This window comes from Coturnix japonica, chromosome Z, assembly GCF_001577835.2.
Source record: "Coturnix japonica isolate 7356 chromosome Z, Coturnix japonica 2.1, whole genome shotgun sequence".
NCBI lineage: Eukaryota > Metazoa > Chordata > Aves > Galliformes > Phasianidae > Coturnix > Coturnix japonica.
The window spans coordinates 32065129-32209307 of NC_029547.1; the positions used below are offsets into that span (position 1 = coordinate 32065129).

General features: G+C 39.5%; 3 protein-coding genes and 1 long non-coding RNA gene across 10 annotated transcripts in view; 3 read left to right on the forward strand and 1 right to left on the reverse strand.

Annotated features, from left to right (window-relative positions):
• GDA (guanine deaminase) overlaps positions 1-5771 on the forward strand; it is a 31366-nt gene extending 25595 nt beyond the window's left edge. For both annotated transcript variants that reach the window (XM_015849128.2, XM_032441247.1), the window contains exon 14: positions 1-5771. This exon is cut by the window's left edge and continues 844 nt beyond it. The gene's annotated coding sequence lies outside the window, so the exon portion shown is untranslated.
• A 26086-nt stretch (positions 5772-31857) lies between these two features.
• On the reverse strand, positions 31858-47099 carry ZFAND5 (zinc finger AN1-type containing 5). Of its 3 annotated transcripts, none has more exons than XM_015849129.2 (6): positions 46633-47099; positions 43401-43558; positions 42874-42988; positions 42368-42465; positions 33733-33858; positions 31858-33467 (listed from the first exon to the last, which is right to left on the reverse strand). In XM_015849129.2, exons 1-6 carry the CDS (start codon positions 46989-46991, stop codon positions 33319-33321), a joined length of 1005 nt encoding a protein of 334 aa, XP_015704615.1. In that variant the 5' UTR covers positions 46992-47099; the 3' UTR covers positions 31858-33318. The 3 variants fall into 3 exon arrangements, with proteins under 3 accessions (XP_015704615.1, XP_032297131.1, XP_015704617.1); XM_032441240.1 differs by lacking the exon at positions 46633-47099 and adding an exon at positions 46028-46109; XM_015849131.2 differs by lacking the exon at positions 46633-47099 and adding an exon at positions 45272-45484.
• A 1-nt stretch (position 47100) lies between these two features.
• LOC107306202 lies at positions 47101-107902 on the forward strand. Of its 4 annotated transcripts, none has more exons than XR_004305525.1 (4): positions 47101-48030; positions 48265-48303; positions 49034-49422; positions 107726-107902. It is a non-coding gene; the product is annotated as an uncharacterized LOC107306202 (long non-coding RNA). The 4 variants fall into 4 exon arrangements; XR_001552037.2 differs by lacking the exon at positions 107726-107902 and adding an exon at positions 63353-68074; XR_001552038.2 differs by lacking the exon at positions 107726-107902 and adding an exon at positions 63948-68074.
• A 7992-nt stretch (positions 107903-115894) lies between these two features.
• The window catches only part of TMC1 (transmembrane channel like 1), a 40234-nt gene continuing 11949 nt past the window's right edge, over positions 115895-144179 (forward strand). Inside the window, exons 1-14 of the mRNA XM_015849107.1 lie at positions 115895-115899; positions 115967-116052; positions 116164-116539; positions 120909-121049; positions 128307-128397; positions 129678-129759; positions 132558-132664; positions 133571-133669; positions 136657-136799; positions 139328-139472; positions 141355-141549; positions 142300-142479; positions 142644-142796; positions 144085-144179. The exon at positions 144085-144179 is cut by the window's right edge and continues 34 nt beyond it. Of these exons, the coding sequence (XP_015704593.1) occupies positions 115895-115899; positions 115967-116052; positions 116164-116539; positions 120909-121049; positions 128307-128397; positions 129678-129759; positions 132558-132664; positions 133571-133669; positions 136657-136799; positions 139328-139472; positions 141355-141549; positions 142300-142479; positions 142644-142796; positions 144085-144179 (1898 nt within the window). The remainder of the gene's footprint in view (positions 115900-115966; positions 116053-116163; positions 116540-120908; positions 121050-128306; positions 128398-129677; positions 129760-132557; positions 132665-133570; positions 133670-136656; positions 136800-139327; positions 139473-141354; positions 141550-142299; positions 142480-142643; positions 142797-144084) is intronic.

Sequence of the window (144179 nt, forward strand, 5' to 3'; positions counted from 1 at the left end):
ATTTGACTAAATCTGCTTCAGCTAGGCAACCACTGAATGAAACTTGTGATAACCCAAAGGCAAGTCTGGAGATGCCTGAGTGGGCTTCTCTGTGGCAGAAAATGAATGGATTCTTTTGGACTAGTGGGAGTGCTTCCTCTGGTTCAGCCTGTTATAGAACCTTACCAAATTCATTTCCTCCTGACTGTTTAGACTATGAGTGATAACGGTTTCCCTTCTCCTTTCTGTAGCAGAATTGGGTAGGTTTAAAACAAAACCCGCCAGAAACAGACTGTCTCTGGCTGTTACCGCCTTTCACTTGAGGTGTAATTCCTTAATGAAAGAAGCAATTCAGCTTTAATGTGCTTTTTCCTTTCAGCACTGGAACAGTAACTACAGCCCTGTACAATGCTAGGTAAAAAATGTGCCCTTTTAATTTTGGTAGTCTGTGTTCTTAAAAAGTCTATTTTCCTACTTGTTATTACAGCTTTTTTAAATTGCAAGATTAGTTTGAGAATGGGGATACTTCTTGTTTCTTTATTATGGTTGTGTTTTTTTGTTGTTTTATTTTGTTTTGGTTGTTTTGCAGTGCAAAGGATATAAGCTTTAATGTTAGTGTTAGTGGAGACAATATTGCACTACCTGCTATACATACTTCTTGAGTATGGTTTTAAGGCCTGCTTCAAACACCTTTGATTTTGATGTGCTTTATTTCATACCTTTATCTATCTGTCTGATGATATAAAGGCACAGCACTTCCCTGTGCTTCTAGAACAAGAGAGGTAACTGCATGAACACCTAAATTTCTGTCTGTATAAGGGAACGTTTGGTCTGACATCACTAACAACTTGCTCTGACTTAAAGCTTTGTCAGAGCTTACACACTGTGCAGGTTATGACTACATGAGATAGTATAGTGGAAACATAACCTAGACTAGGCAAAGAACCTGGAATCTTTTTCAGTGTTTGTGTTTTTTATTTGTTGTTTGTTGTTGTTGTTGTTTTGCTGTCACGGAGTAGCCCTACTGCACAGCATGGTATTTTGGCTTGCATATGCCACCCTAAAGCAGCTGCACTGCTTGCTCATTTAGAGCTAGCTCAGGTAATTTCAGATGGCACTGCTCTGTGCCATATGTTTGCCGAGTTACACTCTTTGTTTCCATTATGTTCAACCATTGCTAAGGCTTTAGGATTAGAGATTTAAAGATTAATATTTCATATTCCATCAGGGTGTCATAAAAGTTTTGTTTTTCACATATCCCTGTAACCTACATAGTAGCAGACTTTCTTTGCAAATACAGCCTGCAGTTCTTTAACTCAGATTCCTGATTCAGGGAGCGTTTTTCCTCATGAATTTTGACATGAATTTAATTGACCAAATTTCACATTCCAAAACCAAAGAACTGTGAGAGACATGTTTTAATCCTTCAGCTACTGTCTGAAACTATTCTTAAGGAGTTGCATGGTTTGCAGCTTTGACTTTCCTGCAGGAATGTATTCTGGGATAAAGATGACGCAGCCTTGTGTACTATGTATGTTCATGGTGTAGTACTTTGCTTCCAGAGCTATGAATTATATCAGCACTTTTATTTTAGTGATAGTCTAAGCTGTGCCTGACTTTAGTACTATTTTGTGGTAGTGTTAAGAATGTGATTCAGTGTTTGTTTCAAATATATGGAGAGAGGGAGGGGATGATTATTTGCAAACTAGGAGTACAGAAAAAAAGCTTTAACAATCTCACCACTGACTGCTGGTGGCCCAATTACAAAGGGGCTCTCTAGAATATCTGCTGGGAATAACTTCTGGCTTTGAATATTGGCATCTCATAAGAGTTTGGCTCTTGCTAAATTCCAGGACAAGGCAGGAATTCAGATTCTTGATTACTGCTTTTCTGACTACCCAGACTTAGAAACAGAGAATCAATGTTCCAGAATCTCAGCTGGGGGAGGAACACTGCCCACAAGTAGTAGTGTCATGGGCTTCCTGCAGCACTGTACATTGCTGGTGACAAGCCTGAATTTGGTTAGAGGGAGCCAGTGGAAGAACTGATACAGCCGTGTAAGAAACACAATGGAAGGTGTCTTCAAAAGTAGCATCTAAATAGAATTGAATGATGTAAAAATACTGTAAAGCCAGGGAAAAGCTCCTTAGAGGTAGACCCAGACCTTTCCATAGAAGGTAGCTTACACATAGAAAGAGACTCCTTTAAGGAGATACAGAGGATGTAGTACTCAGACTTCTCTGAAGCCATTTTGGGGAAGGATCCTGCTGTGAAGTATTTATTAGCCCTCAGGATTCTTTGGCAATGTGCAGATTGCCAAGATGCTTTGTGCAGTTGGAGAATATCAGTAGGTGAAAGCAGTAACTGCTGAGACTTGTAGCTCTGCACCAATGCCTACATATGGTCTGATTCCTTGTACTCCACTACATATGTGGTTTGAAGCAAGCCAGGTCATTGGTGCAGACTCTTACCATCTCTGTTAGAGGCTGTATTTGGTGTGTGACTGCACCTCCAGTGTAGCTTCCTCCAAGAGAAAATTTTGTTGTATGCCAAAACCACACTGCAAGCAGAAGCAGTGTTCAGTTATTGGTGTGTAAACGCTACAACTGTCTCAAAAAAAAAAAAAGCTAATGGACAGTATTCCCCCTCCATATTCGCTGGCATAGAAGACAAAGCAACTTCTTTTCTCCTCCTTCTTTCATAATAATAATAATAATAATAATTTTAAAAAAATAATAAAAAAAAAACAATAAAAATAAGGCAACCATACACTATGGGGGCATGACTAAGAAGAAGAAAACATCAGGATAATTTTCAGTCAGCATAAACTGACATTGTGCTACTGACATAAGATAGAGCCTCTGGAAAAATGTACATGCAGCTGTTTCCAGATGTCAGTCCCCATTAGTTCTCTTGACAGATTGTGGATGAGATCTTTATTTTTGATGTCTCTTTGTGTTCAGTGTCAGCCCACCATTCAGACAGAGAAAAATAAGGGTAATTTGTGGAAAGCTTGCTTGTTGGGACAGTATGCTTAATGTGTTCTATGTTCGGATGAGCACTTATTTATTATAAATGGAGTGTATTTGAATTACTTTTATATGTTGATCTCATTGTGTCACTTTAGGTTTTGATTATTAATGAAATGCGAGTAAGTATCGCTTATGCATTATGCAGCGTTATTTGAATTATTCATGTGTGGCAAGTGGAGTTCTGCACTTTAAAATGTTGGCTTGGCCTGGTGTTTATATTTATTCTGTGCTTTTATGCAATCAGAAAGCTTTATGGGGGAAAAAACTATATTTGTTCTTTGTGCTTAGCATTTTCATTATTGTAAGTGGAATTCATTTCTAAAAGAAATGTTAAAACGACCCCTTTTATAAGTCTGTACCTAATTATGCACTCATGAGTGAAACAACTATAATGGTTTTGTAAAATCTGACATGAATAGCAATGTTACACTTAAAAAATATTTACAGAAAAATAATTTTTAATCTAATTATGATTATGCAGTGCAGATTAGTAAAAGTTAATCAGTCTTGCTATGTATCTTCAAGTCCACTGAGCAAAGACTATAACTTTTTCTGATTATGCATTAAAGAAGAGTATGAATGCTTTGAAAAACAAAATGTTTAGATTCTTTCAGAGAATAGCTCGTTTTAATATGAAATTACATTAGCAAAAGTACTCAGAGAAATCGTAAAATTTTTTTTTTCAACATTTCCATAAACAATCTGTAACAGATAAGTTGGGCAGCTTTTAAAATTATACTGGATTGGTATAAATATGTACTCTTGCATTATGTGCAGTCCTGTGCTTAGCACTGAGCAACTCATCTCTAAGGAGATGGTGCACAAGTGGAAGGAATTCAGGAAAACTCAAGGGACATGGGAAATTTGAGAAGGGACTGGGAAAAAATATAACTTGAAAAGGCAGCAGAATGCAAAATAATGCAAAGCAGAAAGAAGCTAGATCAGAGAAAGTCATGCAGACACAATGACAAGCTAATGAAGTTTTAGGTGGGAAATGCTAAGGAAAGAAAAAAAATTTCAAGCACAGTTCTGTTAAATCACAGACTTGATTTCTTCAGAAAGTCATCAAGGCCCAGGGACAGAACAAATTTCCAGAGGTAAGCAGCTATTTATATGCTTAAGTTACCATGGCTAATTGTGATGCTTTTCCTCTCTCTCAAACTCTACTTCAAGATTTAAACTAAAGCTAATTGCAACAACTCCAAAAGAAACCTAATATAATATTATGTTTTATCCAATGAAACATGAAGACGTCCTGGCATTCAGCAGGTCAGATAGTAAAGTTGACCTTAGGGGAGCACCTGTACTGCCTCATGCAACATCCCCTGTCACATGCCTCATGGTGCAACTATGACAGAGTTCAACAACACAGGAATGCAAGCCTCTGGCATAACCAGAGTCCCTGCAAGTAAGCTGATTCAGTTATCAAACTGTTTTGAAGTTCAGAACGCACAGAGAGTGCAGCACATTTTAAATTGCACAATCAGCTTGAAATGTCAGTTCACTGCCTAAGAGTGATCTCACATGTACTAGGAACTTTGTCCTAAAGCTTATTTTTGAGCCCTGTTAATATGTGTAAAACAACTCCCACTTATTTCAACAGAAAAGCCAGCAAATGACATCTGCTAGGCTCTATTTACAACATAAACAACAGCAAGAAAAGCAGCTCTTGGGAGACCAAAAGGGCATCAGCAACAATCTGTTGTGTAAGGTTAATAAAACAGTTAGTTTTCCTCGAAAGGCTGAGCAGTGGCTTTGGAGGCTATTTTCCAGAAAATTTCAAGAAAAACTTTTTTTCTTGGAAAGTGTCCTAAGCAGGAGTGGATCCTAAGCCATGAGATCCTCTGTGACTTCTGCAGAGGCAGTGATTTGTGCAGACATAAACACAACAGTTGTGCCTAGAGTCATCCTTTCTTTCTGCTCAAGACTTAGACTTGTTTATTTGGTTTGTGGTTTCTCACGGACTTCATTCTAGTTGGAAAATAGCTAGGGTGAATGAATACAGTTGTGCTTGAAAAGCAGTCTCATAGCCACCCACCTAACATTTAAAAGATCTGCCCCATCAGAAAAGTATTATGCAGCTTGTGGGCTCAGTGTTTTGGCTTAATGATTTGAGTCAGCTGGTAACAAACACAGCCAAGACCAGAATGTAAACTGTGAGCAGCTGACATAAACAGAAATATATTTTACCTTGGTCTGCACTTGAGCTGCTGAAAGCCTTGATTAGCCACAAGACCTTAGGCGCCTTCAGATAAAAAACTGAGCCTTCACTAGAAGGGACCAATATTTCTGTTAACTAAGCTTTTTATTTCTGTGTCTGGCTGATCTCTGGCTTTTGAGCTGAGCTGTGTGTCCATTAAAAGCTTTTGCTGAAGGAGGTTTTAAAAAGTGGTTACATGTTCTTGTTATCTGTTAAAGACAGCAGCAGGGATACTGTCAACCATTGCTTCAATAAGAGCCTTCTTTCCCCAGAGGAGAAATGACGTCTCAGTGGAGTGAGCTTTTCTGATTCTGGTCCTTGGTTTTGTCAGCTTGTCATCTGTTTGTAGGTTCTGGTTGGTTCTTTTCTGAAAAATGTCTATCTGGAGTTAGGCTGTTGAATTCCTCCTACCTGTTCTGCTCATGTGTAATTTCAAGAAAGAGCAATGTATTTGGAAAAAATGGTATACGTGATTTCCTTTGTTCTGCTTGTTTTTGATCATGCTAAATGGGAATTGATGTACTGTTGAAACAAAATAAAGTGGCCTTGTGTTTACACCAGCTTTCATCTGTTTCTGTGTTTGACTTTGGAGAACAGAAAGTGAGGGTGGCAAGGTGAAAATTTACAATGAAGACAGTAATACATGGCAAGGTGTAAAAGAAGCACAGTGTGTACCTGCTCCCCGAGGAACTCAGGCACACCCACTGTAGTGGTTTGTAAACTCTGTTTCATATTGTGACATAATTTTAAGGGGCTTTTTCCAGACTCAGAACTCTTTAAACATTTATTGTAGTTTTATTACCAGACTATCTGGATTGTTAAATCAAAGCAAGTGCTTCTGCAACATTTTTATTATTTTGTGTACAAGCAGACTATCCTGAAATACGTTCTTCTTGTGCTTGGCAGCAAGCACAAGCTCACATCTCCTTTCATGTATTTTTCCTCACTTTCCTACTTTTCAAGGCTAAGGCAATAGAAGTAGTCTAAAATAGAAGTAGCTCTGAAACACACTAGGAGCAGCATATTTCCTTAAAACAAGATTTCCCATAGGAAAACCACTAATTACACACTGAGGAATTGTATGCTATAGTTTTGAAAATTATGTGCAAGTTGTTATCAACAAATGCAACATTGTGCAAAAGGAATAAAGTTGATCTGTATTTTCTTAACCAACTTACCAGCAAAAGTCAGGCAACTAAAGAGAAAGGGCAAAATGAAACTGCTATCCACATTAATGTTCTTAATAGAAGGGCCCATTTGGGCTTTCAGCATAGGAATTATGGTACTTAACTTTTCAGTTTGAACAATAGCAATTTTTTGTTAGAATACTCTGTTGTGATTTTATCTGACACATCTATTTAAAGCACTATAAACTCCAGATGTGAGCACAGCACATGTACACCCACTTGGAAATGTGAGAGATTTGGGTATTTGTCAGTAACTCTCAGGCTGCAATTACCTGTTTCACTTCAGTGAATAGATGGAGATGCAGTGTATATTTGTAAACACAGAATTTGCAAGCTTAAAGAAATGGTCATTGAATAATCATGAACACATTACCAGTGTAATTTTCATGTCTGCTCCCATGGCTATCCTGGTACTGAAGAAGAATGAGATAGATGGAACTGGCTGTCCTCCAGTCTTCAGGCACATCTCCCATTCTCCAAGACCTCTCAAAAATGACAGAGAGCAGTTCAGCAATCACCTCTGCCAGCTCCCTCAGCACCCATGGTTGCACCCCATTGGGTCCTATGGATTTATGAACATTAGTGTTGCCTAGGCACTCACAGACCACCTCTTCCCTGACTAAAGGGAGTATGTTATCCCCTGTATCAATATGTAGGGTCACTGATTGTTATTTCCGTACTTTTCCTTTCCTTTTGGAGGACACGTTGGTAAACAACCAACTTTTACCCACTTTACCCACTTTTAATAATTTACCCACTTTTAATAATTCAGGCTGGTGGCGAGGAAGTTGACAAGGAAAGCCTGAGGTCTATCAAGAAAGACTTCAGGGGAATGGGGTGAATACTTGAAGGAGCCAGGGTGCAGGTGGTTTTTTCTTCTATGCCTGTGGTGTCAGGGAAAGGTACAGAGAGGATCCGAAAAACCCATCTCTGAAATAGATGGCTTAAGAGCTGGTGCAGACACATGAATTTTGGCTTTTTTGACCACGGGACAATCTACACTGCACCCGGCATGATGGCTGCTGATGCAAGCAGCCTGTCCCTGAGGGGTAAGAGGATATTAGCTGAAGAATTGGCGGGACTCACTGACAGGTCTTTAAACTAGGAATGAAGGGGGAAGGGGGCAAAATAAGGGCTACTGGGAATGAACGAGTCATTCGAGGGATTGCACCAAACTCCGTGGGCAATGATGGCAGAGTGCAAAGGAAGGGAGTAGGGCAGGGGGATGCTGGGGATGCTGCTGTTCTAGTGGATCCTTGATCCCTTATAAAGGTGGCGAGACAGACAGCCCGGCTGAAGTGCCTTTATACTAATGCACGCAGCCTGAGTAACAAGCAGGAGGAACTGGAAACGGTGATGCACTCTGAAAGTTATGACATTGTTGCTATCACAGAAACATGGTGGGATGACCCCCACAATTGGGATACTGCCATGGACAGCTATAGTTTCTTTAGGAGAGATAGGCGAGGTAGGAAGGGTGGGGGAGTTGCTCTCTATGTCAAAGATTGGTGTCTCACTCCAATTTGTAGGAGGGAGACAAGCCTCATGAAGCAAGCTTTGAGACAATAAAAGAAAAACAGTTCAGTCCTTTACAATTGGATAAACTGTGAGGAGCTCCCTATGAGAAAGAGTCAGGAACAGGTTGAGAGCCTGTGGGTTAGGATTAGAGATGGGACTAATAAAGGTCAGCTGGTATTAGGGGTATACTACAGGCCATCTGATCAAGGGGAGGCTGTTGACGAGGCTTTCTTGCTCCAGATGCATGAGGCGTCTGGCTCACGGGCTCTTGTCCTGGTGGGGGACTTCAACCATCCGGACATCTGTTGGAAAAACCACACGGCGAGCTGCAAGAGCTCCAGAAGGCTCTTGGAATCCATTGATGATAGCTTTCTGGTTCAGGTATTGGACAGACCGACCAGAGGTCAAGTGTTGCTGGACCTGCTGCTCACCAACGCTGAGGAGATCATCAAAGGCGTCAAGGTTGGAGGCTGCCTGGGCTCCAGCAACCATGCCCTGGTTGAATTTGTGATCTCAAGCAATGTGGGCCTGGCAAAGAGCAGGACCAGGACACTGAACTTTAGAAGAGCAGACTTCAAGCTACTCAATGGATTGCTGGCCAAGATCTCCTGGTGCATTGCCCTCAAAGACAAGGACGTTGAGGAGAGCTGGCTACTGTTCAAGGATGCCCTCCTGACAGCACAAGAGGTTTCCATTCCCCTGAATAAGAAAGTGAGCAGGTGAGGTAGAAAACCGGCATGGCTCAGCAAGGACCTGCTGAGAGAACTGAGGGAGAAGAAAGGGGTGTACAAGCTCTGGAAACAAGGCTGTGTCACCCGGGAAGAATACAGAGATGCCATCCAGACTTGCAGACGTGGGATCAGGAAAGCCAAGGCGCAGGCAGAACTGAACTTGGCGAGGGACATGAAAAACAATAAGAAAACCTTCTACAGGTACATTCGCCAGAAGAGACAGGCCAAAATGGGCGTGCCTACTTTGGTAAATTTAAAAGGAGAAATGGCTTCAACAGATGAAGAGAAAGCTGAGGTGCTGAATGAGTCCTTCACCTCGGTCTTCACTGGTGGCCAGGATTCTAGTCTTTTTCACGCCCCTAAGTCTTGCACCCCCATACCTCTATGTGGGGACCAAGGAGGTAAATCCCTCCCCACTGTAAAGGTAGAGCAAGTCCGAGAGTGTGTCCTTAGACTGAATGAGTATAAGTCTATGGGGCCAGATGGCGTGCATCCCAGGGTCCTGAAGGAGCTGGCTGAGGTGGTTGCCGAGCCTCTCTCCATCGTATTTGAGAAGTCGTGGCTGTCAGGTGAGGTCCCGGATGATTGGAGGAAGGGTCATATCAATCCCATATACAAGAAGGGGAGCAGGGAGGACCCGGGGAACTACAGGCCAGTGAGTCTCACTTTCGTGCCTGGGAAGATTATGGAACAGATCCTCCTGGACAACATGCTTGATCACATAAAGAACGAGCACATGATCCGAGACAGCCAGCATGGCTTCACCAGGGGAAGGTCATGCTTAACTAATCTTGTGGCCTTCTATGATGGAGTGACGGCGTTGGTGGACGAAGGGAAGGCGACCGATGTCATTTACCTGGACCTGAGCAAGGCCTTTGACATGGTCCCCCACCACATCCTCATCTCCAAATTGGAAGGAAGTGGATTTGATGGGTGGACAACTAGATGGATAAGCAATTGGTTGAAAGGCCGCAGACCTGGTGGTGGTCAATGGCTCTATGTCCAGGTGGAGGCTGGTAACGAGCGGTGTCCCTCAAGGGTCTGTCGAGTTTGCTGACGACACCAAGCTGAGTGGTGCAGTCGATATGGTGGAGGGAATGGATGCCATTCAGAGGGACCTTGACAGGCTAGAAAGCTGGGCTCGGGTGAACCTAATGAGGTTCAACACAGCAAAGTGCAAGGTTTTGGACTTGGGCTGGAAGAACCCCAGGCACCTGTACAGGCTGGGAGGAGTTGTCCTTGAGAGCAGCTCGGCAGAGAAGGACCTGGGGGTCCTGATGGACGAAAGACTCAACATGAGCCAGCAGTGCGCTCTGGCAGCCCGGAAAGCAAATGGGATCCTGGGTTCCATCAGGAGAGGGGTGGTCAGCAGGGATAAGGAGGTGATTGTCCCTCTCTACTCTGCTCTTGTGAGGCCCCATCTGGAGTACTGTGTCCAGGTGTGGAGCCCTCAGTACAAAAAAGACATGGAGATTCTGGAAAGGGTCCAGAGGAGAGCCACGAAAATGATCAGGGGGCTGGAGCACCTCCCCTATGAGGACAGGCTGAAGGAGTTGGGCTTGTTCAGCCTAGAGAAGAGAAGGTTGCGGGGTGACCTCATTGCAGCCTTTCAATACCTGAAGGGAACTTACTCCCAGGTGGGGAGTAAACTCTTTGAAAGGGCTGACAATAGCAGGACTAGGGGGAAATGGTTTTAAGTTAAAAGACGGAAGATTTAGGTTGGATGTTAGGGGGAAGTTCTTCACTAGGAGAGTGGTTAGGCCCTGGAACAGGCTGCCCAGGGAGGTTGTGGATGCCCCGTACTTGGAGGTGTTCAAGACCAGGTTGGACAGGGCCCTGGGCAACCTGATCTAGTAAAGGCGTATGTTTGGTGGCCCTGCTGGGCAGGGGGTTTGGAACTACATGATCCTTGAGGTCCCTTCCAACCTGGATCATTCTGTGATTCTGTGATTCTGTGATTATTTTCAGGCAGGCTTCATGAGAAGGGTTAGTTTTCATAAAAGAGTGAGGGGGGTTGCTGTTTTGCTTGAACATTGGAGGTTCCTTTATTTTTAATACCTTAGGTGTTCTTTCCTCCATCTGGTGAGTGTGGCAGTAATAGTCTAATAGTCCATACCATTTCCTCACAGCCTCAGACTGCACTACTCCCATTAGGAATAGTAATCCCATTACGTTAGGGGTAAGGTTATGGCTAATGCTGGCTTTAAAACCTTAAAGAGCTGCATTAATGTGGTTGGCTGTTGCTATACATCTTCAGCTTCCTGTATTTCTATGTTAACCCTTCTCCCAGACATAATAGCATTTCTCCACATCAGTAGGGTGGGCTGGACCTTTAGGTCCCTGTAGCCACATATGTATTGATGAACCATGGATTGTGAAACCACATTCAGTGTGGAGTGGACAAATTGAGTGTGTTGTTCCTAGAGCATGCTGTATATACCCTGGCTTCAAAAACGAGCAATTTTAAGGCTTTCTCATGAATTGGGGCCCATTCCCAGCTAGTTTTTATGCATGAAATCAGGCTATGATGGAGAAATTTGGGATGTGTTTTTTCTGAAATACCAATAAGCCTAGAGCATGCTGTAACTATTTCTTGTTTTCAGGCATTCTCATCTGTTCATGTGTGGTTAGGGTTTTGGATGGAATACACACTGTTTCCAACCCCTTCACCAGATGCCTGGCATTTTTACTTCCGAGAACAGGAGCTGTACTTTCTGTGCTGAAGTGCAAAGCCCCAGCTTTTCACAATGTTTAATTATGTCTTTTTGGGTCTGTTGCACCTCTGCAATGTTAGGATCTCCAGTCTTCACATCATAAATGTACTAGTAAACCCTGCTCCCCCCTTATGAGTGACACATGCAAGCTCTTGTGGCAATGCACAGTGGGAAATAGTCAGTGAACAGTGATGTCTCTTACCTACATCTCTTTCCTATCATTAACTATACAGTTTTGTGTAAGGCTCACATCTGCACTCCAGTGTCTACTAAAAACATACCGAGAATTTTAAAAGAACCAAGGGGAAAGGTAATTAACACATCTCTACTATTTTCTGTTAGTCTTCTCAAGAATATCCACTGGCAGTCTCTAACCTACTTACTGGAGACAGTGAGAAGGGTTTCCTGACTCAAGTGCACCCAGATTAATCAGGTCTGCCTCCTGAGAAGAACATTTCCATGCTTGTAAAATAGGGGAGAACAACCTTTAGGATCTGGGGGAAACTTAGTTACTTTTGCTTTGCTTCTGACTTCTACCAGCTTCTCCACGTTAGGGGTGAGTAAACTGTCCATAATCTCACTGGGAATATCCTTTTGAAATGCCTTCCATCCATAATATGAATCTCTTATTATAGGGAGGAGGTACTGGTTTCATCACTCAGTAATCAGGAATCACATGGGGGCCTGGTTCTCATGTCACTGCTCCCCCTCCACTCTCCTAAGGTCTGCTTCAAGCTTTGTCTCTCCCTGGCTAGTAGTGAATCCCATTCTTCTCTAATAATCAATTCCTGCCTCCACCCATGTGATACCAGGAGATCTGTCCCATCTCCATGGTTAGGCTGTCCTTATATTGCACTGGGATGATTTTAAGATATTGACTAATCCTCTTGTAAGAAGATGCATCATTTACTATGTACTGCACGGGAGAGGGCTACTGAGGAATCAGCAGACAATCACAAATTAATTGGAGGCATGGGGTTTTATGCTTACTCTCTAAAATATGACCAGCAGTAGATGTCTTAATTGTAAATGGACCCCCTCTTTCCAGCAGGTCAAGGCCACGTGCTCAATATTCTGCTCTTTGAATCAGAGATCAGGGTTTCCTATTATCCTTAGTGGTTGGGAAACCTCCCAGTTCCCAGTACTCTTCTAGCTTTGTCTTCTCTCATCAGGATACAATATCCCCTGTTAAGAAATACTCTCCAAACAAACTCAGTTTCTGTTTCCTGGGGCCACGCAGAGAATTCCTCCTGACATTTACTCAAATAACTGAGGGAGTAAGGCACAGTACTAAGTTGCTGTGGTCCTCCCTGATCTGCACCCACAGTCCCAGTTTTAACTGGAGGCTGCATGGTAGCCTCTTATATCCCCAAGGGATATATTTCCCTTAAATACTCCAGTTCCATTAGAGGGCATGATGATTTTGCCTCACTCTCCCAGACAGAATCAATGTCTATGTTTTTTACTCCACTTTGGAAGTGGACGTCATCCACTCACTCTCGATTTTATTTTATTTTTTTAGTCCAAAAACTCCACCAAGAGCAATATGTAGCCTCTGGTTAATTATCTGCACATCAGCAAGCTACTCAGAAAGACTCTTTATTTCATTTGCTATTTGTTCTGGCAAGTCCTTCACTGAGTCTTCTTTCTCTGCTTGTTTCACTGTGTGCTTTTTTCCTGTTGGGCTGCCAATAAAGTGGCTCCCAATACTGCACATATCATGGCTTTCCCTTTTCCATGTTTCATCTTCTGTTCTTGTGCCAGCCAAGAGATCATGGCTGCTGAGCTTAAGAAATTCCCTTGGGCCAAGTTAGGGTGAAACAATGCCAGCCAAACAGTTAAATGTTTATTAGTATCCCACCACAATACTTTGTATGAGACATGGAGTATGTATATATTTGTATATTCATACCTTACTGGTAATAAGCAGTGATGATATGCCTTATGTTATATTCTGATATAACTTGAAAGAGACAGAGAAGAAGAGAGAGAACATTAAGGGGAGGTTCATCACTTTTAGCTGTAGAGAGCCTCTCCCTTATCATGTTGGTCACACAGGCATCTCTTGCAACAGGGGAACTTCAACCAATTTGCACAGGAGGTCAGGTCAGCTCATTCTCAAATGTACTCCACATCCTTTTCAGCAAACATTTGTGGTTCCCTGTTCTGATCACAAACTAAGGAAAAAAATTCTGCTCATTTTTCACTTAGCAGGGCCCAGTGGTTGAGACACTGAAATAGTTTTGGACATTTTTCACTTTACAGAACTTTAAAGTGTCCCTCAGGGATCTGTCTTGGGACTGGTGATGTTCAGTGTCTTTATCAGTGGCATAAACAGAGAGATTAAGAACATTCTCACAAGTCTGAAGATGATACCAAGATTTTTGGAGCAGTAGGTAATACAGGAAGAATGGATGCCATCCAAACTGACCTGAACAGGCTTGACACAAACATAATGAGGTTTGACAAGGCTAAGTGCAAGGTGCTGCACTTGGGCTGGGGCAATCCCATATATGTGCAGACTCAGAAAAGCACACATTGAGAGCAGCCCTGCAGAAAATGAGTTAGAGGTCATTTAAAGTTGGTCATGAGCCAGCAGTGTGTGTTTGCAGCCTGGAAGGCCAACTGTAATCAGAAGAGCAGTGGCCAGCAGAGAGATGGAGGTGATTGTCCCTTTCTGCTCTGCCCTTTTAAGGCTCCATCTGGAGTACTGTATTCAGGCCTGGGGTCTCCAACACAGGTAGGATGTGGAGCTACTTTAGGTCCAGCAGAGGGTCACAAAAATAATCAGAGAGCTAGAGCACCTCTCCTATAATCAAAGGCTGAGGTAGATGAGCTTGTGCAGCTGGGAGAAGGCTCCAGGGAGATCTCATTGTGGACTTCCAGTATTTGAGGGGATCTTATAAGCAAGATGGAGACCAACTTTTTACATAAACAGGTAGTGTTAGGACAAAAGGTTATGGTTTGACACTACGAGAGGATAGGTTGAGATTAGATATTAAAAAGAAAAAATTCACTCTAAAGGCTGTTAAGCACTGGAGAAGATTGCCCAGAAAGGCTGTGGATGCCCCATCCCTGGGGTTGGATAAGGCTTTGGGCATCCCCATCTAGTGGGAAGCAACCTTGTCCATGGCAGGGGGTGGAACTGGGTGATTTTTAGAGTCCATTCCAACCCAAGTCATCCTATGATGCTATGTTAGAAGTGCACCTCTTATACTCAGTGGACATTCAGTCCACAGGGCTGGACCAAAGCTAGTCAATAACAAAATGCTCAAAATGCATAATGCAGAAGTCAGCTCCCCAGCAATATCTGCTCTGCCTTATGGAGCTGCTGATATAGCAAAGTATTTCTTGCTAATGTCAGCATAGCTAATATTGACTTGAAGCAGACTGTGAAATACATTTCTGTTACAAAATTTTAAGATAGCATAAGTGCTGAGGTATAAAGCTCATCCATTGGATCAATTCTGTCATTAGTTTATTGATATATATCAACTTACATTATTTTCTACCTTAAAGATATGTTTGTTTTTCCCTGACATTATCCTAACCAGCACATTCTTCATGATCTTAATAAGTGAGAAATTACTGGCAGAACATTATGAAAAACTGGAGTAAAATCATAACAAAAATGGAAAGAAAAGGAATAGTAATGGGAATATATTTCCAACCATATCAGAGTCCAGAATATATCATCGCCCCATGAAGAGAAAAGAAGCCAGTGTTGTTTCCTAGATTGTTTACTTACTACGTACAGGCAAACAAGGATGTTCTGACCAAATCCTGCAAGACTCACAGACCCCGCACCTCATATGCTAATTACACCAGATGTCCCAGTAAATCTGAAATTAACTAATGCCAAAAATGTTTAAAAAGATAATTTCTTCTCCTAAAAGACATGGCTGTGCCTGCTCTTACTTCAGGATTAGTTCATAGAGGAAACGGTGTTTTGCTTTCGTATTCAGATTCATACAACTATCATGCTGGTAATGAAGTTACATAGCATAAGTCAAACTGTTGAAGTTTATTAAATTTCCCTCAAGAGATATTTAGCATGAATAGACTTTTGTTGTTGTTGTTGGCTGCTTTTCTGTCTCTTTCCAAACACAAATGAGTAGGGCAATTACAGAAATGTACAGGCTTTGAATTTCCCATTGAACCTTCCCACTGTTTACAACCCTCTTGTTCTTTATTTTTCAGTCCTGTCAGGTGGATCTTCAGGTGGATTTAAACCATTTCCTGTTTAAGTCATAATCTAAGGTGTAATAGAAAGTTTAGACATTACTGACATCTTGTGTTTCTTTCCTACAAAATATATAAGATACAGCTTGTAAGGGCACATGGATAATGCTTATTTCCTACTTTAAATGTATGTTAACAGAGATTTTTAGAGTTTGAAAAAATAAATAAATAAACTTCTTCCATTAGCTCTGGTACAAAGTCTGTAGCTTTATAAGGTCAGCACTAAGTCCTTCTTCAGAGTCATGTGAGGTTTCAGATTGTTTTCCCACACGAGCCGGGCATAGATCTGCTGAATAAATCTGTCATGAACTTGAATAAAAATTAGCAAACGGATGAAATTTTAATTTCAGAATTTCTTTCAGAATAAACAGTGAGAAGTCCCTCCCCTTCCAAGCGCAAGACAGAACCTGACGGTGGACGCGAACGGAGCGAGATGCAATACAGCTGCCGCCGCCCGGCAGAGGGCGAGACAGCTCTGCGCCGCCAGCAGCGGGGTGCTGGCGGTGACAGCCGGCTGGAGGCGGGGCGAGAGGTGAGGGGGAAGGGGAAAGAACGGGAAAGAAGGAGAGAAAGGGAAGGAATAAAGGAAGGGGAAGGGAAAGGAAGGGCTACCGCGGGCTGCCGCTGTTCATGAGTGTCTTTGCAATCTCACAGGAAGGTGCACAGCTTAGAGATGCTATTACCTGCAGGCAATGCGCAGCTGTTGCTCTCCAAGGCTACTGCTGCCTTCCACTTCTTTCTCAAGCACTAGCGCTGTGGGGTTGCCTGGTGCAGAGAGCATGTGCTACGTTGGCTGCACTGCTGAGAGATTTAGGCTGCTGGAGCTGGAAATGCATGCTGAGCCCAAAAGTGCGTGGGGTGCCTGCATGGTTTGGTGCCACTTGTTGTGACCAATCTGCTCCTCAGGACACTGCACAGCAGGGTGAAGTGCACATTTGCTTAGCACTGGTGTTCATCATGATGTCTTGTCTTTCATGGTAACGGAGGATATAATTTAGGTGCTGGGAATTGGCTTAGCAGTCCATATGGAAAGAAATGAGATGTTACTTTATGGTGGTGGACAGAGGGGCAAGCAGTAAGGAGTGGGAGAAGGGATGGTGAAGACCTTCTGCCTTTTGCCCCATCATTTCCTCACTGGCATGCATCACAAGCACAGTGCCAAAAATCTACATTATTTTTCCTTTGAAAGACTGCTTTATCACAGCCTGTGAATGCAGGGAAGTTCTTTGCAAAGTCAAACCTTTGCTGAAGTAACCCACTCCCTAATTTGTCTCTGTCAGAAGAGTTAATGCTGTGTGTTTCTAAGAGGAAAAACAGACTTGAGCTACTAATACTGTGGAAATATGACAAAGTAAAAATATTCTTTGAAGTGTTCTGTGGATTAATGACTGCTATAAATGAATTCAAACAGTGGCTGATGGCACAGGCTAATAAATCACAAGCGAGTGGTGCCTACCAACAGGCAGGAGCTGTGCATGCAGTGCCATGGCTGTGGGGCTTGGGGAAGCCCATGTGCTGTTCCACTTCACTCCTGGGTGCAGTGCCAGTAGGGGGCAGGTTGTATCCTTTCTCCCTTGGCTTAGGAAGCCCGATGAGAAGGCCTTCTGCTGCCAGAGTGATAGCAGCATGTACCTTGCTGTATATGGACATAGACCTCAACGGGGAAGCATAAAGACCAAAACCTAATCCAGTAAAAGCATGAGTTTTCCACCAGGGAAAGTCAGCTGTTGTAGCCCCCTTTATCTGGTGATACTGTGTTCTTCAAGGAGGGATTTTTTAATATTAATGTTCTGCATTTAGACACCAGAGAAGAAAGATGAAGTCTAGCAGGAAGAAAGAATGGATCACAATGGAATTTATTCTAAATATGCTTTTATAAGCATCATTAATCCCTGCTTAAACTAAAGAGCATCTGTTGTTAAAGCTGGTATGGGCAGTCTTTGTTTCTGCCCGTGCTGATAAACAGCAGTGGGAGACACATGCATCCAGGCACAGCTGAGGGAAAAAGATGATGGATGCAGTAAAAACTGAAACTTTGCAAAATTCAGGAAAAAGAAATGACACTGCCTCATTGTCACGTCCCCTCATTAGGCTGATGGGTAATTTCAGGCACAGGGGCTTTAAAGACAGTGTGCAAATTGTGGTATGTGGGGCAGCCTGCCCCTCCAGGCACAGGCTGGTACTGGGGTAAAGGACTGGTGGGGGGGATTTGCAGGAGAGGATGCCGGGAAGGGCACAGACAGAATTGCTCAGCTTTCCACCACCACACAGTGCCCACCTCTGGCTGATGCAAACATAAATAGTGAAAGTGGGAAGTGATGCTGCCACACAGCTACTTCTTTGCAGAAGGAGAAAAGGGATTGCCCTGCTTGTGGTATGCTGCTTGTAGACTTCAATGTGAAGCATTTGCTGGTGGAAAAATATCTTTTGATGTAAGTGCTTTTTTCCAGCGTTGCTTCCTTCCTGGTTCCAGAAAGACAGGGAACTATTGGAAAGTGTTCAGCAGAGGGCTACAAAAATTCTCCTTATGAGGAAAGGCCAAGAGACCTGGGACTATTTAGCCCAGCTACTTTCTCACATTACACCTATCCAGTGCTTCACACCATCACTTACAGCTGGCCCTGGTGGTGCCGGGAACGTGGCAGCCCTTGGCATGCACCAGTGTTCCTGCCGCAGCCCATCCCTCACTGCTGCTGCTGAGCTGTGCCTGAGGTGATGTAACAACTTAGCAAGTGAGGAAAAGCCAAAACAAGCTGTTAATGCACTCTCTCTCAGTTTGATTCTATATATGTTTTATGCAATGTATTCAGTTCCCATAATTGGAATATGGATAGTCACTTCTGGGTATCCTCTAAATGCAGCTTATTCACCAGCAGCAGGAGGTTACTGCATGCTATGGGTTGTTTAGTGGCCTCTGCTGATAAAAATCATAGAATCATTAAGATTGGAAAAAACCTCTAAGATATCTATACCAACCATCAACCCATCCCTGTGCCTACTGTTTCTTGAACACCTTCAGGGATGGTGACTCCACCACTTCCCTGGGCAGCTTGTTCCAATATTTGACCTCTCTTTCTGAGAAGAAACATTTCCTAATATCCAATCTGAACCTTCTCTGGCACAACTTAAGGCCGATAACTCTCACCTTGAGTGCTCTGAGTGCTTCTCCTCAGAGCAGTCTGCTCTGCAAAGAGCTGGTGGCAGACCCAGGCTCTGCAGGCCTGCTCTCTCCCTCTCAGAGTCACTCTCCATCTCCACAGCCTCCCACTCCTGCCTGAGATTTCTCATCTCTCCCCTCACCACACCCCATACTTTGCCCCTCATTGACACAATGTGAACTAAGCCTTCCTTGTAGCCTCTCCTGCTTCTGGCCAGGAACTAAAAGAATTTTAAAGACAACATTTCAGCAGGAAAGTTTGATTTAGCTTCTCAGTTTCTGTAATTCCTTCCTGAAATCATTTATATTTTTGCTTTCTGTCATACCCAGTGACTGTGAGTCACATTCATTGATTACGTGTTGGGTGATGCAGTCATTTCTTCTCTTTGTCTTAAATCATTTGCCTATATAGATGTCCCTGATTGCTCCCCCGGTACCTGAACTGCATCCTGTAGTGAATAATTGTCACCTTTACCTTGAGCATCACTGTTTTTGAAGTTGATTTCAAGGAAAATTAGGAATTTTTGCTACTTTTTATTATTTTGGCCCATATTTATCAAAACAGTGTTTTCATTTATTAGTTTCACCATTTGGTTTGACAGGGAAAGCTTGAGCTGGACTGTGAACATGAAATGGATGGGGATGGTTTCACAGAATGCACGCAGTAATGGGCAGTTCTGCCTGCCCCAGACAGAACAGGACATTTGTAGATCTGAAAGGAGCAGAGCATTTTGTACACATTGTGAAAGGGCCAAACAGCCTACGGTTTGCCTGCTACCACGGAGACATTGGCTGTCAGCCAGCTATGGCTGGTAGACAGCCTAATTAGACATCGCTGAAGGACGGCGTCAGGCGCAGGCCTGGCCAGACTATAGAAAAAAAAAAAAGTAGGCAGCTAACGTCCTTATCCTGGTACAAGAAAAGATTAACAGAATCAGCTGCCCATAGTTTCATCCTCCACATGTGATGTCTGGGGCCAGAGCTTCTGTATGTGTGACAGATAAAGAGAGGGGAGAGGCAGAAGGATGTTGTTTTCTCCTTCGTCACCACTGGCCTTTTCACATATAACACCAAGTTCTCAAACTAGATCCTTTCCAATAGAACAGGAATACAGGAAGAGCGTGGTTATTTTATCCTCCAGGTGAAGACATAAGAGAAAATGGTGACATAGTTGGCAGTGGTGTCACTGTATGCACATCCTTCCAAATCTGTTTTGCCTGCAGACACTATGCAGGTTCTGTGTTCTGGGTCAAGTTTCAAACCTTGCATCAAACCACAACAAGGCTTAAGATCTGACCTCAGCAAACCCACAGTTAGAGCAGCATGACTGTAAAGAGAAACATAAGTGCAGAGTACCCCTCTAGGTCATTTTTCAAACTTGCTGCAATTGCTTGTACAGGCATTCAGAAAAATAACATTTTGTTTTCTAAATTGCACTCCCAAGTTAAACATTCTGATACCAGGGCAAGGAATGTGGGATGAACAACATGATGTAGAATACAGTAAGGGTAAGAGTTTGTAAAATGTTTTCTAAACCTAAGATTACCCTGCAACCCAGGCTTTCTTATGCACACAAAGACCATGAAAATTTCATCTGACCTTGTGGAAGAAGGTTGCAGAACCCAAATCCAATAATTTATTTGCATTGTCATGACAATTTTTAACTAAGACTTACTCTTCATTTTATACTGGAAGGCAAGAAAATGGCCATCATCCTATTGCTTTTCTTCACTTCAGCAGAGATGATATGTGCTGGATGGGGCAGCTGCTCCCCTGGGAGGGGAGGTAGTGGTGTGCACCTCAAGATCTTACCTGCCAGCTTTGTCTCTCTTTGTAGAAAAAACAGCTGCCATTGTCTGCTTTCACAGGTCTAAAAAACCTGATCAGGCAGGCAGTGAAACTCCACATTTTCTTGCTCTGAAAACAAGGTTCGTGCTGTGTTGCAGGAGTTAAACATTTCTGTAAGCATAATATCACTACGTACTTCGACTCAGCAGCATGGGAAGACATTTATAAAGAGGACTCCCATTCAGCAAAGAAAGCCACACTCTACTTTCTAATATCCCCTTAGTGGCTGTGTTGAACATTTCTGCTGTTTCTTCCGGCTTATTGAAGTGCTGATTGCATAGTGATACCAGTGCTAAATGCACTGAGCTGGCTTCTGCGTTTGCTGAGATCATGACTCACTAAGTCCACTGTGCCTCTACATATGCTTAACTTTAAAATATGGGGGCTGAGCTAATGGATTTCAAAAAGGTTTTTAATAAGAAGATTCCTCCACTGCCCACACATGCACAGGCTAATAATTAGAAAAAAGAAAATAAGTACAAGCCTGATTTACATAGTGTATCTCAATGGCATAAGCAGCTCCTGCATTCAACTTTGCGTTTCTCCATGCCCATTTACTTCACAAGAGATTGTCACCTTTGGGGAATTGTGGCCTTTTCAATATTACATTAAAAACTGAATGTGACAATAGACACTTGCGTGCTGAACTTTGAAATTTTTATTAACAGTATGTCCTATCATCATATAAGTAGAACAAATGCTATTATACATTGCTGTTGCATGTCAGATTACCTAAACGTGACATATAAATCCTGGCTGCAAACTTCTATAAAATCATAAAACAGACAATAAAAAGAAATTACTTCCCCTGTCCTGCCAAGAGATCACTTCCTGCTTAGCACTTTTGCTTATTTTCTTGCTGTCCCTCTTGCACTTTGCTTTAAGCTCTCACAATTCACCACTGTACTCACGCTAATTTGAGGAGTATTTGTATAATACAGAAATTCCATCTTCATTGTTTTGAAAAGCAGAAGAGCATCTTGGAAATCAAACAAAGAGATGTACGCTCATTGGAGTGAGCCCTATGGCAGTGCGTGCAGCTTTGTGGAGACCTTAGTGGCACATCTGTGCATAGGTAGAAGTTAGGCCATATTCCCTGGGTATTTTCAGTCTTCCTTGGCACTTGCAGTGAGCATGGGGGTGTGAAAGGTCAGAAACAGTGCTGGCAGAGGTGATGCCCTCCTGCTCCCATGCAGGCTGAGCCAACTTCAAGTGTTTTCTCCAGCTTTCAGTTATTTATCCCAGTGTGGCGGGGCTGGCTGAGGCAGCACAATGGAAATAAGTGCTCAGCCCCTTCACAGGGTGCCTGGCAGCTGCCATTGTCACACACTGCCATATCCACACCTGGCCTCAGTGCAGCAGAAGGCATGGAATGCAGCCCTTGGTGCTCTGCCAGGAGCGTGGCCTTCTGCAGCCTGCTGTGCGGATGGAGCCCTGGGACCTGTGGGGTGCTGCTGACATGCTGATGGCGCCCCACATTATCAGAGCAGATAAAATAAATTCGTCTGCCCAAAATATTTGGTGGGCCTTGCAAACATTCTCAAGAGATAAGCTGTTGTGTTTAATGATTTCTTTGACTAAACAAGTGGGGAAGATTCGTTCTTAGCTTCTTGGGAAAGTGAAATCTTAAAACAGTGATACCATTGCCTTGAATTTATACCTAAATGTGACTTCCTTATATTGAAAACCGTAGAAAATGCACAGAGGAAGAAAGTAACACAAAAGTTCCCGTTAAGCAGTTACTGTCAGGCTTGCTGGGGCTGGAGAGGCCCTGTGGGACAGGACAGGGGTATGGGCAGGGAGCACAGCCCAAGACATGAGGCTCCTGCAGCCAGCCCTTCTTCTAGGACTGACTCCAGGCAATCATCTTCAGATGTGTCTGTGGGGAGGCAATGGCACAGGCAAAACTTTAGTGAGCCACAGGTTATTTTAAGCTGAATCAGACTCCTGAGGTGGCTTTTTTTTTTTTTCCACTGTGTTTGTGGGCTGCAAAGGGCTTGTTCCTTGTAGTAAGAAAAATAATTATATGCTATGCTTGTGGCTGTAACCCTGTGTACATGGAAGGTTTTTAAAAGGCAAAACTGTGCATTTGATCTCTGAAAAACACAGAACTTTGATTCTCTACTCTCAGCATTCAGATGAGGTGGAAAAGCAAAGAGGGGCAAGGACGCCCAGACACAGCTCTCATCCAGAGCAGAGCCACTCACAGAAAACAGCTGCTTGAATAGTGGGCATTAAAATGTAAGCACTAATTCTGGGAAAACACAGGGAATTTCACATGGCCCTTTTGCCCTTGCTGCACCTAGATAAATGTTATTTGGTTAAAAATACAAAGTGATAGCTGAAATGATGACTGTAGAATCATAGAATGCCTTAGGTTGGAGGGGACCTTAAAGATCATCCAGTTCCAACACCCTGCCGTGGACAGGGTTGCCACCCAATAAATCACAGGATGGGACATCCATAGCTTCCCTGGGCAACCGGTTCCAGTACCTCACCCTCTAGGTGAGTTTTTTTCTGCCATCTAAAATAAATCTCCCATCTTTTAGTTTAAAGCCATTTCTCCTTGTCCTACCACTTTCAGACCTCATAAAAAGGTCCCCCTGGCTAGACGCTCCAGTGGAAGGCTGCAATGAGTTCTCCCCAGAGCCTTCTCTTCTGCCTTCTCCAACCTGAACAAGTCCAGCTGCCTCACCCTTTGCTGTCAGGAGAGGTGCTCCTTCCCTCTGATCATCTTTGTAACTCTTCTGTGGACCTGTTACAACAGTTTTGCATCTCTCCTGTGCTGGGGGCTGCAGGCCTGGACACAGTACTCCAGATAGGGCGTTAAAAGTGCAGAGTAGAGGGGGACAATCACCTTCCTCTCTCTGTTGGACACACCTCTTCCGATTGCAGTTGGCTTTCCAGGCTGCTAGCACAGTTTGGCCCATCAACAAAATGAATTAATTTATCTTGTTCTTCTCTGCAGGGCTGCTCTCAGTGTGTTCTACTCCAGTCTGTACACATATCTGGGATTGCCTCAACCCAAGTGCAACACCTTGCACTTGGCCTTGTTGAACCTTGTTAGGTTCATGTGGGCCCACTTTTCAAGCTTGTCCAAGTCCCTTTGGATATGATCCCTTCCTTTTATTGTACCAACTGCAGCACTCAGGTTGGTGTCATCTGCAAACTTGATGAGACTACACTCAATCCTACTGTTCATGTTATAGATAAAATGTTGAAGAGTACCAGTCCTGAGACATCCTCCTAGAGAGCATGACTCGTGACCAGCCTCCACCTAGTTGTAGAGCCACAACCCGCTGGCTATGACTGTCCAACCAACTCCTTAACCGCTAGATAGTCCAGCCTTAAAATCCATCTCTCTCCAATTTAAAGATAAAGATGTGGTGTTACAGCCATGTAAAAGGCCTTGCAGAAGTCCAGGTAGATTACATCAGTTGCCTTCCCTTTGTCCACTGATGACTCCATTATAGAAGGCCACCAGATTGATGAGGCATGATCTGCCCTTTGTGAAGCCGTGCTGGCTGTCTTGGATCATATGTACCATAATATGTCTCCCAGGATTACATGCTTTACTATCTTTCCAGGCACACGTGTGAGGCTGATCAGTCTGTAGTTTCCTGGGTCCTCCTTTCCCCCTTTCTTAAAAATGGAGTAATGTTTCCCTTCTTCCAGTTACTGGGAACTTAATCTGACAGCCACAACTTTTCAAATATGATGAAGAGTGGCATAGTAATGACATCAGTTTCTTTGGAACCCTGGAATATGTGTTGTTCTGCCCTACAGACTTGTGCGCATTCAGCCCCATGAGGCATTCTTGGACTTACTCCAGTCTTTCAGAGGGAGGGATTGTGCTCCCCTGAACCCCAACTAGAAGTTCAGGCACATAAGAGATATGGGAAGCACAAGTGCCAGTGAAGGCTGAGACAAGTAAGTTGTTGAGTGCCTCAGCCTTCTCCATGTTGGTTAAAGCCAGTTCTCCCTCCTCATTTATCAGAGGGAGTGCACTCTCCTTTGCTCGCCTCTTCTAACCGATGTACCTACAGAATCTGTTCTTGTTATTTTTAACATCCCTCACCAAATTTAGTTCCAACCATACCTTTGCTTTTCTGATCCTATCTCTCCATGTCAAGATGACATTCCTGTATTGTTCCCAGGCCACCCATCCTGGCTTCTACTGCCTGTGCTTTTCCTTCTCTTCCCTCAGCCTGATCAGCAAGACCTTGCTCAGCCATGCCCATTTCCTGCCTTCTCTGCTTGATTTCTTACGCTGAAGAGAGGAAAGCTCTTGCGCTTGCAGAAAAGTGTCCCTAAAGAGCTGACAGCTCTGCTCAGTTTCTCTGTCTCTAAGGTCAGCTTCCCAGGGGATCCCATCCAATAATTCCTTAAACAGATGAAATTTCTCTCTCACGAGGTTCAGGGATCTGACTGTGCTCTTTGCCAAGTTTATATTCCTTGAGATCACAAACTCAACCAGGGCATAGTCACTACAGCCCAGAATGCCTCCAGTCTTAACCTCTTTAATAATCTCCTCTGTGTTGGTGAGCTCTGGGTCTAGTGATGTTTCACTCTTGTTGGTGTTAGTGAAACATAACCCATAAAAAAGAGTATAGTTAGCAGAAAAAAAGTAGAAGTTACCCTGACTGCTTACACCTTGTGGTCAACAGTGGTCAACAGATATTCTTTTGTCAGCTTTTAAAATAAATAGCCTTCTATTTACAGCCCCAAACAGTGCACTACTTATACTTAGAAGCTGGCTGTCATATATTTGCTTTCTTTCGCCAGTACCAGTCAGCTCTGTGAAGACACGTTCTTGGTATGATCATCAACCTCTGCTGTTTAAAAATCATCCCACTCAGCAGCTTCACAAACCACATGCACTGCTTTGAGGAAACTGCAAGCAAGCTGGCTCTGGCGGGCACTGTTGGGAAGTGCTGTGGGAAGATGGGGATGACAACAGAGGGGAGCGAGTGCCAGCAAGCCAAGACACAGTGCAGGGGGGATTCTGGACTTCACAGAAGTGTCCTGCAGATAGCTTGGTGAGGAGAGGGAGGGAGGCTAGGGCCATGGACAAGTCTGGCAGCTGGGGCGGCACACAATGACAGGGCTTGGCAGGAATCAGGGCGAGGGGCTGCATCCAGGCTTACCAAGGAACTGTATCTCTGCCCTGAGCTCCTGCAAGCATCGTCCAGTGACATACTATGGGAGTCAAGGAAGGGTCTATATAAGTGCTAGTGTTGCTGTTCATCAGTGTAACCTTTGCTCTCCAGCAACTGTTTGTGTTGGAAAGTTAAATGCCTCTGTTTACTGAGACCTGGTGACTGTACTGACCTGTGATTCACCCCCACCAGATGACAAATCGTTAAACACAACAGCCTCTGCTTATGCAAAATGCTGAGTAAATTAACATGGACCTTGAGGCTGTTTCCTCACATCACATAATTTCCAAACTCTAGAGAATCTTGCTGACAAGTTAGTGAACTGTTCTCACTGCTGATTGCTTATTTATTGTCCAATACTAACATATAAGAGACTGAAATTCAACAAGAATCACACCTTAAATTGAATATAAACTCATTTCTGCAGCCTGAATGTTAAGAACGAGTCTCTCCTAGCAAAACCCTGAAGCCATGATGTGTCATGGTTTTGTAATTTTGTAATTTTGCTATCAGTATTCCACATCATAACATCATGTAAAGTATGGATACTTCTATTGAATGTGCAGTCCACAGAAGAAGACTACATATCCCAGAGAACAACAGGAGTAACAATAAGTCACGGGACCAGGACGCTATATAATCTCGTTTCCAGGCTGGAGTGCCCTCCTTCTTCTCTCGAACTTCTCAGAGAGTGGGAAGCGTTCCAGCTGTGTCGCCTAGAGTTCACAGTAGGCCTCTCGGTTTTCGGGGACTCTCTCTCTGTTTCGTTCGATTTGTTAGCCTCAATTATATTATATTGTGTTATCTTGTATTTCGATATCATATTTAGTAAAATAAGTTTTTCCTCCTTAGATTGTCGCTGTTTTATCCCACTCCCCTTTTCCCCCTCCTTTCCGGGCCCCGGGGGGGGGGCCCACGGGGTGGCTTCCCCTGTCACGGGCATAGGTAAATCTAAGTAACCCGTGACAATGATGGCAAACAGCAACCTTTGCATCACTGCTATATACTAGATGCTATCAGCCAAATAATATTGACACTGAAATGGAAACTGCAGATCTACTGCAGCCCATGCAAACCTGTTGTGGTGGTCTCAACTCTCTTGTCTGTCCCTTACTCCTCCTCACACTAAATACACTTCTCTCTTCCAAGAGCTGTACTGATGATGTCCAGACAGAAAATGATCCAAGAGCTGGGTCCTACAAGGACAGTCAGAAGGAGGGCCTCTTGTGGAGAAGCACGAGACTATAGAGAAGTCCATCAGACAAGTGCACCACAACAATCACAAGAACTAGCTCAGTCTCCTCAGTGAAGCTTGTAATTAAACTGAATGGAATCAAAATTTTTCCAGGGCCATAAACCTACTTTCTCTTCACGCGAATTGAACACCCCTGGAGGTGTTCAAGGCCAGGTTGGATGGGGCCTTGGGCAACCTGATCAAGTAAACATGGAAGATTGGTGGCCTTGCCAGGCAGGGGGGCTGGAGCTTCATGATCCTTGAGGTCCCTTCCAACCTGCATCATTCTGTGATTCTGTGAATTCTGTGGTACTTAAAATACAACTCAGGAAAATCTACTTTAGTTTAATCCTGTTTAAACTTAGTCTGACCTGGTGTCCCAGAAGCATTACTAAAGTCAAATGATTAGGCTCACAAAAAACTTCACAGGCTGCTTTAGGAACCGCTGTTTTGTTTCTCACATGTTCAAATTCCTATAGATTACTAAAGTAGACTTCAAATCTACAGCAAAAATGTTCAAGGACAATGATGATTTTTCTTGATACTCAGGGAAGTATTGAGTGTACTCAGAAGGGTCAGTTCTAGAAAGTGGAGGCAAGATGTGTGGATTTAGCAGTGTTTTAACCAGTGTAAATATAACTGCTCAGTGTGGTAAAGAACAGATAAATGGGAACAATGAATAATGAATTAAATTGCTTCTCAGTTCCTCAGGTCTGTATTCTAATCTCAGTGACACTGCAAATGAAGATTCACAGTAGGCCTTCATCTGTACTGTAAAATCAGCAACGAGGCAAAAACATTAGACAGTGGCATAGTACATCTCCAAAGATGAAGTGTCTGACAAAAGAGTACACCAGGAAAGTCATGAATGCCATCTCCAGAATGCTCAGAGGAAATAAAACAAATTGTATAGGCCATTGTCAATAAAATCTGAAATCAACCACTAAAGAGGAGTCCAAATTCAAATATCTAAATCATGTTATACTGATAAGGTAGTGCTCTCAGCTGTGTACCAGCATCCAACACCAGTACTAGCTGTTCAGCATCAAAGATATCTTTACTGGAGCCTGTGGATTCTACAGAAGGCACATGGAATAGCCAGGGCATGGAAATGTTTTCGTTTGGCATAGGCTACAGGTAACCTCAATGTAAAACATCTGCAGAGGGGAGGAACTGACCCCACAGAACCCTTCTAGATGCCTGTAGGATCAGTTAAATACAAGACTTACCCTGACTTGGGTCAGGATTAATTACACAAGATATTCTACTCTGCATGCTTACACTTAGACGCAAGAGTAAATATATCGATCATAGTTACTTTTCATTTTCTTTCTATGCTAAATAAACATTAGAATGTGATAAGTGTTACTCCCACTTGGGAATATATACACTGCAAACTGATTTTAAAGACAAGGAAAAAAAAAAAAAGGCATGGCTTTGAGATTAATAAAGATACAGTTATCTGATTTAGGAGACTTAAACCAAAATACCATCAACATTTCTGAAACAGAATGGCTCTTGTAGCAGAAACGCTAAGTCACCACCTGGAACAGTGATTGAGTGCCTGCTGGGAAGGAAGGGCCAACCCAGGGGAGCTTAGGTGCATGCAGTAGGTCTCCTCAGACCTCGTTTAAGGGTTGGCAGTGATAGGAAGAGTGTCTCTTTGGAGATTCCTGCTTACTGGATGACTTCCAAAGGTGAGCAGTTTTTCCTTATTCTGTTTCAGTGTCCACAGCTTCTGCATTTGGGCTTGTTTTCATTTGCATAGGATTGTGCCACCCTGCTACTATCAGTATACTTTCCATCATGTTATTGCATTACTGCACTAAGAATTATGTCTCTTCTACATTTTGTTTCATCATCTAGTACAAAATGCAGTAGTGAAACACATCTCCTTTAGGAAGCTGTCAGCTCACTCATAGACTGATAGAATGGTTTGGCTTGGAAGGGACCTTAAAGAACACCTAGTTGCAGCCTCCCCGCAGTGGGCAGGGCTGCCACCCACCAGCTCAGGCTGCCCAGGGCCTCATCCAACCTGAAGCTGAACACCTCTAGGGATGCATCCACAGCTTCCCTGGGCAGCCTGTGCTTACCTTACCACCTTCATAGAGACGATCTTCTTAATGCTTAATCAAACTCTACCCTCTTTTATTTTCAAGCCATTATAATTTGTCCTACTGCACTCCCTGACAGGAACACCTCCAGCTTTCTTGCATGTGCCTTTATGTATTAGGCCACGAGGTCTCTTTGCAGCTTTCTTTTCCTCAGGCTGAATGAGCTCAGCTTTCAGCCTGTCATTGTAGGAGTGGTGCTCCAGCCCTCTGATCATCCTCTGGGCCTACTCCAACAGCTTCACACTTTCCTCATGCTACCAAATGTGACAAATGCTAGCATATAAGGCATGCCCTTACACTTCTGAACAAGTGACCTTGCAAAATGCTTGGATGAATAATTTATTATTGAAATATATTTACAAAGGACTAAGTACCAGAAAGATTAACGGATGTAGTCATGGCTTCTGAAGTCCATTGCATTTTTAAAAGCCAAATCCAACCAAGTCGCTGGGCTGCTCATCTAACAAGATGTCATCTTTACAGCAGCAGGTTGGAAGCATCATAGGAAGTTTTTTTTTCCACATTTGACAGCAACAGAACCTTGTGGAACACACTACCACATCCACAATACCAGCTAGACAGATGAAACTAAATATAAACTGAAGCTAAAGCTAAACTAAAGATTATTAAAATATACCAAAGATTCAGTTTAGCTGAAGCTAAACTGAAGATTATCAAATCTCTTTTAATTACCAAAGGCTTTAATTTATGAATTTGTATATTTCTCTTTATTCCCTAACAAAAAAACATGAGTCAAGTGGTATACAAGTTGGTGATGTCAGGAGATTCTACCAAGAATGGCATGCTTATGCATAAGTTAGGAACATCCCAGTATAACAACCATACGTTAAATGAGAACTAATTTCATGTGAAGTGATGATGTTATACTATTCAGACAAATCTGCTGTTTTAAACTAAAAAGAGTAAGTGATAGCAGGTTGATGGATGGCTTGTGTTTAGACATCATAGAAGACACTCCTTCCTCATAGTATTTTAATACCACTGCATTGAAACTTATCAACAGTGCAGTAGGAGTAAGCTATTTAAGAATACATACTAGTCTCCATAGTTATAGATGGAGGGATGAGAACAAATCTGCAAGACTGTGCTTATATGTGTACTTCCTTAGCCAAGGTTATACCCAGCTTGGTTTGAGGTTCATGGCCTCAAGTTTTGCCAGAAGATTCAGGTTAGGCAAACTCAGGTTGGAAAAATTTCTTTTCAATGTTCTTCTTTTTCAGTGTTGGTGATTCTATACCAGTATTTGTTTAAAAGTATTTTAATTAAGGTGCCAACAAACCAGTTATTTGGCAGTACATATTCCTTTAAAATAACCTTTTCCACATTTGAGTCTTTAGTGTGCCTCAACAGAATTAACTGACCAAATCACAGAATCGTAGGGGTTGGAACTGACCTCTGGAGATCACCTAGTCCAACCCAACCTGATGAAGCTGGTTGCCTAGTTTGTTGACAGAAAATCATCCAGGCAGGTTTGAATATCTCCAAATTGGGAGAATCCACCACTTCTCTGGGTAGCTTGGTCCAGGTCTCCATCACCCTGACAGTGAAGTTTTTCCCTCGTGTCTGTACAGAACTTCCTGTGTTCCTGCTCTTGCAGTTTCCTGTCCTTCCTGAACTGGGGAACCCAGAACCAGACATTATGTTCCAGGCATAGCCCCACCAGCACGGAGTGGAGGGGTGGCACCACTTCCCTTGACCTACTGGTCAAGCATCCCAGAACACTGTTGGCAACAAGGGCACATAGCTTGCTCATGGCCAACTTGTTGGCCACCATGACACACAGATCCTTCTCAGAGCTCCTCTCCAGCAGGTCAGAGTGGTATATGTCATTAGCACAGAACAAAGCTCAGGAGATCTTACACTTTTAAGTAGATTGTCATACTCCACTTGTGGGCAATTTACATACAGTTCACGATCTTACAAGGCATACTTCATTTCATACTTCCATTCACAGATCTACTGAGATCAGTTATTTCAACAAGCCTTCAGATGATTAAACAGACAGCAAGGCTGAGACTAGCAGAGTCTAGCTAGTCAGAGACTAGCAGAGTCCTAGTGGTACCAGCATGGCTAGTCTTTGGCCAGCTTTCTTTAAATACTCAAGACATGACCATATAGTACAGACATTATTTTCCAACATCCAGTTATACGGTACTTTGTACCTTTAAATACACACACACAAAATGAAGCTGCATTCAGAGTACTAAATTTCCTACAGAAGGTGGAAAAATGAATGATGCTTTAAAGCAATTCCCTGATTAAGTTGTAAAATTCTTCCCAGGAAATGGATTTCCAGAACATGTTCTTGCTTCCATATTGATGGCATGTACTGCAGTATCAAGTTACCACGAGCATTAACATTAGCTGATTTTTAGGATGCACATTCTTCAGTTTTAACATAAGCAACATTTATTCCTCGTATTCGATGGTGAAGACTTCTAAGTTAACGCATGCTGTGTGTTCTGCATTTTCTAACAAAGAAGGATAAATCTGGCATATTTAACAGCCCTGACAGTAACCCTGCCTGGGTCTGCAGAAGATTTTGACATCTGTCCATCAAGTGGTTTATGACTTGCTGACGCGAGAGAATCAAGTCTATCCAAATTAGAGTGAGATACAGTCAGGACATCTAAGCAAACATATTAACTCTGCATTCAACCTCAATAAGGTCATCTTTAGATTACAGCAGTAACTAAAACCAATGAACAATCACAAAGGCGATTATTTCCTTCTGTACATTTTTATTATTTACATAATACAACAAAGCAAAGCTGCTGGGTAGTGTGGTTATATGCAATACATAAATATGAACTATCTGTACATGTCTGCATATCTAAGAACTGAACAAACAACGTTAAAGCAAAAACAAACTTTTTAATAGTGAAGTAAGAAGTAGGACTGAACATTGCAATAAAAATCAGTTCAAAAGTAGTATCTTGTGTACATATGTAACTATTTACAGATGAGAACAGGCATTACCACAACACTAGTCTAAACTGTACTTGTTTATATAAAAAACACAAATTCCATACATCACAAAAAAACTTCCATTATAACACAGAAGTGATATTACCAGACAAGCATCAGTGAAGTATACTGCCTTTTCTAGAGTTGTTATTGTACAATGCTGTAGATAATGCAGCCCACGCAACACACCCAAGAACACTAGTCCTACATCCAAGTACAATTAAAAATGATAAAGCAGCCCTTCAAGAGTGGTTCCAGCTACCACTTAAGTCTACAGTAGCTATGTCAGGTATGGTTTTCCATGCAAAGTGGTGCAACTGTTACATTGAAACTAGAAGAAAATGGTATTATTGTGAACTCGGAAGACATTGAATGTAAGGAGTATGTTGCTTGACAGAGCTGCTGTGGTATGTCTAAAAACATATGGAACCTGTGTTTTGTAAACAAATCTTACAACACTGTGCTACACAACAGTTTTTGCTAAGCAAGAAAAGCCGACAGTTCTGTTGCAGACTGTTTTGTAAGACCCCCATAGCACACTTCCTTTCTATGAGTAAGTTTCATGGTTCTAAACTTAATATAATTCATTCCAAAACAAACAGTGTTCTTCTTACAAGTGTCTTTTTTCCCCCTCAATGCAACTGCTAAGTTACATTCTTATATATGGCACCAACACTCATCTTACTGGAAAGGCAGACCTCTCCACATAGCTTAAATTCTGGTAGAAAACAATGGAGTGTTGCAACTAAAACCAGAATGAGATATTAATGACAGAAGTAGACTGCCAGCCTTTCTGATGTATCCTTTTCCAAAACAGGCACATAACACTAGCCAAAGATTATATACCTCAGACATTTCAAAAGGCAGATCTGCTGCAAGCATGCAGATAGCATACATCTGTTTGGCACACATAAACTAAAGAGTCTGTCCTCTGTGTATTTCTGTGCAGGTTTCTAATCATTCAGCTATATTCTAAGGAGGGCATACATATTTTCAAGGGCTGTACCTATCCAATCCTGCCTGTAACAAACACCCAAACATTCTGAAATATCATTAAGACAGACAAGACTGAAAAAAAAAAAAGAAAAAAAAAAGAAAAATAGAGCAACTTTGGAGTACATCAAAGGAAAATGGCCATGCACCTGCTCTTCAATGTTTTCCTAGGATATATTATAAACAAGACCAAAAAGTCAGTCTTTTGACAAGCAGTTCCATTTATATTCTCTGGATTTTTTCAGCCACAACCACTGGGTTCTCTTTCCTGATTTTTGCTGCAGCTTCTGCTTTGTAGTCATATGGGCAGTTATGCTTGTCAGAATAACGGTGAAGTCCACAAAATAAGTTTCCACAGCGGCAGTCAAATCCTGTACAAAGAAAAATATGCAGACTCACTAGGAAGCTTCGTACTAAAGTGAGCTGTAAGTTAATGGCTTATCTGCTACAGAAGAAAGTCGTATGTTTTCTCTTCTGATGTACAACAGCTTAACAAAAAAAATAAAAGAACATTTCCAAAACATGTCATTTGTAAGTAATTTGGATTTTGTGATTGACTACAACTTCATTAAGTTAAATCTTTTAAGAGGCAACTATATTAATATAGATCTGTTTAGCATCTAAGTGTTCTCCTACCTGTAAGGCCAACCTTCTTTCTGCACATGAAACATCTGTTTTTCTTTGGTTTGGGAAGTTCAGGAGCTTTCTCTTCAGTCTGTGAAGTACTTGGCTGAGAAACTGATGGGGTTGGTTGAGTAACAACTGTTAATGCAAGCGAAATATATAAAGGTTAAATTTCTTCATTTTCACAACCACGTCACACTATCTAGTATCAAGCATGCATTTCTGAAAAGATTACTTCCCACTTATTAAGCCTCTAAATAGGCTGTCTGAAGTACTACACAGACTAGTCTATGAAAAAGTAAACCACAAAGATTTTTAAGTACACTGCAAGTTCCCCTTTTGGGTCAAGTTTTCTCCATGGTTCTACTAGTCAGAAATCTAAGATATATTTAATGTACACCCAAAGCTGCATATACATTTAATAAAGACAACCACACTATCAAGAAAAATTTATTTTAAAATTGTAAAAATCTTGTCATGTGCAAAGTAGTTGAACAGAGATGATACCTATAGAGAATGTAATCAACTGGAACATAGTTTAGATAAAGAATGAATTTGTCAGTAATGTCACTGTCACAGTACTGGTTATTCTGCCACTATATACTTCTGAAGTAAACTGACCCAAAACCTGAAACAATTAACCAAAACAGCTCACAAATTACTGATTTCAGGACAGATCCATAATACTGCTATGTAACACATAATACAAAAGAATCTCATTAGGACATTCTCAGTAATTTGAAGAATGAAGTAAGGATTTCTCACACTCAATATCTGTATTCTTGAGCTGTATTTGGCTTTAAAGTGCAAGCAGGCGTAGCAAGGATTGACTTGTGCTCATGACAGAAGCAAGTGAAAAATAAATCAGTGACATTTTACTCAAGTTCTCAAACAAAATTTTATCATTCACAGAACCTGCATGAATGTGTTTATTTTCCTTTAAAAAATTATTCTCATCAAATTAAAGGTTATTTTTTGTTTTTGTTTTAATATCCTCTTTATTTATAGCCAGCTCTCATGGAAGAAAGGTGAGAGATGTATATTTTAATACTATCTTTAACACATATAACCCGTGGACCCTTTTTTCCTAGCACAGTTTTGCTGAGAACTCCAATCTGTCTGATGATATCCATTTTTTTAAAATACAAGGAGCAAACTACAAAATATATTCCAGAATAAGCAAAGCGCATAAGTCTTAAAGATGTATTTGTACTGAAACTCATGCAAACAAATAAGGTTTCCGAGTTCAGATTTTTTTGCTTCCCCTGAGTATTTAGATTTTTCAGACACCAAGAAGGAGTTATGCTATTTTACTATCTTTGCAAATTAAAAAAAATATTATTTTAATTTCATTTGTACTATCATGTCTGCATGTGCTATGAAAAATAAATGATCACTATTATCCCCAACTCCTTGGAAGCCTCACAATTCACTGTGGAAGACAGGCTGTGAACTACTGACTGGGGTCTAAGCAAGATTTATAAATGACGCAAGAAGTATTCGCCATTCAAAACCCCAAAATTTTATACAGTAAGACAACAGCTGCTAATAGTTTCTTAAACATCCATTTAACAGTCCTAATAAATTACAACGGCCCTTTACTTCACTTCTTGTCTTGTAGAGAGTTTTTTCTAAAAAGACTGTGAAATATTTGGTATGTTGCTTAGTCCAAAAATAACAAAATATTACAGGACTTGCACTAGAATCATTACTGTTGTCAGTACTTTTTGGAGTAACCTCTGCTACTGTGTTTGTTGAGACAGCTTCTTTGTAGTCATGATTTATTAACATTTTTTAGAACTCCAATTATGATGATCTGAGCTTGTTTTTTAATTCCAAAGAAAGCAGCATTAGGTATCAGTCAGTCCATGTAAGAGCCTCTGACCAAAGCAGGTTAAAGCACAGTGATGTAAGAAACAGCATAAAACTCTTGGGTACTAGGCTATCAAGCACCAGCTATGGCATATAAAAAAAGAAAAGGCAGCATCCAAAAAGCATAGCTGTCAGGCTCCTTTTAGGCTTACTATACTGTTTATGTGTTTAAAAATACAATGATAAATGTAAGTCATGACAGATAAGAAGAACTAGAAATATTTCCACACGCTGCAATTTGCTGTATAACTAGCTAGAAGGAAGCTTCATCTGCATGAGTACCAATTCACAGTATGAGCCCTCAGAGGCTACATGCTGTTTCAGTCAGATGCAAGAGAAAATGGATAAAAGAAGGGGCAAATCAAGAATGACCTAAATAATTAAAGTCACTTGCAGCATGCACTAAGAGAAAATTAAAGCAAGAAAAAGAACAACCTTTATCGCTGCCTAACATGCTCACAAGGAAGCAAATGAAAACAAATCCATCGCAGTGAGAATGTTACTAGTTACTGCAGGTGCCCTTTCTCCTCTGCTCAATGACCCTGAGCCAAGCGTTTGCAGAGACACATAGCAGCAGAGGAACCAGGAAATAGAGAAAATATCCCTAAGAAACTGCAGAGGCCCATCCCCTAAATAAGCTGCTGAACAGTATCTTTACTGAACACATCTTAGTTGTGCAGGAAAGAAGGAAAAGTAGAACTTGCAGAAAAAAAGGCAATACTTAATAAATAAGATGGGACAGAGCTACCTAAATTCAAATCAAAACATTCTGTTTATTACTTTAAAAGGAAAATGCCTGATGGGGAGTCCTTCCTTTCTGAAGACAAGTGCTCTAGTATTATTTGCCCCAAAATAATGAGTGCTTCAAATAATTGCAGTATAACCACCAGGGATTAAACCACTGGACAAAACTGCAAGTACAACAAATGTGGTTGCTTTTACCTACAGACCAGCTTCCTCAGTAACAATATTCCTGTTAGGATGAATTAAGCTCCATACTACCAAAAGGTGTTTGATCATTTCAGCTGAGCTCCTGCTGGCACATAGCCATCTCCATCACTGTAGTCACTTCCCTTCCCATGCTTTGGTATAAAAAACTAACTGACCAGGTTTACTCCACTTGGATTTTATCAGACCAATTCTTCTGTTACAAGCCTGAAAAAACTTCAGAATAACAGATTTTCAAAATTGGTTGAACCTCATTTACAAGGTCAGACCAAAGTAATAGTTATCTGTGGCTGTTTTAAGATGCATTACAGTCATGCAGAGAAACCTACCACACATCTACAGTAATAGAGTAACATAAGGCCAGAATCAGAGGTGACCAAAAAAGCCCACTAATGCAGGTATTGCATCATAACTCTGGAAACGCTTTTTTCACGTATAATCTGAATATGCATCTTTACAAAAGGCATGTGGGAACACTGATGCTGCTGATGAATGAAGTCAGCCACATGCCACAGCGTGACAGCTACTCAACCAAACATAGACAAATCCTAAAGAGAACAAAAAGAACTTTTCTTTGTCCAAGCTATCAAGCCTTAGTGACTTTTACTCTAGAACAGTTCTGTGGTAACTACATTTTCAAAATGGACAGTAGTTTTGCTTATGCAAACACAGCTGCTGCAGAAGAGCAGGCCTACTATAGTTACTTTTCTGATTCTTCACACAAAAAGGTATTAATCTGATGACTTTCAGTTGAAAAACAAATCTACTGTTCTTCAACACTCCCAATATTATAAGTAACCAGAAAAGGCTACTCAGCTAACATCAACATTTTAAAAACTTATTTTATGACTACATAAAAGTTAACTACAGGGAGATCTCAGCAGCTTCAACGGTACAACTATTGTAGGATTACTAAGTAAACAACCATGCTGGAAGAGCAAAAGAGCAAAGTCAGGCTTGAAACCATAAAAATAAAACTGCCTTAACTTGACTTCATGAATCCAACTCCATTGGCCATCACAGAAGTACAGGCTAAACTAAAACAGAAGAGAACAGAGGCAAAGTCTGGAGTAATCAGGAAGACAGCAGACTAAACATCTGCGGTACCAGAGCAGAAACTGCAGATTACCAAATCTTCATGTTTTGTTTTAAACACAATGGACTAGTATATAAATTTGGAATTTGAAAACATGAACAGTCCTTGTCATGTTTTGTCGATCTTCTTGAAAGCAAATGCTTTATTTTTCAGAAATTAGAACTGCTATGGCAATCTAGGAGCCAAAGATGAAGAGGCTGAAAAATAAACTTCACTTTTAATTTCACAGGCAAGTGAATGAATATATTCGGCAACATACAACTTATTTCCCACATGCCCAACTAACAAGTTTAAGATATTTTTAATGTCTTATTAATGTAAAGGCATCCTGGTTTACATATCACATAAATGCAGTTTAATTTGGTTACAAGGAGGACATGACCTACTGTAATCATTTCTGTTAAAAGGTTAAAACAGCATACTATCAGCAACAAGCACAGGACCACTGGTTGGGCCCTTAGTCTTATTTTCCAAGGCTTCAAGCCAACCTAATTTCACAATTATATAAAGCAGGGCTATCTATACATGTTACAGTAGACATGGGTAACAACACAAAAATAACCTGACTATTTTGAAAGCTACAGTCTATAGTTAAGAACATGGTTATGTACTGCAACATGCAAAACCGATCCAGAATTAACAAACCGATTATTACAGCACAAAAATCTAAGGAATACCAGCTATCATCTCATGCCTACCATTTTTCAAAAGCATCTTACACTATTACCTGCAACACACACTGACAAGATCTACAGGTAAGTCAAAGCAACCCACATCTCAACCTGAATGCAAGATAACATTAAAAAAAACAACAACAAAAAAACATTGGCTTTGTGAAGTAAGAAGACAAGTTAGTCAAACGCCATCTTTCACTGCCTTCTGAAGCTCATTAAATATTACTCGAAGAACAGAAAATCTGCAATGTAGATAGAATTAAGACTGCAGTTTAGCAGTTACCTGAGTATTTTTAAAATACCTTACATGAGAACAGAGATTTCAATTTTGTTCTCACTTTCATTACAGGCCATACTACTCCATAGCTGTGGCATCATACTATACTCTCTAAAATTGGGTTACAAATGTATTAAAAACAGAACAAAATTTAGTCACTAACATGCATGCTGATACCAATCATGCCTGGTAACAGGCACTTGAAAGGAGACTCATAACTGAACCATGGAAAGACATATAGACAAAACCAGAAAAAAATGCTAATAACATACTGTAACTTGAAATAACATGATGTTTAAACATACATGTTTTCAAAACAGGTATTTTTTTTTTTATATATTGTTCTGATATTATAACACAAAGAAAGAAAAGATTTGGCACTGAGTTCTTGTAATCCATGACAGGAACATAAAAATAAACAAATAGCTATGAGTAATTTCTTGAATGTTTTGGGAACATATTAAATTCTATTATTAAGAATAGTATAATTCAAACCTTAATAGTAATAAGTGTAAAAGCATATCAAAAGACTATGAGAATTATGAAAAAGTGGAGTTTGGACACAGAGGTCTTTAGATTTCTGACTTGCAAGTAGTTCATTGTATAGGGAACCAGATAACATACACCCCTGTTCAAATATGAAATAATAAAGCTGAACTAAGAAATTACAGATCAGGGGAAAATACAGTGTGCTAGAAATGTCAATTACAACCAACTGGGTGAGTTAGATCTGTAACACATCTTTTCTTTCAATTGTTAAGATAGGACTATTTTAAAACTTGATTTGTCTGAATGAGAATCCAGGTTGCAACCTCAACCTGGGAAAAAAAATAAAAACAAATAAAGCAAGATAAGCCTGTAAAGCTTTATTGTATCTAACTTCAGCAACTTCTAATTTAAACTACATATTGTTAAAAAAAAATAATATATATATATATAATCAATTGAACAGATGTAATTATTTATAGCTTTCTGGCTTGTGAAGGAAACAATGAAAATTTCACTTTCTAATGAAGTTCTGTCAAAAAAGAATGCAACTTCATGTCACTGAAGACGTTAAAAGGGGAGACATAGTTTACTAGAAGGTTATATTCTTCATGCTCTATGCTATCTGTAAACAGTTATGAAATTCAGTTTCTAGGGTCAGGCTGCACTCAGAATTAGACTGTTTTCATCAGCAACTTCAAGACTGTGGTATTATCTTAGACAGTTACAATTTATAGAAATTATCAGCTTTGTTGCTATGAATTATTACATATTGCTGTCTCAACTCCTCCTCGGGAGGGGAGAATGACATACTGAATGTTACAGGAAAAAGGAAGAGAAGAGAAATGCAACCAGTCCAGACCCAACAGGGGTTCTGAAGTCTAGGCCATATTTTCTTGCACACGAGATAGAAATCAACATACCACTAAAAACAGCGAATGCTTTGCATATCTCAGATATGCACCAAACCCTGAGATAAGCACATAAGTACACCATCTTATGCATCTACAGTTTGTGTCAAGGTGCAATACTTAAAAGCAAACTCCTGTTTCACAACAGATTTGCACTCTACAACTTCCTGAATGGAGGCTGTGATGAGGAGAGGCTTGGCCTCTTCTCCCAAGCCACAAACAGGACCTGAGAAAATGGCCACAAGTTGTACGAGAGGAGGTTTAGATTAGACAGAAAGAAAACCCTTTTTCTCTCAGAGTGGTCAGGCACTGGAATGGCTGCCCAGGGAGGTGGTGGAATCACCATCCCTGGAAGTTTTCAAGAGGAATCCAGATGAGGAGCTACAAGATATGGTTTAGTAGCTTGTGGTAGCAATGGTAATGGGAGGATGGTTGGACTGCATGATCTCATAGGTCCTTTCCAACCTTGCAATTCTCTGAGACTGTCTGAGGGACTTAGGTACCATAAACTCACAGAAGGGGCTGAAGAGGACCCCAAAGCCCAGTAGTTCTGTCAACTGTACCAAGGGCACAGCTGCCAGCCACTAGTTCATCTGCCCAGGGCAGATATCTAACCTGGCCCTGAATGCCTACAAGGATGAGACATCCGCAACTTCTCTAGACAGCCTGTGCCAGTGCCTTATCACCCTTATAAGGAAGAATTCTTCCCTATGTCTAATCGCGACCTAATCTTCTTTAGTTTAAAATAATAATATCCAACTTTTTACAAAGTCTCTTTCCATCCTTATGATAATCTTAAGCACTGAAAGACTGCAACACATACTAAGGCAGGAAGTTTTGTTCCAGAAATTTTCCCAGAAACATTTAAGTTGTATGACTGCTTTCTCACTGATTTTTAGATCAACTCCTAACAACTTTTACTGCTTTCAATTTGCAGGATTATTTGGAAAAAAATATAACAGTATGTTGAGCTGCTTTTGGATTTCCTTCCTCCCCTTTTCTAATCAGAAAGGCATGTGACACTAGCTATCATATAGCTCACTTGTTAAAGAAATAAACAGGTATTGTGAAAGTTGTACTGACTGAAGTTGTCCTTTATACATGGAAAAATGACAGACTACTATTGGCAGTTTCACTAAGAGTAAATTAACCTAGTACTTCACCACTGCTATCATTTAAATGCATTTCTTTGGCTTGCTTGACACCATTACAGGCAGGAAATCTTAAAGCAATACAGGTTCATAAATATCACAGTAGTTTTTAAGCTTCATATAAGAAAAACTCTTTTGATGACATTAGTTGCAATAAATTAATATTAGAAAGGAAATCTATTCTCCATTTGGACAGAACCAAGAAATAATACACTTTTGAAATGAACTTTAGCTGTTGTCACAGAATATCAACTCAGCATGGCCACTGCAAATGGTAAAACCCTCTGCAGAAAAAAAGAGTAATTAAATGTCAGTTGTTACAGCAAAACCTGAACTAGTTAAAAATCACTTTTATCCAGTGCTGAATAGTGTCTTCTGCATTTTGTACCTGCCTTCATAAGTGAAAAACACTAATTTCATCTTCAGTTTAAATTTATCAAGTATCAGCTTCTATTTTAATAATATATCTAAACTGTTACGTAAAAAAAAAATGTGGATACATATAGGTACAGAACAAATGCATTAAGGTATTCATTGAAATAGATGAATTGAAATAAATGAATTCAACCATCGAGTTGCACTTATGGAAGCAGTATGTTTCCTGTCCTCCTTCAAGCAGTTTGCACTTCTAAGTTTAAGCACTATAGCTACAACCTTCCAGTGCAAGAACAGAACTTCTAAATTAAAGATTAATTCCCAAATTTAAATAGCTTGCATAACTAAAGCACTGTTCTGTGGATATCTACTGATTTCTCAACTATTTAACCAATCTGTAACCGTTTTTGTCCTTCCCCCACTCTCATTTCTCTGTAGAGCAGAATTTGTAAGAAATCCACTCTTAAAACCCAACAAGCCACTTTGACTGCCATGAGTCAGGAGTCATACTGCTAGATTATGCATATAAATCTTTGACTTCAAAATTGACCACTTTACCCTAAATGCAATAACGGAGTACCAAAAAATTTTAAAAAAATGAAAAGATTGGGAGCCAGAACTAGTTTCAGAGGTATCAATTTGTTTTTAACCAACACTAAACACGCATCTTAAAGCTATATTCTAGCACCAGTCATTTTTCCTTGATTCCAAGGGAAGACTATTTAAAACATAATTAACTTTCTAAGCAGTTCCTGAAGACTACCACCAGAATGGGAGAAGTGTCCTCACGAGAAAGTAAGCAAACTATCAACTTCTGTTAAGTCACCAGCATACTCAGTGTTACTCCACAAACATACCTGGCTCAGACTCTGTTTTCGGTGTTACTTTTTCCTCTCTTGAAATGCTCATTTCTGTCATTTGCTGCGTTACAGGCAAAGCGGCAACAGGCACATTTCTGTTCATGTACAATGAAACATGTAATTTTACATCAGTTTGAAGTACATAATAAAAGCCTAAGATGTCCAAACCCATCAACAGACTACTGGTTTAATTAGTTTTGATGCATGCTCCTAACTCCTGCTTCCTACTATCTACAAAATATGTTTTGATTCTATTTTAGTTTCCCACAGAAGGAAACAGTCAAATCTGGAACAAATACTTAACCAGGTAAACTGCAAATGCAGCAGTACAACACCAAATATTTCAATCAGTACTCATTTACAAATATTTATAAAGAAAAGCACTGCCATGTATGCCTTGTGCTCCTAAGAAATTCAGTGAAGTGGGTCAAAGTTACTGCCAATCATTAACTTGCTATATATTCACAGCTCATCTAAAACTCAAAATAATACTTTCATCTTACCTTGATTTTTCAGATGTGCTGCCAGCAACACCATCACAGTTGTTTAAGCTAGTAGTATCTGCTCTCTGAACAGATGTAGAGTCTGAGGTAGGACTGTTTGAAGCACTGGCTGGTCCTACAAAACAAGAATTTAAGAAGTCATTATAAACAAGTTGTAGAATACATTAGTCAAATATTCTTGCATACACTTATGAACTTGGACACATTCATTACACTGCATACTACTTCTTACTTAAAAGACAGATTATATAACTAACAAATGAAATACGATATAAGAGCTCACATAAGAATATACTGACACTAGAAACAAGTGGAGAAGAAAATTAAGGGTGGATCACAACATATTACATAGGAACACATTTCTATTTTACCATGTTTTGAAGAAGTATACTCTTTGAAATTCATTTTTCATTATACAGCTTTCAGAAATTTTCCCAAAATGTGTAACAGGATTATTCTTCATCACCTGTATGTCTTAATTAAAAATATAACAAAACCAAGAAAATAGAGATATTGTAAACCCTTACCCATTGGGCTGATTCTGCCACTGTTCTGCTGCCGTTGAAGATGTTCTTTGTAGCAAACAGAACACATCCCATTTGTCCTAGGATTTCCATAAAATCCACATCCTGTACTACACAGCATAGGCCCTGGGGTCTGGTTTGTCTCCTGAGTCATCTCGATGCTGTAAATAAAAGCAAGAACTGCATTAGGAGTGGGTATGTCACCAAAATCAATTATAGGGTTACAGAATTAAAACATGTCTGCTGATCCTGCTCCCATAAGGTGATATCAACATTCTTAAAAAGAGATTCATGGACATTAATGAGCCATTCAATACTGCAGTTGTATTGCTAAGTAACATCACTATGCATCTTTAGGACAAGAAAAACAATTTATTGCACCAATACTGAGAAGTTCTATGCTTGTTAGACATTGAGCTGCATGTACAGGTTATGACCAAACTCAACTGAATGGCAGCAGTACTGGCAACATTTAGAATCTGTATTCCTATCTTTAGAAGGAGTTTCCAAAACAAGGCGTTAAATACTCCTTGGGCTGTGTATGAAAGTTGATCCCAAGTATTAACTGGCAAAAACAAGTGCACAGCAGCCTCTTCAACAGAATGTAAACAGTATTTCTGTAATTAGATTAGACCTGATTTACTTTTCCAAGTACACGCCATCATGCTGCTAACACTTTTCAAAAGAACCATTTAAAGTATTTGTATTAATAAAGTTATATCAGGAATTCTGAACCAATAGACAATACCTTAATCATATCACAAATTGCAGTTGCTAGGAATAAAAATACTTCCCCTTCACTGTTGGTTAACCTCCACAATGCAAGGTAAGCAGAAAAACTGATACAGCAACAAAACCCTTGACTTGCAAGTGCAAGAAAACTTGAACAGTGTAATCAAGCAATATAATACAAATTGAGGACACATTAAGTATATTGCACTTGTCTTCACAAGATTTAGAAGCACTATAACTTGGCATGTGGAGACATTTTCATGTCTTCTCTAAATGACAGCCTTCCTACTCAGGAGAAGTCAAATAAGAGACATTTCACAGCTGATGCTTGTAAGAAATCAAGAACACTGAAAGCTCATTTATTAGGCTGCACAGAAAAATCTTTTTACAATTAATAAATGCCACACTGCAATTAGTAAACTCAAATTTCAATAGCTTGGTAACTGCTACTGACAGCAGCCTTTGTCCAATTAAACTAAGTTTCTAGGAGAAAAGTAATTCAGAAACAGAAGATAAGTAGAACTTTATTCCTCCCCACCACCCCCAGGTGATTATGGAACCTAATTTTTTCCCAGCTATAAATAGCTGTTTTGGTACATGTAGTCATTTCAGGACTGTACAAGTTCACACTTCAGTAAAACACTCAACAATATTACACTTCTACAGCCCTATATGTCAGCCTCAGAAGTCAGCATAAATTGTGACTAAACTACACAAATCTAGAACTTCCCATCTACATCCTAGGTTTACGTTTAGACAAAAACAAAGAGTCCATTTCTGCCCTCTTGTTAAGTAGGTAAAAGTTCAAAACACTATCAAATATGCTGCCACCATCAATCTCAACTGTCATGCTCCAGTTCAGATTAGTTTCAAGTAGCGAATCAGATTAATGTTGTGAATCGTATTTTACCACCTAAAGTTTCCAGCTGCTAACACCGTTTTCAAAATACTACAAACAGCATGAATTCACAACTGCTGCTCAGTAGCTTCTTCCACTACTTGAAATATATGCCCTTAACAGAATGGGATATTCTTCAGCCCTTCAGAAACAGTGTTTTTCAGGCTTCTGAAAGAAGTCCAGGTCTAACCATTTCCTTCAGAAGCATTCATCACACACAGGCAAATAGTTACAAAACACTTACCAAACAAAATCCACTATCCAGCACACTAAGTTTTGCTGTATCAGCTTCTGAACCAGCAACAGCAGAAAGAGCAGACAAATTACAGACTTTTCCAATTCCTCCCTACTGGAACACCTGAGAGTGTCAGTATCTAGCTAAAGTGTTCCTACACATATAGCTCCACTCCTCTGGAAAGCCAGCTCCTGATGCCATCACATGTGCACTGCTTTCCTTAATATTTCTCAGAAGCACAGGTCACATGGGTGAGCGCATTAGCTTCCGCCTGTCACAAGGCTGCAATGTGACAGACTGAGCTGGAGGCTCAGACACAAAACCCCGTCAACAGGGGCCTCTGAAATCAGCTTCTATTTATATCTCCAAGGGCTGACAGCTCCTGTACAGCCCACAAGGCCGAGGCAGCCATGCATACACCCACTGCGAGAGGAAAATATAAAATCTGATTAAGAGGACTGCGGCTTCCTTTCTAAAGGAAGATGGAGCACAGAGACTGAAATTCAATCAGGGAAGTGCAGCATCGCTGGCTCATCATCCCCAACAGCCATTTTCATCCCCAGCCACAGCGGGTGCTACAACGGGCCTCCTAGCTCACAGTAACGGCCCCCGACCTCCTGGGGCAGGAGGCGGCTACAGCAGCCGAACCGCTTCCTTTTTGCGGGGAGGAAAAATTCGCTCAGCACCTCGGAGGGGTAAGCCCTGCCCCGAGGGATGCTGCTGCTTCACCCCGTGCCCTCGCAGCACGGAAGCTGCGCTATTCACCCCGCATGTTGCCCCGGGCGGTCTCCCAGGGCCGCGTAGCGGAGTGGGGATGCTCGGCCCGGCTCTGAAGGCCCGGTGCGGCCCGTCCGCCCAGCTCGTAGACAAGAGGCGGGGAGCCCCGACATGGCGCTCCGACGGATCGAATTCTAACGTTAGCGACCGGATAGTGATCCAAACCGCTCTTAAACCAATCAGAAAACCCGGGGCCCAATGACCTACATGCCCCGCCACCTGAGGGACCGCCGTTTGCAAAGAAAAAGCCAAGTCCTGGCAGCGAGGCACCGCGGATGAGCACGGCACGGGCCCAGCGCGGCGCCAGACAAAGAGGCCGACGCTGCCAAGCGCCCGGAGTGCGCTACGCTTTCCCTGCCCTCTCTCCCCCCTCCCCGAGGGTACCGGTGTACAGAAGCCCCCACAGCCGCCGGGCCCGGAGGCCAACTCCGGGGATGGGCCCGGGCCCGAGCCGCACGCAAAGCCCTGAGTCACGGCCCGGCCGCCGCCGGCCCCGCGCTCCCCATTGTGCCGCCGCGGTCAGGCCGGAGCCTCCACCGCCCTAGAGAGATGCCCTCGGAGTCGGCCCCGCCGCCCGCTCCGCGCCCACCTACCAGGTACCGGCGGCAGCCGGAAGCTCCTCGTCGGGTGTCGGAGAAGGCTGCGGGCCGCTGCCGGGACAGACAGGCTCCGGGGACTCCGGGGAGCAGAGCCGCGGCCGCTTCCCTGCTCTTTTGTATCCGCTGTTGCCGTGGACGTCGTGCCAGCGGCGCCGGCGGGAGGCGAGCCCCACGCTGAACCGAGGGAGGGCGGAGAGCAGCGGCAGGCTGGAGTCACGGAGCGGCGAGGAGGAGGAGGAAGAAGAAGGAGAGGAGGCGAGCACCGCTTCCTCCTCTCGGTCTCGGCGCCGGCTCCTCCCTCTTCCTCTCGCCCTCCTTCTCCCCCTCGACTCCGCCTCACTGTGTCGGGGCATGCGTACTGCTGCGAGAAAGGAGTGGACTGAAGGGAGCAGTAGGCAGTAGAGCGGTAGGGCGCCTGCGTTGGCTTTATGTGTCCGACGCGTGCGTTGGTCGCGCGGTGCCGCTGCTCGCGGAGCCCTGCCCCGACGGGTGGCCGTGACGTCACAGGGTGAGGGCCGCCGCGCGGGAGGGGCGGGGAGCCGTTGGGGCCGTTTGTGTGGGCTTTGCCTTTCGCTGCTGCGGTCTGCTGGGTGCTGTCGTGTTACCACCCGGCAGGCAGGGATTGGAAACGTTAAGTTCTGGCTGGTGAATTTGTGCGTGGTTGGACCTCGAGATAAAGTGGTTTTTTTGTCAAAGGAAAGAGAATAAAAAGTCTGTGTTAGCAGAAGAGTTGCTTCCTTACTGTAGGTGAGGGAGCTCTGGCACGGGCTGTCTGAGGGCTGTGGAGTCTTCTCAGAGGTCTCCAGAAGCCTGAGCAGCCTGCTCTGGTTGTCCTTGCTGTAACAGGGGTAGGACCAGGTGGTCCCAAGGGCCCAGCCAACCTCAGCAAAGCTATGTTTTGGAGAACCTTATTTATTTAGGCTTCCTGCTCTCATAGAGAGCAGCGTGGGGTAGTTATGCCTTAACAGTTCATTTGGGAGGTTCAGTGCCATCGTTGGTTGCTCTGACACTGTAAACTAAGGGCAGTATTTTATAAGGAAGACTAGGAAGGAGAAAGTACTTGTGTTCATTCAGGCATTACATACTTAAACATAGGTCTTCAGATGTAAAACTGCTTTAGATAAATGTGAGCACTTCAGCTTTAAATGCAGTTTCCACCTTTATAATTGGTGATCAGTATATTGGCTTTATTTATAGGCCTTTGCTTAACTGCTTAACCCAAAGAAAATGGTTAGGTTTGAAATGCATGGCACAGTGGAAAATGCATCACTGAAATTACTAGAAAGTCTTTTTTATTTGTTTATTTTTTTATTTTTTGGCCTGACCTGTCTCTGGGAGCTGGTCTTCCTTACTTGTGGATAAGATGTCTCCTGAGACCCAGAATATTCTGAGGTACGTAATGCCTTCAGTTAGATGGAACTGTGCTGTGCTGCAGGATAGCACTCTGCAAAAGTAGCGTTGGCTACTGGCACTGTGTTTGCTGCAGAAGTCTTATTGCTACAGAACAGCAATGAGTATTTGGAATATCTTTTATCTGAAGCATTTGGACTGATCTCAATGTCAGTAGTACAAAATAATTCCATCTGTTATGAGGGAAACATGTAAATGGTGTTTCTTGACTTACAGTGCTGAAGAGAACTCCTTTGAAAACAGCACTCTCAAGGGGTGAGTAACTTCATCACTTTGAAGGGTAAAGTGGGAAAGGAAGCTGAAGTGTGTATTACGTGCCATTTGCAGAGATTTTGTGACTAAAACTGAAGATTTTAAGAGTCTCAGTGCCTCAGTGTCTCAGTGTAAAGGGTGATCAGTAGATCAGTAGTGCTGCAGAGTAATGACCACTTCTCACAGTATGGCAGGGCAGAGGATAGAACAGTTTCAAGTGAAAATTGTCAACTTCTTTGGCTTCTTCCAGGGAATGCTTCTTCTTAAATAGCAGTGTTTTTTCAGTAGATTTATTGACAAAATTTGTCTCAGTGACATGGAGCCACTCAAAGATATGGCATCTCAGAGGAATGGGAGAATTTCTACTAAGGACATTTGCAAGCATGCTTGTCTTCCAGTTACTTTGGTATGTTAGTTGACTTAGAAATGCAGCAGACATAGAAACCAGGAGATGGCCTGGGGTTTTAAGAGTGTGACATCACTAGATATGGAGTTCTGCTGAAGCTGCAGAGCTAGGAGGCTGTCTGTTTTTATGAGCTGTGGCCTCTGTGACTCTTAAGCATTTTTATTTACTAGAGATTTTCTTCATTCAAGGCTTAAACTTCCAGGCCCATCTGTTTCCTTTAGTCATTCAGGTCCATCTACCTTGCTCAGGTGTGAAAGGAAATAGGTCTCTCTGATATTGTAACTTTGTTTAACTTTTTTTTTTTTTTTTTTTTTAATCTACCAACAGGATCAGAGTGTCTTATGAAATCAAATGCAAACATGCTGCAGCATTTCCCCAGTATGGAAGAGAACTTTCTATTTAAATGGCTGGTTATATTAAGTGACTGAATCATATTCTCATTCTTCAAAGCAAACCACAGCATAACTGAAAAGAAGAAAAAGGGAATAATGAAGTAGTAATGCATTTTACTTAACTCAAAGAGCCTGTCATCTATGCTGTAAGCTACTTCCTAACTCATCTGGAATGTTGGGGACCTTAAAAGGAGACCAAGGTAACTTCATTACATTACCTAACAAAAAACCAAGAGGGCAAAAGAGTACTTCCATCTTTAGAAGCCACAACATAAGAAGGGAGTCGTTTTGGGCTTCATGTTGGTCAGCTCAGAGGCACTGCAGGTAAGCTGTGCATTTGAGAAAGCAGGTGGATTTACTTAGAGAGAGTATTTTAAACAAGTCCACTCAGCTGAACATCCTCATTGTGCATTAATAACTAAAACAGTATGCTTTTTTTCAGCTGGGACAGAGTTGATTTTCATTGTAGTGTCTGATGTGATACTATGTTTAGGTTTTAGGAGAAAAATCAGTGTTGGTAACAGGTGTTTTAGTTGCTGCAGAGCAATGCTGCACAAAGCCCAGGGTGTTTCTGATTTTCAGCTTCTTGTACAGCCAGTGTCTTCTGAGAGAAAAAGGCTAGGAGCACTAGAAGCTGGAGGAGGACAGAACCAAACCATGACAGCTGACCCAAACTGGCATCTTGCCAGACAGTATGACCAATGGGAGTTGGATGGGGGAAGGCCACTACTGGGAGACTGGGTGGGCATTGTGTGTCACTTACTTTGTAAACATGTTAGTATTTATATTATTACTATTATTTCTGTCTTTGTCAGTAGTTTCTGTCTCAACATATGAGTTCTAACATGCTTTTTTTTTTTTTTTTTAAGTTCTCTCCTCTAGTTGGGGGGAGAGTGAAAGACTGTCATGATTAGTTGCTTGCTGATGTAATCCACAAAAAAAAAAAACACCAACAAAAAAACAACACCCCACACACCTTCTTACAGCTCTTATTCCTTTTTCTTTATTCTGTTTCCTCTCTCACTTCTCTCAGGACCTGACTCCAGTATTTCATGGTCATTACATCATCACTATGTCCCCACTGTGGCTGGCACACTTAGTACTTGTGTAAGAAGAAGAAGTTACCTGTAACACCCTTCAGACATCTCCTGGATGGGCTGTGTTTGTACATGTTAAAAGCTGGGATGAGGATGCGGGTGTGTGGCAGATACTTCTGATACTTCCAAAAAACATTAATGATAGCTACATCTGCTCTCTTACCTTGTGAGTGATCTGTTGCAAATTCCCACCACAGTGTCATACTTGTGACCTCTGTTCTGGCCTGACTTGTGATCTCTTGGTTTGGCCTGAGCCCCACACATCTAAGCTACTCTTTAATGGTCTGCATCTCTTCTGCCATTTTCCCAGGAAGGGCTCATCTCTGTCCATCCATCACAGCACACCAATATGGTGAGCTGTTTCATGAAAATAGCTTGTTGCACGCGCTCTTGTTTGGACATGTAAGTCTCCTGTCTTCATTAAACTCTGATTAGTGGAAGTGCTGCAAGGCAAAAGCCATCACCTCTCAGCTGATCAGGTCCCAGGTTTCTTTCAGAATTTAATTATTAAATTCAACATCTGTTATCTGCTGCTTGATCAGATGCTTCTTTGAGCTATACAACAGTGGTAATGGGCTTCTAGGAAAATCCTGCTCTTTATTTTATATTAACCTGAAATCCTCTAACATGTCTCTAATCAGCTCTAACATGGATAATGTTATTTTAATCCAAATAAAATGAAGAACGTTTATTATTTTGTATACTAAATTGTTGATGTCTCAGTTCTTGGGGTGTTCAAGAAACGTTTGGATGTTGTGTTGAGGGATATGATTTAGCTGGGAAGTATTAGTGATGGTTGGACTGGACTGGATTCTACTCTGCCCTGGTGAGGCCTCATCTGGAATATTGTGTCCAGTTCTGGGCTCCCCAGTACAAAAAAGACAGGGATCTCTTGGAAATAGTCCAGCGGAGGGCCACTAAGATGGTGAAGGGCCTGGAGCATCTCCCCTAAGAGGAGAGACTTAGGGAACTGGGTCTGTTTAGCCTTGAGAAAAGAAGGCTGAGAGGGGACTTGATCCAGGTTTATAAATACCTGAGGTGTGGGAGCCATAGTGGTGAGGCTGGTCTCTTTTCAGTAGTGCGTGGGGACAGGACTAGGGGTAATGGGATGAAAGTACAGCATAGGAAGTTCTGCACGAATTTGCGGAAGAACTTCTTTACGGTGAGGGTGACGGAGCACTGGAACAGGCTGCCCAGGGAGGTGGTGGAGTCTCCTTCTCTGAAGATATTCAAGACCCGCCTGGACACCTACCTGTGTGACGTGGTGTAGGGAGCCAGCTTTGGCAGGGAGGTTGGACTCGATGATCTCTAGAGGTCCCTTCCAACCCCTACAATTCTGTGATTCTGTGATCTTCTAGGTCTTTTCCAACCTTGATAATTCTGTGATTCTGTGTGATTCTTCATTATGAATCCTAGAGTAGGCCTTGGTTTGAGGCATGCTGAGTTGTGAACTCCTGTGAGTGCAGCAGATTAATGACTCAGTTTGTCTTGCAGTGCTGATCCTAAGCAACATTTGTAGTTTCCCTCACTCATTGCACTAATGGCATCCCAGTCCTCTTTGGATTCATTTCAACTTTCAGAACCTTATGAGTTCCCAAAGATGTATCAGTTCATGAGCTATTATGAATAACGTGCCGTTTTTAGCTTACTTTGTTTTTTAGACAGACTGTTCATACTGTTAAGCCATGTGTCTTCCTTATAATGGTTTTCCTGGAAAAGAAACCTACATTGCCTATTGTTTACATCCATTTATCTTGGCAATTTAAATTTTCTAGATTTTCTTTTTCTTTGGATTACTGGTGTTTGGTGACCATCCGTCTTGACACAGGAAGCCTTAAGCATAACCAAGTCTCAACTGTAGTGAATCAGCACAAGTTTTCATTTATCAGAAAGGAGGATAGTAGTAGGTGGGTTTTGTGGCAATACTGTTGACAAATAATGAGATAGGAGCATTTAGTTGAGTGGAGAAACTGCATTATGAAAACAGGTTTATTTTCAAAGTGTGTTTGTTTAATGCAGCATATACATGTCCTAGTTCTCATAATGGTACCTTCTTTCAGCTGTGTCTGTGCAGCTATACAGAGTTTGCTAGTCTACACAGCTTTACTTGTGGAGAGTGCCTTGTGGTACATTCCATTGCACCTGATGTAAAGTAGCCTTTCTTGACCAATATGAGAGTATATCTAATATGAAATATATCTAATATGAAGTATAATTTTTTCAGGGCACAGAAGTTACTCAGATTTCTGTGTGAGATAATATGATTCTTTCAATAAGGCAGGGCCTTCATTTGGAACAGGCCACCTTTCTATCTTCTCAGAACTTGATATATTTTTTTTTTCTTTTCTTTTTTTTTTTTTTTTTGAGTTAATTTCTAAGGAGGGGCTATAAGAAAGAAGGGAACATGCTCTTCAGCAGGTTCTGTTGTGACAGGACAAATGGACTATGGAGGTGTTTAAGGTCAGACTGGATGGGGCTTTGGGCAACCTGGTCCACTGGGCAGTGTCCTTGCCTATAGAGTGGGGCTGGAACTAGATCATCTTAAAGATACTTTTTAACCCAGTCTCATTCCTGGAAATGTTCAGGGCCAGGCTGGACCAGGCTCTGATTGACCTGGTTTAGATGTGGATGTCCCTCTTTGCTGAAGGGGAGTTGGACTGGATGACCTTTAAAGGTCCCTTCCAACTAAAATGATTCTGATTCTGTGAGTTTGGATATGGGTTATAATTTGCTCACATCTGAGATGTAAATATTTGGTGGAGATACTGCTGGTTATCATCTATGTCTGTCCTAGAATCAGAGAATCATACAGCCGTCAGAAACTTTAAAAAACTTTAAATCCTTTCTCATGGGACTTTTCAGGAACTTGCTGTTTTTTGTTTTCTCTGATGCTGGAAAGAATTCAGGGATAACTCTGAAATTGCTCAGAACATACGTTCTGATCTCATGTGATGGTCTGTGGGAACTTCGTGAGTGGCGTAGTATTGGGTCAAATTCAGCTATGGTGCATTTCCACATAAAGAGTGTGCAGTGGTAGAGGCATAAAAAGAATTTTAAGCTTCTTAGATCCTTTACACAAAATAGACCTTGGATTTCTTGTGCCTTGGAGCTATTTTAAGCTACACCTTGAATATGAGTTTAATATTTCCTCTGAGGTATCATGGGTATGACACCTAGCAGGCAATCTGGACAATATTCATAAAAGCCTTCAAAAATCTTTACTTAAGTGTTTCTAATAGCTGTGCAGCAGATCACTGAAACCAGAATGTGAATTAATCTATCTTTGTGGCTACTGGTTTCTTGCAGTACCCAGTTTAGACTTCTGCAAACAAATTCTCTGCATGCCTTTTCTATGCATGTAGCATTCTTCTTGCTAAAGAGCCTCAGAAGATGTTTACTTAAGTTGTGAATTTAAAACCATGCCTGATGATTTTTCTCTTGAAAGCTGTTTGCCTCAAACTCCTTCCAGAAGTGTCACTCTGCTTGTTTTGGCAAGTCTTTTAACTCCTTGCAACTTAGTCTGCTTTGAAAAAGTGTAGACAAATGCAAGTAATTTTCATTAAGATATAAGTTTGTAACTCATGTTTCATTTCCAAAGGTAAGATGTTTTTGAGGAAAGCATTTAGCTGCTTCTGCAGGTGTAGTTTAAAGCACAGTGAATATACACCATTGGCAAATCAGATAAGGTATTTCTGTCATTACCCTCCAAAGTACCATGAACTTACAGACTTCATTTATCTGTCATCTTAGCACCATGAAATTCCTTTGTCAAGTGTTCCTGAACCCTCTGAGGTCTTTGACAGAATCAGTTTCTAACTTACACTTTTCCCTTTGGTAACAAGTATTCTATTACTCTAAAAGAATAAGAATACTATTTAACTGGGCTTATATATATGGCAATGGTGATGCAGAAGGGAACTGCTACAGACAGAACTGTCTAACCAGATTCATTGGCCTGATTATCCTTCCATTTTTGATAATGCTGCATGCTCCCACACATTCTGATCTGGAATAATAAAAAAAGGGAAATAGAGTTTAAAAGCAGCAGAGATAGGGAGAATTTTTACTGAGGGATGGCATTCAGTCTGGACATAATAATAGATATTTTTAGGCCTGTTCTGAGCATTGTTGATCACCTTCCCAGGTACTCTGGTTTAGTTCACCCATCAGTAATGTGGCATACTCTTTCATCTCAGGTTTGAAAATAACCTGTGGATTTTTTTGTAAAATAAGAATTTCAGCAATTAAAAAAAAAAAACAACAACAAGAAAAAAAACATCAACTAATAAAACTAATAAAGCTGTGTCATACAGATTTCTCCATCTAGGAAAAATATCTTATTGTTTACCGGAACATCTAGGAGGTATCCATTTGTACAAGCTATAATTATCTTGCTTCTTTTTGCACTAAGTCTAAGCATCCTGAATGTGCTACATATACAACCATTGTCTTAGACTTTAAGTTCCTGGGCACAACTTATTTCTTTGAAGCATTTATAATTCTTTAATTTTTTTTTTCCTTCTGTAAAGTTTCTACTGTTGATAACTTTCCAGTTATCACTTGGTTTTAACATACCTTATTTAAAAAAAGAAAAAAGAAAAAAGAAAACAAACAAACAAACAAACAAAAAAAACAAAACCAAAACACTGAGAGTTTCTAAATAAAGATTTTGAAGCTAGATGTCCATGGAGGAATTTACCAATAATTTCACAGAACTTTCAGGACTTCGGATTCTCACCTCTGTCAGAACTGAGGTCCCTAACCCTAACCCTAACTGCAATCCTTAATTGTTCATTGTTCATGCAATTCTTTGTCCACAAGGTCACAATGACAGCATTTTTAGTACATTTCCAGTGCTCTTTCACAAAACCTTCGCTCTGCAGTAAGTATCTCATGAATAAGTTGTGCAAGACTTTTTTTTTTCTTTTTTTGCGCACTGAAGAAAGCTCTCTTTTCCATGTGTTCCAACAAGGCACATATGAGATAAATTAACGTTTTTCCTGGGAAGAAATCAAGTGATCAGATGCATTTCTTAAACATGGTTTTCAGAACGCAATTGAATATCATCTCAACGCTGTTCCTTCTCTCTTATTCAGGCAGTTTGTGGAAGAAAGTGAGTTATCTTTCCACTTCATTTGATTTCTCACTTCAACATTGGAAATGCATGATCAAGTGTAACACCAAATAGTGTGTTTTAATATTTAAAACATTTCTTTCCTCTCTGTTTGTTTTGACTAGAACTTCAAGACAGGCAGTACACCTATGAGCAGTGTCCTGAATAAAATGGTCACTACTGTAGCTCATAGGATATGAAACAAAGATCAGGATAAATGAGTTCCATGAAATTTGATTTTGTTGGCTCAAAAAGAAACTTACTGTTAAAGTACAATTAATAATCTAAAATTATGTTGTTTGTTTGTTTTTTGTGCAATTGCTAGCATTATACTTGGAATTTTTTTCAAATTTTCCAATGCAGTAGTCTGCAGAACATGATAAAAGCAACTGGGGAATACTTAAGTACAACTGCTAATGCTGAGACCCTGCTTTTCACTTGCCTCCTACCAAATTTGGGATTAAATACCTGTGGGGAAAATTTATGCTACAGATGTGTCTTCGTGCTGTTATCTCAGACTTTATGTGCTACAGACTCTCCAAGTGCCAGAATGTTTGTAATGACAATAACTGTGTTTTCATCAGCTTAGCTTCATTCATTTGTAAGAGGAAAACGGTAGATTTTATTACACTGGTGTCTGAGGTATTTTTCTGGAATAACAGTGATTTGGTAGTATAATTTAGTAGGCTTTATGTAAGGGGAATCTTGCTATCAGACAGAGGGTTTTCACTGCAACGTGTTTGCAGATGTTAATGTTAGTAGTGACATTCTGCAATTTCTTTTGCTTCACTTTGCAATCTTATTCTTCTTTGAAAACCCGGTGAGAATTGAGAAACCATTTGAGATCAAAAGTACTTTTGTAACATTTGTGGAACAGCACAATCTTTCACCAAAAACAAAATTAAAAGTTGAAGTGCTACCATTTGGGATGGGCACACAGGGGACACAAGAGATGAGACAGAAGATTCAGGCCCCTGTGTGCTGCTGGGACAGGGCACTGCATGGAGGCAGACCAGGACTCTTACCAAGAAACCCATTAATTAAACACTTGCATTTGCCAGCTAAACATTCGTATTTGTGAATGCCAGCTAACAGGCCATATCTGGCACCTGTTGTTTCTTCCCTAGGGCAACTTATCAGGAACAAATGGGGACTGCATGCTGATATCTGCAATTCAGTCTGAAGATGCACTTCAGTGGAGACTCAAAAGTGCATAGCTCAGTTATCTGATCCTCATACTTATCATTTTCGAAGCCATAATGATGAAAGCAGTATTGAAGCCAATTAGTGATGAAATTGCAGCCAAGGAGGGCAGTGGGGAAGCAAGAGGAGAGTGGGCAGAAAATTGTCTGTGTCATTAGAAGAAACATACATGTGGATGTTATCAGTCTCAAAAAGATCACAGAATCACCAAGGTTGGAAAAGACTTCCAAGACCATCTAGTCCAATCATCCACCTACCACCCGTATTTCCTGACTAAACTGTCTCTTAGTACAGCATGTAAACATTTATTGAACGCCTCTGGGGACAGTGACTCAACCGCCTCCCTGGGCAGACAGTTTTAGCACCTGGCTACTCTTGCAAAAGAAAATTTTTTCCTCACATCCAACCTGAATCTCCCCTGGCAGAACTTGTGTCCAGCTAGTTATGTGGGAGAACAGGTAGACCCCTACCTTGCCACAACCTCTTTCCAGGGAGTTGTAGAGAGTTATAAGGTCTCCCCTGGGCCCCCTCCAGACTAAAGAATCCCAGTTTCTTCAGCTGTTCCCCATAAGAGTTGTACTCCAGATCCATCACCAGCTTCACTGCCCTTCTCTGGGCATGCTCCAGGGCCTTGTTGCATTTCTTTTAGTGAGAAGCCCCAAAATGAACACAGTACGTAAGGTACAACCTTATCGGAGCTAAGTACAGAGTGTTGATCACCTCCCTGCTCTTGCTGGCAACTCTGTTTCTGATTCAAGCCAGGATGCCACTGGTCTTGGCCGCCTAGACACTCTGCTGGCTCATGTTCAGCCAGCTGCTAGCGATCATTCCCAGATCCTTTTCCTCTGCACAGTCTTCCAGCTGCTCTGTCCCAAGCCTATCGTGCTGCCTGGGGTTGTTGTGGCAAAAAGGCAGAACCTGGCATTTGGTCTTGTTGAACTTCATCTTTTTGGCTTCAGCTTGCTGATGCTGCCTGTCCAGATCTCTCTGTAGAGTCCTCCTACCCTCAGGCAGATCAACACTTCCTCCCAACTTGGTGTCACCTGCAAACTTACTGAGGATGGACTCAATCCTCTTATCCACATAATCAGTAAGGTTATTAAACAGCCTCAGTGCTGTTTAATTTTTTTAATTTAATGAATTAAATTTTTTAAATTTAATTAATTAAAAGTCCAGGAATTAGTGAGCATTTTATGCCTGGTGCCTGGTGGGGCAGTCTTCATGTGTGAGTCGTGTGAGTCTTTCTACAGCTTGCAGGTGTTTGGTGGTGGTGGTGTGCACTGTGGGAATAAAAGCAGACAAGGGCTGTGCATGTCTCTACTGTCCCTGCCTTTTTTCATATTCTTTTTTGGACAGAAATGTGGTGGAAAGCTTTTCATGCTTAAGGATCTCATCACTCCTTTGTGCAAAGATTGTGCTTGTTTCAACTCAAAAATCAGTCATGGTTGTAAGCCTTGTGCCAAGTCCGTGGGCTGGTGACTTCGGAGAGGTTATAGTCACAAACAGTGCTTTTGTTAAATGAGACTAAAAGTCTGCTGGCTGCTTGTAGACTCAAGGCTGCTGAGAAAGAGATATGCATAGGGCACTTATCTTTGTTTCTTTGCCTTTGGTCTGGTGCCACTGTCTGGACACTGTCCCTCCCCTAAAATTTCAGATTAATTTTCACGGTGTGAACAGTAGACTTTGTATGATATGCTTCTTGATTCTGTCTCCCTCTTACATGCTGCAGTATTGGAAAAAAAGATACAACTTAGTACTCTCACATCTGTAATGCATTTTGGGAACACTTGTCATGCTGCACTCTTTCCCTGCTTTCAGCTCTGACCATCAAGCTCCACTCACCTGTTTGTTCTATTTGCTACAGAGTGTAAAATCCCTCTCTTCTATTTTGAGCTCAGAAGTGTTCTGAATTACATCATGTTAACGAGGAATCAGAGTGTGTGGGTGGAAAACAGGAGAAGCCAGTGTATTTCATGGTGATACAAGGATGACAAAAGGGCTGCTTGGGTTTTTGGTCACACCCTGCATATGGAAGGAGTTGTTTGGCAGCTCACAGGAGCTGGTGCAGAAATAATCCTGTGGACCATCTTTCTAGAAACCGTGATATGATTAAAATATACATTTATCTAAGTTCATAAAGTGCTAAGAACAAATCAGCTGCAAAATTTATCTTTGATGTGCAGCTTATTTGCAAATAGAGTCTCTTTCTAAGTACATCGGTAATTACTGTGAGTCAGTGTATGTTCGATGTGCAAATTACTAACCCAGATTAAATTTTGGAGTGTCTAAGACTGCATATTTTAATGTTGGTTGTTTTCATCTACATGTCCAAATAGGCCAACCCTTGTTTTTAAAATATATTAATATCTATATACACTTACTTGGGATGTTCAGCAAGCACTGCTGTTTGTATTATTGAAAAGAAAAACTGTGATAAAACTTTACAGTTTATTCTCACTCTGGGGTCATGACATGATTAGTCCACACATAAATTCACTCTTACTGGTTGGGGAAGTAGACAGGAACTGCATATTTGCTAGTGCTTATCACACACTGGAGAACATTAGCATCCTTTCTTAACAAATTTTTTTTTTTTCTGAAAATGATCTGTGCACCATCTTTATCAGGTTTCTCTTGGCTCAGCAATGCTGCTTCAGCCATATTTTCTTGATTCATGAACACTTTCTCATTTTTGTGCTGTATGTTTTCAGTTCCCAGTGTCCCTGATATTATTATTATTATGGGGATCTGTAAAATAAGTACCAGAGTATCAGCAACAAGGTTACATTTTCAGTGTAAGAGCTGGGAGTTCAGATGCGTGTTTCTGGGAAGAAAGTGGTGTTGTTTTATGAAATTCCAAACCAACTACTAAGGGATGTACCTTCTCATGGTCACTGTGACCGCAGTATTTTGCTTGATTCCAGGAACAGGCAAACCTCATTAAATTTGAAGCTTTTCAAATTAATGCATGTTTTTCAAATTTGTCTTTTAAAACAGGCTTTTCAATAAATGATGCTGTGCATTCAGCCACAAGGAAACCCTAGGAACCTATGAGAAAGAAACCTGAATGTAGTGAATGTAGTATTTAAAAGTCAGGGTTGCTGGGGCAGACTTAGTTCAGACTCCTTGAGGTTGTGCATTACACTACAGGCTTTAATTACTTGTTGGTTGCATTTCTTCTCAAAATCTTGTGTTCCTTAACACTGACATTTGTGAACTTTTCAGCATCTGATTTTGCATTAATAACTTTTATCTAGTATCTGGCTTTTATTTTGGTGTGGAGGAAGCTGGAAATGTGGGGATGTCATTTCCTGATATTTTTAAAACTTAATGGAAGTCACCTTTTAAGCTGAAGAAGTCATCCTGTTGAGCTCTGCTGACCACCTTTCATGTCAGTCCTACATACAGAGTGATGAGTTATAACACTGTTCTCACCTATTTGAGCTAACAGAGTAACTGATAGGTATAGCAGCTCAGGTGACTTAAGTTTCCTAAAATGCTAAACAGTAAAACAAGAAATGTGTAAATTAGCCGGGGCCATAGGCCTCTCTTCCTGCATGGTATACAGTATAAGGCTCTCTCCTTTCCTATCCTCTTCCAGCTGGAGAGGCTGAATACAAATGTGAAGATGCTCCAAATGGAGTCCAAGTTCCAGGCTCATAATAGTGGATTAGTTTCAGTTCATTCTGTCAGCTAATACAGCCTTTGTTCTCTGGGTAATTATTCATCCGCTTTTCAGTGGGGTGAAAATTGCATTCAGTCTTTTCCCGGTTCCCTGTCATGCTCCCCAGGGTATGCTGTCTTGTGCTTCCCCTGTGAGGAGCTAAGCACTCCCATTTTTCAGGAGCTGCTGAACCTCTCAGAGGAAGAGACCATGCAGTAAATGACAAAGTATTTTTCTACTGAAAAGAATATGCTGGAGGAGAAAATAATATTTAAAAAAAGCCCTAGAGACAGCCTAAGACTCTCTTCTTAAAGATGAGCAGGCATATTAAAAGACTGAGAGGAACAATAAGAACATTTTTTTTTTTTAATCAAAATTTCATGAAAGAAGGATCTTTGGGGTTGAGGGATGGAATACAGATTTCAGTTTTACTGGCTTTAATTAGTACCACAAGGTTCTGTTGGGATCCTATTAAAAAAAAAATCCAGGAATCCTTATGGAAATTATTATTTGACCATTGAAATAAAAAAGACAGCCCTGGTCTCACAAACTGTTCCATGTGAGCAGATTCTTTTACCAATCACATATTCTGTTGATTTTACTAAGTATTAGTAGGGTAGCTTCCTAAAGGGAGGGACCTGGCAGTGTTGGGGAAGCTCAGTACTTGGCTGGATCTATTCTTTATGTGTAGTAATACAAGAAGAATTTTACAGAGCAGCAGCCATGGATCAAGATAAGGACTTCATAAAGCAGCAGCTGCGGAGCAGGATAAACAGCATGAGAACCAAGAACACCTCTAGGAAAAGAATGAATGGCTCGCAGCTTTGAAGGGGGGTTTTAGGGTTGTTACTGCAGTAGCTTTCCTCCGATTAGTGTGTGTGATTTTTGAACGCCCTCGTCTGTCTGCTATAAAAATATGGCCTTTCGGGCAATAAATGGACACTTCTATATTTAACCAAATAGGTGTGTGGCTGACCTTTTGCCTTCAGGTTCATCAACATTTATGGTTTTACCTAGTTTGACAGGGGGTGATTTATGATACCAGCATCACTAGTGCTGGTCCAGCTGTGCAGGCCAGCAGGCAGCTATAAGGTAGGAGGAGGAGCTCTGCCCAGCCTGATGCCATGTAAGGTGCTGTGGTGGTGTGTCTGATCAGTGCATCCATCCACCTAACAACATGCTGCACATTCTGTGAGGTCATGCGGGCTTTCTTGTTTGTGTGGATATGAGGAGTGGGCCTGAGCCAGGAGTCGAAGCCCAGAGGTCACCGTGTGGCCAGAAGGACAGGCCTTGGGAATCATGCTGGCTTCACCTGCAGTTCCAGGCCAGTGGAGTTCTGGAGCTGTGTGAACATGGCCAACATTGGCAGTGCTGCTCAAGGGCCTTGGCAGCTGTCCTCTGCAGAGACTTGCAGAGTGAAGGCCTGCTACTATGCATGAAGTGATGGAGTCAAATCTCTGCATTTACCTGCAGAAATTCTCTGGCACTTTTAAATAAGTACCACCCTACAATTGATCTAGGTCTAGCTCTTTTAATGTTGGAATTGTATAGATAAGAACTTCTTTATGAAAAGGGTATCCTCTTTGACTATTACAATTTTAATTATCAGTTCTATAGCTTTTTCTGAAAATGCCTAGGTAGCCATCATCTTAGGAAAATAGACCAAGAGCAGAAGACTTTCAGTGAAAGACACTTCATTTTCTTCTCTTTCTTTCCATGAAGAAGTTCATTGTTTCACATCCACAGTTTGTTGCTGACTGTGGAGAAGGGGGTAAATTACTGCACGCAGACAGAAGAGAAGAATGGTGTTGAACTGGGATGAAAAGGAGTTTTCGTCACAGTGAGAACTAGACAGATAAGAAATCAGTGGATTCATGTCAGACAGTTGATGCTGTAGTTTAATATTCCAGTTGTGACCGTGTTATTTCTGATGCCTTTTGGAACTGCTCATTCTTTGATTTAATCTTGAATAAAGCTTTCAAACAGATTTGGTAAGCCCCTCAGGGGAACAGTTACTTGTCAGCTGTGATTGTATTTAATTAGTGCAAGTGGGAAATTTGGCATTTTCCTGCTTATTTGTAGCTCTGATTTTTGTCAAGCCTTTTGAGGAGTTAAAAAACAACAACAAACTCAATATTGAATTTTCATGTTCTGACTTCAGAGATACATTGTGCTACCATATAATTGATATGAAGTTTTATAGCAATTACTGTTGACACAGAAAGATATACTACACCAGAGAATATAAAAAAGATCTCGTCTGCATTATCCAGAGAATGTATTCAATTTCCTTTTCCTATATACAAAAATGGAAGTGAAGGAATGTTGCTAAACAAATCAAGGTGAATCTGTATTGTTTCTTCTAGCAGTTTCGATAGGACTTTCTATATTTGAATTTATATAGGTAGAACTGTATTGATATAATTATAGAGCAGTAGTTATGCTTGAATGAATTCCCATGTGAGCAGTCTTAGGAAGGAGAGTATTCATGCAAGATTTATGCAGATTTAACTCTCTGGAGATAATTACACCAACCTATAAATTTCTGCACATAGATAAATTCTTCAGTACAAATGCTTAATTCAGTCACCCACAACCAATAGTACGTAACAAGCCCTTGGAGCTATCTGCAATGAGGTGCTTGAGAGCAGTTCAACAACCCATCCTTTTGTTCCACTTATGTATCAGCTCTTCTGCAGAGCTTTAAACATAAAGTCATCTCAGCATCATCCTGGAAAGCTCTTCCTCAGTGAAGCATTAGAGATGCTTCATGATGTTTAGTCAAATACTGTGTGTTTTTTTCCTCCCTATATTTGTCATTCAATGAGCAAAAGCAAATTGGGAGGCATGTTTAGCTAATTTTGGTCTCTAGGAAAGGAGTGGAATTGTCATTGATGTCTGTAGGCCAGGGACATTCACAGTGACACGACAATGTGTATTTGATATAAACTGGTTGAAAATCTGTGGGTGATGCTACTGTAAGAAATACAGTTACTATGACAGTAGATGCAGATGTGGCTGATTTATGTGCAATGTCATGATTTAAGTGGATTTGTAAGCTCACATAGACATTTGACTTCCTATTCTAAAAATATACTTCTCAAATTTCACGCAAACTGTTTTGTGACAGAATGTGGTTCTTATTAACTCTTAGTAAATGTCTTCTGTTTGTTTCAGTGTTATGTGATCAGATCTCCACGGCGTGAACAACAAAAGGAGAGATTAAGTTTTTTGATTGATTATACTTGGTGGCTTCTGTATATGTTCTATTTATTTAATAGTAGTTCAAGCTGTATTGGTATAAAAGGGTCATAGAATCATTCAGTCCTAGAATGGTTTGGGTTGGAATGGATCTTTAAGCCTGTAGGTGCATTAATGAATTACAGGCAGAAGGTTCTACAGCAGCTAAGAAATACTCTTGTTACTGAAATATAATTTGAAATGTAATTCGTGTGTGCTTTAATTAAAATCACATGTATGTTGACACTGCTCCACTAAATGAACCTTTCTTTAAACTATGAAAAGTGAGATGAAGGCAGTGAGAATGTGAAAAAAAAAAAAAAAAAAAAAAAAGTGAATCAGTGTGAAGCTGTACCGTGCAGTTCTTTAAAGGAAATCGCTAATAAAAGGCACATACAGATAGTCCTGATAGACCTGGATGCTGTGAGAATTTTAGCAAACCTAGGGGCTGGTGCGGTAGCTGCTACTCTGTGAAGAATCAAGGGTTAATGCTGTTAGGCAGTGAATTTTAATGTGAACTCTCCTTTGACAGGTATGGATCATACAGTCATAGAATCACAAGGTTGGAAAGGACCTACAAGATCATCTAGTCCAACTGCCCTCCCATTACCATAGCTACAGCAAACCACTAAACGATATCTTTTTGCTCCTAATCCAGACACCTCTTGAACGCTGCCAGGGATGGCAACTCCACCACCTGTATAAATTAGATCAGACGTTGAGAAGAAAATGTTTGCTCAGAATATGGTGAGGCAGTATTACAGGCTGCACAGAGAAGCTGCTGGTGCCCCATCTCCAGAGGCATTTAAGGTTGCAGTTTAGGAAAGAGAGATACACTGCTTGTTTAAATAGAGTCTGATTTTCTGCTTTTGACCATTAAACAAAATGCTGCCAGCAGAAGACTTATCTCTCCTTCCATTCTTTAAAAAACCCACATTTTTACAAAGCATTTGAGACAGCACTCCTTACAAAAACAGCCAGCATTTATTTAAGCTGGTGGGCTAGAATTCTTAAATAGATAACAGTAGTGATATGCTTAGCACCTTGTCAATAAGTGTGTTCTCATATCACAGCATCCTTAGTAAGGCACAGTGCAGCTGCGGCAAAGGTATGAGCCCAGGAGTGCATGGGTCTGGCCTAATGCTACCACAACTGGTCAAACATTAATCAAAGCCCGAATACTACACACAGGTCTCTTTCATGAAGGAGACATGTCTGATACGGTGTCCCTGGAAATTCTCCTATAGGTGGTGGCATCTCTTAGTACTCTCAGACTGCCTGGAAAATTGGTGGCTTTTGTGTCTCTGCTGTCAAAATTGGATTCTGAGGTTGAAACTGAACACCAGGGATCACTGTTTCCTAAAATCATGTTCTGCTCTTACTGTGCAACAGCTTTGGTGACAGACTGTTCCTGGTGTATGCAAAAGTCTTTGTCAACTATGCTAAAAGAGAAAAGAGGAAGACTCATAACATTAAAAACCTACTAACCAACCGAAAAAAAACCCAACAACCCAGACTATGATGTCCACACATCCAAATAATCAGTGAAGACTGCTGTGGGCAAGTCTCTGGCAATATCTGTATTTAGGAGTTTTGCCAACTTTCATCACAGCAGCTCTTGCTTGTGGGGCTGTCAGCACTGTATAGGTTTGTGTTTGCAGGCAGCAACTCAGCATCATGAATTCTCAGGTACTCTGGGAAAGAGTATCTCTAAGGCACAGGAAACCTACTTCAAGTAGGTTTCCTGTGTATATTTCTGTTTCTGTTGCTGAAGTACATGGGTCTCTCTACACAGCAATGACTTACTCTGATTCTACAGCAGCAACTGCTTCTCCCTAACAGTGCCTCTTTATCACTCCTATAACAACAACTCACTAAAGAAAGCTATTCTAAGCATTCTAAGCATTGTTCTTGCTTCTCCTCTTTCTTGGCCTTATTCTTGTTCTCCTTCCTGAGCAGCTGCATATGAGAGAGAGGAATGTGACTGGCCACTAAAACCACTGTCATAGACGTTGACTAGCACAGTGCTTGGCCTGCAGCCAGCTTGCAGGGATCAGCATCATATGCAAATACACAAATACACATGCCTTGTGTGTTGTGCGTCTGAGTAAGTATCAGGCTGAAACACAAGCTGCCTCTGCAGTAGTCATGGCTATTCAATGGTTCTGGCTGTTCCAAAGGGTAAGATTATAAAATGGCAGGAGAGCTGAGGATTTTTCAATATGATGCATGGTGGTGGTGAACTGCAGTCCTTGGTTGCTTCTTCGCCCACATCCATGCTCTGCCAGAAGAATGCCACAGTGAATGGAGATCAGCAGCATGACAAATAAGTGAAGCCATCAGAGGAAACCATCCTTGTCTGAAAGCATGAATTCACCGTAAAATGAAAGTCATCGGGATTCTTGCTTACTTCGGTGGTAAATGTAAACATTATCTTCACACAAACTGAATAATGCAGAGAAGCACCAAATCTCATTTACATTGATCTGACTTCAGTTGCTGTCACTGAAATATGAGTTCTATTTGTTCACTGCAAGTGCTTTAGACCAACTTTTAGAGAGGTGTTGACTTGATAGACATGATCCACAAGCCAGAATGACAATAGAACTTAATATTCAACAATCTGAGAGTACTCTTTCTTTTTTTGCACTGACACTCCAGCTATAAGCTGGTAGTGAAGTCTAGCAGCATTACCACAATAGTAAGGAAAAAACTACCATTCACAATCTAGTTATGTCAAATAAAAGTTGCATTGTCTTTCCTGTGCTGTTCCAATTTATGGCCTGACTGTGTACAGCCAAGATTTGTGTGCAGCCATAAAATGCCAAAGGCCAGAGTAACAAGATTGTCAGGGCATGGAGGCCAGGCAGCAAATCCTGCTGTGTGCCATCATGGGACTGCCATTTCCCTCAACACCAATTCAGAAAGCTTATTGGCAAGTGGCTGGAAAATGAAGGACGTTCATCTCACTGCTTCATTGTTGCTGTGCAAATGTCAGTATTTTTTTCCTGCAGCAGCTCCTTGAGGAAAATGGTAATTTAATTTAAGTGCGTGAGAGTAAAACAAGGCTGCCATTCTGAACACTGGTAGAGCCAATGCTGAGGTGCTGACATGAGTTGAAACTAGGATTAACAAGCTCCATTCTTCTGCTTGCAGTTTTCCTGTCTTTCAATGTCCTCCCCAATTTTTAATGAAATCCAAAATTTAATAAGAAGAAGCCACATTGTTTGACTATTGCAAGATAGAATTACATTTTACAGCTCACTGCTACTTAGTCACTTGCTGTACATTACATTGGGCTGCAGTTTCATAAACTGTATGAAAGACTGCGTGTGTGTGTGTGTGCATGTATGTGCCTGTTAAAATTGTCTTTGTTTGCAGCGAAAGAATGCCAAGCATACTTTTGTCATTACCAGAATGCAAATAAAAATATTACAATGTAATAGTTAACTACATTACATGTGTGTAGGGTATGTGTGCAGACTGTAATGGCAGAGCTTGGAGGACCAACCTTAATAACTTTTCTCTACAGTGTCTTCACACAAAGCTGTGTGGGCTGGGTTGTATGTTGTTGCCTTGTTATTAAAGCTTGAACAGTACGTGGACTGCATGCATCTTCCTTATGAGGCTCCTTGGGGAAATGAAAACACATATAAAAATCAGGATCTTATAGTAATGAGTAGCCCCGCTCAAGAAGGTAAGAAAAATAAATCATCTAAAAACCAGACATATCTGACCTATTTGATATCAGCCCTAGTCCTGAAAGTATTTATTTATTTAACTCTGAACGCATCTTCAAAGGTCAGGGCATTTTACTGTCCTTGTTTGAGCTAAAACATAAACACACACAAAAAAAAAACAACCAAAAAAACCATGCCCAGACCAAACCAACAAGGAACCCACCTCTTAGGTAAGTTTTCTTCTCCAAGACTTCTGTAATCTGTTCTCAGGAATATATCATTTGAAAAGAAAGGTATTCTATGTAGAAAGAACTAGAAGCTGGGTCCTCCCCTACATCAGTGCTGGCCGGCTCTGTGCTAATGCTGAGCTTTTCTTACAGCTGACAGTGCAGTTCTTTTGTCAACCCTAGTAGTTGTCACAGTCCTGTGGGGAACTATTACTAAAACATAAGCATTGCTTCATACTTAAAACCATGAGAAATCTCTGTGGAGCTATAATATTACAGGCAGTTTTTCACAGGTGTCTTTTAAGTGACAGCATGGCATCTCTCTTCTGCTCAGAGCTGATTAGATAACTTCCCTTCTTGCTCCACAACTCTGCCCAGCTTTTTAACTGGAGCACAGTGTCTCTTCCTCTCTCTTGAGTAAAATTTATTTTTAGGAGGTGTATACAACAGGCTTATGTATGTACTGAATCTTCTAGGATGCAACTGGAAAATACTGATATTTAGAATATGATGGAGTTTACTCAGGGGCATACACTGTACATATATGGTGTACTTTGCTACAAATTAAAGGAACAATATATGAAGATATTTGCTGTACTTCTGGGCTGACATTTACTAAGATCGAATTAAACAAAAATAAGTGTGGAAGACCGTTTTTCATTCCAATTATTAGCTAAGCCCACAGTATGTCTTTTATGTAGTGCAATATAACAGCTGAAAAATTTACACTAATAAAAGATGGTTTTAAGATATTTGCACTGTTCCAAGATTTCCTCTTTCTCCACAGGGATTAGAATTTCCTTCCTGGAAAAAAAAAAAAAAAACCAAACAAAAACAAAAGAAATTTTGTATTACTGACTCTACTAAGGTGTAAAAAGTGAAAACCCTTCATAAATCCTAATTTCTTGACAATGCTCAGTACTAGTGATAACTGCTGGCAAACTGTTGGCAGTGATGATAGATTGCATTTAATATTTCAAAGAAGATAGAAAAAACTGATTCAAGAAAATCACAATCAAGAGGAACAGAGCCTTGGGAAGTATATTCTATGGAACAAGCAAGCACAAGACTTGGTGAACTAAAACGACCCTTCCTCAAAGCAAAACAAGGGGTATTATTCATGCTCAGACTGATGCCTGGCACTAGTGGGTGGGCTGTGATCTGACACTATCAAGAGATGAAGAGCTAACATTCTGAGGCCTTGACATTACCAGGTAATCTAGGAACTAGCTTCTGGAATAATTAGGCTTGGTTTGTTTTTTCTTTTTTAACTTTCCTGTGTGTCAGGTAGGACTGTTGTTATTGTCAAGATGCAGACAACATATCAGTTAAATCAAAGCTGAATCACCGCAGAGCAAATGATGACTGTCACAAATGTAATTTTTCTGGTGCTGTCACCTTTGTAGTGGGAGAAATGGAGTGGAGGAAAGAAGTCAGTGAATACAAGCACACAGCCTCTAAATTCCAGTCATGTAACTTAGTCTTCTAGCATTCTAAGCAACTGTCATGCTCTAAAATGAGGTATTAATGCAGGACCTTCAAATTCAGTTTGAAGAGTAAGTAGAAATAATAACAGAAAGTAGTTAATACAGAAAGGCTATGTTTGGAAGCTACTTAAGATCTTGTAACCAGCATATACAAATGCCCAGTGATGAACATAACATGTTAAGAACTTATTAGAATTGCCCAGTCAGAGAAGTCTTTCAGTTTGTATTACAGTTAGCTGCTGCTTAGCATTTCATGAAGAAACTGCATGGGAGGTAGCAACATGTAGGAAGGCCTGTTGTTCCTCATTAATGGTTCAGTTGTGCCTCCACTAGCAGGTCTGTTTCTATACCTGAGTGAAATTCTTCCTTTCTAATAGCTGCTTTCCAGTCACATGAGCAGCCAGAGTATTCTCTTCAGAGCTGCTTTGAAAATTGTTGATGATGCTAAAAACTGACAGTTTTGCAAATGTGGTTCTTTGCTGTGGCACCTGACACAAGAATGATGTGGCAGGACTGAAAACAAGTGGAAAGAGATATAAACATACTGAGAAGTTGCCAGCGGTGCAGTGGAAGCAATGCCATGAAATTAGGCAAAAGTTATACAGTAGCAAATGTTTTCTAATTTGATATACATTACGTGTGTTGAATGCCAAAGATATGGTGGGAGGCTGTGAAGATTTTATAAAAGAACTTGAAAGCACTGCCAAATATATGACAGAGAATGGAAGGAGAAGAACAGATGAGCTAATCTTTTCTATCTTTTATGATTCATATTTCATTAGTCAGCATTCAGTATAGGGAAAGGAAACTCCTTGCCAGCCAGTTTGGTGCAGTTTTACAAATGGATTATTTTCAGTAAATAGTTTGTATCTACTAAGAACCACTTGCATGATGTTGTTAACTCATCACTGGCACCTTTCAGCATGCAGGGCCTAACTGATACCAGGGAGAAAACAACTCACCTTTTAAGAACTTGTTCTCCCTCCTGAAGGATGCACTTCTTAAGCCAAGTGGCTGTACCAGCCCTGTTGTGTTGATTCCCATCAGCTCAGAAATCACAGAACCTCTAAGCAGTTACAGAACTTCTTGGCTTCTTTGAACAGCCATAAAGTCTGTAAGAAATACCAAAGGTTCTCATACTAAATGCATGCACCGGGACTTATAAATCTATTGTAAAATAAGGCATGATTCTGGATACTGGATTCTGTTACATAGAGGCCAAACTTGGTACGGATGTAGGCACTTCCATGGTTCAGAAATGCAGAATAAAAGTTGTAATTTTTGAGCATGGACTGCTTTACTTCAGTCCACGTATTTTAACACATACTGACAACAAGGAACAACAGTCTTTTAAATTGCTGAAGCTGATCTGGGAATGAGGAAGAAAGGGTTAAGTCCTATGAAGGGATAAGAGTCTGTGAGAGTGTGCAGAGTTACTTGGCATTTGTACGGAAGGCACCTAGAGTTCAAAGAAAAGAATCCATTGCTACCCCATGTTAATCTATAAGATACCTTGTGGGCCTGCAAATCCAACCACAGCTCTCTAACCATCTGTTAGAAAAGCCCCTAAGGCTCAGTGTGGGATGTGATGCAATAGGTACTGTGCAGCTCAGGTCATGTCTCCCCGGGTGGATACACTGAATATTTGGATTGGTGTCAACAGTACACTTCCTAATCTGCTAACATGAGTTACCAGATAGACGGGTAGTGTTGCATTGTTTGAGACAAAAGAAGACAAGGGTAAGTGTGGTACAGTAATAATTTAGTATCTCCCATGTGATGCCTCTCCTTCACTTCCAGAAATTCTGGTCTGCTGATATTAAGAAAATGTGTATGCTTGAAAAGTGTTTTCTTTGTAGTTCCAGGGTTTCTCTGCTATTCATACAATCCTTCTGTGATGTGTTTGAGTGGATAAAGATCAGGTAAGGAAGTAAATAAAGCCATCTGTGTCACTGAGGTGGAGATGACTCCTGTCCTACCTTTCTATCAAGCCAGCAGCTTTTCTGGTTGTGAATGAAATTAGTTTAATGAGTCTTCTGTAAGCCCTAATGTCCATAGGTTACCTCTTCAGTTCATCTCACAACAGATACAAGTGTCAAATTTCATGGGTTATGTTTACTGACACCAGGCCTGGATAGTAGATGTTACCTTCCAGGCATTTACAATTAGTATTTCGAACAAATTAATCTAGGAAAACCATAGAACCATAGAACCACAAGGTTAGAAAGGACCTACAAGATCATCTAGTCCAACTGTTTCCCCATTACAGTAGCTACAGCAAACCACTAAACCAAATCTCGTAGCTCCTCATCCAGATACCCCTTGAACACTGCCAGGGATGGCGACTCCACCTGTCATGGTTTAATAATTTTGTAATTTTGCTATCAGTATTCCACATCATAACATCATATAAAGCACGAATAATTTTACTGAATCTGCAACTTACAGAAGAAGACTACATCTCCCAGAGAACAACACAGTTAGAGATGGGTCATGGGACCTGGACACTATATTATCTCTGTCGCAGGCTAGACTGACGTCTTTTTCGAGTTCTGGCATTCAGGGGAGTGTGTGGGAGCCTTCACAGTTTTGCCTAGATTCACAGTAGGCCTCGGTTTCGGGACTCGTTCTCTCTCCTATTTTGCTTGATTCGTTAGCTCAGTTTTCAATTATATTGTATTATATTGTGTTTTCCTGTATTTCGATATAGTATTTAGTAAATAAGTGTGCCTCCTTAGATCGTTGCTGCTGTTTTCTTTTCCTAATTAACTTTTTTTCCTTTCGGCCGAGGGCTCCTGCGGGGCCCACGGCCCCCTGTCACAGACACAGGTGGATTTTTGTTTAAACCGTGACACCATCACCTCCCTGGGCAGCCATTCCAGCACCTGACCACTCTCTGAGAGGAAAAAGTTTTTCCTTATGTCTAATCTAAACCACCTCTGGTACTTTTGTGTCCATTTCCTTTGGTCCTGTTTGTTGCCTGGGAGAAGAGGCCAAGCCCCTCATCACAACCTCCCTACAGGAAGTTGTGGAGTGCAATGAAGTCTCCTCTGAGCCTCCTCCAGGCTAAACAATCCCAGCTCTGTCAGACGCTCCTCTTAAGACTTGTGCTCCAGACCACTCACCAGTTTGTTGCCCTTCTCTGGACATGTTCTAGGGCCTCAGTGTCTTTCTTGTAGTGAGGAGCCCAGGAAAGGGGAAGATGAGAAATGATCAGGCAAAGAAACTACTATACAAGGAACAAAACATCAATACATATTTAGCTAAGATCTATGCTAATAAAATAAACATGATATCTCCCTTATTTTTGCATGGAAGTATTTATTTTTGTTCTCTTTCTATTTTCCTCTGTGGATCTGTGGGCGTCCATTTGCATTGGAAATAAATTACCCCATAAACAGAGTGGAAGGCTGCATCTTAAAACTCAGGTCATCTTTTGTAACACCAAAGGCATATTGAGGCTTATTATTTATTAATAATTTATTTCTGCCTTGGTATCTTAACACAAGCAGTCCAAAACATTTTATAACATAGATCATCGTTGGAAATGAATGCTGTTGGTGTTAATGGGATAACTTGCAGGAATAAAGTAGGCTCATGATACTGCTTGCAGACTGTTTACAAGGGCACAGTTTTTGCAGATCTGCCTACTTAAGTCCTGCCCTGAGGAAAGTCTGGTTAGAATGCAGCAAAATCCAGTGTAATATTGATAAAACTGCAGTTATATACTTCTGACATTTGGACAGAATTTTGTTTTGTTTTGTTTTGTTTTGTTTTGTTTTAATTTATACCAGCCTTTAGTAGTCCCTAATGCAATAGAGTACATGAGAACTGAAATATTAGGTAAGCAAACATTTTTGGCAGCGTTTTGCTTGTATTGGAAAGCATTACGAAATTTTCAAGAAAACTTCACTTATATCTTTCCACTTCCATGATTAGAACACTTCTTTTGCAATTCATCCACAACAAAACTGGGATTTATGAGGTCATTTTCAGCCAGTGTAAGTAGTCCTAAAGTCCTAAATAATTTTGAAGTCTGCTGAAATCCAGAGCTTTTCTGCTAAGTATAAAAGCAAGGCTGCACCCTTTAAAATACCGTTCTGAACCATCAACAGATCTGAACCTTTGATAGAAATTATTTGCCATCTTCGATTAGCTATAGTAGCAGTTTTCCTATTTAGAAAGATTTATTAAAAGGGATGATCTAGACTGCAGCGTAAAGCTGTCCATCTGTGAGTACTAAGCAGTCCTAATCCACACTTGATGCTTAGGAGAAATACTAGGTAAAATAGGCACAACCAGAGAAACAGAACAGCAAGGAAATACTGAGATAAAATTCAAAAATGTCTTTATGTAAGTCTTCAGCTAACCCTCATCTCTGCAGATAGGCAGGAAAATGAGAAAACAGACTGTTTAGGAAAATGCCTGAGAATAGCTCTGTTGTTTTCTGAAGCTAACAGAAGAGGCTGCTGATAAACCTGTGTGCAGTTGGTGCTGGGGTCATGGACTCCAAGGTGCTGGCATGCCTTCCTGTGGAATGCTGCTCCAGATCAGGAACATCTCAGCTTCTAGCCTTAGCTTGCCTCAGCAAGAAGTAAGAAAGTGCTTTTCCTGAAGCCTAACTAATTTGTAGGAGATCTCTGCAGAAGAATGGCATTTCTGGCTGATGACTCAAATTCTTTATCTACAGGTATAATTTTAAGGATCTTTATGACTACTAATCCACACTTAGCTACCAGTCTTTGTAAGAATCCAACATTTTTTTGCTCATATATGGCTATTAGGAAGAAAAAGAAAATATCTGTTAGGATCCATAGGGTCATGCCTTGACTTAATGTGTAGAATTTTTCTATACAAGATTTTTCAATAGTTATGAAACAGTATTATATAAGTGTGGGTGTTTTCCCTGACACAGGAAATAGAAACAAACATTCTACTAGTCTGATTCTGTGATGTTTCTCTGTACTGCTAGTGGAAATGAAAAGTATTCTTAAAACTGAGTGCTGTGATTTGTCTCTGGGTGAAGAGTAAGACTAATGACGGTGTGTGGCAAGAGGTGTAGTTCTTGCCTTCTGCCCTTCCAAGCGCAGCACGTAGCTAGCTAAGAGTTGCCAGCACTTTGGTTCAGTGACTGCAGAAGATGATGATACATAAAGAGCAGCATCCTGATGACAGTGCTTGACTTTTGTGGGATAAAAAATGGAAAATACTAATGAATGTGGTGTTGTGGGCTCAGAGTGCTGTCAAGTCCATTTATTTTGTGAATTTCACACAATTACAGAATCACAGAATGACCCGGGTTGGAAGGGACCTCAAGGATCGTGTAGTTCCAACCCCCCTGCCTAGCAGGGCCACCAAACATACACCTTTACTAGATCAGGTTGCCCAGGGCCCTGTCCAACCTGGTCTTGAACACCTCCAAGGACGGGGCATCCACAACCTCCCTGGGCAGCCTGTTCCAGGGCCTAACCACATAAAAAGCATGGGAGAGAACTCAGAACTCCTGTGGTATAGATGCTGGGCTAATACTAGCCACATCATGCAAATGGTTTTCCAGCTCATGCTGCAGTTTCTTAAGAAGTTGAAGTTACTGTAACACAAGAAAACAGAAGATGACTAAAGCATAAATAAATCAGAATTCATTCACTGAGCTGCAATATTTGAGTCACCAGTGCACTGTATGACAATGTTTTCTCTTAATCCATTAGGGTGACGGAATTGATACATACACTTAATAGCAAGTACTTTCAGACTGTCTGCAAGCAGAGATGAGTAATCACTATTACAGATATGACACACTCATAATACTTCATCAAGAGTAATATCCCCATCCAGCGCACACACAGTATGTCATGTTAACTTAGTTAATCAGTAGTCAAAACCTATTTGTGACTTATCATATTCCTTCTGGAGCAGTCCATTGAATTATGCAAATTAACCTGATATTTTTCTAATACTGATACCATCCCTTGAAAGAGCAATAACAAAGTTCCAGTCTAGTGATGAATGTTAATTTGTAATTGATGTTGTTGAAGAGCCTGTTCACTGTCCAAAACAGCATCTTTTTTTCAGTGATGGCTTCATTGCTTTTGCTCTGCTGGAACTCCTGTGGGTTGCTGTTCAGAAATGCTCAAATGAGATTTCATGACAAAATGGTAGTTCAAACAGAAAAATGCCATTTCATAATTTCTTATGGAAAAAAGTCAAACACTGATACTTCTATTTAGAGAAAACGCCACTATAAATGAATACCTCAAGAATTTTTCAGCAGGAAATGTGGATCAGCTGTAAAAATAGCAGATTTTGTATACTCCTCTTTCTCTTCCAATAAGAAATTGGCATTAGTGAGTGTTTACTTCTTTATAGTGATATGTGTAAATACAAGAGTCAAGGAAAGAAGTCACTACCAAAGTGATAAGAGATTTTGTGTGAAAGAGGTTTTGCATTGATCCTGCTGTGCACTGAACTCAGAGCATTCTCACTTCAGCAGGCAATTATATACAACCTTCATCCCCTTCCCATTAAAACTATTTCTTCGGGGTAATGATTTTTTCCTGCATGAATAAATATGCGTACTCTTTTGCAGAGGAAAATATCTTGAGATGTTCTGGTCATAAGAAGCAGAGATGTGTCCTAGGTAGCTGGAATGAAATTCATTCAGCTTTAGGTAGCTAGAATGAAATTCATTCAGCTTTTAACTTGAATGCTTTAGTTCAGTTGTGAAGTGAAGCAGAAATTAGCCAACTGGTTCTAGGTAATCTGTCTACAGCAAAAGCCAAAACTTATAACAGTAGTTTTGAATAATTTGATGTGTCAGTTAAAACTCACCAGGATGTGAGAGACTTATTAATGCTATGAAATACTTCTCTGCCAGTGCCCAGTTCTACTGTTTATCCCCTTCCTGTTCATAGTAGATACAAGTTAAAAGATAGTATTTGCAGAAGAATGAGTTGCAGTGATTGGATGTTTGAATCCCCACCACCCAGAGGTATATGGGTAAAAATACTGGTAAAATAATTGGGCAGTATGCTTTAAAAACTGTTTAAAGTGTTCCTTCTAAGAAGTTTTAGAATGTGATTTTTCACATGTACTCAAGGAAGCACTTATTTGCATCAGCTAAGAAAACAGTAATGAGGTGATACAGCAGTGTAATGATAGAAGGAAAATATAAGTGCCATTTGTGCATTTCCCTGAAGTGAAGGGATGGGTCACTTTGCTTGCCCAATGCTACACTAGCCCTGGTGAAAAAAGGCAGGAGAGTGTGAGGTAACTGGAGGATAATTGCTGTCACTTTTATCTTCCTCTACTACCAAAACATTTGACCCGGAAAAACTTGTACAGGGTTCTCAGGGTTCAAATAAACAGAGAAGTTTCAACTTATGCTCTCTATATTAGTCAGCTGTCTTCAGGGAAGTTATTTATAGCTAGATCTGTCTACTCTTGGCCTCTCTAGCTTTCTGCTCCCCTCTCCCAAAATTCTTGATTTATTTCCAAGATATGACTAATTCATTTCTATAACTGCTTAATGCTTCACACCCAGGTTCTTTCACTTTGATGATTTCTTTCATCATGTTCCTGTTTACTGATGTTTCAATCAACAAGAGTTGTTTGCTGCCTGAGGGGAATACAGGAGTAACAATGGCTTAAATTATTTTTAATCAAGTTCTAACTCCTACCTGATGGAAAAGATGAGAGATTTATTATTGTTAATTTAGTCCTTGTGAGACATCAGATGCTTTGGTGTTGGGCATCAAGATAAGGACTCAGTTACATAAACTGTGAACAAGATTAAAGAATGGTGGTGATAAGGTTTAAAGTGAAAGAACGCACATTTATTTTTGGAAGTGAATGCAAAAAGTGGTCAGAAGAGTTAAAAACACTTTCTGCTGTTTCAGCAAGATGTCCAGCATGTATCAAGAGGTTTATCCCTGCTTCATTTCAGTGAGACTTTTAACTTTATAATGTAGGTGAAATTATGTTATTTAATCAAATGTAGTGCTGGTTGAAATCCTGTCAGGCAAACTGGGCTGCAGAAAGCACAGGAAAGCTGTCACAAAGAGACATGAACAGGAGGCCACATATGCTGGAGAATGGTCGTTTGTCTCATCTGCTCCCAATAGAAAGATCATGTTGGGATCTGGCAGGGGTAATCAGCTGGCAGGAGACAGATGAGGAAGTGAAGAATAGCCCCAGTGCCTTCTGTAATCCTTGGAGAAGTTTCTTTGGTTATGGAGTGACAGGTATAACTTTGAGCATGATCCAAGTTGGAGTTTAGGGACTGGAAAGGTCACTAGGACACATCTTCTCCTCTCATGTACTGGCTAAAGTGAGAATCATTCCTCAGTCCATTCTTTATGCATCCTGCCACCCCAAAAGTCTTTGGACCTTGCTGAGCTTTTTATAGAGATTTCATGGCTGTCTGGAATGACATGATCAAGATACTGTGCTGACAATGTGGTCAGACCAGAAATATGTGGGAAAAATTGCAATAGATTACTAGTGTTTTGATAGTTATTTAACCAGTTGAAAAAGCAGGTGGACACCCTGACTCAATTGTGCCTTGCTTCTTTTTAATACAGGAAGATACAGTATCATGCAAGAACAATTTTTATACTTTCATAATTTCTTTTTCTTTTGACAGCTAGAGTAATCTATGTAATTAACAAAAAGCACATTTCTACTCCTGCTGGGATCCAGCAGTCAGAAAACAATTACACTACTGCTTACCATTCGACCTGCTGTATTGCAGCTATTTTATCAGTTGTCATTTCCAGATATAAGCAGGTGAATTCTTTCTATTTTTTACTTTGTATTTGACAAGCACTTACAAGCTAAACAAAACTGTCACTTTGCAAAGAATTGATAAACAAAAAAGGTTGGTGATGGCAAGAATCACCTACTTTTTAAAAAAGAAACCACCATTTGAAAACCAAATCTTGTTCACAAAAAAAAGGGGAATTATAGTAGTCTTTTGCCACACCTAACTAGCTTGTTCCTCAGATAACAACAGCAGTTTCATATCACTTTTATCAAAACCAAAACTAAATTAAGTTCTTTGCTTGGTATCAATTAAGTGACATTTTGTAATTGGAAGCCACTCCCCAGATATTTTCAAACTTGTCTACTGCCTTTTATGCTCTTCTATTTTATTTTGGATGTAGTTCTTTCCTACTCTTTCCCTTGTCAGAGGAAAGGCTTCTGCTGCCTGTTTGTATGTTTCAACATTTGTTTAAATATTTCATTTTTTAGCACACACTTGCATGTGAAAAAATGAACTTTTCTTCCTGCAGTTAGTTTCTAGATAGATTATGGACAAGTCACAATGTGTGAGATGAGCTAATGGCACTCGGAAGGAACACCATATTGGAACTGAAGGCAGACAGTGGGGTTACAGTGGAATATCATTATAATTCCTGAGTGCTTACTTGATTATTAGAGTGTTGCTGTGTGATTATATTAGATTAACTCAATGGTGCTGTCAGGAAAACAGGAAACAGCAGTTTGCCATGAGTGATCCCTTGGTAACCACTTGAAAGTTGTCATGTATTAGTGGTGGTGGTGTTGTCTGCCAGGAGCAAAATTTGAGCTACTGTTGAGTCCATGTGACTTTTTAAGTCCAGTGGGCAATAGTTGCCACTAATGGAGGAACTGGAATTGTAAATGAGTTCTTTTTTCTTGCTAGGAGTAAAATTGATCTGGTGGTGAGAGGTATTTTCTGGGTTTCTTAAGAAGTTTGAATGGGTTTTAGAGAATGTCAGTATGGTGAAATAATGGTAAGCATGGGCATGGGCATCTGGATTTGAACCAAAGATCTCTCAAACTACAGTCCAATCCAGTGATCTTTCCTTGACCTTCTACTCCTGCTTATGCAAGGCCACTGATGGGGTTTTAGATGAAAAAAGACAAATGCAATATTTTTGTTATTTGAGGACTCAGTTTCTCAAAACATTTTGTCTCTTCTCATTAAACTACTTAAGTCTTGACAAATCCGAGAGAATTCATGTCTGCTTGCATACCCCCAGAGGAAAAGTGTATTTCACAGGTGTGTCAGCTAAGCAGACATGGTAATTAGCCAGAAATCTAAATTAAAAAATGAGAAAGTCTTTCCTGATCTTTCACATTCTCTCTTGTGAGGCTGAGTAGCCTGGACTTGGGAAAACTTACTCAGACATACAAAACGTTGACAGAAAAACAGTTGATTTTTGTAATGATTTTTTTTTTTTTCTTTAAAGAGCATCCATGTAAAAGACTATTGAGGACTGAGGGAGTAGAGAGTAGGAAGTTACTGTTGTTAAGAATATGGGTTGCTCATACCAGATGTGATACGTGACCATGATTGACAGGCACTTAACTCTGTCACTCATGAAGAAACAGTCACTGTTTCTTGGATCTTATTGGGAAAAAGGCCTTTATTAAGTTAAAAGCAAAAGATTAAGACATAACCCCATAGAACTATTGGTGTTTCTTTGTAGTCTTTCTTTTAGAGTTGGTAGGATTGGTAGAGTTAGTTCCACTTAGTTCAAAAATACTTCAGAAAAAGATGCATGGATTAACTGATTTCATTTATGACTCATTGTGATTTTTTTTTTTTTTTTTTTTTTTTTTTTTTGTCATGGATTCTGATAAGAGTGCTTTCTGTGCACTCCCTTATATCACTAAACTATATACTAATGACCAGCTACATGCTTTCAAGATGAGAAAGGATTTACCAGTCAGCTCTTTATTGATTATTGTTTAGCAGGATATGCATACTTTTAAGCTGCATAAATCACAGTAGTGTTTTCCAGAATTAAGGACTCTGCAGCCTCCTCAAGTTAGGGATTTTGTAGCTTTGCTATGCTTGCCTAGAGAAGCTTTAGGAGAGGAACTAGTTCACTTGTAGTGTTACAGTAATTATAAATTATCATCTTATGATAACTAAATTAGCTTATAAATCTATTTTGTGGAGGGTTTTTGTTTCTCTTCTGTAGTGGAATCAATCCTCAGGACTCACAGCCTTCATGACTGCAACAGTTTTATCTGCCATATAGTAGTGAAAAATAACTGCTAATCCTACCTCCTCTTGTGATGTTTTTGCATTCTGTGGTAGTGTTTTCAACAGCTTTACCTGATAATGAGAGATACTTCATAGGAACTTGTTATGCTTGATATATAATGTTCAATTTATTTAAGGAATCTAAGGAATAGAATGTGAAAAGTGGTCTCTAAGGGATAGTCACGAGCAAGTTGAAGCCTATGGGTGACAGCTAGAGACTGATGCAGCAAAGGGAGCCTTGTGATCAGTGTCTACTAAAAGCTACCCAATCAACTGGAGCCTGCTGATGAGGCCTTCTACCTCCAGCTACAGGAGGCATCATGATCACAAGCTCTTGTCCTGCTGGGGGACTTTAACTACCCAGACATCTGATTGAAAAGTAGCATGGTGAGCAATCCAGGAGTCTCCTGGAATGCATTGAGGATAACTTCCTGAGTCAAGTAATTGGATCAGAGGTAATGCAGTACTGCACCTGTTGCTCACGAGTGCAATTGAACTGATTGGTGGCATCAGGATTGGAGGCTGCTTGGTCTGTAGTGACCAGGCTATAGCTGAGTTCATGCTCTGGAGGGACATGAGACAGGAAAAGAGTAGAATAAGGATACTAAATTTCAGGAAAGCTAAATACTACCTCTTCAGGGAGTTAGTCAACAGAAACTGCCCTCAAGGGCAAGGGTGCAGAGCAGATCTGCAGATCTTTAAGGAAGGTTTCCTTTGCATGCAAGAGCTCTCCATCCACAGGTGCAGCAAGTTAGAAGGGAAAGGAAGAGACTGACATGGCTGAACAGGGAACTGTTGGGCGAACTGAAGAACAAGAAGAAAATGCAGTAAGGGGATAGTGGGCAGGATAACGAGAGAAGACTATAAGGAAGATGCTAGGCTGTGTAGGGATAGAGTCAAGAAAGCCAAGGAGCAGCTTAAACTAAAGTTGGCAAGGGATGCCAAGAACAAGAATGGCTTCTTTAGGTACATCAACCAGAAAAGGAAAGTCGAGGAGTGCATACCCCCTGTTGAGTGACACAGACAAACTGGTAACAACAAAGAGAAGACTTAACAATTTTTTTTTTTTTCCTCACTCTTCTCTGATAACTGCTCACTGTACAGCCTTCAAGCATTTGCTTTGGTTGGAGGGGATTGGTGAAGCAAAATCCCTCCCACTGCAAGTGAACATCAGGTTCATGATCACCTAAGGAACCTGAACATCCACTAGTCTATGGGTCCTGATGAGATGCATCCCAGAGTCCTGAGGGGAGTCCTGTAGTCACCAAGTCACTCTTAGTGATACTTGAGAAGTCTTGGCAGTCAAGTGAAATCCCTGGTCACAGGAAAAAAGGCAACATCACACCCATTTTTAAGAAGGCTTTTAAGAAGGATGACCCCAGATACTACCAAACTGTCAGTCCTGAGCAGATCCTCCTGGAAGCTATGCTAAGGCACATGGAAGACAGGGAGGTGATATGGGAGAACCAGTATGGCTTCAACAAGGACAAATCCTGCTTGACCAACCTAGTGGCCTTTTATGATGGAATCACTGACTGCATCAATGGACAAAGGAGGAACTACTGATGTCATCTGTCTAGACATGTGCACTGTTCCTGGAGACTTTCAACATGAGGCTGGATCAGGTGCTGGGCTACCTAATCTAGCTGTGGATGTTGCAGTTCATTGCAGGGGAGGTTTAGGTTGGATATCAGGAAAAACTTCTTTACAAAAAGGGTTGTTAAGCACTGGAATAGGCTCCCCAGAAAGGTGATTGAGTCACCATCCTTGGATGTGCCTAAAAACTATTTGGATGTGGTGCTCAGGGACATGATTTAGCAGAGGGTTGTTGGAGTTAGGGTAGTATGATTAGGTTGCAGTTGGACTTGATCTTCAAGGTCTTTTCCAACCAAGCAATTCTGTAATTCTATGATTCTGTGATTCTATGATATAGTTTAAGGAGTTGGCTAATCTATAAACGTCTAAAATAAATGAGTTTATATGATCAGGGAGGCTGTTTTTTCTCACGGCATTCACATCCAGCAGCTTCAGGCTTCAGTTGGATGGGACCTTCGAAGATCATCAAGTCCAACTGCCTGACCACTTCAAGACTAACTAAGACATAAAGCATAGTAATTAGGATGTTGTCCAAATGCCTTTTGAACACTGATCTATGGGTCAACTACAGTGGGGAATGACATTTCTAAATGTTTGTCTGCCAGATAGAATCATAGAATGGCCTGGATTGAAAAGGACCATAATGATCATTTAATTTCAACCCACCCACCATATGCATGGCCGCCAGCAACTTGACCAGGCTGCCCAGAGCCACATCCAGCCTAGCCTTGAGTGTCTCGAGGGATGGGGTATCCATGACCTCCCTAAGCAACCTGTTCCAGTGTGTCATCACTCTCTGGGTGGAAAACTTTCTCCTAATCTCTAACCTAAACATTCTCTGTCTCAGTTTAAAACCATTCCCGCTTGTCACATCACTATATACTCTCATGAACAGCCAGTCCCTCTCCTGTTCAAACACTCCCTTCAAGTATTGGAAGGCCACAGTGAGTTCTCCCTGGAGTCTTCTCAAAGCTAAACAAACCCAGTTCCATCATCCTTTTCTCATAGGAGAGGTGCTCCAGCCCTCCAGTCATCTTAGTGGCCCTCCTCTGGATCCACTCCAAGAGCTCCACATCCTTCCTGTACTGGGGGACTGGGGGCACCAGGTCTGGACATAGTGCTCCAGATGGAGCCTCACAAGGTGAGATTATTATTAGCAGCTTTTTGTTTGTTTGTTTGTTTGTTTGTTTTGTTTTGTTTTTTTCCTATCATCTGCCAAGCAAAGGTTACCACACCAGGGTTTGTTCCAGTAGAATAGGTCACATGAGCTGCAAAGTATCCATATCAGGAAAAGTTAGACAGGTCTGCTGGCTAAACCAATTCTGAAATGAACAAGGGAATGCTCTTCAAGGGAATTTCTTCAAAGAGAATATAAGTTTTCTAGTTGAGATGTCCACCAAACCCAGAATATTTAATTAATTCAGGTTTTTATCTTTCTGTGAATCTGTGAGTCAGGTAATCAAATAGGAGACTTCCATACATGTGCATTTCCATATATAGTGTAGAACCCTCCTTCTAGGGAGTAGCAGTCCTGTACGTGGCAGGGGGGCTGGAACTAGGTGATCTTTAAGGTGCCTTCTATCTATGATTGTATAATTTACAATCCATCTCCTTATGATGTGAATTTCCCACAGTCTTCATGCCAGCTTATGTTTAATTGTACTTGGTATAGTCTGCCAAGCTGAGAATGAAATCTGAGTGGCTCAGATGGCTCATGCCAACACAGTGGCTTACACATTAAAAGCAGGGTAATAATTTGTGCCCTTGAAATCTTAGAATGTCAGAAAGGGAAACTGAAGAGCTCAAGTCCACACAGAACCAAACATTTCTATTGAGCAGCCACTTAGCAGAACATATCAATCTATAGGGCTAGATCGAAGTCAAGCAGGTCATGGCTGAAGTTCAAGAGTGTCCAAAGAGTGCAAGATGTAGCAGAAACAATAATTTCAGTATGCATTCAAACCAGGAGTTCAGTCTTGGGCCTCTTTCTATTAATATAGATTGTCTTGTCAGTACATATAAGGAGATGCATCGTCCAGCAGACCTGGTAAGCTGTCTGCAGTAAAAAGGAGGTTATATTTGAAAGTATTTATGAAGAGAAGGTGGATTTCAGTGATTCATCTGCAATAGGAAGTGTAATGTAGTGGGTGACTGTTACAGCCACAGGCAGGGCATGGACTTTTGTTTCTAGTATTAGCCTGATTCGTTCTGTCTCAGCTTGATACTTTGTTTTGTTTTGCTGCACAATTTTGTTATTTGTTGCTTGAAATATTTCTTGAAATGTTAAAACAAAGCAAAACAAAATTTTGAACAAAACAAAACAAACAAACAAACAACAACAGCAGCCCTACAGCTATGTCTGTTGCAGTGCAGAATCACAAGATGTGTTACCTTACAAGATGTGTGCCCTGGTGGCGCAGTGGTAGGAATGCTGCTTTGCAACACCGGGGCCGGGGTTCGAATCCCCTGTGGCACAAGTGGTAGAAGTGCCGCTCTGCTACACAGGAGGCTCAGATCCTGGGGGTTGGACTCGAAGATCTCTAAGGTCCCTTCCAACCCGCATGAGACTATGATACTATGATACCTTATGTTATTACTTCATGGAGGATGAAGAGGGGATAGAAACATACCTGTTGTTCCATGCTAGCTTTCTCTCAGAAGCTTCTTCTCCTTCTTCTTTTTTATTTTATTTTATTATTTTATTTTATTTTATTTTATTTTATTTTATTTTATTTTATTTTATTTTATTTTATTTTATTTTATTTTATTTTATTTTATTTTATTTTTCTAAAGTGCTACTTTGCTTTCCTAATGTGATCACGACCCATTTTCTTCAACAGTTCTCCTTCCTGCAGAGTAAATAAATAACACCCTATCAGGAGATTACACTTCTCTCCCTGTCCTGTGCATATGTTTAAAAGAGAACTAAGCTGAAAATAAATTAAAATTTCAACTTAAAAAAAATCTATGTGTGATATTTCAGACAATCACTTACTTGAAATTATTGAGGGCAGTCAGTTTTACCAATTGGAGAAACACGTGCACATTTTCAGATGTACTGACTAATGAGCGGGGTCAGATTAGGAGATCAGAACCCATTGTTACTGCAGCTGTCTTGTGGTATATACTCATTACATTTCAAGTGTTGTACTGATTTTATATCACTCATTATAAAACTCAACTAAACAGTGGAAAAAATAATGCAGTCCTTTAGCCAGTTGATCATGAATACATTTGCATACTGATTTTTTTTTTCATGTATAGGTTTTGAGAATGAAGGACATATCAGCTAGTGAAAGCCATATTTGTAAGGAAATTCATACTGCAACCTGATGAGCATTTGCTCTAGCACCAGTATTGTTGTTAGAGGCTCCTATTGCATGTATTCTTATCCCAGTATGCCTGAATAACTGTAACTGTCCATCACTGTCAAGTGAAAGAGTATCCAACTCAAATGTTTTGACATACATGATTGTGTCATGTCCTTACCTGCTTTTTGCCTGTCTGTATGGTGAAGGTAGTAGATAATACACACTTCATAAGACTGCAACAGACATATTCCAGTGTGAGCAGGAATGAACAGGATTTTTTCCAAACACTGTCTTTGTGTGCCCCACTGTCTCTGTGCTTTGGAAGACAGGTGTCCTCACAAGGGCCTGAGCACTTCTTTGTCTATGTGTGCAGAAAGAGAAAGGACAGAGTCCCACCTGGCTGGGAAATAATCTCTCTTCCCTCTCCTGAAGGCAGGCAAGAAAAATGTTATTACACTCCACTGACACTAGTATGGGCAAATGACAAATTAGGATGATTCACTTCAATAAATACATTCAATTTGTTATGTTTTCTGATCACAGAATGAAAGAACCTCAAAAATATGGAGAAAAATGTAGCAATTATGAGGATTATTGTTGCCGTGTAAAACTTAACAACCTGTAATTCATTTCTGTAAACTGTTTTTCTTCTCCTAAAGGGAAAACAAAGACCAAAAGTAAAAGTTGCCATCTCTGCAATTTATTCTTAGCTCTCATTCTTAAAATGAGAGCTGATCTGCTAGCAGTCATGTAGCACATTAATTTACCTGCTCCTCTTTGCCATTTTGGTCCACCACATAGCATACTAAAAGAATCATTAACATAGCTGAGCGGTGCCGCTATTGTCTCTGACTTTTTCTCCCTTTCATGACTCAGCTCAGTGCTGAGTTCTAACAACTTCTGAAGTAGCTTTGAAACCCTGTCAAGAGTTGTGTTTCATGATTAATATGTCTGTTTTGTCAGACATATGTCATAAAGCATTGCATTTAGACTACTTTTATTCAGATTTGATTGTGTGATTGTTGCACATCACAAGACAGAGTTTACAAGTCCTAGAGAAAATCTTTTACTCATTTTGCTGTATGTGGAGAGAGACAAGAATCTGTGCCTGTGTTTTTAATAAAAAAGATTGCTAAATAATTCTGGCCAATATAATCAGAAATCATTCTGAGTTCCAGAGAATGTCTGGAAGGGGTATGACAAGTTGTTTTGAACTGCCATCTAAGGGTCACAACATTTTGTCAGAAGCTGACAAGTTGTTTATATGAATATTTTTTAACACTGGAAACTTCCATGATTTCCACAGTGATCACCCCTAACACTAGCTTACATTTCTGGGGTAATTTCACCTGCATAATTGATACTTGATAAAAACTATAAAAGGAAGATACAGAATTGTGTGGTTCAATGTTGTTTATAGGTAGAATATTTTTAGGGCATGATACAGAAAAATGCAAACTATTTTGGACTAGTAGTTGGAAGATTTTCTCAGGAGAGTGATGTGAGTGAGTAAAAAGAAAGCAGAAAGCTAACTCTACTTACTACTGGAAACTCGACTTATATGAAACTGCAAAATATTATGGTTTGATAATTTCCACATTTTCTTGCATTTCTTGAAAGGGAAGGTGGAAGATATTGTGAGATAAACCTCCTGATGTCCTTTTTCTGCATGCTCAGGAATGCCATTTACTTTACTCAATGTCAACTTTCCTACATTGCTGATGAAAGGCAACTGGAACTGTCTGAAGGATAAGGTAGAATCAGAGCTATAGAGTTATGTGGTACATATCTATAAGACCCTCACGTCTGTGTCTGCACACCTTATGTCATTTTGCTGTATTTGTCAATTTTATCTCAATGAAAGCAGGAAGTATTTTAAGAACATTATGAGAAGGCTTCTTCAGACACATTTTTTCACTGAGGTTTTCTGTTTTTGATTTTGGATCTTTCCAAACTACAGAGCTGCTTTTAATGCTGAAGCCAAGAATTCTACTGTTACCTACTAAAGTCAGTGGAATGACAGAGATGTAAAGCTGGTGTGGTGGAAAGGGGGCCCATTTTGTACAGCTGCTCTGCTAAGGAAGCACTAGCATATTGCTTTTATAGTCATTCATAAATAGGAATGCTTTGGATGAAACATGAAGTTAACACAATTGTAGCAGACTGGAAAGCAGAAACTTCTGACTTCCACAACCACTCCCTGCACACACACACCCCACCCGCCACCCCCACCTTGTTTACTTAATATGCAGCTAATTGGGAGCATCATCTGGTATCAGCTCTGGGGAAAGACATTTTCCTTGCTCAAAAATAGGTCAGGAGGAAACCTGGCATTTCCTTGCCTACTTGCCAGCTGTGTTCACAAGTCCAGGCAGCCTTACTCAGAATATCTGCTGGGAATGAGAAATGAAATCCTGGCAAAGCAGCTTGGAGTCCTGATTCTGCTAAAGTCATTTATGGGTTTCTTCTCAGAATAAATGACTTTTAGGCTTTGTTGCTGCTGTGCTGTAAGTGTCTGATTAATTTCTTGAGTAATCAGGAGCAGTGTAGGGAAGCATCTGGTGAGAGAGGGCTGCTTGGTGCTGGTTGGGAGATACTGCAGGGTGACTCAGCAGAAGCTCCTGTTGTCACCTTGTTTAACAAGTCATGCAGAAGCAGCTTGTGCTTCTTTTTCTATTTTTGTTCTCTACACCCATCTGCACCAGTGAAAAAAATACTGCAACAACATGAATTAGTCACATCTCACATTGCTCACTATTTGTTTTGATATTCTGAGGCAGACCTGAGAACTGGGCTACTCCTCCTTCCACAATGACTTTGCTGTAAAAACAAATAAAGATTGACTGAACTCTTGGCTTGAGAAGTTTCACCAGGTAAATGGAACTGTGTATTTGAGCATAGAGTTGATCTCTGTGACAGCCTGAGGATTTATGTGTTCAGTGCACCCTGAGCTGGAGGGGGGCTCAGGCTAAACTCTCAGAAGAAGAACTATGAGGCCTTGATGCACTCAGAGCTGCAAGGTCTAAGCGCACAAATAGTTTTATTATGCACAAATAGACTTGTTTTTGTGCATAAGAAAGTACCTATTTGAGCTGTTGCAACAAATGCTTTCTTAAAATAGTTAGGCATCAGCAAGTGATTCTGGAAGCCTTGCAAAGTCTCAAATTCCAGATCCTCAGGGTAACCCTTTTGCATAGCAGGAAAGGAGCAGACTTTGTCCTACTGTTCACAAAGGCTGTGATACAGATGGAGCTGTGCTCACCAAGAGGTGGTTTGGAGGTCTACAGACCAGGACAGCTTTTTTCTATGTCTCCCAGGCTTTCTCTGTGCACTGTATTGGATTACCTCCCTTCACTCTCCACCACTTGCACTATAAGCAGGTGACACTAGATGATGGATTCAAAATCACAGGAGGTTGGCAGCTGACTTGTCCCACTCTGATCCAGCAGCTGCCTGGCACCTGACACGTGCTGCCCTGTGATCCCAAAGAGGGGTCCAGCTGCCACCCTCGTGCTTTTAGTGCTCAGCAGCAAGTACCAACAGACCAGGCAAGGGGATTAAGGGAAGACAGGTGTTTGTGACAGCTAAGAACACAACAGTGCTTTGCTCTGTTGCTAAACTTTCTGGGCCTACTTTGTCCTGCTCATCTGAGGCTGCTCAGGATGGCTGAAGGAAACTGTGTTTTAAAAAAGAGGATTCTTGAAGGGGATGAGGCTCATGCTCTAAGGCAGCCAAGTCCAACTCTCAGCCACATGTGGCCCATCATGGCCAGAATGTCATAAAGTCCATAGGACCAGTTCTAGGAGTTCCTTAGAAGTATGGATGCTGATTATGGGGCCATCATTTGCTTTTCAGAAGGAGGGTGTCCATGTCGGGATAAAATGCTAAAAAGACTTTATGGTTTGCAAAGTGAAATCAAGTCAATAATGGAATCAAAAGGAAAATTTGTGACATTGAAGATGAAAAATGGCTCCAGATTTAGCATTTTTGGAGGTCCCTTCCAACCCCTACAATTCTGTGATTCTGTGATTTTGTGACATAAGCGTGCATCTTAAAGGTGAAATGGATCTGTGTTGTGTTTGGACGATAACTGTTTTTCAAATGAAACAAATTATGGAAAGCTTGAGTTATGGCAAATAATTTCATGCATTTTGACACATTGTCTAAACACAGTCCTGTGAACAGTGAAAAATATACAACTGTACTTTCCATTTTAATAAGTTTCAAGATTATTTATTTATTTATTTATTTATTTTTAATATTTGCAACTCCATTTTCAGTCAGCATAAAAACAATACTTGGAAATGGTGCATAGAGAGTTGCAATCAGACATTCATCTCAGTGAAAAAACTGGATGATTGAATCATAGAATCATAGGATTATATAATGGCCTGGGTTGAAAAGGACTACAATCATCTAGTTTCAACCCCCTGCTATGTGCAGGGTCACCAACCAGGAAGAGTGATATTTCATCAAAAATCTCTGACAAGCATCTTGAGAAGTCATTTGGAATGACAACCACTGCCACTGAGCCAGCCTGATGCACTAGTTTCTCAAAAACAAGGTCGTGCATCCCACTCATTTTGTGTTTTTGTTGCCCTCTGTCTTTTATATTTTATTTAAAAAAAAAAAAAAAAAAAAGTTCTGTTAGTTATATACATTAAATTTGTTATGTATTTTATTTGTAGCCCAAGGCAATTTCTGTTCATTAAGTGTGGCCCAGGCAAGCCAAAAGGTTAGATAGCCATGCCACAAGGCAAGACCTGACCCATCCACAGAACGTGTCTGATTTCACAAGGAGAAAGAAGTCACTGGTGTGCCTTTGACTTTGTTTTGTAGGTAATTAGTGCCTTCTAATTACCCCAGTCAGTATCTGCAGCTTCTTCTAGGATGATGTTCATAGGCAGAATCATAGAATCATAGACTGGCCAAGGTTGGAAGGGTCTTTAAAGATCATCCAGTTCCAACTCCCCTGGCATGGGTAAGGCTGCCCCCAACAGCTCAGCTGCCCTGGGCCTCATACATCGTAGCCTTGAGTTCCTCCAGGGATGGGGCACCTACAGCTTCTCTGAGCACCCCATGCCAGTGCCTCAACATTGGAACTAAACTGGTTAAACACACAGTTTTGGAACTGTGGACTCTGCTTATTTATCGTCTATGGTGGATGCCCCTCAGAGGGAGAGGGCTTTAAAATGTCATGGTTTTGCATTTCTTGGAGCATGGCCCCTAGCTGAAGAACTTAGCTGGCACCTAGAGAGCTAGGGACTGCTTAAAGCAGATAACTACTAACATTTCCTGAGTGCAGAGATGGTTACAGTGTCTCCTGCCTCTTTCCTGACTGTTACGCAAACCACTGTCCAGGTGAAAACTGGATGGATTTGTGGGTGTGCAGGTCAGAGACTGCTGATGGAGAGATCACTTATTGAAATGCATCTGTCATCTATCAACCCAAGAAGGCCAAACAAGCTGCCAGCTGAATAGAACCACAGTGGTTGCACTGCAACTGTGCAGCACTGTGGTGGGAGGAAGCAGGGTTGGCAGTGGGAGAAGCAGAGATTTCCACGCAGCATGCTCCAGCTCAGGGCTACAGAAGGGAGCTTTAAGAAAACCACAGTGCTAGTACAGATAAATGTTGCAGCCTGAAGCAGATTGCATTAGTCCGATATTTAAAATGTTGCAGCCTGAAGCAGATTGCATTAGCAATTTTTTTTTTTTTTTTTTTTTGGCATGTAGAAACCCAAACTCCCCCTCACCCCTTACAAAAGAAAAGAACATTGCTCATTGGGCTCAATAGATGGCTTTTTTTTTTTTTTTTTTTTTTCCCCTTTCCTTTTTAGTAATGAATGAAAGACAAAATAGAGTATTAGTGAAGAAATAAACAATTAAATAAATAAGATACAACTTTTCCATTCCTGGTGGAAGTGTATGGCTTTTGCTTTGGAAATTTCCTGTACCTTTTTGCAGAGATCATAGTATCATAGAATCATAGAATGGTTTGGGTTGGAAGGTTGGAAGCTCTAGGGGAAAAGTTCTAGGGGCAAAGGCAAGAAATGCTTGCCTTTCCTAATGATGCTGAGTGCCACACTGCCAGCAGGTTTTTAGGCTTGACAGACTTCTCATCTAGTTCATGTTTATATACATGCAAAAGTACTAATATTTTTTGAAATAAGCTGAGAGTTTTAGTTTCAAAAATGATGCAGGAGTGCTTTTGAAGATGACAAATATTTTAGAGGATCTTGGCTTTTCTGCATCCTTTGTAAATTTTGACTTTTTCTAAAAATAAAATATTGCTCTTTTGGTAACTCCTCCTCACTTACTGGTCATTTGCTGGAACATCTACAAAGTAAAAGTCTGTTGAGCTGCCCGGCTGTGCTGGTTGCAGCTACAATTGTAGAACAAGCATGACTCTATCTGGTGTTCTGTAGTTGCAGTTCAGTTCTTGCTGACTCTTGAAGCAATAAAGACTATCACAGAGGGTACCAGTAACTGCAGAGGGAAAGTGAAGCAGGATTTCCAAAGTGTTAGTCTGTAGACAATGAATAATAATCTCGCTGGTGCGACTATTATCAGTTTGGGACTGGCTGTTACAATGGAAAATTATTTTAACTCAGAAATTCTGTATAGACCCTTAGCACAGATTCACAAGTGGTTGGTAGTATATATTTTTCGGGAATTCTGTGAAGTCAGGGGAAATTAAAATAAAAAAATGTAGGTGGAAAGATGGTTTCCAGAGGCAGTCTATGCCTTAGCAGCAAGCTTTCCCACACACATTTTAGTAGCTGTGACTCACTGTGGAGGTTGATATTAATTGTTAGTGCCAATGCATTCATAAGTACACATTGATTTAAAGTGGCTCAGTGTTTGGGTGCTCAGAGGATGATGTCATCAGAAACCGCCTCTAACTGACTAAGTCCCACTAACTTCAGTGAGGATTAAATGCCCAAACACATAAACACCCTTTCTGAAACTCACCAGCTATTCTTCCACATTTTAGTAAATATCTTCCTTAATGTTGTAGCACTAAAAATGGTGTCTAGATGACTTTTTTTTTTTCCCTTATATATGCTATTTCTCTGGAAAATGTTCTTACATGGCCCTTAGTCACCAAAAATGGATTTATCTAAGGTGTTAGGGAGGACATTGGTAGTCTATTGCAATCTTTTCTTAGTTTATGAGGCAATGAATAACCTGGGTAGACTTGGCATTGTCTACAAGAGTGGCATAATGCTCATAGGATAGAGCAGTGAGGTTAAAAACAGGAAGGACGACTTCAATTTTTAAGTCATGGGGTGCAGTGTAAACAATAGCACATGTTGATTTTTATAACTAGCACTGATCAATGCAGATAATTACTGTAACTGGCATAATGTCCCAAGTTGATAATTAGTCTGAAGTATATTTTACACTGGTAGTGCTCTTTGTGTTGGCTCATGATAAAAGAACACAAATAATGGGAGAGCTAAAATATAAAGTTCTTTCAGTTAACTGAGGATTCAGGGCTGGAAGGGACCTGTAAAGATCATCTGATCCAACCACTCTGTCACAGGCAGGGACATCTTTCAGTGGGTTGGGTTGTTTAAAGCCCCATTAAACCTGGACTGCAACACTTTCAGGGAGGAGACATACACAGCTTCTCTGGACAACCTGTTCTATTGCCACACCACCCTCATTGAAAAACATTTATTCCTTACATCCAAAGGAAATCTATATTCTTTCTGTTTAAAACTGTTAAATCTTGTCCCATCTCTACAAATCCTGGTAAAAACACTTCCTTCATTTTTCTTACAAACTCCTTTTTTTATACTGAAAAACATCAATAAAGTCTCCCCAGAGCATTCTCTTCTCCAAGAGCCCAGGTCCCATAGCCTTTCTTTGTAGGAGAGCCATCTAAACATCTTCTTGGCCTCTCATGGATTCACTCCAGCAGTTCCAAGTCTGTCTTGTGCTGGGTGTTGTCTTGCAAGAATAGAGGGAAGAATCAGCATCCACCTCATCACACTTTGGATACAGCACACTGCTGGCTCATGTTGAGCTTTTCATCCACAGATATACTGAAGTGTTTCTCTACAGTCAGTCAGTATTTCTCTGCTGTCAATCAGTCTATGGCCCATACTACACTGATATTGGGGATTGTTCCAGGCCAGGTGCGGCATTTTGCTCTCGGCCTTGTTAAACCTCATTAGGTGACCATCAGCCCACTTCTCCAGCTTGTCCACATCCCTCTGGATGGCATCTCTTCCTGCTGTTTTATCACCTGCACCACTCAGTTTGGTGTCATCTGAATCACTCAGGTTTGAGTCACCTGCAAATTTGCTGAGGGTGCACTTGACCCATCATCATTAACAAAGAACTCCTGAAGGACTCACCAATCACTACTGGTTTCCATTTGGATACTGAGACATCAATTGGAATTCTTTGTTTACAGATAACTTTAGATATATCCAGCTATTTCTTTATCCCCTGAATAGTCCATCCATCAAATCCATATATCGCCAACCTATAGGCAAGTATGTTGTGAGGGAAGGTATCAAAGGCCTTACAGAAGTCCATCACTGGCAATATTACAGTCTGTGCACTTTGCACTCGTTTGATTGACTTTACTGACAATAGCTATTTAATTACCCTGGGAGCCTTGCAAATGGTACTTGTATAAGAATGAGTTACCTTTTAATCGTTAGCTCAATACAAACTAATAGAAGTGTAATTCCCAATAATAATACTAAATTTGGTCAAGTCAAAACACTGATTAATTTTCTGTTTATGGAGAACCATTTCATTTAGGAAAAAATCTAGAGAGACTACTGATTATGTAACGTAATATAGATAGTAAAAATTTAATCAGAAATATACCTACAGCACGGTGTCATACTCCAAAAATGTGATTTTGTATATCTTTTTCTCTTCTGTATTATGTAAATATTTTAATGATATTTGACTTTACAAACCCAATCAAAAGAAAAAGCAGATTAGTACAAAAGTCACTTTTCAGAACAGTACTTGTCTACCTTAGTTTAAAATTCTAGCTGTGAAAATCAGCTGATACACTTTTTCTTTCTTGGTTATTTGCCTGTCCAAACCCATTCTTCTGCCTGAGCAACTGCACCAGGCCTTACACTTAAAACAACACTTAAAATTTGCAAGGTTCTTTTAAAGGTGCAATTTATGATTGAACAGGTCCTATTAATTAAGTAACTTCTTCAGATATTTTAATAAAGTAATCTGTACATATTCAATCTTATCAAATATATTGTGTTGAAAACAAATAATCCACTTGTTTTACCTTGTTTTTAATTAGATTATCAGGGCAAGAAAGAGGAGGGAGGACAGAAGGAGAAAAACAGAGAACGCAATTACAAGAGAATAAACAGAAGAGATAAATTTATATTAGGTTTATCATTGATTTAACTAAGTACAATATTAAGATAGGAAAAAAATCCAGAAAAGATAATTTATTTTTTTTTTCCAATGTTACTGTAAGAGATTATTCTGTTATACAATTGACCCAAAGCCTGCTGAAGGACACAAATGAACAAGTCCAAGCAAATCCTGGTCCAGGGCTGAGAAATCCTTTGTTTGAGGGACACAGATGGACAAGGCCAGGGGCAGCAAGGGAGAGATAAGCTGCAGATGAATGGCCATGGAGTGGTCTTTTGTGTGGGCTTATCTCGAGGAATGTGGCCATCTCAGGGAGTGCTGCACATGACTCTTCCCCAGGAATGTCAAGTAGGCAGGAAAAAGGAGGATAAAAGGGGGATCAGCAACCATGAAGTTAGGTTTTCTGACATCAGATTCCTCATGACATGATGCCTGCATGCTGAAGAAGATCAAGAAAGGTTTTTCCTTCCCTGTCACCCTAAATCATCTGTCCTCTTCCCCATCTCCCTGATTAAGATTTGTAATAAACTGGTTGGACCAACATTTGAACAGTTGCTTCTTAATCTCAAGCTGGGCATATATGTATCAAAGAACCTCACCTCCCTCCTGTAAACTGGAGTAAGACAGCTGCACTACGTGTATGGGTGTGGAAACAGTTTTCAGTAGAGTTACATACATGAAACCAGAATAGTGAAATAGTGAATTGCAGCAACTGTGCCTCATCATCTGTGGGAAGAATCCTATGAATCTCCACTGTCTGAACTGGGGACTTCGGAACATTTGGTTGGGCTTGACGTGGCCTGATCTTCATGAGAGATCTAGCATTGCCTTTGCTGAGAATGAAACACTGTGCATTTATGTAGTTTGTTGAGCAGGAGTAAGATTAGTCATTTAATCATCTAATAGTTAAGTGTTTTGATAGATGAGGCTGCTCACGTGCTTAAGGGCAAGCATGTGTGTGCCCCAGTGGCGCAAGTGGTAGGAATGCCGCCTTGCAACACCAGGGCCCTGGGTTCGAATCCCCCCTTTGGTGCAAGTGGTAGAAGTGCCGCTCTGCAGCACAGAGGCTCGAATCCCGGGAGTTGGACTCGATGATCTCTAAGGTCCCTTCCAACCCACACGAGACTATGACTATGACTATGACTATGATTACTATTACTATTAATTACTATTACTATTATGTGCCCTTATGCACCTGATCCAGAGCTTCTGTTGGTCATCTGGGCAGACTGCTGCAGTTTTCAGGCTCTGTTCATCAGTGTCTCTTTGTAGCCCACACAAAAGTGACTATAATTTCTGAAGATTTAATTCAACACATGCAGAAGCTCATGAAAAAGAAAACAACACATAAAACCACCAACAGTAAATAACCCCTGCAATATTACTGTACTGGATGCTTCAATTAGCTCCTAAAACCCATTATGAGGTAGCAAGAGAATATTCACAAATAGAAATAGAAGAAACAAAAGGACTATAAAATTATCATGGTTAGTTTGCACCAGCATAACAAGGCTGAACTTTGTGACGGAGAAATGCTTGTTGTAGCACATGTGGTACTACCCAGATTAGATCTATGTAATTTTCTATCAGTAGGTCTCAAGGCAGTGGTAATTCCGTGTAACAAGTGAGGAAGCAAGAGCACAGAGAGTTGAGACGTACAAACTGAAATCACCCACTACACTGATAGCAGTCTCAAGTCTCCTAGGCAGTTGTAGTTCCTTCTCCATGAAGAAATCTGGAGTACTCTGATACATTCAGGGGACTGCATAGATCAGTAGATAAAACCTAGCAGGATTTCTCAGACTGAAACAGAGGTCACTTCAGTTTTTGTCTATTTCTATGCATCATTTGAGCTAACTTCTTTATGATTTTTCTCTTCAGCTTGTCTTTGAACTTCTCTTTCTGACTGAAGGTGAAGGCAACACACATTAATTGCAGCCATTTCCTAAGCGTAGCCCAATCTTGCCATGTCAATTCTGAATTTAAAAAAAAAAAAAAAAAAGTAAGATGCAGTAAATTGTATATAAAATTTGGTCTAAACTAAAAAAAATAATAATAATAAAATATGAAAATATGAAAAGAAAAGTAACCCAAAACAACAACAACAACAACAACAACAAAACCGTTCATCATTTAATTAATATGTACCAGCCACAACTGTTCAGAAATGCTAAATCTAAATTCCAAAACATAAAATGCTTAAATACACTTTTTAGCATTTAAAGTTTAAAGAATGCATTTGTGAGTACTGATGAGGACTATCTAAGGTAATGTTTGGATGATTACAGGTGAACTATTTTAAGAATATGAACATGGTAAGACTTCAAAATAAATTTCTAGAGTAACAGTGTTATTGTTGGCTACCAACAAAAAGTGAGGATGGAAGAAATGAGAGCAATGCAAAAAATTTTTCTGTGTCTGTAGGTAAACAGACAAAGGCTGTATACTGAGTTCCAAAGTACATCACTGTTATGTGGTTTTATTTGCATTCCTTACCTGGTCTGATCAGAATACTAATGTAGTAGAAGTAAGACCACAGTTTTTCTGCCCTGGCTTGTAGAACTGGAGATTCTATAAATTCAACAGCTCTCATAACAGCTGAGGTTTCTTTGCTGATGTCAGGGTTTTGTATAGCTCAAAAACTTGTGCTATTTCAAGATTTTTGTCCTGTATTTTACTACTGAATTTGAATAGTGATTTTGAATACTGGTGAGGCAGAGCCTCAGTTTTTACCTCTGCTCAGCTTCCTGTTCTACAAAAGAAACAAATGAAACTCGTATCTTTCAAAAGTTTCATAACAACTTTTAAAAAACCTGATAATGATCTTTCAGAAATAGAGCTGTGCTGAAATCCTGCAATGGAAAGATTATTTGTGACTTATCAGGAGAATCCACTTAGATAGTAAGCACTAAGTGAGTTTAAAGTGCCTAAAATGAACAGCTGGCAGAAGTTTCATGGTCACCAGCCCTTGTTCTCATGGGGAACTTCAACTTTCCTGATACATGTTGGAAGTACAGTGCAGCAGATAAGAAGTAGTCTAGGAGGTTTCTAGAGTGTATACCTGACTCAGTTGGTAAGAGAGCCTACCAGGGGAGGTGCCCTGCTAGACCTGATGTTCACAAACACTGGTGAGAGATGTGGAGATTAGGAGCTGTCTTGGACAGAGTGACCACGAAATGGCAGAGTTCTTGATCCTTGGTGAAGCCAGGAGGGGGGCAGCAATACCACTACCTTGGACTTCTGGAGGGTAGATTTGAACTGTTTGGGACTCTGGTAGGGAGAGTCCCTTGGGATTCAGTCCTGAAGGGTAAAGTGGTCCAGGAAGGCTGGATGCTTCTCAGGAAGGAAGGTCAGAAAGGCACAGGAGCAGGCTATGCACCTGGGCTGTAAGATGAGCCAGCAGGGAAGAAGACTGGCATGGATGAACAGGGAGCTTTTCCTGAGGTTCCAGGAGAAAAAGAGAATTTACTTTCAACAGAAGAAGAGATGGGCTACTTGAGTACAAATAAGTTGTTGTCTTGTATTACAACAGAGAACTAAGGAGAATCTCCTTCCTTTGCAGGATGCAGAGGAGTCCATGACCAATGAGGTTCTCAGTGCCTTCTTTATGACTGTCTTTAAAAGTCAGGCCAGTTATTCTTGTGATACTCTATCATTTGATTTGGAAGTCTTGGATGGGGAGCAGAATAAACCCCCACAGTTCAGATGGGAACACTTAGAGACCTACTACCTTACCTGAACTGTCTCAAGTCCATGGCACCAGATGGGATCTACCTGAGGACGCTGAGGGAGCTGGTGGAGGTGAAACCCAGCCACTTTCCATTATCCATCAGTGATTCTGGTACACTGGAGAGGTCCCAGTGGACTGGAAGCTTGCCATTGTGACTCCCATCTATACAAGCAGGGTTGTAAGGAGGATCTGGGAGGCCTTTCAGCCTGACCTTGTTGCCAGGGAAGGTTATGGAATAGATCATCTTGAAGGATGGTGTTTGTGAGATAACCAGGGGATCATGCTTAGCCAGCATGTGTTTATAAAAGGCAGGACCTGCTTGATCATCCTGATCTTCTATCATTGAGTGACCCACTTGGTGGAGGAGGGAAAGGCTGATGATGTCGTCTACCTAGACTTCAGCAAAGCCTTTGACACTGTCTCCCACAGTATTTTACTGCAGAAGCTGGCAGCCTGTGGCTTGGACAGGTACACTTTTTGCTGGGTAAAGAACTGGCTGGATGGCCAGACCCAGAGAGTGGTGTGAAATGGAATTAAACCCAGCAGGCAACTGGTAACGAGTGGTGTTTCCCAGGGGTTGGTGCTGGAGTTGTCCAGTTCAGTATCTTTAATGATGACCTGGATGAGGGGACTGAGTCCATAAATATGAATACAAAGCGGACTTAAATATAAGTCCTGAATACCATAGAAATGTCACTGAGGCTCAGATGATGTCTTGAACTTCATGTCTTTCCTTTCCATAACAAAAGTCTGTTCTCATTTGCCCAGTTTGCTGGAGTATGTTCTCTAAGGCACATATAGTTCAAACCAGTGAAAATGCAGTTAAGTTCCCTAGATCAAATACCTTGTATCTCTGAAAGATTTAGACCATGTTTAGACTAGTGAGTATTTTAAACAACTTTTATTCTGTGCTAGAAGAAAGAATAGTTTAATCATATTTTATTTGCTGAACTTTTCTGAAAGGCTCCAGAAAAAGGCTTTATCTCCATTCCTCCGCTGAACTTCTTAAATTAGTGTACTGTATTTACATGAAGACAATCAAAAATATTCTTCATAATTAGAACAAAATGAAAATTAACCCAAAATAACCTATGTCAGACTCTCTCTGGTAATGCAATATCTCTCTTCTACTGGACATCTCAGAACTGAACACAAAACTCCAGGTATGGCCTGACCAATACTGATTAGGGTGGAAGAATCACCTGGCAATAGTTTGCCTAATGCAGCCCAGCGTACCATTTGCCTTCCTAGCAGTAAGGTAACACTGTTGACTCATGTTCAACTTGATATCTCTCAGGACCACCAAGTACCTTTCTGGAGAGCTGCCTTCGAACTGGGTGGCCCCAAGCATGTCCTGATGTCTGGGGTTTTTCCTCTTCAAATGCAGGACTCTGCACTTCTTGTTGAACTTCATGAGGTTCTTGTCAGCCCACCTCTCCAGCCAGCAGAAGTTCCTCATGGCAATGTGACCTTCAGGTGAAACTGCCACTCTCCCTGTTTTTTATTGCGCAAGTCATCAGCTTTCAAAAGTAGTGGGGCCGTAATACTTGGCACGTTTTTGTGGCCAATGGATCTCTTCTGTAGCATATGACTAAGTCGAATGTACTGCCATCTTCTGGTAGCAGATAAAAATGCAGCTTTTCAGGGGATGCTTCGCTGGACTTTCTGGAGTTCCTGGCAGAAAATTATAACAGAAATAATATGGCAAAAGCTCAATCTATGCATAGGGTAACAGATTTGGAAACCATCTATGTGACATAATTCATCAGCACTGCCTGTTCTAGCTGTTCACATTGTTACAGATTGATATCCTAAGTGTATGAGTACACTTTTCATTACTATGATAGTCAACGAAACACAGAAATAATAAAGTAATAATCTTTCCCCACTTCTTCAGAAATCAGGGATATTAAGCAAGCCAATTAATAAAGTTTGGCAGGTATGTGTGTCTGTATGTGGGCATCTGGAATTTATGGGTGAATTTTGCATCGAATAGAAAAGTACACATATATTTTCTCCTTTCTCTGTGTTTGACAGAGGGGCTTAGTCAAGGAAGCACATTAAACACAGAAAGAAGCAGTAAAGCCCTCAAAACATTAACAAGTATTAAGAAACACTGGGGGGGAAAGAAAAGTATCCCCTCTCTAAGCTTCATGTTCAAATGCCTTGGCTCCTCTGGAGGATGGCTGGAAAGATGACACAGAATTTAGAGAATAAACATCACCACTGATAATAAAACTTTGATTGTGGCATCATTTTTGGTTTCTACATATTTGTGTTTTGTAGACCCATGTTTTGTTTTAAAACCACTTTACCTAATTTTATACTAAACTAGCCATCTTCTCTTAAAATATGTATATTTATTTCCCATATAAGTTGAAAGATTGAATTGTGTCTCAAGAGACTGGCAATAATTGAGGGAACTACAAACTTGCAGTCAAATTGTCAAAAAATTGTGTTGTATGTTTGGGTTTGCCAAATTATTGAAATTATTACTGATCAGCAGCTATTCAAGAAGTCAATAGGGAACGGATTAGTAGACTCAAACTTTTTGCCAGAGAAGGGATGTCCACATATCAGAGACTGAAACTGTCACTGACGCTAACTGACCTCCATTTGGGCGTATCAGTTCACAGAACTAATCCTGAATGTGTATGACAGTTAAAAGACCTTTTCACTAGTGTGTTTCAGTTAACATAGTGGGTCTTAAAGGGAAGTCTGCCTTACCAGGAGTTGAAATGCCTCTACAGTGTTATGAACAGTGTTATGATTTTGGTGTTTTTTTTTTTTTTTTTCCTTCAGGGAAACAATTTTTTGACCCCCAAATTACTTTTTTTTTTTTTTATTATTATTATTTTTCTTTTCTCAAGTCCCATGGAAAAATTCTGTTTTTCTACTGCCAGATTTTCCCAGAACTACCATAAAAGCTGTTGATATACTCTTCTTCTTTAACCTTGTCCTCTCAGGATACCTTCTTCTAGGAGAAGGTTCTGATTGAGTGCATTGGAAAACCATGGGCAGTATTATCAATAATCTTTCATTTGTTAGCTGCAGAATTTGTCACTAGGTAAACTACTAGTTACACTCCTAGTCTCTTGCATTTCATTTGTATGATATCCACTTGATTTTCCAAGCACTGTGAAGCAAAGAGGTGTGAATAGACTACTTCATTCTTCTGAAGACAGCATGCTTTCAGTCATTCTGCAGAATTTGCTTTTGAACCTTAAAACTGTATTACTTCGCTGAAGCTTCATATTCTATGTTTTACCTCCTTTCTCCTAATCGTGTTAGAACCTGGTTCTAGTGTTTCTTGCTTTTTGCTTTTCCTTGCAAATTAAAGTGGATCACTGTTAGTTTTATAGCAGTTGTCATTTGCTATGTTAGCAGAGGAACCAGAATAGGGTAATGATTTTAGCTAGGGAATTTGAGGGTTTCTTAACACCATCATGAGTTGTAGACTAGTCTGTTCCAAGAACATGCTGTGGTCAAGGTCCATAGAGAGGGATGCTTAAAATTCATTAGAACCTTTCTAATTCCTCTGGCATGCACAGGTGTGAGGAGAATTTTAAGCTGCCCCACCTGTGCCTGCTAGGTCCTTAGCAAACAGGCTGCCTGAAAAATGCAAAGAAAATTGTGGTGGAAAACAGACACTGCTGAGTGGTACTTTCTCTGAGTAAATTTTGTCTGTTGTAGGATGCTCACTGTGGTTTGAGTGGGTATAGTATTCAGCAGGTCTGGATCTATCATTTGAACGTGGCACTGAGGACTGTGGAGTCATGAAGTCTGAGGATTTTAATGCGCCTGAACACATCCTGTCTGAAGCAATCTGTGCAGGCTAGAAGTTTTGATCTCCTCTTTTGGTCTGCTCCAGCTGAGCTAGGATACTATTACATGTAACTACTACATACATGTAACAATTAGGTAAGAAGCAGTGGTTCCAAATCTCAGAACAAATAAGCAGTAAATAGATGCACCAAGGTGTAAATCTACAGTGAATTACTCCATCCTCCTCTTACTGAAGCCATTGCTACCAGAAAAAACAATTATCTGAGTAATGTGCCTTTTCATCAGTGTAGCAGGTGCTTTGAGCAGAGTAGCAGTGTTTCATATCAGATATTATTGAAGAAAGCAGCTGTATTCATTACCGTGCAGCCAGACATTCATTTTGGCCAGGATAAGAGCAAGAATAGAATTTGAAGTAGAAAAAAGCATTATCACTGAAGGAAACTCATGTACGCACAGATTCATACACAATTCCAGGTACTTCTGCCTTCATGTTTTCGGAACTGATCTAAAAACTAAAACATGGATATGTAGAAACATTTGCTAAATTTCTACATGGATATATAGAAATATTTGCTAAATATTTTTCTTTACAAAAACAAATTCACTTGGCTTTTTTTTTTTTTTCTTTTTTTTTCTTTTTTCTTTTTCCCCCCTGAATTTAAATGTTTTCAAATTTCTAATAAAACTTTCTGATTACCTGATGGAAGTGACACAGATTTAGTGATCAGTAGCAGTTTGGATAAATTCCTTTAAAACACGTATATCACACTAATCTCTTGTGAGCCACATTAGAAAATTTTAATTATTTTATTTATTTATTTATTTATTTATTTATTTTCCATAAGACTTCTAATGTTTTTTCTCTGAACCTGATTATTGTGTCTACCAGTAGAGCATAGAGTGCCTAAATACAATTAAAAATACACCTGCTTTTCTTTTGGTTCAGCTTCCAGATCTACAAAGAAATTTGTAATACATTATTTCATAATTCAGTATCTTTATTGATAACCTGGATGAGGGCATCGAGTGCACCCTCAGTAAGTTCGCAGATGACACCAAGTTGGCTGGAAGTGTGGATCTGCCTGGGGGTAGCGAGGCCCTACAGGGGGATCTGGACAGGCTCGACAGCTGGGCTGAAGCCAATGCGATGGGGTTCAATAAGACCAAATATCGGGTCTTGCACTTTGGCCACAACAATCCCAGTCAGCACTACAGGCTTGGGGCAGAGTGTCTGGAAGACTGTGTAGAGGAAATGGACCTGGGGGTCCAGCAGGGACAAGGAAGTGATTGTCCCCCTGTATTCAGCTTTGGTGAGGCCACACTTCTAGCACTGTGTCCAGTTTTGGGCCCTTCACTGCAAGAAAGACGTTGAAGCCCTGGAGTGTGTTCAAAGAAAGGCAACAAAGCTGGTGAGAGGTCTGGAGCACAGGCTTTATGAGGAGCTGCTGAGGGAGCTGGGATTGTTCAGTCTGGAGAAGAGGAAGCTCAGGGGAGACCTCACTTCTCTCTGTAACTGCCTGAAGGGAGGTTGTAGTGAGCTGGGGGTCAGCCTCTTCTCTTGTTTAACTGGTGGCAGGACTAGTGGGAATTATTTCAAGCTGCACCAGAGGAGGTTCAGGCTGGATGTTAGGAAATACTGCTTCTCTGAAAGAGTGGCCAGGCAGAGGAAAGGGCTGTCCAGGGAGGTGGTGTAGTCACTGACCCTGGAGGTGTTCACGGAATGTTTGGACATTTTGTTGAGGGACATGGACTAGTGAAAACTGTTGGTGATTGGTGGATGGTGGGACTGGGTGATCTTGTGGGTTTTTTCCAACCTTGGTGATTCTGTCATTTCAGAAATGCTAGAAAAGCCTCAGTTGGCTCCTGAAACAATATGTGCTAAACTTGATTTGAATTTCATATAGATGTCTGGCTTAGGAGTTAGATTTGCCTTTTCATTTGATGTTTAGAGACCTCTACGCACACAAGTTTGTCTGCATGTCAATTTATGAAGTAGCTGTGTTTTTTCTTTTCCTATGAATAACAGTGTAGCATCAGAACAAGGTTACTTGTGTTTCTGTTACACAATAGTGCCTAATCAGTGTTCAGGAGCTGAAATGTTAATTTGAGAGTCAATATTGATGCAGCCAGTTTTTATGTTTCTTGCATGAAATTAATTAATGGCATTTGTAATTAATGGGATTTGTCACCTGACACGGTGCCTGCCCAGTTTCAACAGGGACTCCTGATACTTCCACCACCACCCTGCTTTTGCTGTGCTGTAGGGTTGTGCCCCTTGGGGATGTTTTGACTCTCCTGGGGTCACCAGCATCCTGCCCTGGCCCTTCCATTGCAGTCTCCTGTTGCTCCTAGACATGATCTGTGTAACTATCCACTGAGCTGTGAAACGATGTGGGATAATGAGGATGTTAGGTGCAGACTTACCATTAATGCTGTTCAGGCTTGTTTGACTCATTTAATGCAGTAGGTTAGGGAAGGATCAATGCAGGTATTACCTTACATAGTAAAAAAAGGTCTTTTCGATAGCAGGGCTGCAGTGTAGTGACTTCTGCTTGTTTTCAAATCCACATCTAGAACTGCCTGATTTTACCATGGGATTCAATAGATCAGGATATGCATTTTGTGCACCCAAAGCAAAATGTCATTTTAAAATTCCATCCTGAAAAGTAACCTTAGTAGAAAAGGTTATTTATTGCCTTAGGTTTTACAGTGTTTACAGAAACCAATAGAAAATGCACCTTGAACTACAGGAAGTCAACAAGCAGAAAATCTTGCTGGAATGAATGTGCAGAAGTGAGCAGATGGGCGGAAGTGGCAGGAAAGTGTTTATTTTACTGTGAGTGGGTTATGTCACTATAACTTGAATGCTGACTACAAGCAAAATTGAGCCTTACAGATTTACTGGGGCACAACTATTTGTACCAACCATAGTTATGTTGTAATTGTTTGATATCAATTTTATCTCCTTTGGCTATCAAACAAGTAATCATTTTAGTGATATGAGGAAGAGTATGTGAAATAATAGTTTACTCTTCTTTCATTGCAGGGTGTTTTATCAATTTTGGCTGCAGTAAAGGGATAATTATTTGTTTTGATCTGCAGTCTTTGCTTCAGCATTTTTATTATGTAGAAAGTGTTTCTGACAAGGAAGTACAGATTTGAACAAATAAAAGTGTGGCATATTTGCTGATTAAAAAAAAAAAAGAAAAAGGTTTCGTTTGAATTCATTATGGAATGTGCCCAAGTTCTTTTGGCTGGTCTCCACTGGGGCTTTATCTATCATTTGTTATGTAATTCAACAGCTCTATATTGTTCTGATTGCTGTCACATAGAGATAAATTAAATGTGCAGTCTTTTGTTTGTTTATTTATGTATTTATGTATTTATGTATTTATCTGCAAGACTGATGTGCTGCACAGAGTGTGTTATGTATTGAAAACTGATCATGCCTGTTAAACCACATCCCTAAGTGCAACATCTGCACCTTTCTTGAACATTTTCAGGTATGGTGACTCAGTCACCTCCCTGGGCAGCCTGTTCCAATGCCTTACCACTTTCAGAGATTAAACTGATCACAATATTCACCCTGAACCTCCTAGCACAACTTCAAGGCATTACCTCTTATTGCAAGTAATGTGGGAGAAGTTACTGACGACCACCTCACTGTAACCTCCTTTCAGGGAGTTGAAGAAACCAATAAGGTCTCCCTTGAGCCTCCTCTTCTTGAGACTAAACAATCCCAGTTCCCTCAGATTCTCCTTATAAGGCCTGTGCTCCAGATCCCTCGCCTGCTTCATTGCCCTCCTCTGGACATGTTCCAGGGCCTCATTGTCTTTCTTATAGTAAGGGACCCAAAACTGAACACAGTACTTGAGGTATGGCCTCAGTGCTATGTACTATGCTGAGTACAGGGGGATGATCACTTCCCTAGTACTGTTGACTGCAATGCTTCTGATGCAAGCCATGATGTTGTTGGTGTTCTTGGCTACCTAGACCCACAGCTGGCTCATGTTCAGCTGGCTACTGACCAGCATTCTGAGATCCTTTCTTTTGTGTAGCTTTCCAACCATCCTGCCAAAGCCTGTAGCATTGCCTGGGGTTGCTGTGGCCAAAGGACAGGATCTGGGGCTTGGTCTTATTGAACTTCATGCCATTGGCCTTAGGCCAGCTATCCAGTCTGTCCAGCTTGCTCTGTAGAACCTTCCTCCTGCCAAGCAGATTAACACTTCCCCCAGCTCAACGTCATCTACATACTTAAATGTACTCAATACCCACATCCAGATAAGGAAATTGAGCAGGACAGGCCCCAGTATTGACCCCTAAGGAATATGACTACGATTCTGTGATTCTTTGATTATTCCCCAGCTGGATTTAACTTCATTTACCACCACGCTCTGGGCCCTGTCTCAAAGCCATCTCTTTTACCCAGAGAAGACTACACCTGTCTAGGCCATGAGCTACCAGTTTCTCCAGGAGAATATGGTGGGAGACAGTGCCAATGGCCTTGCTGAAGTCTAGGCAGACAATATCTGCAGCCTTTCTCTTATCCACCAGGTCAGACTCATGGTCATAGAAGGAGAAGAGGTTGGTCAAGCAGGATCTATCTTTAATGAATCCATGCTGGCTAGGTCTGCTGTGTGACTGCACTTGAAGTGATCTGCTCCATAACATTCCCTAATACTGAGATCAGGCTGATGGGCCTGTCATTTCCTGGATCTTCCTTCCTGGATACACTGGTATCACACTAGCAAATCTCCAGTATTTTGGGACTTTCTCAGTTGATGAGGACTGCTGATAAATGATGGAAAGTGACTTGGCAAGCACTTCTGCCTGCTCCATCTACTACTCCTGAGTGGGTTTAATCTAGTCCCAAAAGATTGTGATAGTCTAGGTGGAACAGCAGGTCGCTGTTTCCTCCTGAATTATTAAAGTTTGTTCTGCTCTACATCTCCATCTTCCAGATCAGGGATCTGAATACTCTGAGAGTAACTGATTTGACTGTTAAAGACAGAAGCAAAGAAGGCATTGAGTACCTCAGCCTTTTCCTCATCCTTGGTGGTAATGTTCCCTGCCACATCCAATAAAGGATGGAGATTCTCCTTGGTCTTCTTTTGTTGTTTATGTATGTAGGTTGTTCTAAAAGTAAAGCTACATGGCAACAAAATGCAAGAAAATATTGATTGGAAGGTTCAGCCTCTACTGCCATACCACCAACATTCACCTCAGACACTGTTGGTCAACATAATAATATAGGAGGCATTACTTTCAGGGCAGCCTTCATATTTGTGAAAACATTTATTGTTGTTTTTCACAGCAGCAGCCAGATTAGCTGGACTTTCACCTTTCTAATTTTCTCTTTGCAACATCCTTGCACCATTTCCAAGTTGCCTGCCCCTTCTTCCAAAGATGATACTTGTAACACATTATTTCTAATCTTTTATTTCCAAGCCTGACTAGTGTCTCATTAATAAAATATTTGCTTTGTTTCATCATAGAGCCTGTCCAGTGTTGTAAGTCCGTGGTGAGTGAGGGTAAATCTGTTACTGCATACATAGTATGTAGTATTTGAATACTGGGAGAAGCAAAGAATCCTAAGGAGATTTCTACGTCCAGTGAAGCAATCATAAACCAACAGATGTATTAGTGCCAAGTTCCATTTGCTCTATTTTAGATGTATTTTAGGATTATTTATTTATTTTTTAATCATTTTGTAGAGATATGCCATCTAAAGATGTCTCTACAACAAAGGCTGTTTTTCATGAGATAAAAACCATTTGTATGCAGTCTTCCATATGCAACACTGTTGAATTGTAGACCTGCGTACAGCATCTAAGTTTCCTATGTAAACACCATGAAACATCTATGCTTAGCAGCACACTTTAACATTTAAACATTAATGTTAGTCATAGATGAGAACATTGCAGGATTTTATTTTTTATTATTATTATTATTTTTTTTTTTAGTTAGAAGAAGATGAACACCTTCTTCCATTCTTTTGACCCTAGCATGCAAAACCTAAGTAGTAAACTAAACATTCATGAAAGATTAATTACTTAGGAAATTAGTATCTTCTTATATTTCAGTCGGTGAAACTTCACCAGCACCATCCGTTCACTGAGAGACAGGACAAAGTTAATGTGGATAACACTTTATCGCAGACCGCTCAACATTCGGACAATCTCCTATACTGGTGGCACCTGGAGCAGCCCTGTGAAATACAGTCACAATGCCTAAAAATGAAAATCCAGCCACTGATGAAGGAAATGGTAATTACAACTATTATTATATGTATGAAGCGTATGCTCTTTTTCTGCATGTAGCTCAGTAACATGAAAGTTTTGCTTTCTTTTTGTTTCTTTTGATGCAAATTTGCTTTTGTCATAATTCTTTGTCTTTTGTTCAAATGTGTTTTACTTCCATGTTGAAGACAGCTTTACTGTAAGTTTGTTAGCTATGGGATGTCTCTACAATAGTCAGTAAATCAGAAGAGTCCAACCATGGTCCAGTTACTTGTTATACAGCTATATATAGTTAGATGGAAAGATTGAGAAAACTAGGGTAACGTGTGGCTTCTGTAAAATGCATAACTGTAATGGCTCTTTTGCACATTCCTTTCAATATTTAGTGTTAAAATCAAGCACGTAGTTTATAGTAAGATAAAGCATTAACAGTAATTCTGTATTGTTTGAATTAACTGGATACAAGAAATATTTTTGTAGGATTATAATGATGCGATTTTTATTCTGACAAAATGCAAAGCATCTCCGTAATGGGGGAAATGCTTTCAATTCTCATGGACTCTTCTTTCAAAGGAAAGATCAAAACTACTGATCTTTTTAAAACATAAGTCTGGCATGACATCCAGCATGGTAGAAAATGAATTCATTCTTGCCAGGTCTTGTTAAATATGAGAGCTGATTCTAAGCAGAACTGTTTCTGTATTTTTTGTTTGTTTGTTTGTTTGTTTGTTTTTAATCCACACTCATAATATGAAAGAGTAGTAAAATAAGATATGCTTCTGGGACTTAAAATTTTACTGGATTATAACCCATAGTACAGTTAGTGGTTATTACACTTTCTTTTCTCTCACATGTGTATCTTCATTTTTCTCTCTCTCTTTTTTTTTTTCTCCTACAAATACCAATATTGACATTTTCCAAGCAGTACTTGCTAAATGAGCTCCTTTTATCGTGGAAGGAAAAGAGAATTTAGTGTAGTATAGGCAAAATATTTATCAGCATAAGTAAAATTTTAATTGTTGTCTGAACATGGGCTGTTTTTTCATATAAATTCATGGTTCATATAGACTCATGGTAACAGTTCAGTGTATGAATGAGAATAAGTTAAGTAAATCACATTTTAGAACCTAAAGAGGTCAGATTGGTATCATTTACTGTCAGTTTACCTGTGCCAGGCATTGGACATTTAACATTCTTATTAAATTCTTGAAATGAAGACTTCAATGAAAACTTTTCCACAGCCAAGCTAGGGAGGGAAATGGAGGTGCATCCACAGAGGATGCTCATGAAGGGGATGAATTTCTGAGGGGGTTCTTCTTTGAATTACCAACTTCCCCTGCCTTCTGTGAGAAATAATACTAACACTTTGTAGCGTTCAAGTACAGATCAAAAGGAAAATGGAAAAGCAGACTATGGTCTGATGGATTGTCCACTGCCAGCCTTCCGTACGCGCTTGATCTAAGCTATGCAGTCTGTTGTTTCAGCAGACCATTTAGAAGAGCTTCATCCTTTTTCCTTACCAGTGGAAAACCAATGAACAATTCATAGGTGTAAATCAAAATAAAATGATTTCTTCCTTGTAGTTCTCATCTATAATTTTCAAATGTTGCCTGGGCTAAAACTACTTCTAGATAGATTTACCAGACTACTGGTGGCTTCCTCACTTGGTACTACAAATATTCTACCTACTTTAGTATCTATATCACTGGCAGTTTAGATGCAGAACAATAAACACTATATTCGTTTGTGTAACTGAATATGAATTATTGTTTTACTTAATAAATTCAGAGCTACTGCTGGACTGGATATTTTTTCAGACAGTGACTTTTATTTTAGTCCACAGGAAGAAAATACATAACACTATCCATGAAAAGCATAAAAATTCAGGCATGGTGTCAAATATTTAGTGATCTAGTAATTCTAGAATTGCATTTTTTATTTATAATGTCTGTGTTTCATTTCATATTGTAGTTTAAAAAATTTCTAGGATAACTTCAAGGGCAGTGTTCTATGAAGGTTTCCTTTTCATTGGTGTGATTATGAAATTATCTTTTCTTCTTAAACAAAGTTACTGGAAAGCTGAGGTGATTGAATTCTCAAACACTGATGGTCAGAAAAAAATTCAACAATAGGTCTTGGCTTCTGCTTATATAGGATGCACTATATAAGAAGTATATCTGGCTGGCTATGAGTAGAGTTCAGAAAAAGATTATCTCTCCTGTGATTCTGAAGGCATTCTAAGATTTTAAATTTAGCACCTACCAATGTATACACATGGCATATAACTGTTAATTCTTTTGCCTCCAAGGATTAAAATATAAATGGAAGGCTTTTAGCTTTGGCAAAGATGCTTGAATCTCTAAATAACATTACACCTCACAGCGGCAACTCTGTTGATTCTGTTATTTAATGAAATGTAATGAAAATGACAACAGGAACATGAATAAACACAACCTATCAAGCTCCAAGCAGATTATTATTAGCTGATTTGTTTAGCTAACAAGAATTCTGAATCTAGATAATACAGAAATGCTTTTAGTTGTAAAGCATGGAAGTTATTTTGTTGGGGATGGAGACTGGAGAGAGGAACGATGTTTCACCGGGTTGCCAGACTCTAACTGCAGGAAGCATAAAGTCATTAAAAAGGCCTAAGGTTAAGCCATTTTGGAAGGATGCTATCAACTTACTTGGCTGTCTATAAAATGTGTTTATTTGCTGTAGAAGTGAGGAGAGAGCAGTTTTGAACAATCAGGTTCACAGAAGCCATAAATCTGGAAATAAATCTGCATTGTCAACACTACATCAGACTCCTGGTACAAATCTGAAAGCTAAGTAGAGGAAGCATGATATTTGTTAGAAAAGAACTAAATAATCTGATGTATGATTTTGGAGAAAAATTTCACATGCTACTTGTCAGGTTCTCAGTATCAGTGCCATTGTAATTTGTTAAAATTCACCCTTCTCAAGTTCTGTTACTCAATTACATCTGAATCTTGTAATCTTTCATGAGGTGTTGCAGTATTAAAAAGAGAAAAAAAAAAAAAAGAAAGAAAAAGAAAAAAAATATTTTTCAGGAATATTTATCAGATTAGTCAAATATTCTTTGTTTCACGTGGCACAAGAGATACATAGATCCTTGGAAAAATAAACAAAACATTTTGCATATCATCAGCCTTGTACTTGAGGGGCTTGGGCCACTGTCTTCCCAGGCAACTAGTTCATCACTACTGAACCTCATTTCTCTGTTCAATAGCTTTTTATCCAAACCACTGTGGAAATCTGTTGGTCTTCCTTAGCTCCTGTTGGCTGTGCAACTTTTCTCTACCTACTGGGCTTTTATTAAAACATAAAGCTTTCAAGGGTCTAAACTTTTGCTGAAAGATGTACTTGGGGATATATGAAAAACCTATGTGATGACATAAGTGGTGGAATGAAAGGGCAAAACAAATACATACAGTCTCTTTTTACTATGTTTTTAATTGCTAGAAATGGAACCAGATTTTTTGGCTGAGGATTATGGTATTTAGCCATGGGTTCTACAGTTCACTGATGGAGACATCCTTTACTGGGACAGGAAGCAAGACGTTAGGCTTTGTATTGCCTTGCAGTTCAACCAGACTCTCTTCCTTGCATTTTGGAAATATACTGCGAGCAGGAACTCTCTTACATAGATACCTCAAATCTTAGATGAGTGCTCCAGTTCACTCTTCTGCTGCTGACTTTCCTTGAGTTCTTGATATATTATTCCTGGTGTGTTTTTCAGTTGTTACTTCTACTGATATTTTTCTCACTGAAATACTGTGAGGCACTGCATTATTTATATGAAATAATACTATGGAAATTATGTAAATACAAATAATTGAATTTTTTACAGACCTGCCTATTCTTTTTGTCTGAAATTTCACAAGAGTCTGTTGTCCCTCATGGCTTCTATTTCTGATTTTTGGTCATCCAGTTTATTAACTGTCTATGCTGACATCTTTCTAGCTCTGGAAAAAATCCAGCTTGATTGAGTTGAGAGGAAGATACAATAATTGCTTGCAGGACACTACCTGCATATGATCCATTTAACTGGCTTAAGAATTAATTAATAAATATACATCTATTTTGTGACTTTAAAAATAGGCAAAAAATCTGATAACATTTTTAGATTCATATACAAGTCTTCATTGATTTTTTTTTATTATTTTTTTTTTTTTTAAGGCATGGATACTGAGAATTGCTTAACAGAAGTTGGTTTTGCACAGTAGCATTTTAAGCAGTAATATTACAGTAGCAGGCCATGTTTTATGGAGTAGTTCCAAGAATCATTATCACTCCCATAGTGAGAAATTAAGGCACCCTTGTGGCATAACAAATGTTAAAAGAAAAGCATGAAATCTGGCAGATGTCCTCAGGTAATGAAATGCAAAAGGACTTGGGAAGATAAGAATAAAACATTTCCTCACTGTACTAATTGGCCACTTCACAAAAAAGACTCCTGTGGTTTTATAAATTGTATTCCATGCTTAATTTTCTTACCAGTCAACCTGACAGCATTCTAATCTCTCTCCTGAACTGTCATCTGAGATTAATGTTCCGTCTTTGACCTGTATATTATTTTGAACTGAGATTCGGTACACTCTCAAGTCTGATATCTAGCTACAGTTCAAAACATAAATAAGACTTCAAGAGATGTGATAACTTACTCAAATTAGACATCTGTTGCCCTTAGTCTAGAATAATGACATACTCTCCCCCAGACTATTTGGGAAATCAGTTAGCAATTGGCTTTCCTAGAGCATAGGGAGTTATGGAATATATATTCAAATATGCCTACTAGTATACATATAATCAGGGCTAGATACAGTATCCTAGAAGATGTATCAGCTGAGCAATAGTTTGCTTTGATTTCTTATAAATTCAAGTTATCTGACTCAAACCACAATTACCTGAAATGAGCTTTGTGAGTTCTAATACTGTGAAGATAGACGCTCTCCTGCAACCTTAAGTAATTCTAGATATTTCTGTAGCATGTATGCAGCTTGCTGTCAGTTATGGCTTTGATGAACTTTTGATAAGTAAGATCACATGAAGATACATTCACAAAAAGACAAGCTGTAAAACTAACAGTGATTATTTTGTTTCTACATCGAAGACTATGAATTCCTACTGTAACAAGTGCATTTTTGATGCTCTTTGTTTTTCCTGAAGGATAGTAATACCATACTGAACTGCAGGTTTTCAAGGATAGCTGCAATGAGTGCAGGGTTAAGTAGCTATGTAACTTATATGAATACATGCATACATGCTATTCAGGATAGACCTGAAGGACATTAAAGAACATTTGCCCCCTTACTTAGTGAATTTTGTTCTCTTGAACTTTTGGTTCCACTCCGAGCTTCAGCTTTTCTTGTGTCACAGCTCATGATGCACAGTGCAACAGAGTTGTGTCTGAATTCTGCCTTTTAAAAATAAATTCTGTGCATCATACCTGCATCACATTCTTCCTGCTTCACATCTCATGACCTGTGAGAGAGTTCTCATTCTCTGTATACAGCAGAAAGAGAGTGAATAACCCCAGATGTTTTTCTTTCTGAATGTTTCTCCAAAATCTGTGTAGCTGAGTGTAGACAGGGAACATTTAAGGGCTTTTTGTGTGAATCATAGCAATGTGCATATCACTGAGTCTCAGGAGAAATGACTATAATTACTTAACATAAAAGTAATAGAAGGCTCTTTTGTTATGTTTTGTTTTGTCTTCAGTGTAAGCTCAGAAACAAGTTGAATATGTTTAGTACTTGTAGCTGAGCATTGTTCTGTGGAGACAGGAACGTTCTGAAGTTTGGAGATAAAATTTCATTTTTTGCAGAAATCATTTTTTAAGAAGGACTTTGGAAGTTTCTTCGGATGTCTGTAGTACCCTCTACTTTTTTGATCACATGATTCTGTGTTATCACTGGTTGTTTTTTTCTATACTCATTTTGTGTATACAGCTACTCTCATTTGATTTCATGTTTTTGTTTTGTTGTTGTTGTTTTGTTTTTTCCTTTTTTCCTTTTTTTTTCCCTTAATTTTTAAAAATCTTTTTATTATTTTTATGTCTGTGAGCTTCTATGAAAAAAACACATAAACACATAGGCCTCACTATTCAGATACAATCCCTTCTAACAGTATGGCTGGTACTTTTTTCAAGAATCAATTATTTTCACACGTAATTTTACCTGAAGTACTTGATTCAGACTATCACATTTTGTTACCCTTATGATACTAAAATTAATTAAAGTTCAACATCTATATTATGCTGTCTTTAATCCTGTATTACATAGTCTCAGTTAATTTCACTATTGTGTCAATATAATGTTAGTTCCAACCTGACACACTTTTGCCAGCAATGCATGTTTCAGCGCTTATGTTAGACCTCCATCTGACTGCTTCTTGCATGTACACTTGGCAATCTGCAGTGAGGCCAGTCTTGTATTTTAAGCGCTTCCCTGGGAATCTCTGTTTGTCTAGAGAAGATCAGCAAAAGCCTTAGCTGCAAATAAAGAACCATGCCAACTGTGGCATGCAGAGTATCTTGTTAGAAGTGCCTGTTGTCATCTTTGCAGGCTTTCAATAGCAACGTAATGATCTTTGTCTAATGGAGATCTAGTTACTGTCAGCAACCGAAGGCATATGTCTAGAGAGAACAAAGGAGCACTCATTTTCACATTCCACTGATGACATTGTGATAACATTTTTGCATCATCCTAAAAAAAAAAAAAAAAATCTTGCAGGTGCTGTTGAATTGATAGTAATTGTAATTACAATAAAATGCTTTGTGAAGAGAACTTAAGCTCTCTTCATAAGTCCTAGTTTTAAAAAGCCAGTCAAATTCTGTGTAGTAATACCTTGCATGTTACTGTACACAGTAAAACAATACTCTGTATTCTTTCTTGTTTTCAGTATTGCATATTTTAATATTTTCTTTGACACTAAATATAACTAAAACGTTTATCTTACCACCATGTATTTCTGCATATCCCACTGGCACGCTGTTCCACATCTATAAACTCAAACAAAGACACCCGAAGAAAACCTTACAGCTCCTGTCTTTTCAGGTGTGAGTTGAACTGTTTCTGGAGATATGTTGCTGGTGAACACCACCTCCAGTTTCAGTAGTGAGGTGATATGTGTAACATGTGGTATTATGATATGAATATACAGTATAATGATGGATATAATGGATTTAACAGAGAGGAGTGTTTTTCTTCTCCATAAATATATGATCTTGGTCTCAGAATGCACAAGAAAGATGAACTAGATACTGTCTTGGATACTGATGAACAGCAGAAACAACCTCTCTTGTTGAACTTATTGAGACCAATAAACATAAACAACGGATCCACTCCAAAATAAAGATGTTTCTATGCAGAAATGCTACTGGCTTCTGTAAGTAGGCTCTCCCTCCAAATCTCCAAGGTTTCTGTCATCTCCTGAGGGACAGAGGAGGGCTGTTGTACAGAATACAAGAGAACTGTCAACTTTTGTGAAATGCTCAGAGATTTGGTTGCTGAAGCTGAAGATCTGAGAGCAACTTTCTTCTTTCCTCTGGGACTACACTCTACAGCAGTGATATAGCTATAAAATTTCATGCCCTCCAGTCAGTCAAATCATTTAATGACACTTTTAATCTCTAGTCTCAACCAGTGTTCATCTTTCACACCTCTAAGAAAATCTGAGAATTCCTTGAGAATCATTTTCATCTTCTTTTGTTTATTCCTTCAATTACAGGGTGCTGCTGCTTATGGTGCTCGTATTTTTTAGGATCCTCTTGTCCTAAATATTTGCTCTGTAAGATTAAGTTCTTTGTGCTATCGCTTCCAGTTTCACTTATTTCAATGCAAAAGGAAAATATAATTTTTATTTTATTTATTTTATTTATTTATTTATTTATTTATTTATTTTTAATTTCTGTTTTCATCTGATTTCTTGGAAGCTTCTCTCCTTGTTCCAAAAGGCTGGCTTTGTGGAACGGTGTAAGGGAGCACAATGTGGTAATTTCTAACAATTTCTTAAGTACCTTCCATTTTTATTGGCTAATCCACACTTCTCATGCACCAGCTTTTGTTTTCTAATCACAGATGGCAGTGAGGTCGACAATGAAGAAAACAGTGCAGCTGAGAATCAAGAAAATGACAAAAGAGCAGGTGAGTACATGTGGATATCTTTGAGGCCATGTTCAGTTATCTACATGAAACAAGGAGGGAAGGTCTCTCTCTAGCATACTACCTTCCCTAATATTTTCATTTCTGTCACAGATAAAGAGAGGAGGAGAGCAAAACCTAGAGCCAGAAGGGGCCATGCCAGAGGAAGAGCCAGGCATGGTGGTGAGGAAGATGGAGATGATGATGAAGATGGGACAAGAAGAGCTGGACAACGTAGGCAAAGGAATCGGAGAGGACGTGGACGAGCAGGTGGAAATGAGGGCAGTGATTCTGAGGGGGATCCTACAAAAGCCAGGAAGAACCAGGCAAATCAAAAATCAAAGGAAGATGATGAACAAGAGGAAGATGAAAAAGGGGGTAAGAGTGGGAAAGGCAAAAATGAGAAGAAACAGGACAAAAAGGCTGATAAGAAAGGGAAAAAAGAAAAGGCCAACAAGAAGAAAAAGGACAAAAAGAAATCAGGATCTGGGTAATTCAATATGTATATATTAATATAAAACAATTGTTGCTTTATGTAAAACTTGTTTTCATTTATAGCTGTGAAATCAAGAGTTGGCACAACTCCCTGTCAAAGCTGAATAGGAGGTTTTATTTTCTTTTATTTTATTTTTTTTATTTTTTCTGGAGTAAGGAAATACTGACAGAGTGGAGTGGAAACTGTCCATAGAGCCAAGTCTACCACATTGAAACATGGTCCAAGGTCTGTCATGGGTCCAGGATGGGAATTTAGAAAATGACCATATAGACACTTCTGACACCACTGGTATCCTGAGAATTAGAGACAGATCTGGTAAAGCAGAACAGAAACTTCAATTGGGGTTCCCCTTACTGTAGTTAAATGCCTTATGTTCTTGAGATGTTCTCTGGAGTGACAGAGGAGGGAATAAATGGCAGACAGTGACAGTAAGATCTACATTTTTTCCTAGGCAACCAAACAACCAAAACCATAACAAAACTGAATAAAAAGTCAGAACCAATCACTCTCCAAGATCCCAGGACCTAGCTGTATTTCCAATGCAAAATCAAATTCTCGACACTTCCCAAAAGATAAAGTTTGCGTTTCCTAGCCAGACTTTTGTCTGCTTTTTTAAAACAGATGAATACCAAAACTTTAAGAGTTCAGAACCAAGAACTGAGATAATTTTTTCCAAAGTTTATCTACTACTTAACTCCTACTGAAAATTTCCCTATTGCTTTTCCAAAGCATTTAGTGCAACCTGGGGTCTTTGGAAAATTGCACTGATGTAGAATGCTTCTGAAAACTCTTTTTATTCCTTTCCTGCCAACCTGGTGTTCTCTGGCAGCATATCCCTTCTCATGATATTTTGAGGGAACAGTCCCTGATAACAGCGTACAAAAGAGATAAGGTAGCTTGGCATGCTTATCTTGGTGTAGAGGAACTGGAACCTTTCCTCCATTCAGCACTTGCTACAGCCACCTGTGTTCCCAAATGCAGCACTAGAGAACACAGCAGGAGTCAGAAGGAAAAGAAAATACAATGAGATATGCTGCTGCATTAATTTGTTCATGATCCCATTTCAGTACTGTTCTAGTTCCCTTCCCTACAAGAATGTCTAAAATCTTCCCATGTGCTGGCTTGTCTCTCTGGTGCCCATTGTTCCCCACTGTGCAATTTCCTGTACTCATATAAGCAACAGGCCTGAATCTGCCAATCCAAGTTCCTTTGCTTATTGTTGTTGTCATCTCTTGAAAGCATTTATCGACAGTTAATTTAAAAAAAAGCCACTTAAAATACAAATTTAAATGAAGGCATAATGTTTTTAATTGTATTCCAAAACTCTGAAGATTAAAATACACATGTTTAGTCTGAATAATTTCAGTTTCTATCCAGGTCAGCACATTGTTCTTGAAGTTGAAAGCACGTTTGAAGAAAATCTGATGATGCTCTGGAAGATACTTGAAGAATATTACATTCCTAGCCATTTAAGGGACCAGCTGACAAGATTATGTAGTAGTAAATACAATAATATTTATAAAAGGATTTTCAACAGAAAAAGAAAAAAATCAAAAACCAACAAAGGGAAAGACGATGGTGATATGTTCAACAGTCATTCACATGAATGATTTGCAGATCTTAGAACAGAAGAGAGTGATGTGAACACAGAAGTGTAGCCCATCTAACAAGTCTGTGAGGACCTACCATAGTAAAAGCTAAATATTCTTTGAAAGTACATCATGATTCCATTAAAGGTCAACTAGTGAACACAATACAAAGCTAGGTCAGGGTGCTCAGAACCCTGTCTAGCCTGACTTTGAATTTCTGATCTTGAATTTGGTAGTGGAGTAACCACCGCCCCTTTGGGCAAAATGTTCCTGCGCCTCACTGCTCTTAATGATGTACTTTTTTTAATAGCCAAAAGTAGAGACAAAACAAAACAAATAGACAGTAAAATTAATGCAGGGAATACAGAAGATGTGGTATAATCCCACAGGATAATATTGTATTTGTTAATATTTCTGTGGGTTTTGTTGTCCACAAACAATGAACAGTTACTTCAATGAACAGTTACTTTTTTGGCTAGGTATCAGAAGTCAGTACATTTTTCTTTGCTTACCATTTTCCTCCATCCTGCTTTTCACCTTAACCAGAAACAACTTTTATAACTAATCATTCTGCTTAAAGAAATTCTAGATGAACTTTGTGTTCATACATATTTTGAGTCCAGAGATACACGGAAGAATAAGGCAGTACTGGCACTGCATCTTCTTGGTGCTAGGAAGTGCCAGGGTGTATTATGGGGATTATCATGGATCAGTAGAATTTTCTCCCACACACAGAAAGAAAAAAGTAGTCAAATTTATTCTACCACTCCAGAGTCCTACTGCTCTTTCCCCTGAAAATAGCCAAACTCCAAGAAGATATTTTCATCTTAATTTTCACTTCTATAAAATGGCTTTTATTGAAGGCATAATAAATATAATTTACATCAATATAAAGGAGATAAGACTAAAACCAGAACACAGATGAATGTTACAGACAGGTTCATCAAGTGTATCATTTAAGGAAATGTCATTGATTTCCAGAGCTCTGCAGACTTATGACAAGATACACTGTGCGTATTGAATTGAAGTAAAGGAAAACAAGGATAGTTTTGCAATTATTGAAGAATCTCTTCTTCTCTGTGTTAGCCTGAAGGTTGTGATGATCTCATCTAGCCCTTAAATGTGTGAAACACAGTCTTTTCTGAAAGGTTGAGACTTTTGCTTGCAGGAGGCAGAATACTGATTTCCTCTACTGAATCTCACAGTGTTCAGCCACTGAATGAGTTGCAATTGCACAAAGTTTGGTTATGTCTTGTGAAGACTCTTGAAAAACCCAAGTAAATAAAATCAACTAGATTTCTTAAAGATGGTTAAAAAAATTAAATTTTGAATATTTTTCTGTCTCTAAAGGAAGGTTAAAAATGCAAATATAAATAAAGCAGTAATGGGCAATAGGCAAAAGAACCATTAATAACCACGCCTGGGTTCTGCATGGATTTATCTCCTCAGCAAGGTCATTGTATTAACAGCTGTCTGCCATATTTCCTGCTACTCTCATTTCAGCCTTCTACATCTGTGTATTTCAATTTTGCATAACTCTGATATCTTCTTCTGTCAGAGGAAGTCCTCAGTACTGAGCTTTGTATAATGCTAAACAGCTGACTGTAAAAAATAAGGATTTAAAGCTTTTCCTAAAGGAGTTTCTTTTCATTTTTTTTTTCTTTCTCTTTCTCAAATACTTTTTCCTTTCCTTTCCTTTCCTTTCCTTTCCTTTCCTTTCCTTTCCTTTCCTTTCCTTTCCCTTTCGCTTTCCTTTCCCTTTTCCTTCCTTCCTTTCAACTTTCCTTATCTTTCTTTCCTATTCCTTTTCCCTTTCCTTCTTCTTTCCTTTCCTTTCCTTTCCTTTCCTTTCCTTTCCTTTCTCTTCCTTTCCTTTTCCTTTCCTTCCTTTCCTTTCCTTCCTTTCCTTTCCTTTTACTTTCCATTCCCTTTCCTTTCATTTCATTTACTTTCCTTTCCTCTTCCTCTCCTTTGCCGCTCCTCTCCTCTCTCTCCTCTCCTCTCCTTCTCTCTTCCTCTACCTCTCCTTCTCTCTTCCCCCTCCTCTCTCTCCTTTCCTTCCTGTTCCTTTTGTTTCTCTTTCCCTTTTCCTTTCCTTATTCTTTCCTTTCCTTTCACTTTCATTTCCCTCTATCCGTTTCCTTTCTTTCCTTTCGCTTTCCTCTTCCTCCTTTCCTTTCCTTTCCTTTCCATATTCCTTTACCTTGTCCTTTCCTTTCCTTTCCTTTCCTCATTTCCTCTCCTTTCCTTCCTTTCCTTCTCCTTTCCTTCCTTTCCTTTCCTTTCCTTTCCTTTCCTTTCCTTTCCTTTCCTTTCCTTTCCTTTCCTTTCCTTTCCTTTCCTTTCCTTTCCTTTCCTATCTGAGAAATTACTGCTTTCATTAGTGGATGGGCTGTCAATTGGTGTTTAAATCTATCTCCTCTCTTCTGGAGCACACAGAAGTATGGTGAAGAAGTTCATTTTTTATGGCTGCAGCTATAGTCCTTATTTGCAGGGTTGGATTGGACTTCTAGGGGGCTGGTTACTCCTTCAGGATGCATCCCCAGAATAAATGCTGCTCTTTATTTGTAGTGTGACTACTTGTGGTGTAATGATGGTGGAAAATAGTGTAGCCTTTGCCTTAATACTAAAATTAACAGTGGGTCTATTTTCCTTTCAGTGCAACAGGGAAGGTATTATTCTAGATCTCAGAATTTCTATGAATTTATACCATGTATGTGCTCCATGAAAACTTATGTTCCTCCTAATTTTTGGTGTTCCCATTTTGTCTGAAGTTCTGATTCTGACTCCGAGGAGGAGCCGATTACTGAGGAAGAACTGGCCAAGCTGAAAGAAGAGGTAGAAGAAAAAAAGAAGCTAATTGCCACATTACGAAACAAACCATGGAAGATGAAAAAGAAGTTGTCAGTTCTAAAGTATGGTTTGAATTTCATAATATCTATCTGCCATCCTTCCTTGTACTGTGCTGTATTTTTCTGAAGTTTCACTTTATTTCTAGACCTACAGACACAATTAACCTTTTGTTCTCTACATTTGCTCTGTTTATGTTGGCAGTTGCTTCAGTTGGTAAGTTTAAGCTCTTTAGGAAAAATGATACAATTTTAGGGTAATTTTAGAGAGGAGAGAGGAATTTTCTTTTTATTCTAACTTTCCATAGAGAAGAATACATTTTTTTAAATTTTTTTTTAGAGCTACAGAAAATGAAACTTGAATGAAAATGGAGCTTGATTTCTCATGCATTTTCAAGTTTGCCACTTACATATGCTTGCCACTTATAAAACTTCGTTTTTTTTCCCCCAGCAAGTCTATCATTACATTTTCATCCAAGAAAAAAAAAGTCAGTTAAATTTCAGTTAAATTATCTGTTAAATTTCCACCAACCTCAAGAAACTGGGTTAACAAAGAGAAATTTATTCTGTTGTCAAAGCTGCTGTAATTCTCTGTTTCCAATAACTAATTCACTGCAGTACTGCCCAGGCACCAGCAAAATGTATGGTTGTGTTTAGCTAGGCACAAGTAACAGAATACGTCATCTCTCCTCTAGACGGTTCTTGATATGGTGAGAAAACATGAATATAATGGGATGAGAGAGCAAATGAAATATGGTGTGGAAAGTCTCTGATTTTTATTTTGTTGAAAGTAAGATTATCTGGGGGAGGAGATGTTTACAAAGGAACACAATGAAGGCATATTGTGAAGAAAGGATACATGGAACAGAAGAAAAGAGAACTGAGTGCCTAGGAGATGTAAAGTAGAAGTATTATGAAAGGAAATTTCATGAGAACTAGGTGACTAGATGACATAATCAGACAATGGTTGCTATATTTTGCATAGTCTGTATGTAAAGAATAGACATATAAAATTAAGATTTTACAGTTGTACTGCACCAGTGTAGAGAGCCTGCGTTTCTATATCTATTCTATTCCAGCATTGCCATCAGCTGTTTCTCTCAGTTTGTTTACGTGATGTAAAACCAGAAGCTAACTAGTAAATGTATTTATGGTGAGAGTAAATAGTGATTAACTAGAGGCAGAAGTCTTGAAATCAAATCTGCAGCATTTTTACATGTTTTATGCTTTAGCATAGCTGGTAGTTTTGAACTGCTGCGACCTGTGTCATTCCCAGCTCAGAGGGAGTGGGAATATTCTTTCCTGCCTGAAAAATCTACCTTACTATGAGACGTCTGTAGTTGGACAGGCACTTCTAGTCATCCTCAGTAACTGTAAAATGGAACAACTTTTGAGTGTTATGAAATGAAATGGAGAGGAATGAAAGGGTACTATGTAGCAAAAAACATTGCTTCTTTCCCCTTACCAGCAGGTATGGCTGCGAGCAGATGCTGTAGTAGTCCCTGCTGTTGATAGCCTTCTTGCAGCTGGAGCCCAGGCTTTTTTCTTATTTCACAAACAATTTTCCTCCTTCAAAAGAGTCTTTCTCATTTTCCTTTGTTTACACTGACTATGAGCACTGCTGTTGAGCCTTTTCTATAGAAGATTTATTAACCCATACATCTTTCCTCTTGACACTGGCCAGCCAGGACAGAAGAAAACTACCTGAAGAGCCATTAGATTGCAACAACCATCAGTCGTTATTTATGATGCTGAGATTTAGACAGAAAGTGTAAAACTACTAAAAAGATTTTTGAATTAGAAAAGGTACAAAAGACAAAACCAATGGGTCATAGCTTCCAGCATTGCAAAGCGGAAGACCTCCAGGGAAGGCTATCCCAATTTACAGCTGAAGGTTTGATTTAGGAAACTTAATCATCTACCTGTGCATTCTCCCTGTTGGATTTTGCATGGGTATGAAAGGGATGCTTCAAAAGCTGAGATACTGTGTTAGGGTCTGGATTTCTCATTCCCCTCATTAGTGCACATTGCACTTTGCATAGACAAATATTTGTGCAGTAAAATACTAAACACCATTAATAGTTATAAAGTTTATTAACAGTAGAGAAGTTTATTAGGAGGCCTAAAATATAGACAGAGAATTGTACACAAGAATCAACAAATGTGCCATCGATGATACCAGTTTAGAACTGTACCAAAAAACAATTAACAAAACATCAAAACAAGAAAAATTACAACAGGCTTTTGAAAGGCTTTCATCCTCTCAAAGAAATTTCAGTTAAATACAGACTATAGATGAGAGCTTAGTTCTTTAAATAATCCAAGAAGAAAAGCATTCTTATTTTTATATGTTGGGATATATGTATAGATACATACATCTCCTTATATATGCATTTCTATATGTACATACTTATAAATAATGTTGCACTATGTGTATCTTTGGATGTGCTATTTGCAGTCCATTGAATCTGCATTTCATGTCTCTTACTATGGACATATTGGCAGTCTTAGAGGCCAGCCTGGCCATCCTGAAGGCCAGCTGGGTATAGAATAACACTATAATTTACTCATTATTACTGCTGAACTGCTTTCAAGTGAGATGGACCTGGCAACAGCTGTTTTGCATTCAGTTTTAAGCCAAACTTTTTAGAGTTGGAAAAGTCCCTGGTGATCAATATTTATACAACATTTGTTTTTAATGAGTTTTTAGACCTTCCTGAACTGTTACTGAAAAATGTGAGCAATCTGCTTGAATCCTGTTCATTAGCAGCAACCTCTGAGTGCTGTAATTTATCCTCTCTGTGCAACACTGAGGTGCTTGAAGTACCGTACACCTAGCACTTTGGGAGCTGTAACTCCACACCTCTTATTAATAATTAGCTCAGGCTTCTCTGGGACAATAATGCTGGACTCTATGCAACATTTATAAGTTCCTTGTGTCTGTAATTCAATTAATAAGGATACTCTGAAGCTTCCTTAAATTCACAGTTAGCTAACAGGGCACACTTTGGCCTATCTCGTGAAATAGATAATTTACCTATAACACATGATACCAGCGATTACAAAGCTCTGTTTTGTTGCCCTGTGTTGCTTTTGACACGTCCTCATGTTAGTAATGTTGCACTACTTCCAAGGGGGTGTGCATGTGTATGTGTGTGTTTTTGGTAATTGTTGAGGCTTCTAAAAAACTTCTATGGGGTTAAGACTAATTTATACTGCTTGATTATTCCACATTTCTTCACATTCTAATTTTAGAAGAAAAAAAAAAAAATAGAGAAAAGGCAAAAGTCTACTAGAATGTATAAATGAAGCTTTCTAAGTGAGGTGGATTAAATACCAAGGTAGAAAGCTGAATTAAATAACATATTGGTTTATGCTTAATAGAAAAGAACATGTGTCCCAGACATGGAAAGTACAGTGAAAGTGTGTTTCCTGACTGAATGTTGTTGTGTTGTTGCTGAGCTTTCAAAGGTAGGAAGATTTTTACAAAAGAATTTCATTTATTTCAATTGCATAATGACAGAATCATAGAAGGGTCTGAAAGATATCTCCAGAGGTCATCGTGTCCAACCCCTGCTAAAGCAGGTTCCCTACAGCAGGCGGCATAGGTAGGCATCCAGATGCACCTTGAGTATCACCTTAGAATGAGACCCCACAACTTCTCTTGGCAACTTGTTCCAGTGCTGTGCTAGTCTAACAGCAAATACATTTTTCCACGTGTTTTATGGAACTTCCTGTGTTTCACTTTGTTCCTATTGCCCCTTGTTCTGTCTTTACACACCTGAAAAAAGCATGGCCCCATTCACTTGGCTCCTGCTCTTCAGATATTTATAAACAGTGATGAGATCCCTTCTCAGCCCTCAGGCTGAAAAGTTCCAGGTGTTCCCCCAAAGAACATCACTACTCTCAGGCCTTCAACCAGACTCTGCACTGTTGACGACAACACTGTGAGCTCTTCCAGTCAGCTAGTTCTTAACCTCCCTCACCATCCATTCATCTGTCCCACACTTTATAAACTTCATTATTGAAGGATGTTGTGTGTTGTGGGAGACATTGTTAAAACCCTTTCATTTAAAATACAAATGTCAAGAAACATGTCATCCACTGCTCTACCTCCATCTACCCAGCCAGTGCTGACATCACGGATGCTACTAGGTTGGTCAAGCATGATTTTCCCTTAGTGAATCCATACTGATTATTCCTGATAAACATCTTCTCTTCCAATTGCTTGAAGATGACATCTAGAAAAAGTTATTCCAATCATCTTCCATAGAATCATAGAGTCATAGAATCATAGAATCATAGAATGTCCTGGGTTGCAGAGGACCTCAAAGATCATCTAGTTTCAGGCCCCCTGCCACAAGCAGGGTTGCCAACCACCAGACCAGGCTGCCCAGAGCCACATCCAGCCTTGCCGTGAATGTCTTCAGGGATGGGGCAATCACAACCACCTTGAACAACCTGTTCCAGTGTTCACCACTCTCTGAGTGAAAAATTTCCTCCTAATATCTAACCTAAACCTCTTCTGTCTCAGTTTAAAACCATTCTCTTTTGTCCTATCACTATCCACCCTTGTAAAGAGCCATTCCATCCTCCTGTTTTTCCACTCCTTTCAAGTACAGGAAGGCCACAATGAGGTCTCCCTGGAGCCTTCTCTCTTCCAAGTTAAACAATCCCAGTTCCCTCAACCTTTCCTCATAGAAGAGGCCCTCTGATCATCTGAGTGGTCCTCATCTGGACTTGTTTTTACAGGAGCTCTGCATCTTACTTGTGCTGGGGACTTCAGGCCTGGATGCAGTACTCCAGATGGGGCTGAATAGGGGGGGACAAACACCTCCCTCTTTCTGCTGGCCACCCCTTTTTTAATACAGCCCAGGATGTAGTTGGTCTTCTGGGCTGCAAACACGTACTGCTCATGTCTGGCTTCTCATTCACCAGGACCCCCAAGTCCTTCTACACAAGGCTGCTTTCATGGGATTCTTTCCTGAGTCTGTATAAACAACTGGGATTACCCCAGCCCAAGTGCATTTGGCCTTGTTGAACCTCTTTAGGTTCTCACTGGCACACTTCTTTAGCCTGTCTAGGTCCTTCTGGATGGCTTCCCTTCCCTCCAATGTATTGACATTTCCAGGGATGGACCTGAAACTGACTGGCCTTGGCTTTCCTGAATTGTCCTTTATGAAGATCAGGATGACATTAGCTATCCTCTATCTATAAAATGCAATCAAGTACAAACTACTTTTTTATTAACTGTGTGATGATTTTTTATTCCACGAGGATGGGAAATCCTACATTTCTTTATGTATGTTTGAAACATCTTCTTGTCATGGCCATTAAGAGTCCTATTAATGACAAAAGTCATGATGTTTTTTAACAAGACTAGAATGCAAGTACAGTCAAGGTGAAAAATCAAAATAATTAGTGCTAAATTCCAACATTTGGGCTGAACTGAATTTATTCAGGCTCATGCAACAAATGTGCAGGCCAAGCAATATGTGAAAGCAGGACAGGAGTTGCTTAATGGTTTATGAAGCATGAAAGAAACTTTACATCTAGCAAGTTTATTTGGTATTAGGTATTGACTAGCTTTGCTAAATGATGAACTTAGTCCCATAGAGGTCTGTGGAGTGGAAATGTGAGAAAATCAAATTATAAATTATTCCCATCGAAGGGAGGTTTATAAAGTTCTGTAACCATCATACACTGGCTTAGGGCAGTGTTAGAGAAGAGAAGGAAGAAATCCCAGCTACCAGCCAAGTGAAACCAAAGGATATGTTCAGGAATGTCAGCAACATCATCCCTGGAGATTTGGATCACCACTTCAAAAATCAGTTTTGGTTTGCTGTAGAAAGTCAGAAACAGAGTAAAAGTAATACTAAAAATCTTGAAAAATTACTCGACAGGGAGTCTAGGGAGCAGAGAGACATAGTGTGTTTGGTTTATACGTATATATATATATATAATTTTAAAGAAAGAGTGCAATAAGACAAATCAAACAAGTAAACACACAGTTCAGATTGAGTTTAAATAAAATCTTTCAATGATTTACACTGTGTAAAGTTAATTCTTGTTCTGGTTTAACTTAGTTTCATTGTAGAATTTTTTTGTAGAACGTTTTTTTCAGCTACAGATGCAAACTGTCCTGTATGGAGGATTTTTAACGTGTTACTGATTGTTTTCCCCTTTAAATTTCTAATTTAATGCTGCATAAAGAGAACACAACAAGGGCATAAAACAAACAAAGAAAATGCTCCCCAAAGCCTATATTTTGAAATCTTTGTGTTCCACATCATAACTCTATGTAGTTTTTTATTGAAAGTGTAGGTTTTCTACAGTTCTGTAGGCTTCAGTTTCAGTAATCTTTCATGAAATAGCCCACTGCTTGAATTATCTGATGACAGAAGTGGTGGAAAAAGGTATTTCTCTTAAGTGAGAAATACTATGTGGTGACTTAGGTGATTGGTAGGTATGTGTCCAAATTGATTCTCCGAGTGCAGCATTTGTGAAGACGCTGCCACCTGCTGTTAAGAGTGCCTTATATCTCCTCAGGCAGCACAATAAGATTTTAAATAACGAACATATGGGTTTAAATAGTACTCTTGGGCACTTTTCCTGAAGATGAGGAACCTGTTTTCTCTCACTTGTTTGAGATAAGTCATAGTAGTAACTCTTTTTAGAGTCAAAAGGAAAGAATGAGATGTGAGCCAGAATACCTCAGATGAACTTGGGTGATTTGGAAAATTTCAAGGGCTCAATTTGGTGTCGAAAAACCAACCAAACAACCAACCAACAAACAAACAAAAAACAGTCAGATGCCAAGATCCATAATATACATGTGATGCAGCAGCACAAAGTAAGAGATCTCTAGAGTCTTAAAAGGATCCTGAGGAATACTTGGAAGTGGTAAAGAGATGGTATATGTGGCTGTGTATCCAAGGGGGTGTTGGTTATTTTAGCTCATTTAATCTGAATTTTGCCAAAAGTAAAAAAAAAAAAAAAAAGAAAAAAAAGAAGAAAAATGGGGCAGGGAGGAGTCAGTGTCTTGGGATGGGATTCATGTCTAAATGTATAGCAGCTTTTCCTTCTACCAACCCTTTGTAGTCTTTGTACGAACAAAAAACATAATGGAAAATTGGTAGGAAAAAGAATGCTCCTTCTGAGCATATCAGGAGAATTGGATTTAGAGGTGAGCATTTGGAAAGAGAGTGCTTGGATGGGACTCAAAGAGTGAAAGCTGAATTCAGTAGGTTGTATAATCATCTTGGGAAGCACTGAAATAAAGAATGTAATCATCTATACCTCTATTTTGTCCTTGTTTTCCAGAGAAGCGCAGCTTTTTGTTGAAAAATTTGAAGGTGCTCTTGGAAAAGGAAAGGGAAAAAAGTTCTATGCGTACAAAGTGATGATGACCAAGGTAAGAATATTACTTCACTAACTTCATGTAATGCAAAAGTGGAGCCTTGGGCTGCCATATGTACTCATTTTCGAAAACAAATTTTCTTGTCTTTATCTAGTTATTAATGCTTTTGCTTCCTCTTTTCTTACATGAAACAATTTCTAATGAAGCTCACTGTTTCATTGGGACTTATCTTCTGCTTATCAGGCATTTGATCAAGCCATCTATCAGTACAAAAATTAGCTGTTTTGCTAGAGTTACAAAGACTCATTTTGCTTGAAAAAATTTCTTAGAGTAGATGTTTCTCTACAGACTGGATCTTAAGCCTAGTCTTTCCCTTGATCCTGACAAAGATCAGAAAGTGCCTTTTTGCCCACTGTAGAATACCAGAGGCACCTCCACTGAGTAAAAACTTTATGACTATATCTCAGATATATTCTAGGAAGCTGTGTGTCTCTGTAGGAGTGTGATTTGAGAGGCTGAATAGTTGTTGCTGAGGACTCCATGTGCACATTATATGTGCTCTTGTCAGTTCTACTTTGATCCAAGTCTTGTGTGGTACCACAAACTAAATACACAGAAACAGTGGATATGGATTAGTACGCTTCTAAAGTATATTTTCCCAATGAGTTTTATGCTTTGATAGAGCTTTAAAGTGAATGTGATAAATTGGCTGGTTTGGGAGATTCACTCCGAAAGTATACTCCTACTGAAAATAAAATGCAGTTGCAGAATGATACTGAATATATGGCAGGACTACTTATTCTACCAGGTTTACCTTTAGGCAGATTGGCTTTTCTGCAGGCTGTTGTGTAGTCACATCTTATTAACATTAATTTTTGTAAAAAAGAGATTAGGCTTTAAAACTCAGCTGTGCAGAAGAAGCTCAATTACAGAACTTCCACTTATCCAATAGATAAAGTAGTGAGTAGAGTAATTGCAATTAAATGACACAGCTTGAGCTCCAAATCTGAATTGGGAATAGCAAAGGAAAGAACAAATTAAATTCTCAGAAACAACTCTAAAAAATAAATGTCATGAAAGGAAGAGATTATTTAATCATTCTTCTTGTGGAAGAAATAGGAACTTCACACAAAAGCTGTGGGAGACATATTCAGAACAAACAAAGAATAGATAATTCTTCATAAGCTAGTGCTTCTGCTGCAGTGTGCTCTGCCAAAGCAGTGTGTGTGTGACGAAAGGGTTATATTAGTTAGCTCAAGGGGAAATCGAACATCTGGGGTCAGAAATTATTATTATTAATATTATTTTTTAATTCTATGAACTCTATGATCCAGAAATGGATGAAATTCCAAAGAGATTTTGAGAATTTTAAGACAGCCTGCATACCCTGGGAAATGAAAATTAAAGAGATTGAAAGTAAGTACTTGTGAATGATAATAAAGAGTACTATCTAGTATTGTATCTCTGATGCATGCCAAAATTGTAAATTACTTTTCAGTACTTTGGAAATAACCTCCCTGTTTATACACACAGTATTTCTTCTTTAATAATTATTAATTTTGATATAATAACCTGTTCAAAATGTCCTTGAGAGAATGTTAGGCACCTTACAGGTAATAAGACCCAGTATCAAGGATAAACTTGGAAAAGAGATATTGGGCTTTAGTTTTTGTCTACCTTCACTTTACTTTGTCTGTATATCACAATTATTTCTATGATTTTTTATGTGGTTTTTTTTTTTTTTTTTTTTTTTTTTTTTTTTTTTTGTAATCTTTAGACTTATTTAAGAGGTGTTACAAAGTTATTTTTTTGATTTTCTACCATACAACAGCAAAAACTAGTGGTCCTGGACTTCACTATGTATTTGGCACAAATATAAATGAATCAGTGTAGTTAGTACTACTGTATGTTTGAGAGTTCCAGTGCTCAATTTAATCTGCATCCTTCTCTGTGAAGGACTTGGTGATTACCTAAGCGAGGCTCTGCTGCAGATGAAATACAGCTGAAAATTTGCAATAGTGCCTGACTTTAGAGAAGCTACCCTTTAAAGGAGCTCTGAGTTGATCCAAACTAATAAAAAGTGTAAGTAGAAAGCCCATGAGTAGAATAAAAACCTATCATCAACATGCAGAATACTCCTTATAGGAGACTTATCTGTCTGAATACATTTGTGTGAGGGAGCAGTTAATACTGAGAAAACCTCCTTAGCTGTTAGCTTTTAACCAGTTATTTTTAAGCATAAGTTGTTTCTCTGCTCTTACATGAAGATGACTTACATTTTCTGGTCTCAAAATGAGCTGTTTATAAAAGAATCCCAAGCAGGTGAGAGAGTAACTGTTAATAGTAGGCGATAAGTAGAATATTCTTACCACTGAGAAACACTCATTTTTACTCTTCAGACCTCCTAAAAACTTGCATCTGAACAAGCAAGTATGACTTGTCTCAAATCAGTCTTTACCTTACAGATTAGAATTAATGAAATAATATAATGCTTGCTCTGAAAGTAAAGTCTCCTATTTATTTCCATGAAAACTACAACAGATACAGGGAGCACAATGATACTCTGTAATTGAGCAAATTTTCAGTTACAGAAAACTGTTTTTTATCATAGCCACCACCATTAACTATGTATTTGCTCCTGTGATGAATGTCTGCATGCTGCACTCATATATAGGCCCTGATAAATCTGCATACAATATTCTTTCTGTTCCTGTTTGAGGACCTGTGGGACCCACCTGGTGTACCAACTTTGCCATGATCATTTTCAGCACATTGAAGCTGATGTTCAACTCCATACAGTGCCATGGTCTTAATCTGCTGATTTGCATGGATTAACTTACTAAGACACTTTTCATTTCGTGGTGTGAGAGCAGTACATGATCATCTAGACTGTGGTTTTCTTTCACATCACTGTCACTACTGCTGAAATGCACCACCCACGACCTCACCATGCTCATATTCACTGTTTGGTCTCCATAAATGTTCATCAAGCATCAATGAATGTCGATGAGTGTCATTCAGTGACAAACCTTTGCTTCATACTCACTTCCATGTCAGACACTGTTTTGTCAGACTGCCCCTCCACTGCCATCTGTCTCATGGCAACAAAATGTAACAGGATATTGATGAAAATCATGGAATCATAGAATCATAGATTCACCAAAGTTGGAAAAGACTTCCAAGACCATCCAGTCCAACTGTCCACCTACTGCCACAAAACCGAACACCTCCAGGGATGGTGACTCAATCCCCTCCCTTGTGCAGCCCACTCTAGCACTTGACTGTTTGGGAGAAGAAATTATATCCTAATATGAAGCCTGGACCTCTGGTTCAACCTCTACTTCCATACCACCAATATTTGTCTCTGACACTGGGGGCCAGCATAATAAAAATAGGAGGCATTACTTTCAGAGCAGTACTCATATTTTGAATGCAGACTAGCATTAACTATACATTTAAAAATTATATAGACCTTTTTTCTGCCTGTGGACATGCAATAGGTAGACCACCATTGTTCAGACACAAAAACTCTCAAAAGAGTTGATTGTTCTGTGATAATGAACAATATCATTTAGTATTAAGAAATGAAGTAATAGAGAAACAGGGTAAGGAAGAGGAAGAAAAAGGTAATTACAGTTTTTAAACCCTAAAATATAAAGCTTTATATTAACCTTTGCTTAGTTTTATAAAATGTGTTCCACTGTAGTGAATATGGACCTTGTTCTCACCATGTTCCATGCTGCTTTCTGCTTCCTGAAATCATTCCTAAAAGAATGAGGATATTAAGACACATGAAACTGTATAAAACCACATATAGAAGATATAGTATAGTTAATGTATATAGGTAGAAAACCTAATTTTTAAAATACATTTTTTAATTAGTACACATAGAGAGAAAAACAAACCCCATAAAACTAGTGGGATATTTGACCTTTTTTTTTTTTTTTGGGCGAAACTAGCACATCAGAAGTGATTGCAATTCTTAGTGAGCTCTTCAGGTTTCTATCAGAGGTTTTAAATGATATTTTACTCTTCCTGTGCTCCCTCCTTGAAGACAGTTTTTAATGAATGTGTGTGCAGCCAAAAAGCAATGATCTGAATAAGCTGTGATTGTGAAGGGAGGGATTTATTTCTCTGGAAAGATAAGTCCTTCATCTTAAGGTAAAGGATTGTAAAAAGACTAACTGATATTCCCATGTCTTACATTTTCATAGGTCACTTTGGCTCATCGGTAGCATCTTATTTCATATTCTTACGCTGGATGTATGGAATAAACATGATTCTCTTTGGACTGACATTTGGACTTGTAATGGTGCCTGAGGTGTGATTTTTTTAGATTTTCATTGAAGTTTGATATGTGAATTTCTGTCTCTGCTGTGGCATCTCACAGGACCTGACCTCCATGTAATTTTGTAATCTGTCTGTGTGCCATTAAAAACTACTAAGATGTACAAAAGACATAAAGGTATACTTTCTTCATAGAAGTTTGTCTGTGTCTTCAAGTGGTATCTTGAATTAGTCTTACCAGAAAAATGTATGTAAGATTCTGTCCCAAAAGTGATCTTGCATGGCCTGAAATGCTGCTAAACTTTTCAAAGAAAGAGTGCTTAACTGAAACTGAAATTGTTGTGTCAACTACTTGCTTTCAGCCTATCGTAATCTCTCACCTTATCTTCTAGTGACCAAATGGGAAATTGTAAGTTGGGAATTTCCATCCATTCCTTAGTATAACATTTCAATCATATGATCCATTTTCCACTGAAGCCAAAACAGAGAATATGCCCTACTATTCACAGGGAAAGGCCTGGGAGGTACCCCATGAAAACGTGTATTCATGGCATCTTTCCAGAACACTGAGATTCAGAATCCAAAAATGGTATCCCTTGCATTTCCCCCCATAGTTCAATTAATTAACCAACAAAATCCCATTTTACAAGAAAAACTAATCTTGTGGTCTTGATTTTAAAACAAACCCCTGCTGATGTGGTGACACATTGATGCTAGCGAAATGTCACTTTAAATGTAGAAAATATCATTAATGCTTACTTTAGGCATAGTTTCAAATATTAATGTGAGAAGCAATGAAAAGAGGTGGGGAAGTAGGTCATTCTCATTAAGGAGCTAAGGAGCACAAGAAGAGTCTTCCTAAGAACTGACCGATCCCTAGCCCTTCTCTTTGTTGGTATTTTGCTTTCAAATGTAAATTGCTATCATTTCTTGTTTCTAGGCTTTGATGGGAAAGCCATATGGCTCTTTACCTAGAAAAACTGTTCCAAGAGCTGAAGAAGCTACAGCTATGAACTTTGCTACTCTTTGGGATTTTAGTGTAAGTGCATAATCTTACAATGTTTCATATTCACATAGCTTTTTGATTATTAAGAACTTTGGATTCATTATTTAACATTCTCAGATTTAATGTGGAATATGTCAGGAGAAAATTTAAGTAGAAGTAATTTTATTTTATTTTTTTACCCAAATTATGAGCATAGATTTTTCCAGAGGTAAATTTTATGACAAATCTCAGAGTTCACATATATATTTCAGTATTTTAATCAATACAAAGACTCCCTGGAAAAATTCTCTGTATCAGATACACATCTCTGTATACTGAGGGTCTACTAACGGTCTACTAATTTGTTCATCTGTATTTAGCAGATTAGCAGTTTATTCCTAAAGATGTCATTCTCCTTTGTCATCATTAAAACACCTAGTCTACTTTTGCATGTGACATGTCTCTGCACCTCTTTGTATAAAGATGATCCAACTTGGATATAAGATCATATAAGATCAGCTGATGATAAATTTTGCATTGTAGCACATTAATTAGAAGGTTGTTGGAGTTCTTTACAGACAGTGGTCAACAAAAGGTACTTTTCACCTGTGAAATGGTGTGAGTCTGGTTAAGATTTTCCTTCATACTGATGGAAGCAGCATCTATTGGGATAATATGAGATCCTGTCCCACCCTTGGTGACATGGAACAGTGATGGATGCTTCATGAACATTTTCATTAGGGCATAGGAAAATTTTTATATGTATCCCTTTTCCAGCATTAAACCATCTCTGTTTTTCCATGAAAAAGACATAGAAATGTATAGTGATTATGCCTCTTGTTAATATTACCATTTTAAACTCAGGTTAGGGTGTATAGAGATCCTTAATCTAGATCTCAGGATACTTTGTAGCTCAGTACTCTTATGTAATGCCTCAAATGCCTACACAATTTGGCTTTCTTGGCTCTACTTTAAATATTCAGCAAACAGTGCAAGAAGAATCTGGTAATAAGACCGCTGAACACAGGGAAATACTAGACTTGATAAACACATTTTCACATTTATGAGCAAAGTCTTTCAGGATTGTTAATAGCAAAACAAATGTAATATAAAGAAAGCACATTGATTGCCTCTCTTTTGTCTATAAATATACATTAAGTGATAAGATGACTTCTGCTTTACTAATTCCANTTAAACAAATGTAATATAAAGAAAGCACATTGATTGCCTCTCTTTTGTCTATAAATATACATTAAGTGATAAGATGACTTCTGCTTTACTAATTCCACATTTTATGGTCCCTCCTTGTATAGATATGTCAACAATGTATAGAAGTCCTTGTATAGAAGTCAACAATGCCTTTCTAAGAAAACATCTTTATAAAATTTTCCAATGACTGCTGCATAAAATAACATTATATTTGGTTCATAAGGAGTTACATACTTGAATGACAGGAAGAACATGTCTAGACATGTAGCTGGGAATTTAGATGATGATATTTTAAACAGATATTAAAACATCAGGGAGCTATTGGAGAAATATGAATTGTGCAGTGAGTCAAAACCTTTATAAAGAGAATGGAGACTAAAAGAGGCTTACACAGCAAATAGGAACAAAGTTTTTAAAGTAAATGGAGCTGAGAAAACAGGAATGTAGGCAGATGGTGGAAGGAGGAGGAAGTTATAACAGTGGAGAGAAACAGGACCTGACAGCTATGTAGAAAGTTTAGAAAATAAGAGAAGCAGTTAACACAAGGAACAAATGCAATAGATATTAAAATAGAAGAAGGCAATGAAAGGAACAAATCCTTTAAAATATTTAGGGTGAAAAAAAATTTCTTGAGGAATGTCAGATTAAGAAACATTCCCTGAAGACAAGAATATCTTCAATTAAGCAATCTTTTATTTGGTAGCAGTTATGGAATGCTACAAAATAAGTTATGAATATTTATTTATTTATTTAACACAATTTATTTATTTAATAATTATTCATGGTGTATGCTTAACATTTTCAGGTAATAATTGCTAAATCTATTTTCTTTTTGTTTATACTATGATTCAGTTTAGTTGTAGCGACAGCTACTATAGACAAAGTGCATGTTGCACTGTGTAAAGGAGAAATGTCTTTATATAATATGAGACACTAAACATCAGAAGGGAAGAAAATGGCTCTTTTCAACTAATGGAGACCTCAGATTACTCTATTAGTGTCAAAATAATGCATGGTCTATCCACCAATTACATTTTTGACAGAACACTGTATTTGACTTGAATTCATTTCATTCAGCTGGAGATGTAGCCATAGTGAGCTACTGTAAAAAAGTTTCTGCATACAGTCTTCTAGGAAGAGATTCCTGCTATAACTTGAGGATTATCAGAATGCCTCATTGATTTGGATCATTTTAGACACCAGCAATTGTTTATAGCTAACCATGTACTAGTAAATTACTCTGAAAAATCAGCAAATTGATCTGAAGAGAAGGGGATTCTCATTGCTTTTAGAAGACTCTCCTAACTGCTGAAAAAAAACCATATGCTTTCCTCACACTCTGTATAGCATTGGAATCTAAGTGCTTTAAAAACACTACATACTGAATAATCTTAAAAGCAATGTATTTATGTAATGACTAACATATATAACTACCACCCAGATAACAGAAAAGAATGTTATCAAACAAAGGAGTTACATGAGAATTTTAAGTCAAATAAGTTATGCAAGAATGTGGAAATGAAGCAAACATTTCATTTTTGTTGCAAGGAATTTATAGAACAAAATATGAGGATGATTTATTTTTTTTTTTATTGTAGCTAGATTTGCCATGAAAAGTTTTAAAGTTAAAAGATTTGAAAATTTACATGAAATATCCTATCTTTTTAACATTATAAAGTGGGTGATCTTCTTTCCTGTGAGCTTTATTACAGTGGTGCTTATGCCATTTTGAACTGTCTTAATATAACATTTCATAACGTTGCTAGTAGGTTTCTGATTATGTTCATATCTAACAGATTAATGATATTACAACTTTTTTGTTGAATTTTCAGGGCTTTGCACAGTATTCTGTGCTTTTTTACGGTTATTACAATAACCAGCGGACAATTGGATGGCTCAAGTTCAGGATGCCTCTTTCCTATTTCCTTGTTGGCGTTGGGACTATTGGCTACAGCTTTATGATTGTCATTCGAACGTAAGTTCACATTTATAAAAACAAGTATCAATGTTAATCACTCAGACTTTCTTTCAGAAAGTGCACTTTGGAATGTAGCAGTCTTAAAGCAGGACAAATGCAACACCAGTGAATCAAAAATGCAAGGAAAGGCTGAATTCAGTTAAAGTCATACATAATTCCTTGGGCTTATTCTTATTTATTTTTGCAGCAGCTGTCTTTCAGTGTTGTATCAGTGGGAAAAACCCTTACTGAAATACCACTACTTCCCTTCTGCAACTTTGAAGTGTAAAATGACTGCATAAAGTAAGGGATGGAACTGTCAGATTATATTTTCTTAATGCTCTGCATCTAGAATAACTTCAGGTAACATTGAGGAAATTCAACTGTTCTTTCTATGATACCTTATGTGAATTAAATTCTTTTAAGAATGAAGAAGGCAAAAAAGAATGAAACATATGGCAAATAATTCTCTATGTAATTCATAGACAGCAGTAAATGATTCTCCACAAGTCTATAGCGGTTAAGTCACAACTACACAGTAGTAACAAAGAATACTATTGATCATAGTACAGACTTCACATCCTGAAAAAAATCATCTCCAGCAGTTTTCTACTGGAAAACTATGCTTAATAAAATGCAGTAAACATCATGTTAAATCAGTAGGAAACATACGTGTAAGAGAAACTTGACCTAGGCAGTACAATAAGTGAGGCATTAGGCTTTTGGCTCTCAAGTTCTGGATATGAATTTTCTCTTAAGACCATAATTAGATAAATAATCGTTCACTGTTATTTTATAGACAAACTCAATATTAGAATAAACAACGATGATTATAACAGTTTCAGAGGAGATACACTGTTAGTAAATACAGTGTTTAATAACACTGATTCAAGTGCAGTGACCACCTATCCCAACAAATGCTGTTAGCTAGAAACGCACCTTTAGAAGTTTCTTAGGTTGGAACAATTGGGGCAGTATATGCCAGGATTCAAGCACATCTGTAAATTTAGAGAAGATCACAGTTAAAACATTCCAGTGTTTGTAATGTAGCCAACATTTTCCACACTTAAAAGCACTAGATTAAATCATGTTCAGTTTTTCAAATATTATGTGGTTTCCTGCATAGGGCAAAAGCAGAAGGATTCCAGAAGGGGGAAAAAAAAAGTTTCAATTACAGATTTGCATTTTGGAGAATGAAAAACTAGTTCAATATTAAAAGTCATTAATTTAGGTTGAAAACATCTTTTAAAATATTTATCCGATTATGTATTTTTGAAGATGAGAAAAGTTGAAGTTTCAGAGAGTAATATTTGACATTCATGCTGATAAATAAAAACTAAAACTAAAAATAAAATTACTCTAGCAGAGAATTCCTGAATACAAAACAAAGGGAACTCATGCTGTATGTAGTGTCCTCCTTCACACTTGGCCATGTGCTGTTACTGCTGGTCTGTAGCTCGGTGATATTAAGAGCAGTTCTTGCAGACTACTGATCATTGCTGTTTTTCAGAAAGTAGTGCAATGCATATGCTGTCCTCTTAATTGACATCTGAGAAAGAGAATGCATGCATGCATGAAGGAGGCTGTGAGGAGTATAAGTGGTATTATTATATTTAGGGGAAATTTCTAGAATAACAGCTTCATTCTATGGCTCATCCTATGGAAACAACATGGAAACATGGTATGCTCTTCTGTAAATAAGCAGTAACAACAACAACAACAATATCAAACTGGCATTAGACTATGCCAGCTCAGAAGTGTTTGCTGCGTCCCTTAAAATTTTGTCCCTCTTAGAGTATGCTATTCACTGGACAGTTAGAAATGTGTTACATGCTTTGTATTGATATTAATAAAATGTATCTACTACATTAGTCAGTTTAAAAAAAAAAGGATTGCATTTCCCTGAATAAAATGTCAATGCAATGTCCGAGGTTATATGATTTGTTGCTACCAGCATATCCCATCTTTGTGTTTAGTGGGTTGGATGAAGTGATGAAGCATACAGAAGCAAGATGACAACTGTTAAGTGAATGACAACACTTCAAAAGAGTAAACCTAGTGGTCGAGATGAAATCAATAAAGAAAGAATGCTATGTTTGTGGGTACTGCTACAAATCTCATTTAAAAATACACATGTGATGAGAGGCAAGCCTGACACCATTATTATTAATAAGTTATTTTGTTTTGTCTGGTTATCTTAGAATTCTTTTCTTCCTCTTAATGAAGTCTCCAACCAAATCTACTGCAACGTCCTCTTTGAGAGATCTGCCTAATATTGTGTTTGAGTTTCTTATACAGAAGAATTCCTCTGAGATGTTAGTGAGATACATTCATTTTTTCTCATGAAAATGAGTATTATTATCTGACAAATTCTCTAAAAATATAAAAATCTCCATTGTTTTCCCTTGCTTCAAGCAGATTTTTTCATGACTGACTGCTACAACAATATATATGTATTTCAGAATGAAGTCAGAGCTTTAATAATTTAATATACAGAGCAAAACTAGTTCTCATAGGGCCTTTCTGCATCTTTTTGATTTTTGTAGAATGGCAAGGAATGCAAATGAGGAAGGTGGTGGGGATGACACTAGCTTTAATTTCAGCTGGAAAATGTTCACAAGCTGGGACTACCTTATTGGCAATCCTGAGACAGCAGATAATAAGTTTGCTTCTATCACTACCAGCTTCAAGGTAAAACAAAGATCACTAAAGAGATGTAATTTGATTTATTTTTCACATTATTGTGAATCAGATAGAATTAAGGCCAAGTACAAACTGGAACCTAGATACTTAAACTGAAGTGGATGCCTCTGGTTCTGAGTCTTTATGCATTTCCATTGTGTTTTTCTTTCCTCTGTGTCTGCAGAACTAATTTTATGATTCTATTATAAAAATAATCCTTGTGTTTTCCTTGTTTTTGATGGCTTATAGTTTCTATCATGCTTATGCCTAAAAAACTCATTTTTCAAAAAGGCTTATTCATTCTTCTCTTTCCACTTGAGAGATACCAGAAGACAGCAATAATAAAAAACAAACAAACAAAATGCTATTAGAATATAAGAATTTGCATCAGAATTTTGATACTTACTTTGCATAAGAAAACAATTATGAAACATAGCCCAGTTTGCAGTACAATACAAGACTTTGCTAGGCTTCTGTTCAGTTTGAAGTGCATGATGATTTCAGCAGATCTTCTGCGGGTAATCAAGGGTGTGATGTGAGATTGCACTGCTGTGAAAACAATGCAGGGAAAGTATTTTGTCTGTTGAAAGTTAAATAAGCTGTTTCTATATAGGGAAATACCAGTATGGTAAATTATAATTTAGCTTTCAAATAACATTTGGAGAATACACTGGCAACATGTTACTGGGAAATGAACAGGACACCAGCCTTGCAATCATGATGTTAAATAACAATAGGAACTAGAGGGCCAAGCTTTAGCTATACTGTCCTATCATACACAGTCCTGTTCCTTTCTGCAGTAATGATGTAACCAGTTTGTTTCTCCATACTGCCCACCTTCCTAACTCTAGGCATAAAATTTATCTGCACATAAGTGGAAAGAAGAGGCCCTCAGAAAACAAATACTGACAAAATATTAAGCACTGAATGTCTCTGAGATTTCCATGCCTGCCAATGAAGGTCAGCTATTGAATAACATTTGGAGAACATAAATCAGTTGTGATGGAGACTTATTTTTGAGAAATACACTCATGAACTTTTATTGTAATCTTTGCAAACAAACAGGGAAAGAGATTGTGAAGCCTTAGTTTGGCTGACATTCTAGGAGTTTTGCTTTATAGCTGCTGCTGTCTCCTTTCCTTTATGTAATGAACATGGGCGGTAGGAAAAGTGAAACCCCATAATAATAATTACTATTCAGGAATCCAGCTTCCCTTCTGGACAGTTGATCTCTATACCAAAATAAGAAGCTGTAATCAAACTTCCGTTTAATGAAGAAATTTCAGAGAGAAAACTCTTTCTGCTGCCAAAAGCGGAGAGCTGGAGATTTCATTTCCAGCAGTATCATGGCGAAGGGTAAACGCTAGGTAAACATTTTATATTACAGTCTGAAGCAGTGTAATATTTGTTTGTTTGCTTGTCTCCTGCATTTTTACATGTAAACAGTTTTTTCATCCCTCGCCAATTTCTGATTCTCAAAATATTGATATATATTTTTGCCGTTTCGTCACAAATGTGCATTTTTTAAAAGTGTGACAGTTCCTTTTCTGACAGCAAACCACATGTGTATTGCTGGTGAAGCAACCTCACAGCACCTTACAAGGGGACAGAGCTGATTTAGCTGATTTCTTACTGAAACATGAATGAAGGTGTAATGAGAACTAGTGGGGATACACCAAATCAAAGCAAAGTGAGTTCTGGGGCCAAACCCCAGTGTCCATGGAGGTCCAAAACAGATTTTCTTATAAAATATGTGTTTGCCTGAAAACATGATGCCCAAGTGTGCATTTGCTTTGTCATAGCTTATATAACTGATTTCTAACTGGTTAACCAATGTAGAGTCTTGACCACTACAGTGCTGATAATGTTATGCTGTTTCTAACAAGTGCAGGAAGCTATCGTGGAGGAGCAGGAGAGCCGAAAGGAGGAAAATATTCACTTGACTCGGTTCCTGAGGGTTCTGGCTAACTTCTTAGCCCTGTGCACACTTGCTGGGAGTGGCTACCTCATATTTTTTGTTGTGAGAAGATCCCAGAAATTTGCCCTGGAAGGTCTGGAGAACTACGGGTGGTGGGAAAGAAATGAAGTTCGTGCTAGCACATTTCTGAAATAGATGTGGTTTGAAACTGTTCCTTTACTTTGCATGCTGCCTTTATTTTTATTTTTTTTATTATTACTATTTTTTTTTTCCTTGAGAACTTAAGTACTTGTAGTATGGGTGGTAAATGTATAAAAAAAGAACTATTCTAGTCTCTCTACTTCCCAATTCACTAAAAGGAATATTCTTTGGTTTGTTCTTTCCAGTGTTCCTTCATGTTTAATTTTCCTTTGTGACCTTCACCTTTTTTTGGGTGGGCTCTGAAAACTGTTTTTCTCACCACTATGTCACTATATGTCTTCAAGAAGCATGGTCTCCTGTTGCTTTTCTCTTGAGACTAGTCCAAGCAAAGTGACTTGTATGTATGTGGCCATGTCTAAAGTTTGCTGGGGCTCCAAAAGTACAACTCTGTAGTGTAACAAGAAGGTGAAATGCCTTTTAGCTCCACATGTCAGCCCAGGAGTCCACTATCTTTCTTTTCTTCTGTTCAGTCTGCTTTCATCTGGAGCAAATGGAGATTTACTTGTTGGAGAAATAGTGAAAATGATTGTGTTTGCTGTAACAAAACAGTAAACAGCTAAAGTCAGAAATGCTGTATAAAAATCTCTTCACTCATTCCATTTAAATACCATATGAAAAGTAGCACAGAAAATTATAATTAATACAATTAGTAATAAAAGATCCTGCCTCTAACATTTTGCTGTAAACTTTTTCTCTTTTCTTCTCCCACCTCCCTAGGTAAACATGGTCATGTCACTTTTGGGAATGTTCTGTCCAACCTTATTTGATGTAATCAGTTCTCTGGAAAACTACCATCCTCGAATAGCTCTAAGGTGGCAGCTTGGACGCATATTTGCTCTTTTTCTTGGCAATCTCTACACTTTCATTATCGCCCTAATGGATGAAATCAATCTCAAGGCAAGCTGTCTAGTTCTCTATTTTTAATATGCACCAGGTCAAAGATGTCTGTTTCTGATTGTGTCACAGATGTGTCAGGGAAAGATGGGGGAGTCTTGGATTAGAAAGGATTAAAAGTTGTTAGTATAACCTAATAATCTCTTTTTTTCCTCACTAATATTTAGTTGGAAGAAGAAAAGATAGTCAAGTATAACATGACAATATGGGAAGCCAGTCTGTACAATGGCACTATTCCAGAAAATTCAACTGCTCCTCCAATACAGGTGGACCCTGCAGATGTTCCCAGAGGACCATGTTGGGAAACAATGGTAGGCCAGGTAATGCAGCTTATCTGAGTTCATATTTGAAAACAAAATGTAGCCTATTAAAAGAAATTAAATCAAACCCTTATTTATTCCTGCTGACAAGTGAAATTAAGTTGCAAAAACATGAGAAAATGAAGATGTAAGACTTACTTTTTTCCCAACTGTGAGGCTCAGAAGCAGCTATTTTAATTTATTTGAATTGTTTGTGGTAGGGAGGTCCATCTGCATTGTTAACAGCATTGAAAAAAAAATATATTTGTCTTCTTCTTCCCATATCTATCCTGCAAAGCTTGCAACTGTGAAAAACTGGATCAGTGACAACAATTAACTAATGTAGTCATTCTGATTAAAGTTTTGATCAAACAAAATCAGTTTCTGAATACAACAGACATATCTTAGATGAAAATCTCAACAAGGAAATATGTGAGATGCAATATTTGAGATCAGCTCTTGCTATCAGTCTATATTTGGGAAGGCATTTTTTAATCTTTAGATCAAGTAATATAAGATAAAAAAAAAAAAGAACATTTTATTTGATTCAGTTGAGTATGCACAATTATTTGTATTCATATACTATGATATTTAGAAACATTCCCAACATCTTCCTTTTCTCAGATAGATCATATACACATATTTTTCTTTTTTTAATTTTCCCCCCCTGCTCATGACACTGAATTCACCACTGAATCACAACTTCTGCTATTGCTCCCTCATTGTGGCAGTCTCCCCACTTGTTGTCTATGCTCCCAAGTGACAGCAGGGAGCAGAGAGGTGGGAAGAAAACAAACACTGAACTCTTTCCACTGATGTGGAATTATGAGCTAAGATCACACAGTTCTCATTACTGTGCTGATTTTCTCTGTATTTTGAGATCAAATAATAATAGATTTTTAGGCAATTAGGGTAAGCCCTGGTACAGTAGAGTTTAGTGGAACTTACTAAAATAAAACAAGAGGAATAAGTATTGTAGGATTTTTATTTTTTATTTTTTATCTCCCCAAAGTTATAGGAATCGAGGGGTTTTAGAGTTCTTCTATATCAGCAGTATTGTCTGGAAACATTTTTTAGACTAATCATAGTCTGGGACCCCGGAAGTGTCATTTGTTATGAGCACAAGAAGAGGATATCTGTAAGGGACGTGGAGCATTCTTCTTGATTTCTCAGTGGTTGATTTGGGAGAAAAGAGGCTTTGCCAAGTTGTAGCAGAGGAAGCACATTTAGGGATCTAGTCTGGTGTTTTATTATTATTGTAGCTATTATTGCATGCATGTATTTTTAAAAGAAAATAATGCTTTAACAGGAATTTGTACGGCTGACAGTCTCTGACACAATGACAACATATATCACAATTCTAATTGGTGATTTCTTGAGAGCTGTCTTTGTTCGGTTTTTCAA

Excerpts from the sequence above, each read along its gene's own strand:
- ZFAND5 (XM_015849129.2), bottom strand. The coding sequence starts at position 46,991 with ATGCCCCGACACAGTGAGGCGGAGTCGAGGGGGAGAAGGAGGGCGAGA. Across the intron at positions 43,559-46,632 it reads CCGGCTGCCGCCGGTACCTG|CATCGAGATGACTCAGGAGA; the intron begins GTAGGTGGGCGC and ends TTTTATTTACAG. Across the intron at positions 42,989-43,400 it reads TGGCAGAATCAGCCCAATGG|GACCAGCCAGTGCTTCAAAC; the intron begins GTAAGGGTTTAC and ends CTTGTTTTGTAG.